Genomic DNA, 144179 nt, shown 5'->3' with positions numbered 1-144179 from the left:
TAAATACTTATGATGATGATGATATCCTAATATAACAAAAAAAATTTCTGCCCAAAAAAAAAAATCAAAGGTACTAAAAGGTTAAGCAGAGGGCTTGACGGTGCTTGCATATTATGAGGCCTAGAGGGTTTGGGTCTAGGGTCACGCCTAGGCCTAGACATTAGTTAAGAGGTGGAAAGGGTCATGAGAGGGCTAGAAGGGTAAGGTCCCTTGTGGGACACATGGCACCAAGGGAGGGGGCCACTTTGCAAGCATTGGGCTAAGGGGAGGTTTCCATAGAGAGAGCTCCATGGTGATGAAAAAGGAAACAAGACTCATGAGATAGAGGATCACTGGAAACCATGGCTAGGAGGAATTAGTAGAGAAGCCCTCTATTAATGAGCATTTGTTACATTAATTAGTAGAGAAGCCCTCTACGAATGAGCAATTGTAGGAACACAACTAGGAGTTATCAATGATACATTGAAAACCCTAGCTGAAGCCATAGCCTTGTCTTCATTGCTTGTGGGCGTCCCTTTACCTTGCGCTTTTCTCTCGTTGCTTTATGCTGGGTTACTCTGTGTGTGTCTTTAGACTTTGCTCTTGTATTAGCAACAAAGGTGAAGTGTGCCGACTCAAACACGTGATAACTGGAAACACTCGCATATGCGCTAGGGCAACTTTGGCATGCAGTGTCGTTAATTTGAGTATCTATTTATCACTGCTTCGCACTCACAATGTTTTGTAAACGTTTCATGTTTACATGAGGTTGACATTCTACGCTTTTTTATAGTTCACTTGTTCTTTGCGGCCTTTTCTCTTGTCCTATACTACTTCTCATTTAGCCTAAGCCTAGTCTATACTAATAGTTATCTACACACACACACACTCCACATTTTCTTATGAAGTCATCCATCGTCTCCATGTCGCTATGTTTTAGCTCTCTTAAGACTGTGCTAGAAATATGATGATATCCTCATGTGTGTGTCCAACCAACAAAAACCCAACTTTAATCTCATCTCATCGAAGATTTTATGAGTGATTAGCATTGAGCAAAATGCAAAGAAGAGTACATTCTTATTCTCTCATCCGCAATTCTTTGTCTATATCTCAAATTTGGTAGTAGGTGACCTGTTTCTGCATGTACACTCTGAATTGACTTCATAACAGATGTTACAACGGTACTCATTTGGATGAGAAATAGCTTGCTCCTTCCAAAATGTATATTTTAGTCTACAATGCCGAATAAGTCCATGATGAAATTCTCTCCTTTTTTGGTATGATTCTCTTTGTTGTGGAGACGTTGCACTCTCAAGTGCCTGCTTTAGATTATCATTGACACTACACTTTGACATTTTTTGCCTCTTTAGGATTTTAACCTGTCTAAATATCTTCTTGCAAAGAGTATACAAAAAGTATGAAAAGATGCCATAGCATGCCCTCTTTGCCTCAGTGTTTCTCCAATAGAGTTAAATACTTCTTTTTTTGTTAAACCTATTGAAAGATGCATTTCAAATAGATGGGGTTGAGTTAAAGCATTTTCATGATTATAGTGTTTCAAAATAGTTGTTGCTACAACCGTTGAGGCTCTTGTTTTGGGATTCCTATGTTTCCATGAATGCTAGATTTTACTCCATACTTTGCTTTATTAGCCAAATCCCAATATATGCCATGTGATAATCCTGTAATAATGCGATATGGATTGTTGCAAATAGTTTTTCCATTTATAAGAGGCTTTCTCTATTCTCTTGGACTTCGCCTTTTCGTGTCATTTACAAGAAAGCAAGAGAGTCTCGTGAGTAGGTATTTATTTCTTTTACTCCCTCTCATTTGCTAGACATGTTCTCTATAGCCCTTGATGTCATGTAAGTTAATTGAGCACATACATCTACGCTAACAACATGTAGATTGCATTGATTTTAGCATAACATCTTCATTCATTACTCTTATTCTCTTTGGTTGCTTTTCTGGATCTTCCTAGACTCGCTTTCGTTTCTTGCATCTGGCAAATGTAGATATGTATATGCACGTACCTTCTCATATCACACTACCATGAAAGAATCCTTTGGAGGATGCTTAGTATAGAAACCATCTTGTGAATCTCTGAAGATTATTCTCTCTCTCTCTCTCTCTCTCTCTCTCTCTTCCCGTCCCCCCCCAAAAGGAAAAAAACGTGCTCACAAGCTTGCAAGAACCTTGAAAGACATTGAAAACATAGAGCACTATTATCTGTTACCTTTTATAAACATGTCTTTATGGAAAAATATACTTACTAGCAATTGTAGCTAGTTAAACAAGAATGTACAAATGTGTGTGGGATTGCCTCCAAGTATAGTCGTTAAGCAAGTGCTTTTGGATGCAAAAGATAAAGAATCTTTTTTTAAAAAGGGTGTTGGCCTATTAAAAGGCAATTTTAATAGGATGATCTCCACATACAAAAAAAATTAGCATTACATGTGGAACTTCACAAAAGAGTTTTGATCCTTCATTATAGCACTACCTTTAAGGAGGCCATGCTACTAAAGACTCACACATTAGGTCATGGAGCTTTCTATCTCATAGCAAAGATTAGACACTATCAAAAGATATGAAGGGATGCCTAGCTAGAGGAGGGCTTAACCTTTACTTTGCATTTTTTGTCACATGCCCCCAATCAAAGAAACTTTATGTGACATTCTAATTGTGTGTGGACCTTTTTTATCCATACTCAAGCGCACCACTACTAATAGACTTATGCAAAGACAAAAGTTCATATGCTCCTAATTATAAGGAATTTGGTTTCTACCTAGGAGAGACTAACCTTCAAGGCTTCCATATAGCTCTAAGAAGAGCCTCTCATCATCGCACTTGGGATCGTGAAGAGGGGAGGAGATAAAACGTATAAACCATATCTTGGTGAGAAAAAGGTAGAGTCAAGAAGTAAGATGAGTAATGGGTATTGAGTCGAAAACAGCACAAAATGGTATCGTTTACAAAAGAATATCGATTCTTTTGTAGAAAGCGTGTTACATTGTGTTATCAATCGCCCGTCTCGTAAGAAATGCTAATCGCCCTTAAGGCATTTCATACATATTCGATATGGCCACATAAAGCATATGCTTCACGACTAAGATCTCCAAAGCGCGATGTGTCCATAGCGGCAGAGCTTGGCCTCTCATATACGTAGCCGAAGCTGGGATTTGAAGACCAGCATTTACCATTTAAGAATTAACTTCAAACAATTGGACTCCGGATCTTACATTACGAGTGGAGGCTTTCCACGAGATAAGTATCGAAGGGCATCCATCAGCTCTTTGTCATTCGGATTGAAGGACTCCGCCGCTTCAAAAACGGATTTCTTTAGTAAGTTTCTCTCGAGCGCGCACTCATTAGTAGTGTCAGAGCACCTAAAGCATGAAGATAGAAATTTTAAGAATAGCCTTAAGCATGATCGGGGAGGCCTCAAGTGACAGTGAGCAGCAGTCATGGTCGAGGGAGATTCTATGAATTTGTGTGGGCTAGAGGTAGTGCACGGAATTCAGCTTTGGCGGAGCGTAAAAGTATAAGAAGGTATAGCTGTGGAAGATATGCGTCGTAGGTAATGAAATATATGATGCAAGGGACAAAAGCTTGGCAAACACGGCAAGTTCCCTGGAAGACTATTCCTCTTGCACGCGTCCAACATGTTCCCGTCAAGGTCCGAGGTCGACGGCAGATCAATCACAGCCGTCTGATTTAATCCAACTCTACCTCAGAATATACATACATAAAAAATTCAAACAGCGCCGCTGGAAAACAAAGAAATACTAGATGCACGCTTAAGCATTCCCAACAAGAAAAAATTTAGCAGAGTCAACTTCCAATTGACACGTAATCGCATTCAAGTTAAAGTAACCAATCAAAAATAAACATATTGCAAATTAAATACTTTCGCAAAGAGTTACCTGCAACAACAGGTAACATCTTCGATTACAATAGCCAAATATTCCATTACAACTGCCATTTTGGCAAATCGGACACAACAACCAAAATTGACCAAAAACTACTAAAGTAGTTGGTCACAACTAACTAAGACTCCGTCCACCACATCAAATCAAGAAAAATATCCCCCATTCACCATTCACAACCGGAGATCCAGCATGGAAATGGAAAACACAATCCTTAAATAAACCAAAAATGCAATACGTAACCGAACCTCCGCCACCACCAAATCGATCCATAGAACTATCAAAGCCATCAGGACAACAGTGCACCATCTCCTTCAAAAACTCATCTTCTTCCAAAACCTTACCAAAATCATCATCTGAAATAGCTAACATTTAACATACTATAAAATTATGCAAAGCATAAAATTATTCAAGTATAATGAATATCCTTCAATCCATTGAAAAGAAAATTCTTCAAGCTACCTCTCTCTTTGAAAGAGTCCACGAACGTGACCTTAGAAGTGTCCCATCATGCCAAGAACCAATCCCTTGGCCAACAAGCACTGAATGGGGATTAAGAGAAGGGATAGAGATCTATCTTTACTACTACCATGTGGCACATTTGAACCTCATGTGAATGGTTATCGTAAAGTCTATCTCTAACACTTTATTTCAATGCAATGCATAAGAGAGGGGTTGTGACTATGTGAATGCAAAGAGTGAACTTAAAATCAAACCGAGCTTAGTTTTTAGCTTTATTTCAGGTAATGCATATGAGAGGTGTTGTAACTATGTGAATGCTAGAGTGGACTTTAAATCAAACAGGCATGCTTCCTATGTAGGAAATAAAAAGCCGTTATCTCTCTCTTTGAAAGAGTCCAAGAACCTAACCTTAGATTGGTCCCATCTAGTCCCATCGCCTTGTGAGCGTAGGGGCTAGGAACCAATCCCTTGGCTAAGCACTGGGCTCAGGGGGGTCACTTAGTGTAATATGTCTATATCACCCATAATGTAAATATTTTTGTTTTCCATGAAGTAATTTTAAAGCTCCTTATGTGAGAGATACATCACTACTTTGAAGTCGCTTGGAGGCAATATTAAATTTTCAAAATATAAGATATCTACATCATATGTGTTATTTAAACCTACATATACGAACAAGAGGTGCCGATTGCAACAATGGGGAATGTGCGAATTCGAGCCTATGTTTGACTCTTGGCACCTCTCTCTTTAAGACTCTGATGCCTCCATCCTCATCTTACTCAGCTCGCACCTCTGCCATTCCAAACATTAATGCTAGCATCTTCTCGCAACTTCAATCATTAGGTTCTTCTTGTCAGATTGTAGGACTTTATTTTTCTATGAAGTTCATATTGCATCCCATTGTTTCATCCGTGATGCACTGAGATTGTATGTAAATGTTGGTATTGTAGCACACAATTGCCCAAACCATAAGATTGGACATTACCAATGAGGGACTCAACTCAAAGCAATGCATCAAACTCCCATTCACAAAGTTGACAAGCACATGACATGAGTTTAGGCATCACCTAATAGCATCCTCTTCGTGTCCTCCATCACCTTGGCCTTCAAATTATGCAATCTTTTTTAGCTCTTTTTTGTGGTCTCCATCTCTCTCTTGTGCATACTATTTATCTACTCTAGCAACAATTGATGTTAAAGCATTTCATTAACTAGCTTATGTTGTGCCTTTAGCATGCTTGCACTTTAGAGTTAGCATAACCTTCTGTCTCACAGTAAAACTATGTGCAAGTTTGCAAATCGCATACAATATATGAATATACAAAATCGCATAGGGACCAGGAACCATTCCCTTGACTAGTCCTTGGGTGGGGCACATGGACAGCTTTCAAATATCTCATAGATGTCATGGCTAGAAGAAAATTACAACAATGCAAGGTTGAAGGCCTTATATGCAAGGATTGAAGATCCCTAGTATGTTTGAGGAAGCACAAGAAATTATGAAGCTTGATTATAGCATCTATGGTGAAGATGATTCTCTCTCTCTCTCTCTCTCTCTCTCTCTCTCTCTCTCTCTCTTACTGCTGCTATGCCTCATCGTATTTGCTCCAAAATGACCACACAGACCTACATATGCACCTTGGATGCTATCGCCATGTTCCAAGCATCCTCCAAGCATCTTGATCTCCTCCAAACTGCTTTGACCATTGCCCCATGTCGACTCTGTATAGGATCTCTCCACCAAGAGCTCTAAATATGTCCATGTATTCTTATAATTATACTACGGTCTACCCACATGGCAACCTACATGCTGCCCATGTGGCAACCCATTTTCTTGTGTTTTCTTTATTTGTATGTTGCCCACATGAAAACCAATGTGTTTTCTTTATTTGTATGCTGCCCACATGACAACCAATGTGTTGTCCATGTGGCAACCGTATGTTCCACCTCAGATCAACCCTTGTGGCATCCTAAATCAATGCTAACATGTCATGTAACATACACAAGTGCACCTCCCGTTTGCTTTGAGGGCTCACAAATGGGGAGGTCACCACATACACTCCAAAAACACCTACTACAAGCCAACTTGGAAGCCTGACTAGTTATCTAATAAACTAGGTCAACCAGCCAATGAGGCCTCGAGGACTAGATTTGGAGGGAGGGGAAAGACTAGCTTCTCTCCTATAATATGACCCCATTGGGGCATTGCTATACTTTCAAAGATGCCACTGAGATCACGTAGTTGAGTAGGGTATAAGGTAGATTTGAAAGGTATCTTCAAGCTTCAAACTAAGTTATTTTAGTAGCAAGTTTGTTGCACGTATGAGTACGTGTGTGAGGTACTATTTCATGAGATTGATAGTTCTTTGTCTTAGATCTAAGTGTTCTTGTGAGTGACATGTTCATACAAGTTAGACCTACTTAGGACTCTCCTTTGGTTCAAAGTCCTTCATTTGGTTTGCATTTGTTCCACTCCATAGGGTAGATAATCAATTAGGAATTATTGCATTCTAGCATGCTATCAAGCTCAAGAGTGGTACATGCCTGATTTTCTAAGAGATGAATCTAGAAACATGTCCAAACTCACATCTAAAACAACTATGCTATCACCTACAAGATTGAAAACCATAAAGTCTTTTGAAGCCTAGCACGAATGAGCTACTCTGACATCTCAACACCTAAAACTGAGTTCAACTCTAAGAGAAGGTAGTAATAATAAGAGATTCCACGAAAATGCAATTGCCATAAAAGGAGCAACCTATGGGCAATCAGCAACAAGAGCTGAGAGAAGCCAATAGAGAGGATTATGTAGAGGATCAAGAAGCCTACAGAGGATGAGTAGAACCTTGGACAGATTGAACATCTTTATAGAAGATGGAGGAGCTTTGGAGAAGATAGAGTAGCCTTATGGATTTCTTCACAAGATAGAGACAAGATATTAACAACAACTATTGTGACATTCCTTGAGCTCTTGCTGCTCTTGCCGATTTTGCAACCCAAAGAACACACAAACCACCAAGCAATTCACCACCTTCCAAAGTCATTATAACTTGAAAAGAAGGAGAAGGAGCTCTTATAATGACATTGAAAGTCAAGTATTATGATCAAATGTCAAAATGTAGACTTACTTATCGAACCACACTTATAACCAAGTGATACGACCTAGTGCAGAAAGACAAGCACCATACACACATGTATGGTCCAAAGAATGACTCATTAGTATATGACAAATCAAATGATCAGCATATTATGCCGAAAGACCAAATACGGCACTTTGTGGATGTCTAATAGCCATCTAATATCAAGGAGCAAAAAGTTGAGATATTGATATGTTATGTAGAAATATGAGACTATGTCAAACATAACTAAAGAAAAAAAGCAAAAAAGAAACATAATCAACTAATCGATAGCAATGTTGAGGGCAAGAATGTGCCACAAGGTGAAAGATTAAGGAGAGAAAGAAAAGCTATTCTGTTTTCACCTCTATTATAATTTCGTTTTGGGCTACCAACCAATCACCACGCTGATAAAGAGTCTCTCCTCAATGGCCTACACAAACACAGAACCAATCAATCAAAAGAAATTATCTTGGAAAACATGTCAAGCACTTCGTGGTTTGTAGGTCCTACATCCCTTAATCAATGATTGTGTCTTTGATTCGTAGGTCATGACTATCTTCATCTACAATGTGTTTGGAAAACATATTTTTTTCTTTCCAAACATTGTTTGTACTTTTGAGAGAGAATTAAGCTACAAAGTGCAAGAGTACATGAACAAAGATTGTGATGCATCACACAATCTGCCTGAAGAAATCACTCTCGAAGGCTGAATTCATCCTCTTCTCTGAGTGTTCAAAACTATATCCTCTCTATAATAATTATTCCTTGAAGTGGTTACTTGATTTCATTAAAGATCTAGCCTTTTCACATAATCTACTCTACACACAATATTGAAAATCGATATGAAATCTACATCAAGAGAAAAACTCATCTACATACTTTTGCCAAATACTTACATTGTTTTACTTTTGAATCTTTCAATTCATTTTCTAAGTATGACCGATAAAGTCTCTAGGGAAAGAACTAATAACATCCCCTTACCCCCAATTCCTAGGATGTTTATTTCTTCATACAAGTGACTATGGTCTAGGGGTAAAAGGAATCCATAATAATCAAGTAGAAAAATATGACACCAACTCACTCGTTTAGGAATGAGAACACACAATGGTATGACACACAATCATTTCTCCCACGTTCAAAAGACAAATTATGTTCTAATGATCCTACATAAAAATATGTTGTGAGACTTCATCTTGTCATTGAAAACAATGCTTCCAATTTTAAAGTATTGTGTGTTGATGAGAATCATGATTTTATTTTCAAAAATCAAGGATAATACAAAAAACTACAGTGACAAAGTGGTCTAGATGTTTCTTCAGTATGTTAGGGAAAACACCTTAGGACTTTACAGTTCCCGTACATACTTATGAAAGGAGTCCCACAATAACATATGACTAAAGTTTAGAGTTCATAATGCAACCATGAATTTGCTTGCCTTCACTGGCGTGCATTAAAAGAATGTGGCCAATCGTTATTTTACCTTGGATCACTCCTTCCTCCTACATTTGATGAAGAACTTCAAGGGAATTAATACGGCCATACCCTTTCAAGCATACCATTACATTTCATGTTTAAATCTGGCTATGACTTGAAGCAAGAATGACTCAATCAATCAGTAGACCTTTATGTTATCAAGGTGTGCCCCTTTCAGCTTTTGAACTTTGTGCTTCATGAAACTTAGGTGCCTCTACTATGGCACAATAGCATTAGATATGCTCTTTTTGTACTCTGCACAAAGGATCTTCACACTGTTATGCAACATTACTAGTTTGTGTAGGACTAATTCAAAAGGCCTTCAGTAAGTGTGAAGGAAATGATGAGCTGGTCTATCACTCTTTAGCATTGAAGACTTCTAGTTCATAATTTTATGACCATAGCCTCAATATCAATGTTACACATTGGAGGGGCACTCTGACCAATCATATGCGCCTTGGTTTCCTCTCCTTAAGTGTCAGGTATGAGGCTAGGTATTTTAACCCTAAAAGCATGTTTATCATGTATAATCTCTTGCCTTTGGATGGGATGTCTTGGAGACACAAAGCTGAGGATAATTGATAAGAAGGCATATAATTGTGTGGTGTATGGAAGGCTCAAGTGTGGTCCCACATGTAAAAGCACAAGGAAAGAGGAGACATGTGCACCAATACAGCAACAATGAGAGCCGTGAAGCTATGAGGGAAATTCCTGAGGGGTTCCAAAGTGTGTTTTCCTTAAATTTCAAACTATTATTTCACTACAAATTTCCAAGCGTCAAATTGTAGCGTACTAGAAAATATACATATTTCTTCTTGGGACAAATTGATGTAATGGGATCATACCAAAGGTTACAAGGTCTATGATTTATGAGTGTGATCACATGAGTGAGTGTTTGAACACATGTGTGTGTAGGTATGCTTGAAATAGGTGTGACTGACGATGTGTCAATTAGTACGTGTAATTGAGAGATATTGGGAGAAATCTGTGGATCTAGATGCTCTACTAATCTCACATATGATGTCATACATGGATGTCACGTGTGGTTGTATATTGGCCATCTCTCATATGAATAAACATAGTTTTTCTTCATCTTTTGTCCACACCATGTTTCCATTGATTCTACAAAATGTGGAATCAGAGCCCATTGAGCCTCCATGAGCCTACCCTAACCCTTAGCTTCATCTTCTTCATCACTTTCATCCTCCTCCACCTTCACGCATTTTTCCCAATTTGATCTAGACCTTGGGGGCAAAATTAGGGAGCTAAATTACACCATGCATTGATCCCTTGCAACTGGATCTTCCCCACACCAGGACGACTATCTATACTAGTCCATGCCTTGACATTTTACTCCAAGAAGTTGCATTTTAAAAAAATATCACCAATTTTCTTTGTTATTCATTATCCTACTACTACAGGACATCAAACCAAAAGTCCTCTTATTTGTGGCTGGGCAACAATGTGAGGAACCTCTAGTTGAAATTTGAGCTCTCTTGCTTTAGTATTCAGGGCACATTTGATGAATGTTTGGCTAGATTTGATGGTGTTCTCTCTGTTGACCTCTGCATCTATTCTGCCTTTCTTTGCTACTGGATCTTGCCCACAAATCATGATTCATTTCCCTTAGAAAGCCCTCTAAAAGTTGCTTACTCTTGCTGGTCAAATTTCATCCTCCAATTTCAATCTGTGTCTGTAAGACTTTCCTTCATATCTTTGGACTTTGACAATTGATTAGTAAGCATGCAATTGTGGCTTTTATTTCTCAAGATCAGTTTACTGTATTTTGATTGTGTTTGATCATTTCCATTGAGCCATAAGTCTTGGAAAGTTGAATGTTTGACTAATATTTTAGTTTGGCATCTTTTCAAAGTGTATGTGGGTGAAATCTAGCTTTTTCCACTATATAGCATGAAAATATAGCAAAATACATAGTACTTAGATGAAGAAAAAACAAAAGTCATCGTTATATTTTTCAATAAAATATAGAGAGTTCTTTGCATGATTACGTGCACCACTACCAAGTAACTGAAAGACTGGCTGAGACGTTTCGGGTAGTTCATAGATTCCAACAACAAATTTTGTTCCCTTCTGGTCATGTTGTCAACCATTCTTGCAAGCTAAAGAGCTTCATATTCGCCGTCTATGCTATTGCTATATCGTCCAGCTCATGACTTCAGTTCCTCCACAGTGATGAATCAAACAAACCTGAACTAGAGGGCAATATCTTGATGGAAACAGTTTCTTCTTATCACTTTCTACTACTATTTATGAAGTTTGACTTGTAGATGTTAGCATAGACTAAATAAGGCCCGATTTCATTCAAGTTTAACAGATTCTTTCTTGAATTGATAGCATTGATATAGAGCCTCATCATGCTTGGAAGGAGGAGGAAGTATGCCATTCAAGACCTTCAGAAGTAGATGGAGTGCTTGTATTGAAATGGTTACTAAGATTGCTAAAGATTTTGGGAGAGAGAGAGTAAGAACAATGAGGAGATAGGGGAAGGTGACGGTTTGCATGAGTTTTTTATTGTTGTTGACTATTTCTTAGAATCCATTTGATCCTATTTTTCCTTCATTGCTTTCCTCAGTTGAGCTTTTCTTGAGAGCTATAGAGCATGCTAGGCTGGGTGCAGCTAAGGTTCAAAGTGGCTTCAAGAAGGTGACACACTGTCGGTATTCTTCTTTAGAGCAGTTAGAGAGAAAAGTATGCTGAGGGCAATCTAGTGTATGAGGAGTAGCTAAGATTTTCATGTAGCATTTATCTCTAGCATTGCGGATACTAAGCGAGTTGAAAGCACAAACTACAAGGTAAAGTTGGATGCATTCCCAAGCAATTTGCATGATAGGTGGTGATGCCTTATGAGGCTTTACTATTGCAAAGGCCCTTCTTTTGCTGAGATCAAATATGTTATTTGGTTGAGATTAATGACGGAGCAAAATAGATGGTTACCATGTCGTTGGAGACCAAGTTTATAGATGCTCAATTTTTGTGTAAAGTTATGGTCAAGGATTTGACCAAGAGAATCAAGCATATCCTCAGTAGGATGGTGCATGCCAGACAATATGGTTTTGTATATGGAAGGAGCATAGAAGATGTCATTCTAAATATATTATTGGCTATTGATCATGTAGTGAATCATAATGAATCATATTGACTTTTAGTATTTCTGTCTTTGCAGAGATCATGGTAGCTATTGCAGCTCGCAAGGCATCTAAGAAGATATCACAAGTATAGGTTCCAGTACAAAAGAAATTTTGCCGTATGCATGAGGGTTTAATGAGGAGTATGGGCTTAGTATGGTTGGAATAGGTCCAAGGGAGATACAAACAGGTTCGAAAGACATCAGCCTTGCAGACTAGGAGTCTATATTTGCATGTCCCAAACTAGTTTCTGGGAAGAAGAAAATAAAGTCATATCATGTACATTGCCGAGAAGCTTGTGCGGCGTCACTATGAAGTTTATCAAGAGGGGCCACCCAATTACAAAATTGGGCTATTTTTTGCAAAGTCCTTTTCCTTGGAGAACTGCAAGTCAACGTGCAAAGAGTTGAGGGCATGCAGCTTCTCACCAAATGTTGCATGGGCTCCATTTGTAGAGAGTGCAATGGAACATGCTAAGGTCTAAGGGCATCTAGGTGCAAAGCGTTGCAAGAGGTGGGAAGAGAATATGAGATCTTTACATGGTGTGTTCCCTTCACCCAATGTAAAACCTATCATTTCCACAACATCAGTGAAAAACCTAATTTATATGAGCCCAGAATTCCAAAAAAAAAGGAAGGTGGCATTGCTGGAATGATAAGTGCAGCTGAGATTAGGTTGGAATGTCTAAAGTCGATGCTTGATGAGGAATTCCAGGTTCTTGAGATCGCTAGCTGGGACTTGTATAGAGTAGAAGGCAAGCGCACACAGATGAACATGATCCAAGCTAAACTATTTAGTCTTAGAGAGGATGATGATCGAGAATAGTTGTTACAAATGTTCCGAAGGTTACATACCAAAGATGATGTACAAGAACTACAGAAAAGGGTTGATGATGCCAAGGTGTCTCCCAAATGATTTTATTTTATTTTTTATTTGTGATATATAGCACTTAATCTAATCACTCATGCATTCTACATGAGCTATATATCTCATATAGTTTGCTATGTATAATATCTTTGATATATAGAATGTAATCTATTCTTTTGAGCATTCTTAATCAGCTATATTATATAGTTCATACTATGTGCTATACATTATTTCTATGATATATTGCTTTATTTCATGTTTCAAGTATACTGAATGAGCTATATAGCTCATAATGTGTGCTATGTACTTTATCTCTGGTAGATACACTCACTCTATTCTCTCAGCCTACTGAATAAGCTCCATAGGTCATGCTATGTGCTATGTACATTATACCTGCTATATTATACCTGCTATATAGCAATCAGTCTATTCTTCCAAGCATACTGTATGAGCTATATAACTCACACTATGTACTATGTACATTATCTCTACTATAGAATAAGCAGTCTATTCTTCCAAGCATACTGAATCAGCTATATAGCACTCATTCTATTATCTCTGCTATATAGTATTATGACATGAAGTCGGGGGTAATAAACTTCATGCACCTCTTCACTTCCTACTACTTCCAATCTTAGTGGCATAGATCTTTATCACAGGCAAATGAACATTAAAAATAAGCTTTTATGCCAAGAGAACACACCATAATTTCCTCCTTTAGATGAGAATGAAGATGGTAACATCCCAAGGGATGGTGTACTCAAGCATAGGGAGAAGGAAGGGATTCGCCAAGGCCATAAGCTCAACGAGCCTTTCTGCACCAAAGAGAAGAGTGATACATTGGATACCTTTACAATTAGCTCAAAATACTCTACAAATTGTCATCAAACAGAGAGTCCTATAACTTTGCTTGATATAGCTTGATGCATACCATTCTTTTTTCTTCCATGTGCCTTAATGCTTTATTTGTGGATGCCATGATTTGTGCTATGGTCATCTCATGCACTTGTGCTTTTGGCATGCTTTTTGTGTTCATGCGTTGCTTTAGCATTTGTTGCAAAGGTCTTACCATGAGCTTAGTTTTGCTTCGACGGCAATGTCTAATTACAAACAATCATTCTAACTTGACAGGTGCGTAGAGCTCAAAAAGACGATCACTTTTCCTTTTTGGAGAGTGTCCAAACTCTTCTTGGATTGGAAGTTACACCTTGTCGAAGTTGTGATCAAGAAATGGCCCTTGATGATGTGGCACAGGGGTTCATATGTTGCATACAAGCCTGTGCTTACAAAGGGACTATGCTTGGGTGGCACTGCTGAATGTGCATGCTTATGTGGCAGTTAACCAATCCTGAACTTAAATCTAACCATGGCTTAGTGTGGGTTGAGTTGACCAGACTTGTAACCACACCTAGGCTAATCAAGGTTAGTTGAACCTAACCACGGTTAAAAATATTACCTGCCACGTGTCCTTATCCTCTGCACACTCGAGGTCAGATAAACTTAACCAAGGTTAAGTCCTATCCTTGTGTCTTTTCTGAGACCTTGGGAAACGGAGAGCGCCTCGGGGAGAGGAGAGCTTGGTTGTTCCGTACACGCTAAGTCATCTGTCACTGAGGGCAGTATCGAGCCGAATGGATGCATGGCAAAGCCTGGCATAGAGTCGAGGGAGCCACTATTGGAGCTGTTGTCGTGAACTTTGAAGCCGGTTGCTAGAGTAGCTAGTTGGGCTAGTGCTTTTGCTGGCTATGGAGCGCTGGGTATCGGAGCCCGTCCATGGCAACTTGTGCGAGCTGTTCACGTCCAGAAGCACTACTCTGCTCTAGATGGTCATCATAGGAATGTAGTCCTGTGAAGCCGTCGAGGAGTAATTAACGCTCCCTTATGTGTTTTTGAGCTCGGGCTAGTTTGCCATCGCCCGTTCAATACTGTATGTCATTTGCCCATTGATGCAAATGCGGTCTATTGCATGTGCCATTTTTCCTGGAGCGTGGGCATCTTGGAGTTGTTATTAGATCTATAGAAGCTACTGGTAAAGAGTAGCTTGGCTGAGTAGATAGGCGGTTGCTCTGACATTGGAGTGAGATGTACGTCTCTGCAGGAGGCAACCCTTTTTCTTTTTTTGGAGAGTCATTTGCTTGGAGGTCACGGGAGTTGGGAGTTGTTGTTGTTTGGGGATTGGCGTTGTTGTAGGCTTGCCTTGAGGGTCGTAGGAGTAGCTAGTTGGGTAGCTACTGTGGGAGCGAGCCGTGAAGGTCTTACCTACTCTAGCTTCTCATCCAAGGTTGCTCGTTTGGAGAGGCTAATTATTGGAGATGGGTGTAGGTAGAGCTTCAGGCTCTCTCTCCCTCTTGAAATCTTTTCTCTCAAATCTCTCTCAAACACAAGGATCTCTCAGCAAATCTCTAACATGAACAATCACTCAAGAGGCATTCATGAACATGAATCTGTCTCTCTCTCTCTCACACACACAATCAAAGAAATTGATCTAGCTCTCACAAGAATGGAAATATCTCAAATTCTCATGGATGGAATTCTCTCAATCTAAAACTAAAACTAACATGTGCTCCTAAGGCAAGCCTACAACATGCCTACAACTAATCTAGGAGACTAGACCTAGGCTTTAATACCATGAGAAAACATGTGTGCCTCAGGATCTATGGAGCGCTCTAAGGTGGATGGAACCTGTGTGGAAATATGATGAAGAGAGTGCTCATGACATGTACCTCAAGTCAATTAGGTTCCAAGATAGATTAGCTTGGACTCATAAATAGAATCTTGAGTGTATATGCATTTCTCTCTCAACAATACATGATAGGCCTCTTATATAGAGAGTGCCCTTAGAATAGTCAACACTTATGGAATCCTCTGATCCACATCTCTCCTTGTGGATATCCTTGATCCACATCTCCACATCATGTAGTCCACATCCTAGCGTGGCTACTTTAATTCTTTCCTATACCATACCTTAGCCTTTAATCTATGTGCTCATGGCACCATATCTCAACACATGTAGCATTGGTGGATCCTCTAAACTCTACTGCAATGGGAGACAACACTACTATTGTTGCACCTTGCTTTGTCATCACAAAGTGATGGAGCCAAGATTGAAGGTGTTTCTACTTAGTCTAGCAGATCTTGCCCAATCAGCATCAATGTATCCATGGAAGTGTAAGTTGGATGGCTTGGTGTTATGCAATCCATAATCTATGTACATATAGGTATCTAGTTATTCTTTTTATTGCAAAGAGATAAGACTTCTTGGGATTCTACAACTTCTTGGCCTTTGTGCCCTAGATTTGCTCTTATAATTTGCCTATCCGTCTATAGCTTTGCCCAACTCTTTCTAGCTCTTTTCAATATGATAGCTGTGTGCCATAGCTAGCACATCGTGGCCATCTCAACCTTTGAACCCTATAGCAGTATCTACACCCTATAATCCTCGGCAGCTCCTTGACTTGCCCCTCCATCAGATTTCATGCATTTGTGATATGTAGCCAGTAGTAGTGAGCTACCTCAAAACCTAGGGCTTGCTTGACATGTGGTATCCCTAACCCAATCAACATAATACAATAGAACCATGTAGCAACCTAACATGGTATTAGCACTATCCCAATTAGCAGCTTGAGCATTACAACAATCACTATTACATAGATAGTCAATATTGCACGCCGAGATCTTGCATGAAATGCAAGGCAAAAAGAGAGAAAAAGTTGATACATAAAAAACCAAGGGAGCATATAAAGAATGGCAATAGGAAATTGTAAGAAAGGAAGAATTTTAAAGGGTCAAAGGTCTCTTTTTTACATAGTTCTTGTAAGTTAAAGGTAAAGAAGAAAAGTGCTGAATAGAGAAAGCAAGTCGTTCTATTCCATCAAAGTCACTAGGTTATGTCTTGTATGAGGTCATGGGCTAGAATCATGAGGTTACTAGGCGAAATAGTCAAGTCACTCGTTGGAATAACAAACTCTAATAATTCAGCCATTCTCCAGGCCCTTACAATGAGGAAGGACCGTGGGTCCCACTTGCTAGCGACCTCCAATTTCTTGGAATGGCGCATCCCCATGCCCCGTCGTCCCTAATCTTGACTACTCGTAGTAAGTTTACCTTGCTCACTAGTGCTAGGGAAACTGCCACCAAGATCCTTTTAAAATTTTTAAAAAGGTGATGTTAAGTGGATATATAGTTGCTCCACTTAAAACTTCTCATCCATTCATGCTCCTACTATTGCACGGCACACTCTTTCTTTTTGGGTGGGAAAATTGCATCTGCACTCCTAATATTGCATGACACACTCTTTCTTGGTATGTGAGAATTGCATGCCAAGTGTAAATTTGGCTGGTCATATTCCCTCATTGCCGACAGAAAAGGTGAGATATAATGCTCATGAAAACCGGTTTGTTGTGTAAAATTCCCAATGAAATTGAGAAATCCGGATTGAGAAAATGACTCGAAAATGATATGCCTTTGTTTTTTTGGAATGCATTATAGGGTTGACCTTAATTCTATTTAAGGGACATATCAAAATAGACCTTATTAATTAAAATGTTGAAGTAGATAATCTTTAATTTAAGGGTAGCTTTGCAACGCGGCTTTATTATCATTGCCTCCTAAGAGGGAGTGCTATAATGGACGATTAAAACTTGTTTTGTGAATTTCCACGTGTAAATTTTTAAAAAAAGTTAGTTGAGTTGTGTTTTCAAATTGCTAATTAGTATGGATTTATGGAGATCATTCTTTTTACAGAAAAAAAAAAGCACTTGATGTAGTGCCCATGTGCACTTGTGCACCCTTGTTGAGTTATACATATTAATCCTCTCGAGAAGCTTTCCATTGGTGGACATGGTGACGAGATTGGAGGTTTAGACACTGGAATTGAGGCTGCAATTTGGCGAGTGTAGCACAACTCCCTCGATCTCTAGCACCGTGTGGGTTTTTAGACTGCTGCGTGAGCCTATAATTTCCAACGTGTGGTTTTTTGAACATGTGAACAACGTGTGCTTTTTTGGATTGGCGAGTGAGCCTATAATTTCCAATCACATAAGTAAAACGTGTGCGAGGAACACACGCGTGGAAAAATCCTGCTCCCCATTCACGCGGCAATTCGGCGGTTCATTTCTGCACATGTTTCCTCTTTCTATTTGTAATTTGTAGATCATCAACCCATCATCGGTCGTGTGATCACAAAACTATTCCCATCTGTTTGGACGTTCCAAAACATACCCGCTTCTCTCAACAAATTCCATGGAGCCTCCTCCTCCTTCTGTCGCTGCTGCTTCCCTCTCCCTCAAGGCCCGTGAACACGCCTCTCGCGCATTGCAACAAATCTTCTTTCACCACCTCGCCGCCGCTTCTTCTCATTCGCAGCTAACAACGGCTCCAGGTACTACTTCTCCCTTTGCCCTCTGTGCTTTTCATGCGCCCAACTAGGCCGATATCTCATCTAAAATAGGATCTATCGTAAAGTTATGTAGTCTGCTTCAGAAGGATTAACTACTTGGGCATCGTCCGGATCTGCACAATGAACCGGCTCTCGTTAAGTTAAACGTTGATTTTGGGAACTGCACACTATGGCACTCATGGAATGAAATTCGGGAAATTCGCAGGCGTGCGTCAGGACACCAAGGACTTTCTGTCTGCTTCTCTACAGAGCTGCTCCTCTAAGTCGGAATTAGTAGATGAAATGCCCCAGTCCGGAAACAGCGTCGAAGCCTCCCCGCAGGACTCACATGGCACAGGCCCTCCTCCAAGATCGCCTTCCTCAACCTTCCGCCCGTTGAAGCAGCAATCTGTATGTGGGCACGATTCGATGAATCTGAATTCTGTTTACTTCACGCCTATGAACGTATCCTCATTCTGCATTTTTTTCTCCAGAACGAATATAGCAGCACCTCCACGCACAACGGCAGATGCATCTTCCGGGAGCCGTTCAGGGCCCCTGAACCTCACAACATCGAATGTAGTCAGTCCAAGCAACAACCCATCACAGACCACTCGAATGCACGGGTACAATCAATGTCCCAGCTCACAATCTTCTATTCAGGCATCATCCATGTTCACGACGATGTTCCGGCTAATGAGGTTAGACTTAATCGGCCGACAATGTCTATATACACTATATTCTGTGGTATGACTGTTGACACCCAGGCTAACGATGGTAATCCGCACTGCAGGCACATGCTATCATGCTTCTTGCGGGCAGCGGCGGCAGCTCGTGCTCCTCACATCTCACGGCCGGACGGTCCACGCCACAACTCGCTTGGGGCCGCAAGCACACCCATAGCGGTGAGCGGTTCCATGCGCACAAGAGAGCCAGGAATGTCCTTCACTTTGCCTCTTGAGTCCCGCACAGCCAAAGTCTCTTGTCCTTTTCAGGCCTCAAGGTCGAAAGAGCAGTTTGGTGCACGTTCTCACAGAGGTATCACGCGTTTCTTCTACCTCCTGATTATCTTACGTTTGATGAGTTTTTATTTCGGGTCTGCAGACCAAGCAATGAGTTTCTTTGGGATTTTGTGGCTATATCAGATCTTCCTTTTGCTAGAAAGGCGTCATTGACACGATTCCTGGAGAAACGAAAAGACAGGTGGGTGCAGTGTCCTTCATATTGTGCACCACTGCTGTATAGTTATAAGTTAATTTGATATCGTCGCTTACGATAACACTCTAAGACTGTGGATTGGAATTACGCAGGTCCGCCTTCAGCCCGGTGGAGATCAATGCACGCGGGAGCGAAGAGGAGCCTGCCAGAATATCCAAGAGGCCTCGCTCAACGCCATCTTTGCCATCACCGGTTTAACAATCGCACTCGCACATCAGCATAATGTTAGTGGATTCTGACAAAACATCAAACATATTGTGCTCTAATTTAATCTACCTGGATTCTAGCAGAGCGTGTACATAAGTTTTTTGGTGCCACCCAAATGCTACCGATAATAGCGGCATCATCTGTACTGTGAGCATTGTCAATTCTTTTACCAAAGAATCTCTCTTGTTGTATTGAAGAGATTGTCAATTGCTTTACAAAAATATACCCGTTCGAGAGGCACCTCCAGCCCTCCCTCTTCTATCTAAATGACACAATTCTTCATTTAAGCGTTGAACGCGCCTACCCTGCATTTTCAATATTTAAACGATGCAGAATTTTAAATGTTTATTTACAATTACAGGAAATTCAGGAAAACCTCATGTTCCAAGCCAGCTTTAAATATATCACGAGGCACTCATGGTAAATACATTAGTGAGACATCCTTGAGCTTGGAGCTAAAACCCTCACCTCACTTGTGGATTCGTGTCTCAATGAAAGCCTAACTTGTGTTGCAAGTTAGTATGGGCAATTGTAGGCTTCCATGCCTAGACGATAGGGCTTCATCTCATCCACCTCGACTTACGCTAATTGTCTAATGACTTCCAAACTCTGTATGCCTTCAACCATAGGCACCGAGCTCCTAACAGACACTTGACTTTGACATCAAACCTCTACGGAGATGAGGTTTTTTTGACACATGACTAACATGTTTTGTAGGGTGCCCTATTCGCAGTCTATTTACAATGCGTGGGTAATTGGCAATTTGGAGGAAACACCATGCTATCTACATCATGGGTAATGGGTGGCCTGTGTATGAATATGTATGAGTGGTTGAGTATATGTATGTAGGAGTGACTGTGAGGAGAGCTCACCGTGAAAGTGTTGAAAAAATAATAATGAAAATACATAAGTGAGTCCATAATTAAAGACAACCACAAGATTTAAGGATTTTTCAAACATTGTAGCGTGTCGGAAAGATTTCCAAAATGATTTTCAAGCGATTGAAGTGCAAGAGACGACTTTGGCAACTCTCTCGAACACATCCATAACCCTTTTTAGCATGTCACGCACATCTGCAAGCTCTCCATGCATAGCCATCCCTCTTTGATTCATGTAGATCTGGAACCTAGACTAAAGAATATTGATGTATAAAAATTAACATACTATAACATTAAATTTAACGATTTTCATATGTCATGAAGCATCTAAGATGTGGCAAAGAAACCTATAAATTATTTTGATTGCCTATATCATAAGATATTATGAAAATATGCATGATGTAAGGATGCCATAAGTAGACAATTTTGGATTGAGACTATGGGTGATTTAAATTGCATGCACATTTGCAACACACTAAGGAGATATCAGCATGAGGGTTTATACTTGTAATTTAATGATCATCCATCTTATGTGGGATTAAAAACTTGTTTCAATATGTGGTTATTCTATTTTAGGGTGTTTGATGTGAATCAAATGAAAGCAACATAATACATTGCAGTATTGACCTCATGAATCATAACTAAATGAAAACTATTGACAATTGCTAAAAGAAGCACATGCAAAGAGAAGAAGTAGAATGAGGGAAGACCAAGCATGTGAATATGTACGTACAAAGAGTGATAATGTATTAGATGATTTATTGTCTTACATGATACATGCATATTTGATAGTGCTCCAAGGATAAATATGAAGAAGAGGATCTTCCTAGAGATGGAGAGTAGTTAAAAGCATGGCCCATGAGTCTAAACTCAACTTAGTGATGAGGCAAATAAGATATTATATAGAAGGTTTAGCACATATTTTCTCATTATAATTCTTCTCATATTGAATCCGTAAGCTACTAATGCTCTAACATAAGTGTTACCTGTGTTTTCTCATAGGAGACATTATTGTATTGTAACAAAAGCTTTTTTTAGACATATTTAATCCAACTTTCTATTTTTATTTTTGCATAATTTTCTTCTTACATTTCTTCCGAAAGGTAACATGGTTTGAGAGGCTTAGAAAGAGTCAAAGAAAGGTCTTGTGTAGTAGCATTAATTGGATATGAACTATAGCTCCATCCATTATTATTACCCAAATGTTTGGATGCACATGACCATGCCATAGCTTGTCCAAAATGTAGCGCACTATGATACAAACAAGAGACATAAGGAGTTACCATAGCAAAGAACATATGCCTATTATACCTAGGCAAAAATACATATTTATTTTGCTTAATTGGCCCAACTTATGGGATGATCATGACCAATGCTTAATAAATTGCATGTTGAGCATCTTGACTCTAATGAAAAGGCATGGTGCCACATAGAGGACCAATGGCATGGTAAGGTGTCGTTCCACATTGAGAATCTCAATGTGGCACCATGCCACATCGAGGTTCTCAATGTGAAGGCATGTGGTGCCACATAGAGGACAAGTGGCCATAAGATGAGCCTTAAAAATTAGCCATGGATGGTGACAGGTGTTAATTCCTTTGGATGTCAATCAAGACCTTGTTCTATATGGTTAGTGATAATTGTGAACTACGATATTCCTAGTAATCATAGGTTCATGTATGTATACTTGCACCATTGGTGGATGATCTTCATGCTTCGTGAACTAATGTTGACTCTATGCCAACATGGACTTAAGTAGCACAGAATGTGTGTGTAGAGTAGCTGAAAAGCTCTGCTTGTACTTGCATAAGGCTAGGAATAATCCCTCTTAAGAATTCAACATGCATGTTCTACATGCAACTCCTACATCCATGTTCTACATACAAATCCTACATGCAAGTCCTACATGCATGTTCTACATACAAATCCTACATGCATGTTCTACATGCAAGTCCTACATGCAACTTCTACATACAACTCCTACATGCAAGTCATGTTCTACAAACAACTCCTACATGCATGTTCTACATGCAACTCCTATATGCAACTCCTACATGCAAGTCCTACAATGTCATGCATAATGCAACTTCTATATGTACATCATAGATGCAAGCTCTACATGTAGAGAGAGAAATTCTTACAATTCCTACATGCAAAGAGAGAAGCTCTCCAACTTGTATAAATCACCCATAATGGAATGAAGCCCATATTCTTTGGGACATTGTGTTGAGTTCTACTTTGGTGTTCCATGCAATTGTCTCCAAGTGTCCATGCTCCCTTGCACTTCATGTCCAAAAGCATGTCCTAACCTTGCCTCTTACTCCCTTCTCCTCCAACCTTGCCTCCTCTCCCTCTCCTCTAACCTTGCACCTCCTCCTCTCCCTTTCCTCCTCCCTTCTTCCTCTCCCCCCCCTATGCTTCCCCTCAACCCTTACTCTCTTAGTCTAGTTCTTCAACCCTTGACCTCCACGACCTATGAGGGAGATGAGTTCTCCACCATGTACTCTGCTATGTTGGATTCTCCTTCTAACCCTAAAATTGCTTCTAACCTTGAAACCCCTTCTAAATCTTGGACCCCCTTCTGAACCCTAGACCCCCTTCTAAATCTTGAACCTCCCTCTTCTAAAACTTTCAACCCCCAATGGAGGAAGAAGCTTCCATTACCATGACCATGTTGATGAACTTTCTTTCACACATGCATGTGCAACTTTTGCTTCCCATACTTAAGCCTACGTCTCTCACTAGAATACGACCCAAGGTCCTCATCCACACTTATACTACAATGATGACATCAATATATCTATAGGTGACAAAAAACCTCGGAACCCTCCATACTTAGAACACCTTGCTCTTTTGGCAAAAGTCGTGGGAAAGAGCCAACATTTGGTGCCATTGTCACGGAGACTAGCATCTGAAGTAACAAGTAGACATATGCAAGTATGTGGTGTAAAGAACAAACTACCATGAACTATCACAAATATATCACTCAAGGGCTAGGAGAGTAAAAAAGAATTCCCAACTCTAGCCAAAAACAACCCCAAATCATCAACCTTAGATTATTACCTTAAGAAATTATTTGTTTATTAAAACATAGGCACTTCAAGAACAAACCAAGCCATCTAATGGACATCAATATGTAGAGCTAGAATTTTGAACGTTTCTCCTTTTTACAGAAGAGCAATCAGAGCTAGCCACCATGAAAAGTTATGGGGCACAGGAAGGTTCTAGGGTTTAACCCTAACCCTAAACCCCTCCCATCTCCATTCTTATAAAAACCCACTCCACCTCTCATTCTTTTTCTTCCACATATGGCCTCCATCCTCTTTCCCATTCTGAGCGACCCTCCTCCCTCTCCATCAACCACCGCCCTACTCCCATCCTCATCGTCGAGTTGCTTCAAGCCCTTCTTGCAATGATAGCCATCCACCCACCATATATTCACCCTCAACAATCCTGTTACATTGACAAAGAATTAGGAGAGCATTGTAGGTAATTATCTCCTCCTCCCTTTGAATTTTTGTCAAGGTTTCTATCCGTAAAGTTTTCACCATCCACCCCCTCCACCCCCCCTTTCCTGCTCCCCCACCCCTTCACCCCCCTCCACCCTCCACCCACCCCCACCCCCCTCCTCCACCCCACTACCCCCCTCCACACCCCCCCCCCCTCTCCTCCCCTCCCTTCCCCCCTTCCCACTTGAGTTTTCACTTTTTTTAAATATATAATAACTTCTTCCTCCTTTTCTCTCATAGTCTAGTGGCTCAAACTTGGTGTTATCCTACACGAGATCAATCATGGAAGTCACCCCTCTCTTTGAAGCTCTGATCCTTTGGGATGTCTCGTCCCTTGGACTCTCCCAAACTCACCTTTGAAAACAACTAAGTCCCAAAGCCTGCTCACAGCCATCCAATCTCAACGGGATCTCCCTACGGGCCTTAGATCCAAGGGTTTAAACACAACCGTTAGATCCTCCCTTTAAATACCAACCATCGACCTAGGATGGGACCTTAAAAACTAACCAACCCTTATCTACTCTTCTCCACCTCTCAGAATAGCGAGAGTTAGCCTTTAGGTTATGTAGACTCCATGCGGTGTAAAAGGATTGGCCGCTCGACCACCGGTGCCTCACAAAATCAACCCCTAAATATTTCATCGCAATTCCAGTTGCGCATAGTCCACCTGACGATGATCAAGCCCGCAACCTCCTGATATGCACACAGGAAATCTATGCAATGGGCTACATGTACATATTGACCTAGAAGCCACACCGGTTTGTTTTAATGTTACCACACAATGCTAGGGTCAAACAAATCCCGGTCAAAAGGTTGGCTCATCGAGTAGACCCTAGGTCAAGCCTCGACCTTTGGGAATATTCCTTGGTTCCATCTATAGATTTTGATTTGGATGGGACTCAAACATGGGACCGGTTGTTCGAGGCATGTTAAGTGTCTTGCTTGTGCATGGGCTAGTTTTACTGTTACCTCCCTTGGGCTATCCTCAACGAAAAATGCACACAGACCTTCATCACCCACACAATGGCACTGCTTTCCTCACAGAATTTACCCCGCCCTCCCTCTCCACTCACATGACTCGCTAAAGACCACACTTTGACTTAGTAGACAAACAAAGCCTCAAATCCATGAGTCGACAACAACAAACCCATGGCTCATCACTCAAAAGCATACACCATGCAAACAGCCGCTCCTTCGACACAGAGACTTGGGATGAAGCAAGAGATTAACACCAGTGAAGGAAGTCCAGAAATAATGTGAGATCCAAGCCTTCCACAAGTTACAAAATCTCTTGGCTCCACACACACACCCTGTCTCCTCACTGGACATACAGCTCTTATGTGGTCGCCTCTCCAACATGATCAGCCACTCCCACAGGCCCGTGTTCCTTCTTGTTCACAAGTTTCGTGCTTCTCTATCTCTTGGCATCTCATCTTGCTCAATTATTCTCAAGTGCAACTAGCCCACGACGTCTCTATTCCATGTTTCACTCAGCTTCGCTAGCTAAACTGCTCTCCTCTGTGTTGCATGCCTTTATCGATGATGATGGTCAAGGGCCGTTGATCCGATATTTTGCTTGTTGGATCATGGTCACACGTCCTCCCTTGGCTTTCCATCGGACTTCCACAGTGATTGTTAGTATGTAGCCATGTGTCGTGCATCAAGGGGTGAGTGGGCAACATGCTCCAGTCCCTTATGTACATTGTACACGACCACATCCCGCTTGCCATGCTGTCAGCTCCTGGGTCAATCTACGCCCACCATGTACTCTCTGTGCATCTGCCTCGAGTCCTGCACTAAAGTTCCCCAACAATAGGAGCTCTTGGATGCGATCCGTTGTCTTCATGGCCTTTGTGACAGTTGGTTAGCCATCTACCTCGTGCTTTACGATCCATTGGCCCATCCACCATGCATCACCTCGTGGGGCACATGTGCCCCCATGCCATGCCATCTTTGCTAACTCATCTGCCACCTGTGCACCTGACCACTCTGCATGTCTACCACTTGCTTTGTTGGCATACCACATGGCCGTTGTTGCTCTAATGCAATGTCCAACATGCATGGACCAATTACAATCATGTACCCCAAGTCTCCCATGAGGATGCACACATCTAACAGGCCTAGCACCTACACCAAAGGACGGCCCTGCTGGATTGCATGCAACCATTATAACGACCCAAGCACTATGTGCATTAGAGATGAGAGAAACCCAATCATGCAAGCACCAATCTTCAAATAGTCCACTACCGATTTCATGAAGCTGCATACCTGAGTAAATAAGGTTGAAAGGCTCAGAGCTGCCAGGAGTAGATAAGAGCATAAAGAGTAAAAGAACAAAGAAGTTGAATGTGCAACCATATTTGACGACCTTCGTCAACCCGCAAAAAATCACAAATATGCAAAGGAGGCCGCAGCCACGTTTTGCCAAGGTTTTAAAACATTTAGAAAAAAATCCACTTCATCATATACATTTCTACCCCTCTGAAATTCTAAGTGTATAAGCGTTTTCTTTTTCCATTTCCCCCGCTTTCCTCTTTCTCTCCAAGGCACTCCAAGGCATTTTAGCCTCTCCAAATTTAAAGACGAGGATTGAAGACCAAGTCGAGAAGTTTGAGAGTGGGATTGAAGAATTATAACTTGTTGGCATGCAACGAGAGTAGGTTCAAATTCAAAAGACAAATCCAAGAGCAAATTCTAGGGACGTGGCAATCATATTTTTCTCTCGACAAAGCTTTTGCTTTATAAAAATATGGAAAACTTGCATTTGAAAATGTCAACTCCAAAAAGGGATGAAATGGTTACCGAGAGCACGGAAAGGGCAAGAAAAGGAAAAGCTATTAAGGACTTGAAACTGCCAATTTTCAAAGGGGAAGAAAAGGAGCATAATAAAGATGCGATTAATATGTTCTTGCAAAATGGCAAGACTTCCATCGACTCAAGAATACCCCTCCCAAAAATCAAGTCATGGAAGCAAGTCTTTCCCTTGGAAACAAGGCCTATGTATGGTGGATGAGCCTTAGAGAAATGATAGAATTCCTAGGTATTGGGCTGAATTTGGACAAGCCTTCTTAAAAGAGTTTTTACCAAAAAGTGAGTTAGAAAGAGCATGGGAGGCTTGGGACAATTGCACTATGGGTAAAAACATTCTAGTCCAGTATATAGCAAATTATAGGGAGGCAGTCCTTAGGCTGAAAGGAATTGATGAATTCCAGAAGATAAGGGGTTTCATGAGAGGTCTCAAAGACACTTATCAGGTTGAGGTGAAAAGAAATTCTCCCAAAACCTTTGAGGAAGCAATTAAGTATGCCCAAATCTTGGGGTGCCAACTCAATATGTAATATGTTTTTACCCTCGTCTAAAATTTAGGGTATGGGGGGACACGGTCTATATAGAATATGCATGAATTTCCTTTTAAATATTCAAATATGCAAGGGAAAAATATGAGAATTTTATGTCCCCTCCCATAAAATATAAGGTATATACCTTCAAAAATATGCAAGTTTTTAAGATTTATACATATTTTTCATAATATGTGAAGCCCAAGGGGGGGGTCTTTTGGATGAGGGGGGGTAAAACAAAAAATACACTAAAATATGAAAACCAATCTCCTGTAACTTTTTCATGTGTTACCCAAATTTCAAAGTGTAAAGACATATTTGAAGATTTTTTAATGTAGAACACAACCAAGTTAATTTGACTAATTTCTACTCATATCATATTATTAAATTCATCTCATACTCAAGATATTGATAGGTTTTCTTACTAAAGGGAGTTGGCGCACGGCCCAAATATATGACGATACAATGAGGAAACCCAAAGTTAGAACTTTAGGACAAACAGCTTTTGTTCTTAAGTTCAACAAATTTCCCAATTTGAAAAGTAAGGGACAATTTAAGAAGGAGGTTCCTTAAGCCCCACCTAAGAAACCTCAAACACAAAATTATCCTCTCTTGAAGAAAGAGGCTTATGGAAGGGCCAAATAGGAAAATCTTTGCTTCAAATGTTTGGGCAAAGACCATGCTGCTTGGAACTGCCCTAAAAATAAAGAAGCGAGAGCTAAAGCCCCAGCTAGACCTCCACAAAAGCAAGTACATGCGGTGCAGGTGTTGTCGCTTAATGATACTAAAAAGTACACTAAGGTAGAGGTCTATCATGAGGATAGCACCCACATGTGTTGTCTATCATCGGCAATGTGGCAGCCCACCTTTGGTCCTCATTACTTAATGAGGATGCAAGGAAAAATAAAGGGGCAAAGGGTAAGAGTGATGGTCGATGACAATGCAACACATAATTTCTTAAACTACTCATTAAGTTAAGAAGTTAAAATTGCCTAAGAGTCCAAGTGCAAATAAAAATGTGGTCTCTTTGGCAAAGGGCAGTGATAAAAAAGTTTGGGACACCATGATACATGGTGTAGAGGTGGATATTCAAATCTATCAGGATACCTTGAATTTCCAAATCATGCATCTCAATCGAACAGACGTAGTGCTTGGTCAAGAATGGCTGTATAGTCTTGGGCATAGCTGACAATGGAGTTATCTTAATAACTCCATTATTTTTGAAAAAGAGGGTAGAGTCTTCCAAATCCAAGGAGAACATGATGTGCCTAACTCTCCTCTTGTTTGTTCAATGGACTTGGAACGACTACTACACCAAGATCAATGTGAGGTATATCTCTGTGAGCTTACTTTTATTGGTGATTTTATGTCTTCTACATTAGAAAGAAGTAATATTGTTTTTTATAATGTTAAAAAGTATAAATCTTCTTTTAATGATTTAATGTTTGAATTTAAAGATGTTTTTCTGTCTAATTTTCCTGATGGTTTACCCCCTGAGAGAGAATTAAATCATAAAATAGATTTGATTCCTGGATCTACCCTTGTTTTTAAACCCCCATATAGGATTAGTCAAATGGAGGAATGTGAGGTTGAAAGACAATTAACTAAATACCTTAGGAAGGGCCAAATTCAACCAAGTAGCTCACCTTGGTCTGAATCAGTTTTACTAGTAAAGAAAAAGGATGGTACTATGCCTTTATGCATAGATTACCGAGCATTAAATAAAATCACCATAAAAAATAAGTATCCTATGCCTGTCATTGATGAGCTCTTTGATCAATTGCAAGTGGCAAAATATTTTACTGAAATTTATTTAAGGCCAAGATATCACCAAGTACAAATTAGGGAAGAGGATGTCCCTAAGACATCATTTTGTACTAAGTATGGTCATTATCAATTTAAAGTAATGCCATTTGGATTAACAAATGCTCCAACAACTTTCATGACACTTATGAATAGTGTCTTAAGGCCATATTTACGAAAATTTGATGTAGTATTTTTAGATTATATCCTTATACATAGGAAAACCATAAAATAGCATTTGGAACATTTGCGAAAAGTGTTCGAGCATCTGCTTAGAGATAATTTACTCTTTGCTAAAGAATCCAAATGTGAATTCTTTGCAAAAGAAGTGAAATACTTGGGACATAATATTCCAAGAAGGGGTTCCTATGGACCTTGAAAAGGTAAGGGCTATATTGGAATGGCCACATCCTACAAAACTAGAAGAATTACAGATATTCTTAGGTTTGTCTAGATTATATAGGAGATTCATCCAAGATTACGCTAAGATTGCTATTTTGATGATGGACCAGCTTAAGGGGAAGGGAAGCACCTTCATATGGGATGAACCTCGAAAGAGAATTTTGGAAAAAATAAAAGTAGCTATAGCAGCACCTCTTGTCTTAGAGGTAGTGGATCCCAATGAACCATTTGTGGTTGAGACAGATGCCAATGATTTTGCGATTGGGATGGTACTTTTACAAAAAGGTCGACCAGTTTCTTTTGAAAGAAAAAAGTTAGATCGTGCCCAATAGAATTACTCGGCATATGAGAAGGAACTGTACACTATAGTTTATGCTTTAAAGAAGTGGAGGCAGTATTTATATGGTGCCAAAATTCAAGATCATCTTTGATCAAGAGAGCATTAAGTGGATTCGCAACAATCAACCAGAGCTTGAAGGTAGAAAATCTAGATGGGCTGAATTAATACAAGAGTCTGATATGCAATTGACATATTGGAAGGGGAAGTTCAATGTGGTAGCAAACTCACTTAGCCAAATGCCAATTGTTAATGAATTGAGTTTTACTCAATTTCAGGATGATTTCCTCAGGGGGGTCACTCATCATATGTAACCCTATCACGTGAGTTCAACAGAAGGATATTTTTTATTTCTAAAATTTACAGAAATAAATATACATAAGGGACTATTTAAAATAGTTTTGGAAAAAATTTACAGATTTGTATAGAAAAGGGGTACATTTTATTAATGAAAAAATTTACAGATAAGGGATTTTAAATATAGGCCTTGAACGCACGTGATATAGAGGGTTTATACATAGTGACCCCCCTGAGATGATTTCCTAGAGTCCTTAAAAGGGAAATGTGAGTTTGATCCTCACTTCTCTGAAATATGGAAAGCAATTAGAAATAGGGATTCAACTAATCAAGAGGCTTCCACTGAGAAGTCGCATGGAAATGGCGACATACCACAGGTTGGTGATAATGGATTCAGGTGGAAAAAATATACTATTGAGGATGGCTACCTGCTCTACAAGGGTAGATTATGTGTCCCAGATAATAATGACGTTAGGCACCAAATTCTTTTTGAATGTCATGAATAAAGCTTGAAAGAAAGTGCTTCATAAACAAGTACACAGCTTTGATGGTGTCCACCCTAGCCTTCTTTATGCTCGATAAGGAGATGTGTTTTTGAGAGATCCATCTATTTCCAATGTCCATATAAGATTCAAAATTGTCTACTCATTCAAAATTAAATAAAATATAAGGTGATGTCATAGTAAGCATATCTCATTCAAAATTAAATAGAATATAAGGTGATATCATAGTAAGCATATCTAACAATGCCATTGATCTTGTAGATTTCTTTTCTAACATCTTCTAATAAGCATTCTTTTGTCATAATTAGGAGGATAAACTATTCAAGCAACAAAGGAGTTATAGTGATGCTCAAGAACTGGAGGCCGCCGCTCACAATGTTGAACACCTGCTACAAAATATTTGCCAAGGTATTAGCACTAGGGTTAAAAGGGAAAATGCAGGCATGGGTTAGAGAGGACCAAAAAGGCTTTATACAGGGACGACACATTCTTGAAGCAATCCTCACACTATGGGAAGGACTAGAATATGTAGAAGAACATGGGTAGGACATTTGCTTCATGAAATTTGACTTTGACAAAACCTATGACAGAATGGAATGGGACTTCATCCTCTGGTCCTTATAGGACATGGGAATCGGTCCTGTTTTCAAGAATGATGTTAGTGCATTGCTAGAAGGGGCAAAAGCAAAAGTGGAAGTCAATGGCAAAACATCAAATGCTTTCTCTTTAAAGAGATCCATTAGACAAGGATGCCCTCTTTCTCCACTACTGTTTGCCATAGCGGCTGACTCATAAGGATGGCTAATTCAAAGAAAAGTTGAAAAAGGGAACTTAAGTAATTAATTGTCTATCTGCTTCTTACCCACTCTTGTTTTTTTTTTTTGGTCTTCGTGTTTGCGTCTACGTTTGTCCAATCCCCCCAAATTAGACATGGGATCATATCGCACGTCCGACGAGTATGGAAACCCTCGTAGGAGGAGACATCATGATCTCTACTCTCCAGATGACATTGATTCCGCTCAGGTGACACCTCAGGGGCAGCCTCTCCTGGGAGGTCGACTAAAGTAGTAGATGAGATGGACATGGAGGTCTTGTGCTATGTGGTGGTGGTGTTACAGGAGTTGGAAGAGTACTTAGGAAGATTGGTGCGAGGAAGGGAGGGTGGGAGTGGTTGGGTGGCTTCCTGGGTGGGCTAGGTTGTTACGCCAACCATAATTCTGGAACCATGTGGTGTGATAGTGGTTAGGCAGGAAACCAGAGGATGGTCCGAGTACTTGGTGGTACCATTTGGTGCATGGACAGCTTGCTATCTATCAACATATGCAGGTGGATTCACACCCTGGAAAGTGATTCTCCTCATTTCCACATCCCTCATGGGTGCCTTATGCATCTTCTTCTCATTGAAGACCATATCATGGCTGCGTATGATCTTCTTTGCTTCTGGATCCCAGAGACGATAGCCCATCTCTCCACTTTCACCATAACCCAGAAAGATGCATTTCCTAGACTTAGAATCTAGCTTCTTTCGAAGCTCTTTTGGCACATGTGCATATGCCTCACACCCAAATATACACAAGTGAGAGTAAGAGGGCTTCTTGCCACTCCATGCGTCTTCAAGAATACAACCATCCAAACTCTTACTAGGTGATCTATTGATCACATGCACTGCAGTCTTCATTGCCTCAGCCCAAAAGCCACCAGAAAGACTTGCATTGGAAAGCATGCATTGCAACCTTTCTTGAATGGTATGGTTCATCTTTTCTGCAACTGGATTTTGCTCTGGAGTACGAGGGGATGTGAGCTCCCTCTTAATCCCATGTGTATCACAGAAATGCTGAAAGTCATGAGAGAGATACTCTCCACCATTGTCAGTCCATAGGCATTTAAGCGTTCTACCTGACTGATTCTCAACCAAGGCCAGCCATTTCTGAAATACCTGGAACACATCACTCTTCCGAGCTATAGCATAAGCCCACACTTTCCTAGTTGCATCATCAATGAATGTCACATAGTATTCAGCCCCGCCTAATGACCGTGTAGGCATGGGACCACATACGTCTGAATGCTCCAAATCAAGCTTTTCAAACTCTTTCTTTCCCCTTCTTTTATGGGCTGATTTAGTCTACTTCCCATAGAGATAGTGCTCACAAAATTCAAAATCAGAGAAACTCAAATGCGGTACATAACCCAAACGGCATAAGAGTTTCATTCCATTCTGGCTCATGTGCCCCAACCTGCAATGCCACAAAGAAGTGCTTGGCTGCTCAGTTATTGCAACAACATGATCAAATACCCCTGATACATGTAAGGGATACAAAGTCCCACACTTGGCACCCCTGGCCAAAAGCATAGAGCCCTTCTGAATTTTCCAACTCTGAAAGCCAAAAGTGGTGTGAAAACCAGCATCATCTAGCTAACCCATTGAAATAAGACTCTTGGTCAGCTTAGGCACATGTCTCACATGTTTCAAAACAAATGCAGACCCATTTGCAATTTATGTCACTTGCTCCCACTTGCTCCCACTATGTCACATGCATAGTCATTTCCAAGATGCACACAACCTGTCTTTCCACTGTCATAAGGGGAGAACCATTCCCTATGGGGAGTAACATGGAATGAAGCACCAAAATCCAAAATCCAATCCTGGGAATATGCATCATCGGAAGTGGTAAGCAACTCTGTAGATAAACTAGACATGAAGAGAACGTCATTGTCACTATCATGTGTGACTGCATTGATCTCCTTGATCTTCACTTTTCCTTTGTCCTCCCTTGGACTCTCTTCCTTTTGATTTGCACCCCAATTTGCATTCTTTTTCTTATCCTTTTGCTCTCTTTTCAGCTTGTAGCAATCCTCCTTCATATGGCCCTTCTTGCCACAATGGTAACACTCAATGTTCCGTGCCCTAGATTTGCTACAAGACTTCCCTCTTTCTTGGGACTTCCCCCTGAACTGTCATCTGCCCCTTTGCACATTTAAGGCTGCATCCTGCTTGTTGCCATCCATAGACTTCCGTCTAATCTCCTCGGCCAACAAGCTACCCACAACATCATCAAATTTCAGTACTCCACCAGGTGCAGAGTTACTGACAGCTGTACGAAAGGTATCCCATGAGGATGGCAATGAACATAAGAGAAATATTGCCTTAGTCTCCACATCAAAATTCATCTTCTGAGCGTGAAGCTGGCTGAAAATAATATTGAATTTATTCAAGTGAGAAGCAACGGAGACCCCTTCCTTCATCTGCAGCTCAAACAACCTCTTCATGAGGTAAACTTTATTAGAGGCAGTTTCCTTCTCATAAGTGGCACATAGTTTCTTCCACAAATCTTCTGTAGTCTGCTCATTTACTACTGTGAAATAAACTGACTTTGCAAGATGAAGTCTAATAGTAGACTTTGCTAATGCATCCAACTCATTCCAATCATCCTCAGACATATTTGCAATCTTAGCTTCAATCCCTGCCAAGGGTCTAATCTACTTCTTTTGAATAACACATCCCTTATTTGTTCTTTCCACAAAGAAAAGTTTGTCCCATCAAACTTTTTAATGCTGAGAAAATCCTTTTCAGACATGGAAGAGGATGCCATGATGCAAATGAAACAAAATCCCAAATGCTAGTGCCTACAAGAGAGAATCACACCAAATACCAGGTGCACCCAAATGTGTATGCCACAATAGAGTGAAATATCACCAAAACTCAAAGCTCAAAGCATCAAAAGATGCATCTGACTCATGTGCATATACTATGCATCCATATGAGCAAATCTGGCCCAAAAGAAAATGCCAATAAGTGCCAAATAACTCAAGCATAAACACCATCCACTGGCATATGCATCAATAATATGTCATCCAAGAGAGCATAGCACTATCAGTGCATCACCTGCAATGTGTCAAAGCTATCCCTCAGCATAAAATAGCATCCATGTGCAAAGAGTCCATAAAAAATAGCATCCCACGAGGCAATTTGGGCCTATCAGTGAATCCAATAAGGACCGTAATGCATCCAAATGGCCTATAAATCATCCATCGCAATCTAATGCATACCACAAATGAGCGCACACTACTCAAACTGCAACTAGAGTGATCTGCATAAGGTATGCTCAAGAAATCATAGTCCCATGGTAATGACCGCTACTGAAAATAGAACTTGAGATGCCTCAAAACATGGGCGCCATTGCATAATCGGTCCGCTTTGGAGTGGAAATTCGGTTTCTTTCAAACCCACATACTATTGTTGCATAATGTGAGTATGGCTCCAATTGGAAGTTAAGGTAGACTATAACTCGCAATATTGGTATAGTTACACATAGTAAAATAAGTTTTATTTTCGAGAATCTTCCCAAATAGTGGTTTCCACAAAGCTATGTTGAGTACCTCGATAAGGAAATTGTGGAAAAGCTTGCTCGCTTTTTTGAACCCGCTCGTTTTTCCTCGCTCGCTCTATCGACTGCCTCCCAAAAGAGCTTCAAAAGAAGCTAGATCCTAAGTCTAGGAAATGCATCTTTCTGGGTTATGGTGAAAGTGGAGAGATGGGCTACCGTCTCTGGGATCCAGAAGCAAAGAAGATCATACACAGCCATGATGTAGTCTTCAATGAGAAGAAGATGCATAAGGCACCCATGAGGGATGTGGAAATGAGGAGAATCACTTTCCAGGATGTGAATCCACCTAAATATGTTGATAGACAGCAAGCTGTCCATGCACCAAAATGTGCAAGAAATGGTACCACCAAATACTCCCACAGGTATACAATCAAGGGTAGATGATGGATCATCTATTGGTGGAAATGATGAGCCAAATGTAGCTGATATGCAGGTGGGACAGCAAGCTGAAATGCCCTTGAGAAGATCATCTAGAGTGTCTAGACCGCCTGATAGGTTTGTTCTAGGGGTAGACTATGTGATGCTTATTGATTGCGGGGAGCCTTCTTGCTACAGAGAGGCTATGATGTGTGAGGATCAACGCAAGTGGGAGTATGCTATGCAATCAAAGATGAGTTCACTTATGAAGAATAAGACTTGGGACTTGGTTTCTTTGCCACATGGAAAGAAAGCATTGCCATGTAAATGGGTCTACAAAATGAAGGTCACAAGTGATGATGTGCCTAGGTGCAAGGCCCATTTGGTTGCTAAAGGGTTCAAGCAAGAGAAGGGTGTGGACTTTGATGAGATATTCTCTCTGGTTGTGAAGATGACCACACTTAGATGCATGCTTGGACTAGTGGCAGCAGAGGATATGGAGCTTATGTAGATGGATGTCAAGATAGCTTTCTTGCATGGGGATTTGCATGAGGAAATCTACATGGTGCAGCCGGAAGGCTTTGAAGAAAAGGGCAAAGAACATTTAGTTTGCAAGCTAAAGAAGAGTCTCTATGGTCTTAAGCAAGCGCCTAGAGAATGGTATCAAAAGTTTGATGCTTTCATTCGGTCCCAGGGTTTTAGAAGGAGTGAAATTGATCACTGCCTCTACACTAAAAGGGCTAAGGATAGTAGCTTGATAATCCTAGCACTACATGTGGATGATATGCTATTGGCTAGCAAGAATACTTGTGAGCTAGATGCATTAAAGGCCAAGTTGCATGAGGCCTTTGATATGAAGGATTTGGGACTTGTAGGTCATATTCTTGGTTTGTGCATCACACGTGATCGGAGTAGGAAACTCCTTTGGCTTTCACAAAATAAGGCCTTCAACCTTGCATTGTTGTAATTTTCTTCTAGCCATGATATTTATGAGATATTTGAAAGCTGTCCATGTGCCCCACCCAAGGACTAGTCAAGGGAATGGTTCCTGGTCCCTATGCCCACAAGGAAATGGGGCTAGATGGGACTACTCTTGAGCTCATGTTTTGGACTCTCTTGAAGGGAGACATGGCCTTTGTTTTTTCTATTTTTGCATGTACTCTATATGATGCACTATATGTTGTACATCACAAGTTGCACTAAGACATGGATTTTGTATATTCATATATTGTATGCGATTTGCAAACTTGCACATAGTTTTACTGTGAGATAGAAGGTTATGCTAGCTCTAAAGTGCAAGCATGCTAAAGGCACAACAGAAGCTAGTTAATCAAATGCTTTAACATCAATTGTTGCTAGAGTAGATAAATAGTATGCACAAGATGTTGAGATATCGAGCTCCACTTGCGATATGCCATATTCTCTCCGGTTGTGAAGATGACCACACTTAGATGTTGCTTGGACTAGTGGCAGTAGAGGATATGGAGCTTATGCAGATGGATGTCAAGACAGCTTTCTTGCATGATGGGGATTTGCATGAGGAAATTTACATGGTGCAGCCGAAAGGCTTTGAAGAAAAGGGCAAAGAGCATTTAGTTTGCAACTAAAGAAGAGTCTCTATGGTCTTAAGCAAGCACCTAGAGAATGGTATTAGAAGTTTGATGCTTTAGAAGGAGTGAAATTGATTCGGTCCCAGGGTTTTAGAAGGAGTGAAATTGATCACTGCCTCTACACTAAAAGGGCTAAGGATAATAGCCTGATAATCCTGGCACTATATGTGGATGATATGCTATTGGCTAGCAAGAATACTTATGAGCTAGATGCATTAAAGGCCAAGTTGCATGAGGCCTTTGATATGAAGGATTTGGGACTTGCAGGTCATATTCTTGGTATGCGCATCATGCGTGATCAGAGTAGGAAACTCCTTTGGCTTTCACAGAAGGAGTATGTTACAAAAGTAATGCAGCATTTCAATATGGAGGGAGGGAAGACAGTGAGTATTCCATTGCCTCCATATGTGAAACTGAGTCATATAGATAGTCCCAAATCAGATGAGGAAAGGGCAAGGATGGCCAAGGTTCCTTATGCATCAGCAGTTGGGAGTCTTATGTATGCTATGATAGCTACTAGACCAGACATTTTATTTGCAGTGGGAGTTGTTAGCTGGTATATGGCTAATCCAGGAAAGAGGCATTGGGAGGCAGTTAAGTGCATCATGAGGTACATGAAGGGTACCAAGGAGATGTGCATCTGCTTTGGTAGAGGAGACATGTGTGTACTTGGGTACACAGATTCAGACTATGCAGGGCATGTGGATAGTAGGAGATCCACTTCTGGTTATGTGTTCACCTTTGCAGGTGGTGCAGTGTCGTGGATGTCTCGCGCACAGAAGTGCGTTGCTTTGTTTACCACAGAGGCTAAGTATGTTACAGTCACAGAGGGTTGCAAGGAGGCTATATGGCTTGATCGGCTAGTGGGGGATTTGGGGATTCATACAGGTGTACCGACATTGCATAATGATTCCATGAGTGCTATTCAGCTAGCGCGGAATCCGATCTTTCATGCAAAGACCAAACACATTGAGGTCAGGTACCATTTCATCAGGGAGGTACTTGAGGACAAGCGCATAGAGCTTGTCAAGGTTCATATAGATGATAACCCTGCAGATATGCTGACGAAGAGTCTACCTAGTCAGCGGTTTGAGTATTGTCGTGTATTGATGGGCATTGGATAGTATGCTCACTAGTTGTTCTCCCTTAAAGGCACATTGTCCTTTAAGTGGGAGGTTGTGGGGGTTAAAGGTCACTGTGCCTTTACCCCGGTTATGTACAATACTCAAACACATATATAAATGAATGAAAAAGAAGATGAGGGTGGTTCTGCACCCACCAAAACTTGTGGCTCTCTGTCTCTCTCTCTCTCTCTCTCTCTCTCTCTCTCTCTCTCTCTCTCTCTCTCTCTCCTTCTTCCGTTCTTGCTTCCGTTGAGAGCACTCTCAAAAACCTCCTCACTTTGGCTTTTTGAAGTATATGATATAATTCCCTTTTCTTTGATGAGAGCCACTGAGACCAGAAGCCTTTTTTGTGGTAGTTTGGGCAATTGCAACCCTTTACTAGCCCTTCTAGCTTTTTGCTTTGTCATTGCCATGAGCAAGACTATCTCCTAGCTCCTACAAGGAAGACCTAAATTTAAAAAGCACCAAAGGAAGCTATTTGGGGGTTTGGGATGAGAGCCACAGGTGAAATTTCTTTCTTAAGGACATTTTGTTTTGAGGATTTAATAATTAAAAATTCACAAATTTCACAACCAAAAGCATCCATAACTATAATTTGTGCTTTTAATAGAACATTGTGTTAGCTTTCAAACCCTTTGGAGGAAGAAGAGCACCCAAAGTAGAAGAAAAAATAAAAATGTAGAAATGTGTTTAAGAAAATGATTTTAAAGGTTAAGGATATGCTCAATATGGCATATCATTTTCTTAAGAAATTTTTGTCTTGACGGTTTAGTGGTAGATTAAAAATGGATAGCCTTTAAAACCAAAAGCATCCACCACCCACAAATGGATTTTGTGCATCTAATACAACATTCTGTTAGCTTCCAATCCTTCTAGAGGAAGAAGAGAGACCAAGTAGAAGACAAAAATAAGAAAAGAAGAATTGTACTCAAGAAAGAAATTTGAAGTTGACCCAACAACCAAAATCTATTTCTTAACCACATTTTTCTTTGATAGACTTTGTAGATCATAAATGAACAAACTCCACAACCAAAAGCATTCTCATTGATGAATCTTGTTCTTCTAATAAAACATTGTGTGAGCTTCCAAACCCCATGGAGAGAGTAGAGCACACAAATAGAGGAAAAAATTAAAAAAACAAGAAATTTGCTCAAGAAAAGCATTTTGGGGGTCTGGGAGCAGACCGATAAGCAAAATCACTTTCTTCAGTGCATTTTGCTTTGATAACTCAATAGATTAGAAATGAACAAGCTCCACAACTAAACGCATTCATGATTGAATTTTGTGAGCTTACAAACCCTTTGGAGGAGTAAGAGAACCTAGACAAACAAAAAATGTAGAAGAGTCCTTAAGAAAGTGATTTTCATTATTGAGGATAAGTCCAACATTTTCTTAAGCACATTTTGAGTAAAGGGTCATCACATACAATTTTCTCTCCCAAATTTCATTGTAAAACTCAAAACTTAAATGCATGCTGTCAACACACTTTTCCTATCAAAATATGCAAAGGTGCTATTGAAAAAAGTGGACATGTTGATTGGAGTAGATAGACATACCAATGTTTGTGGTAGATTAGTCTTATGGTAGATTTGGCTTGCACATGATGCTTGCTCTTGGAGTGAAAGATAGAGGTAATAGCAACAAATGAGGTGGAAGATCCCTTGAAATTGACAAGTGAGGGAAAGAGAGCTCTATAAATAGCCACCTACCAAAATGGTAACATGTTGCCTGAAGAAGTGGGTCCCATATTTGGGCATTAAATAACAGCATGCCAAATTTAGGACACTAAATATAGAAGCCCTACTAGTCTTTGTCCTTTACTTTGCACCACTTCTTGAATCCAAAACTCTTGGCCTTCTTGAAAATTGGTTTATAAGATCCAAAAGATAAAGCAAGAAGTCCTAGAAAAGAACTCCAGACTTCGCTTCTAGCTTTATATTCAGAGACCATCCTCAACTAGGTGGAATCATCACTCTATATGTCTTGGTGTTCTTGTGTTTACATTATCAAGGAAGAGATATAGCTTATTGGGAGGTTTTTTGGAACCCTGATATCTTGGTTGAGCATAGATGTGGAAATAGTGCTTAACAATGTGATTTAAGATGGTGGAAGCCTACCCAACAGCCCAAATTGCTTTCTTGAGCACATTTATGAAAAAAGAACTTAAGAAGCAATTTTGGCTATTGGACCTCATCCCAATAGGCAAAAGGCATAGTTTGTAGATTTTCTCATGCTATGCTCAATTTTACTTGTTTATAATTTGAAAACATATTTCCTTTGTCAGATCAAAGAGATAAGGGTAGGACAAAAGGACTATAGAGTTCTCTTTTAGTATTTTCTTTGGGGAGGATCCTTAACGTAGTAAACTCTTCACTTTATGTGAATTGGTTTCTTGTGTTAATGTCTACAAAAAGATAGTTTACAACACTATAGAAAAAAAGAAAACAACAAAAGAGGAAGTATCAACTATTTCCAAGGAAAGTAGATCACTAGTCCTTGAAGGTGCCATGGTAGGAGAAGAAAGCAAATCATGTGACGAAATGCTCTTTGACTTCCTCCATAAGTGCAATGCCCACCAAGATTTCCATATCTTTTATGACATGTTCATTATAGTGATAGCTGAGAAGTCCAAGAACTCCATTAATTAAAGATATGAGCTCTCCCCATAGCATATTAAGAAAAAGTGCAATAGACACAATACAAAGTGTAGACTTCTAGAGGAGAGTTTGTCCTTTGTAATGTACCTTAACTTTTACAAAATTATCACTGACCAAAGCTTGGAGATGCAGGAGGATGAGGAATTAGTAGAGAAACCCTAGAATCAAGAAGCCCAAGAATAAGATGAAGAGAAGATGTAAGAGGAGGAGGAAGCAACAGAGAAACCTTGGAATCCAAATGCTCAAAATTAAAATAAAGAGGAGATGCAAGAGAAGGAGGAAGTAGCATAGGACCCTTAGTATTGAGAGTCCCAAGAGCAAGACAAATAGGAGGGGATCAACCTAGACAAGGAGAGAGAGGAAGATTCTGCACTGGACTTTGTGGCACTAAGGTCAGAGATGTCCTTGGAACTCTTCAAATGTGACACCATAAAATTCAATCATTCTCCTTTGTACTTGTTCAAGATTGACAAAGATATTGTTCCAATGACTATACACAGTGCTTCCCTTATCACCTTCCTACACCCCTTTAATATGCAAAAAATGTCCAATATTATCATCCGCTTGCCACACCTTTGGTAAGAGTACAAGTTTTATCCTCTTGTCTTTCAAGGTTGATGAAATTTCTTTGAAAATAGAGGTGTAACCTTTCCTTCTCACTCCCTTCTCACCAAGTGCCTCTTGGATTATGTTTAGATCAACTTTGTTGCTATCTACAAATTGTTGCACAACTGTGTATTTGATTGTTTTAAAATTTTATTCTCTAGCATGCTTTTTGCAATAGTAGTTGACACCTTCATTTGTTTTACTAGAGCAGGCATTAGGATCAGCATTCTCCTTTTGAGACTTTAGGATCTTCCTACAACAAGCACACACAAGATTTTTTCTATGCTCAATCATTATTATCATTGAGTGATAATTTTCTTTGTGTTCATTCAAAATAGAAAAAGCAAAAGAAAACTTACACTGCTTCTTTAACTCTATGCTTGCATTCCCATTGCCATCTTTAAATTATGCAATGTTGTGAATTTTCCATTTTTAAGTCTCTCTCAATGGAGTGTCTTTTTCCTCAACTTCTCCTTTGTCTTCGTGTGTTATTTGCTCTCCTTCTATATTTGCTCTTTCATTCTAGAGCTTTCTACTATCTAGTACAATTTTATCTCCATCTCTTGTTAATACAAGTGGTTCTACTTTTCTACAATAGTAGATTGGGTTATGACTTATCCATGTAGTCCCTTACTAGCTTTTACAATGTTGTCAAATTAGAAAATGGAGAAGTAGGTTTTCTTATTGGACATTTCAGCTAAATGCCTCCATCACACCATAAATTGATATGATGTAAGCCGTTTATCCTCATGTTGTCTCTTTGCATGTCACCTACTTATGGACCCTTTTGTCATTTTTGTGCAAGTGCACACTATTCTTCTAAATCAATATGGAGATGGAAAGTCTCTTTTTGTTGGATTGTTCTTCAATGGCATTGTAAGAAATATGGTCTGAGTCTAGAAATAAATCACTTTGCTTCACATCTTAAATAGATTTTGAACACATTCAATTAATAAAGGAGATTACACATATTTGGATAGTACATAAAGTAAAATTCTTATTTCACCATGGAGCATTACAAAGGGCTAGCAAGTCTTTGGAAACACTATGCTGTCATTTTTTTGAGCAATGTTGTCCCATTGATTCCCACCCTCATCAATTTTTTATAAAACAAAGTGTTATACAATGGACTTACTGCGATACCTCAATGTTAATCCTTTGTGTAGATACTTCAAAGTTTTGAAAAACAAAGATACTGTCTGATGGTAAAACACCAGGTGAGAATGGACTACCAATTTAATTCTACAAAAGATTCTAGTCCACTGTTGGCCCATACCTCCTTCTCTTATGGCAGGAAAGTGTTGAAAGTGGGTTTTTACCTACACATATCAATGGTGGTGTTATAAAACTTATTCCTAAGGAAGGAGATAAGAGGGAACTGGAGACCTCTTAATATGCTCATATGTAGCTATAAAATATTTGCTAAAGCTCTGGCTTTGAGGATTAAAAACAGAATGGCCAAGTGGATCCTACTCAGAGTAGAAAGGCTTCATAAAGGGCATACATTTACTTGAAGCTATCATCAACATTTGGGAGGGATGTGAGTATGCCAGAGAAACAAAACAGGACATATTCTTCTTAAAGGTTGACTTTGACAAGGCTTATGATAGACTTAAATGGGATTTCATCATCCAAGCTCTAGGTGATACGGGACTTGGCCCCCTTTACATTTCTTTCATCAAACTCCTCCTCGCAAATGCTACAGCAAAGATTTGTGTTAATGGGATCATGAGCCAACCATTTGAGCTTAAAAGATCTATAAGGCAGGGGTGCCCTATTGCCCCTTTACTCTTTGCAATTACAGCAGACTCCCTGGGATGGCTTCTCCATCAACAAAGCCAAGAAAACAAGTTCAAGGTAGTGAGCTACCCTTAGGCAAGCACCTTATCTATCAACAGTTTGCTGATGATACAAACTTAACCCTCAAGAATGAGTCACAATGTATCAAGGTGGCCATGGAGTCTTTAGATATTTTTTGCAAAGCCTCTGGGTCCAAAATCAATCACTCAAAAACTGGATATGCAACTCTCAAAGGTGATTAACATCAAGTGTTGGAAGGGATGGGATACCAGAGGGTCAAGCATTGCTCAGTCTTTAGGCTGCTGCATATCCCCATGGGGTTTGATATTTCCCTCAAGCAAAGGTGGGACTGATTCCAAAACAAGATGGAGAAATGGAGAGGATTTCAGGCTAGTCTGGTAGGAAGAAGAACTGTTCTCAACCATTGCATTTATCCTATTGTTATCTTCTACCTCACAACTTGGTCCCCCTCCAAAGCTGGAATTAATAGATTCATAAAAATTTGTAGATCTTTTCTGTGGGGAGGCAAGATACCCAAGGTCAAGTGGGACTTCTGTATTAAACTCAAGCAGGAGGGTGGATTAGGAGTTATTGACATAGAACATGTTGCTCCAAAACTCTCCTCAACCTAGATTTTAAAGGCAATCCTAAACCCTATTGAAGCCTGCGCTCAACTTCTCCTTAGGAATGTCAGCTCCCCAAGACCCCTCAGAGTTCTCAAGTGGAAAAACTACCCCATACTATCAGCTATTTGTAACCCAGAACCCTGCAAACCTAAAGGCAGCCAGCTTTGGGTCTCTCTTTGGACAGATTTTGAAGGGATTAAAAGCGAAATTGACTTTTCAGGTAAAGGTGCCTTTATGACCTTGGACTCAATTTGGATTTTTGTTATTTTCAAAGAAGCTATTCTTTCTGATGAAGAGATAGCCAAGGTAGCTCTTCTATTTAAAAATGGTTTGCAAAGCTGGGGGCAGCTGTGGAGCAGATAAGAACTAAGGTAAAAAAACTTGGGTAGAGATTAGGAGAGAGTTCAGTATAAACAACAAAAGCCAGTCACTTGTTATGAGTAGATTACAACTTTGGAGTGGTAGCCAACAATGGAAGGGGGGATCTTTCCTTGTGTATAGTAGGGAGTTCAATTGGGTGGAAGTTCCTCTTTCTTCCCCATACCCACACCAAGTAGGGACATGGGTGATCTCTGTAGGGCTCTAAATGACAGTTGGAAACTTCATGACTCCAAAGAGAAATGGAAATTCAGGTTCTGTGCCATCTGGTCTCCTTCAATTCCAGACAAACTATCTGCCTTGATGTGGCTCATATTGCATAAAGTTGTGTGGACCAATATCAGAGGACTCAGGATTGGGAAGGGTAATGGTAAATGTATGAATTGTCCCTCTACTAATGAAGATATCTTCCATCTCTTTGTGGCTTGTCCAATGGCCAGAAAGGTATGGAAAATAGTCTAACTAGAGATAGGGGAGCCAGTGAATTAGAAGGCCATCTTGCTTGGAGACTCTTCAAGGACAAAAGAAGACACCTAGTCACCCCTGAGAGCACATGCACTTTGGTTTATATGGGTAACCAGGAACAATCTTCAGTTTAACCAAGTTATTTTGCAAGCTGACTTACTGTTTGTTAACTGGCTGAACAAGACCAGAAGAAAATCATAGAATCGATCCACACTTTCCAAGCAGAGGTTGCCATCTTCAATGCTGACTTACAAGAACACACTCAAAGCTGCTTTGGGATTGATAATTCCACACCCTTTGAAGTCCCTACTGAGATCATTGAGTTTTTTAATCAGGTACCCTCCACAAAGGTCAAAAAGGAACCTGACTCACCTTGTGAAGCCCAGGCTCAGCCCAGGCAGATGCCACTGATAGCTCTGAAGATTCAAAGAGTTTCAGTTACTTTGATTACTTCAATGATGACAATACAGATGACACTGAGGACTCCTATTCCCTCTCTTTTGATTTTGTTGCTACTATTTGGAACATGAGGGCCTATGCATAGAGTTTGTTGCCTATGGCATCAAAACTCTAGCCCCCATCCTGGCAACGCTGTTCAATGAAGCTATCTTCCACCGGTTCTCTGGATCTCCCTCGGTCAGTTTAGGGTCTCGTCACACCGATTACGGATCCAGAGCGGACGCGCAGAGGGTATCTCATGAGAGGACCGCCTTTTCCCACTTTGCGACTTGCAGGAGATCGAGTCGGAGGAGCCCTTTGCTTTCAGATGTCCTATCTATTATGCCATTCGAGGCCGATACCACTGCCTCTTCCGCAATGGATTCGGCTCCCTCCCACACATGCTGTAGTTCACGGATCAGAGATGCCTAGCCGCTTTCTTACATGAGATGACTCGCCACCGAGATACCTCTCTCCGAGCACGACGACACCGCATAAGCATAAGCATAAGCATAAGCTCATGCTTATGCTCATGCATGAGCATGAGCTTATGCTTAAGTTTTCGCATGAAACTCTCTCCATGGGGGCTGGTTGTTCTTTGCCAAAGAACATGTAAATACTTATGATGATGATGATATCCTAATATAACAAAAAAAATTTCTGCCCAAAAAAAAAAATCAAAGGTACTAAAAGGTTAAGCAGAGGGCTTGACGGTGCTTGCATATTATGAGGCCTAGAGGGTTTGGGTCTAGGGTCACGCCTAGGCCTAGACGTTAGTTAAGAGGTGGAAAGGGTCATGAGAGGGCTAGAAGGGTGAGGTCCCTTGTGGGACACATGGCACCAAGGGAGGGGGCCACTTTGCAAGCATTGGGCTAAGGGGAGGTTTCCATAGAGAGAGCTCCATGGTGATGAAAAAGGAAACAAGACTCATGAGATAGAGGATCACTGGAAACCATGGCTGGGAGGAATTAGTAGAGAAGCCCTCTATTAATGAGCATTTGTTACATTAATTAGTAGAGAAGCCCTCTACGAATGAGCAATTGTAGGAACACAACTAGGAGTTATCAATGATACATTGAAAGCCCTAGCTGAAGCCATAGCCTTGTCTTCATTGCTTGTGGGCGTCCCTTTACCTTGCGCTTTTCTCTCGTTGCTTTATGCTGGGTTACTCTGTGTGTGTCTTTAGACTTTGCTCTTGTATTAGCAACAAAGGTGAAGTGTGTCGACTCAAACACGTGATAACTGGAAACACTCGCATATGCGCTAGGGCAACTTTGGCATGCAGTGTCATTAATTTGAGTATCTATTTATCACTGCTTCGCACTCACAATGTTTTGTAAACGTTTCATGTTTACATGAGGTTGACATTCTGTGCTTTTTTATAGTTCACTTGTTCTTTGCGGCCTTTTCTCTTGTCCTATACTACTTCTCATTTAGCGTAAGCCTAGTCTATACTAATAGCATGTGTGTGTCCAACCAACAAAAACCCAACTTTAATCTCATCTCATGAAAGATTTGATGAGTGATTAGCATTGAGAAAAATGCAAACAAGAGTACATTCTTATTCTCTCATCCGCAATTGTTTGTCTATATCTCAAATTTGGTAGTAGGTGACCTGTTTCTGCATGTACACTCTGAATTGACTTCATAACAGATGTTACAACGGTACTCATTTGGATGAGAAATAGCTTGCTCCTTCCAAAATGTATATTTTAGTCTACAATGCCGAATAAGTCCATGATGAAATTCTCTCCTTTTTTGGTATGATTCTCTTTGTTGTGGAGACATTGCACTCTCAAGTGCTTGCTTTAGATTATCACTGACACTACACTTTGACATTTTTTGCCTCTTTAGGATTTTAACCTGTCTAAATATCTTCTTGCAAAGAGTATACAAAAAGTATGAAAAGATGCCATAGCATGCCCTCTTTGCCTCAGTGTTTCTCCAATAGAGTTAAATACTTCTTTTTTTGTTAAACCTATTGAAAGATGCATTTCAAATAGATGGGGTTGAGTTAAAGCATTTTCATGATTATAGTGTTTCAAAATAGTTGTTGCTACAACCGTTGAGGCTCTTGTTTTGGGATTCCTATGTTTCCATGAATGCTAGATTTTTCTCCATACTTTGCTTTATTAGCCAAATCCCAATATATGCCATGTGATAATCCTGTAATAATGCGATATGGATTGTTGCAAATAGTTTTTCCATTTATAAGAGGCTTTATCTATTCTCTTGGAATTTGCCTTTTCGTGTCATTTACAAGAAAGCAAGAGAGTCTCGTGAGTAGGTATTTATTTCTTTTACTCCCTCTCATTTGCCAGACATGTTCTCTAGAGCCCTTGATGTCATGTAAGTTAATTGAGCACATACATCTACGCTAACAACATGTAGATTGCATTGATTTTAGCATAACATCTTCATTCATTACTCTTATTCTCTTTGGTTGCTTTTCTGGATCTTCCTAGACTCGCTTTCATTTCTTGCATCTGGTAAATGTAGATATGTATATGCACGTACCTTCTCATATCACACTACCATGAAAGAATCCTTTGTAGGATGCTTAGTATAGAAACCATCTTGTGAATCTCTGAAGATTATTCTCTCTCTCTCTCTCTCTCTCTCTCTCTCTTCCCGTCCCCCCCCAAAAGGAAAAAAACGTGCTCACAAGCTTGCAAGAACCTTGAAAGACATTGAAAACATAGAGCACTATTATCTGTTACCTTTTATAAACATGTCTTTATGGAAAAATATACTTACTAGCAATTGTAGCTAGTTAAACAAGAATGTACAAATGTGTGTGGGATTGCCTCCAAGTATAGTCGTTAAGAAAGTGCTTTTGGATGCAAAAGATAAAGAATTTTTTTTAAAAAAGGGTGTTGGCCTATTAAAAGGCAATTTTAATAGGATGATCTCCACACACAAAAAAAATTGCCATTACATGTGGAACTTCACAAAAGAGTTTTGATCCTTCATTATAGCACTACCTTTAAGGAGGCCATGCTACTAAAGACTCACACATTAGGTCATGGAGCTTTCTATCTCATAGTAAAGATTAGACACTATCAAAAGATATGAAGGGATGCCTAGCTAGAGGAGGGCTTAACCTTTACTTTGCATTTTTTGTCACATGCCCCCAATTAAAGAAACTTTATGTGACATTCTAATTGTGTGTGGACCTTTTTTATCCATACTCAAGCGCACCACTACTAATAGACTTATGCAAAGACAAAAGTTCATATGCTCCTAATTATAAGGACTTTGGTTTCTACCTAGGAGAGACTAACCTTCAAGGCTTCCATATAGCTCTAAGAAGAGCCTCTCATCATTGCACTTGGGATCGTGAAGAGGGGAGGAGATAAAACGTATAAACCGTATCTTGGTGAGAAAAAGGTAGAGTCAAGAAGTAAGATGAGTAATGGGTATTGAGTCGAAAACAGCACAAAATGGTATCGTTTACAAAAGAATATCGATTCTTTTGTAGAAAGCGTGTTACATTGTGTTATCAATCGCCCGTCTCGTAAGAAATGCTAATCGCCCTTAAGGCATTTCATACATATTCGATATGGCCACATAAAGCATATGCTTCACGACTAAGATCTCCAAAGCGCGATGTGTCCATAGCGGCAGAGCTTGGCCTCTCATATACGTAGCCGAAGCTGGGATTTGAAGACCAGCATTTACCATTTAAGAATTAACTTCAAACAATTGGACTCCGGATCTTACATTACGAGTGGAGGCTTTCCACGAGATAAGTATCGAAGGGCATCCATCAGCTCTTTGTCATTCGGATTGAAGGACTCCGCCGCTTCAAAAACGGATTTCTTTAGTAAGTTTCTCTCGAGCGCGCACTCATTAGTAGTGTCAGAGCACCTAAAGCATGAAGATAGAAATTTTAAGAACAGCCTTAAGCATGATCGGGGAGGCCTCAAGTGACAGTGAGCAGCAGTCATGGTCGAGGGAGATCCATCATCCACATGCCACGTCATCCCTCTTACCCCCTGCTTTTAGCCCTTTGCCTGCCAACCAGGCCTTCCACCCTGCTCCTTTACAGACACACGTGGCCCACCCGTCAGAATTGTCCTTCCACCCCCATCCTCCTCATCCCACGTCATCCCTTGTCCGCCTCACAAATTACAATGTACCTTGCCACGCAGGCGTGCAACCCTGTACATCGTCCCACGATTCTCGCCTGCCCCCTTGCCGACTAGTCCCACGCGCCTTATCTAGTGCCTTTGGATTCCCGCCATCCCCGCCCTTCTTCTTGATTCATGAAGCTCACGGCGCACAACGCATGAGGATCATCATCATGCATCGCGCACAGCATGCGCCTCGCCAGAAGCTTCTCTTCCCCCGTGGCACACCCCGCTTGCCACGTGGACACACACCATTATGCATTTCATGCATGCATAGTACATACATCATGGCCTCCCCTTTATAACTGCCTCCTCTGCGCCGCCGGACCCCCCCTTTATTAACCCCTTCTATTTCGACTTAGATTTTCCACTTAATTAAGGGATGTTTGCCTAACCTCGACCTAAACTTTAACTGAAGTCCAAACTTTAATAATTCTCGGAGTTAGGTTTTCAATCAGTTGTTTGCCTTGCCTCGACCAAAACTTTAACTAAACTCCAAGACTTTAATAGTTCTCCACTCCGAGAGCCTTTTAACTTTAATTAAACTCCCAGACTTTAATAAGTCTCCACTCCGAGAGCCTTGTCTCCATAAGTAGAATCCAGCCATTGTCCCCACACACGCCATGACTAGAATTTAGTTAGTTGGTCACAACTAACTAAAACTCCGTCCACCACATCAAATCAAGAAAAATATCCCCCATTCACCATTCACAACCGGAGATCCAGCATGGAAATGGAAAACACAATCCTTAAATAAACCAGAAATGCAATACGTAACCGAACCTCCGCCACCACCAAATCGATCCATAGAACTATCAAAGCCATCAGGACAACAGTGCACCATCTCCTTCAAAAACTCATCTTCTTCCAAAACCTTACCAAAATCATCATCTGAAATAGCTAACATTTAACATACTATAAAATTATGCAAAGCATAAAATTATTCAAGTATAATGAATATCCTTCAATCCATTGAAAAGAAAATTCTTCAAGCTACCTCTCTCTTTGAAAGAGTCCACGAACGTGACCTTAGAAGTGTCCCATCACGCCAAGAACCAATCCCTTGGCCAACAAGCACTGAATGGGGATTAAGAGAAGGGATAGAGATCTATCTTTACTACTACCATGTGGCACATTTGAACCTCATGTGAATGGTTATCGTAAAGTCTATCTCTAACACTTTATTTCAATGCAATGCATAAGAGAGGGGTTGTGACTATGTGAATGCAAAGAGTGAACTTAAAATCAAACCGAGCTTAGTTTTTAGCTTTATTTCAGGTAATGCATATGAGAGGTGTTGTAACTATGTGAATGCTAGAGTGGACTTTAAATCAAACAGGCATGCTTCCTATGTAGGAAATAAAAAGCCGTTATCTCTCTCTTTGAAAGAGTCCAAGAACCTAACCTTAGATTGGTCCCATCTAGTCCCATCGCCTTGTGAGCGTAGGGGCCAGGAACCAATCCCTTGGCTAAGCACTGGGCTCAGGGGGGTCACTTAGTGTAATATGTCTATATCACCCATAATGTAAATATTTTTGTTTTCCATGAAGTAATTTTAAAGCTCCTTATGTGAGAGATACATCACTACTTTGGAGTCGCTTGGAGGCAATATTAAATTTTCAAAATATAAGATATCTACATCATATGTGTTATTTAAACCTACATATACGAACAAGAGGTGCCGATTGCAACAATGGGGAATGTGCGAATTCGAGCCTATGACTCTTGGCACCTCTCTCTTTAAGACTCTGATGCCTCCATCCTCATCTTACTCAGCTCGCACCTCTGCCATTCCAAACATTAATGCTAGCATCTTCTCGCAACTTCAATCATTAGGTTCTTCTTGTCAGATTGTAGGACTTTATTTTTCTATGAAGTTCATATTGCATCCCATTGTTTCATCCGTGATGCACTGAGATTGTATGTAAATGTTGGTATTGTAGCACACAATTGCCCAAACCATAAGATTGGACATTACCAATGAGGGATTCAACTCAAAGCAATGCATCAGACTCCCATTCACAAAGTTGACAAGCACATGACATGAGTTTAGGCATCACCTAATAGCATCCTCTTCGTGTCCTCCATCACCTCGGCCTTCAAATTATGCAATCTTTTTTAGCTCTTTTTTGTGGTCTCCATCTCTCTCTTGTGCATACTATTTATCTACTCTAGCAACAATTGATGTTAAAGCATTTCATTAACTAGCTTATGTTGTGCCTTTAGCATGCTTGCACTTTAGAGCTAGCATAACCTTCTGTCTCACAGTAAAACTATGTGCAAGTTTGCAAATCGCATACAATATATGAATATACAAAATCGCATAGGGACCAGGAACCATTCCCTTGACTAGTCCTTGGGTGGGGCACATGGACAGCTTTCAAATATCTCATAGATGTCATGGCTAGAAGAAAATTACAACAATGCAACGTTGAAGGCCTTATATGCAAGGATTGAAGATCCCTAGTATGTTTGAGGAAGCACAAGAAATTATGAAGCTTGATTATAGCATCTATGGTGAAGATGATTCTCTCTCTCTCTCTCTCTCTCTCTCTCTCTCTCTCTCTCTCTCTTACTGCTGCTATGCCTCATCGTATTTGCTCCAAAATGACCACACAGACCTACATATGCACCTTGGATGCTATCGCCATGTTCCAAGCATCCTCCAAGCATCTTCATCTCCTCCAAACTGCTTTGACCATTGCCCCATGTCTACTCTGTATAGGATCTCTCCACCAAGAGCTCTAAATATGTCCATGTATTCTTATAATTATACTACGGTCTACCCACATGGCAACCTACATGCTGCCCATGTGGCAACCCATTTTCTTGTGTTTTCTTTATTTGTATGTTGCCCACATGAAAACCAATGTGTTTTCTTTATTTGTATGCTGCCCACATGACAACCAATGTGTTGTCCATGTGGCAACCGTATGTTCCACCTCAGATCAACCCTTGTGGCATCCTAAATCAATGCTAACATGTCATGTAACATACACAAGTGCACCTCCCGTTTGCTTTGAGGGCTCACAAATGGGGAGGTCACCACATACACTCCAAAAACACCTACTACAAGCCAACTTGGAAGCCTGACTAGTTATCTAATAGACTAGGTCAACCAGCCAATGAGGCCTCGAGGACTAGATTTGGAGGGAGGGGAAAGACTAGCTTCTCTCCTATAATATGACCCCATTGGGGCATTGCTATACTTTCAAAGATGCCACTGAGATCACGTAGTTGAGTAGGGTATAAGGTAGATTTGAAAGGTATCTTCAAGCTTCAAACTAAGTTATTTTAGTAGCAAGTTTGTTGCACGTATGAGTACGTGTGTGAGGTACTATTTCATGAGATTGATAGTTCTTTGTCTTAGATCTAAGTGTTCTTGTGAGTGACATGTTCATACAAGTTAGACCTACTTAGGACTCTCCTTTGGTTCAAAGTCCTTCATTTGGTTTGCATTTGTTCCACTCCATAGGGTAGATAATCAATTAGGAATTATTGCATTCTAGCATGCTATCAAGCTCAAGAGTGGTACATGCCTGATTTTCTAAGAGATGAATCTAGAAACATGTCCAAACTCACATCTAAACGCTATCACCTACAAGATTGAAAACCATAAAGTCTTTTGAAGCCTAGCACGAATGAGCTACTCTGACATCTCAACACCTAAAACTGAGTTCAACTCTAAGAGAAGGTAGTAATAATAAGAGATTCCACGAAAATGCAATTGCCATAAAAGGAGCAACCTGTGGGCAATCAGCAACAAGAGCTGAGAGAAGCCAATAGAGAGGATTATGTAGAGGATCAAGAAGCCTACAGAGGATGAGTAGAACCTTGGACAGATTGAACATCTTTATAGAAGATGGAGGAGCTTTGGAGAAGATAGAGTAGCCTTATGGATTTCTTCACAAGATAGAGACAAGATATTAACAACAACTATTGTGACATTCCTTGAGCTCTTGCTGCTCTTGCCGATTTTGCAACCCAAAGAACACACAAACCACCAAGCAATTCACCACCTTCCAAAGTCATTATAACTTGAAAAGAAGGAGAAGGAGCTCTTATAACGACATTGAAAGTCAAGTATTATGATCAAATGTCAAAATGTAGACTTACTTATCGAACCACACTTATAACCAAGTGATACGACCTAGTGCAGAAAGACAAGCACCATACACACATGTATGGTCCAAAGAATGACTCATTAGTATATGACGAATCAAATGATCAGCATATTATGCCGAAAGACCAAATACGGCACTATGTGGATGTCTAATAGCCATCTAATATCAAGGAGCAAAAAGTTGAGATATTGATATGTTATGTAGAAATATGAGACTATGTCAAACATAACTAAAGAAAAAAAGCAAAAAAGAAACATAATCTCTAATCGATAGCAATGTTGAGGGCAAGAATGTGCCACAAGGTGAATGATTAAGGAGAGAAAGAAAAGCTATTCTGTTTTCACTCTATTATAATTTCGTTTTGGGCTACCAACCAATCACCACGCTGATAAAGAGTCTCTCCTCAATGGCCTACACAAACACAGAACCAATCAATCAAAAGAAATTATCTTGGAAAACATGTCAAGCACTTCGTGGTTTGTAGGTCCTACATCCCTTAATTAATGATTGTGTCTTTGATTCTTAGGTCATGACTATCTTCATCTACAATGTGTTTGGAAAACATATTTTTTTCTTTCCAAACATGCTTCTAAGAAATTGTTTGTACTTTTGAGAGAGAATTAAGCTACAAAGTGCAAGAGTACATGAACAAAGATTGTGATGCATCACACAATCTGCCCGAAGAAATCACTCTCGAAGGCTGAATTCAACCTCTTCTCTGAGTGTTCAAAACTATATCCTCTCTACAATAATTATTCCTTGGAGTGGTTACTTGATTTCATTAAAGATCTAGCCTTTTCACATAATCTACTCTACACACAATATTGAAAATCGATATGAAATCTACATCAAGAGAAAAACTCATCTACGTACTTTTGCCAAATACTTACATTGTTTTACTTTTGAATCTTTCAATTCATTTTCTAAGTATGACCGATAAAGTCTCTAGGGAAAGAACTAATAACATCCCCTTACCCCCAATTCCTAGGATGTTTATTTCTTCATACAAGTGACTATGGTCTAGGGGTAAAAGGAATCCATAATAATCAAGTAGAAAAATATGACACCAACTCACTCGTTTAGGAATGAGAACACACAATCTTTTCAAAAATCTTTTCAAACATGAAATCAATGTCTTGATACTTTGACTTGTGGAAGTGATCGCATGATAAAACTTATCTTTCAATGTTTCCAATTAGTAGGCAAAGTGCTCTAACCCCACTCCTCCCCCACTCTAATTGGCACATTGTCATGGCTCCTTGCTATTTTGATAGCTCAATTTTGGCAGCCGCCTACTAAGACTACAAATATTAGCAAAGAGGTATGACACACAATCATTTCTCCCACGTTCAAAAGACAAATTATGTTCTAATGATCCTACATAAAAATATGTTGTGAGACTTCATCTTGTCATTGAAAACAATGCTTCCAATTTTAAAGTATTGTGTGTTGATGAGAATCATGATTTTATTTTCAAAAATCAAGGATAATACAAAAAACTACAGTGACAAAGTGGTCTAGATGTTTCTTCAGTATGTTAGGGAAAACACCTTAGGACTTTACAGTTCCCGTACATACTTATGAAAGGAGTCCCACAATAACATATGACTAAAGTTTAGAGTTCATAATGCAACCATGAATTTGCTTGCCTTCACTGGCGTGCATTAAAAGAATGTGGCCAATCGTTATTTTACCTTGGATCACTACTTCCTCCTACATTTGATGAAGAACTTCAAGGGAATTAATACGGCCATACCCTTTCGAGCATACCATTACATTTCATGTTTAAATCTGGCTATGACTTGAAGCAAGAATGACTCAATCAATCAGTAGACCTTTATGTTATCAAGGTGTGCCCCTTTCAGCTTTTGAACTTTGTGCTTCATGAAACTTAGGTGCCTCTACTATGGCACAATAGCATTAGATATGCTCTTTTTGTACTCTGCACAAAGGATCTTCACACTGTTATGCAACATTACTAGTTTGTGTAGGACTAATTCAAAAGGCCTTCAGTAAGTGTGAAGGAAATGATGAGCTGGTCTATCACTCTTTAGCATTGAAGACTTCTAGTTCATAATTTTATGACCATAGCCTCAATATCAATGTTACACATTGGAGGGGCACTCTGACCAATCATATGCGCCTTGGTTTCCTCTCCTTAAGTGTCAGGTATGAGGCTAGGTATTTTAACCCTAAAAGCATGTTTATCATGTATAATCTCTTGCCTTTGGATGGGATGTCTTGGAGACACAAAGCTGAGGATAATTGATAAGAAGGCATATAATTGTGTGGTGTATGGAAGGCTCAAGTGTGGTCCCACATGTAAAAGCACAAGGAAAGAGGAGACATGTGCACCAATACAGCAACAATGAGAGCCGTGAAGCTATGAGGGAAATTCCTGAGGGGTTCCAAAGTGTGTTTTCCTTAAATTTCAAACTATTATTTCACTACAAATTTCCAAGCGTCAAATTGTAGCGTACTAGAAAATATACATATTTCTTCTTGGGACAAATTGATGTAATGGGATCATACCAAAGGTTACAAGGTCTATGATTTATGAGTGTGATCACATGAGTGAGTGTTTGAACACATGTGTGTGTAGGTATGCTTGAAATAGGTGTGACTGACGATGTGTCAATTAGTACGTGTAATTGAGAGATATTGGGAGAAATCTGTGGATCTAGATGCTCTACTAATCTCACATATGATGTCATACATGGATGTCACGTGTGCTTGTATATTGGCCATCTCTCATATGAATAAACATAGTTTTTCTTCATCTTTTGTCCACACCATGTTTCCATTGATTCTACAACATGTGGAATCAGAGCCCATTGAGCCTCCATGAGCCTACCCTAACCCTTAGCTTCATCTTCTTCATCACTTTCATCCTCCTCCACCTTCACGCATTTTTCCCAATTTGATCTAGACCTTGGGGGCAAAATTAGGGAGCTAAATTACACCATGCATTGATCCCTTGCAACTGGATCTTCCCCACACCAGGACGACTATCTATACTAGTCCATGCCTTGACATTTTACTCCAAGAAGTTGCATTTTAAAAAAATATCACCAATTTTCTTTGTTATTCATTATCCTACTACTACAGGACATCAAACCAAAAGTCCTCTTATTTGTGGCTGGGCAACAATGTGAGGAACCTCTAGTTGAAATTTGAGCTCTCTTGCTTTAGTATTCAGGGCACATTTGATGAATGTTTGGCTAGATTTGATGGTGTTCTCTCTGTTGACCTCTGCATCTATTCTGCCTTTCTTTGCTACTGGATCTTGCCCACAAATCATGATTCATTTCCCTTAGAAAGCCCTCTAAAAGTTGCTTGCTCTTGCTGGTCAAATTTCATCCTCCAATTTCAATCTGTGTTTGTAAGACTTTCCTTCATATCTTTGGACTTTGACAATTGATTAGTAAGCATGCAATTGTGGCTTTTATTTCTCAAGATCAGTTTACTGTATTTTGATTGTGTTTGATCATTTCCATTGAGCCATAAGTCTTGGAAAGTTGAATGTTTGACTAATATTTTAGTTTGGCATCTTTTCAAAGTGTATGTGGGTGAAATCTAGCTTTTTCCACTATATAGCATGAAAATATAGCAAAATACATAGTACTTAGATGAAGAAAAAACAAAAGTCATCGTTATATTTTTCAATAAAATATAGAGAGTTCTTTGCATGATTACGTGCACCACTACCAAGTAACTGAAAGACTGGCTGAGACGTTTCGGGTAGTTCATAGATTCCAACAACAAATTTTGTTCCCTTCTAGTCATGTTGTCAACCATTCTTGCAAGCTAAAGAGCTTCATATTCGCCGTCTACGCTATTGCTATATCGTCCAGCTCATGACTTCAGTTCCTCCACAGTGATGAATCAAACAAACCTGAACTAGAGGGCAATATCTTGATGGAAACAGTTTCTTCTTATCACTTTCTACTACTATTTATGAAGTTTGACTTGTAGATGTTAGCATAGACTAAATAAGGCCCGATTTCATTCAAGTTTAATAGATTCTTTCTTGAATTGATAGCATTGATATAGAGCCTCATCATGCTTGGAAGGAGGAGGAAGTATGCCATTCAAGACTTCAGAAGTAGATGGAGTGCTTGTATTGAAATGGTTACTAAGATTGCTAAAGATTTTGGGAGAGAGAGAGTAAGAACAATGAGGAGATAGGGGAAGGTGACGGTTTGCATGAGTTTTTTATTGTTGTTGACTATTTCTTAGAATCCATTTGATCCTATTTTTCCTTCATTGCTTTCCTCAGTTGAGCTTTTCTTGAGAGCTATAGAGCATGCTAGGCTGGGTGCAGCTAAGGTTCAAAGTGGCTTCAAGAAGGTGACACACTGTCGGTATTCTTCTTTAGAGCAGTTAGAGAGAAAAGTATGCTGAGGGCAATCTAGTGTATGAGGAGTAGCTAAGATTTTCATGTAGCATTTATCTCTAGCATTGCGGATACTAAGCGAGTTGAAAGCACAAACTACAAGGTAAAGTTGGATGCATTACCAAGCAATTTGCATGATAGGTGGTGATGCCTTATGAGGCTTTACTATTGCAAAGGCCCTTCTTTTGCTGAGATCAAATATGTTATTTGGTTGAGATTAATGACGGAGCAAAATAGATGGTTACCATGTCATTGGAGACCAAGTTTATAGATGCTCAATTTTTGTGTAAAGTTATGGTCAAGGATTTGACCAAGAGAATCAAGCATATCCTGAGTAGGATAGTGCATGCCAGACAATATGGTTTTGTATATGGAAGGAGCATAGAAGATGTCATTCTAAATATATTATTGGCTATTGATCATGTAGTGAATCATAATGAATCATATTGACTTTTAGTATTTCTGTCTTTGCAGAGATCATGGTAGCTATTGCAGCTCGCAAGGCATCTAAGAAGATATCACAAGTATAGGTTCCAGTACAAAAGAAATTTTGCCGGTACGCATGAGGGTTTAATGAGGAGTATGGGCTTAGTATGGTTGGAATAGGTCCAAGGGAGATACAAACAGGTTCGAAAGACATCAGCCTTGCAGACTAGGAGTCTATATTTGCATGTCCCAAACTAGTTTCTGGTAAGAAGAAAATAAAGTCATATCATGTACATTGCCGAGAAGCTTGTGCGGCGTCACTATGAAGGCTATCAAGAGGGTCCACCCAATTACAAAATTGGGCTATTTTTTGCAAAGTCCTTTTCCTTGGAGAACTGCAAGTCAACGTGCAAAGAGTTGAGGACATGCAGCTTCTCACCAAATGTTGCATGGGCTCCATTTGTAGAGAGTGCAATGGAACATGCTAAGGTCTAAGGGCATCTAGGTGCAAAGCGTTGCAAGAGGTGGGAAGAGAATATGAGATCTTTACATGGTGTGTTCCCTTCACCCAATGTAAAACCTATCATTTCCACAACATCAGTGAAAAACCTAATTTATATGAGCCCAGAATTCCAAAAAAAAAGGAAGGTGGCATTGCTGGAATGATAAGTGCAGCTGAGATTAGGTTGGAATGTCTAAAGTCGATGCTTGATGAGGAATTCCAGGTTCTTGAGATCGCTAGCTGGGACTTGTATAGAGTAGAAGGCAAGCGCACACAGATGAACATGATCCAAGCTAAACTATTTAGTCTTAGAGAGGATGATGATCGAGAATAGTTGTTACAAATGTTCCAAAGGATACATACCAAAGATGATGTACAAGAACTACAGAAAAGGGTTGATGATGCCAAGGTGTCTCCCAAATGATTTTATTTTATTTTTTATTTGTGATATATAGCACTTAATCTAATCACTCATGCATTCTACATGAGCTATATATCTCATATAGTTTGCTATGTATAATATCTTTGATATATAGAATGTAATCTATTCTTTTGAGCATTCTTAATCAGCTATATTATATAGTTCATACTATGTGCTATACATTATTTCTATGATATATTGCTTTATTTCATGTTTCAAGTATACTGAATGAGCTATATAGCTCATAATGTGTGCTATGTACTTTATCTCTGGTAGATACACTCACTCTATTCTCTCAGCCTACTGAATAAGCTCCATAGGTCATGCTATGTGCTATGTACATTATACCTGCTATATAGCAATCAGTCTATTCTTCCAAGCATACTGTATGAGCTATATAACTCATACTATGTACTATGTACATTATCTCTACTATAGAATAAGCAGTCTATTCTTCCAAGCATACTGAATCAGCTATATAGCACTCATTCTATTATCTCTGCTATATAGTATTATGACATGAAGTCGGGGGTAATAAACTTCATGCACCTCTTCACTTCCTACTACTTCCAATCTTAGTGGCATAGATCTTTATCACAGGCAAATGAACATTAAAAATAAGCTTTTATGCCAAGAGAACACACCATAATTTCCTCCTTTAGATGAGAATGAAGATGGTAACATCCCAAGGGATGGTGTACTCAAGCATAGGGAGAAGGAAGGGATTCGCCAAGGCCATAAGCTCAACGAGCCTTTCTGCACCAAAGAGAAGAGTGATACATTGGATACCTTTACAATTAGCTCAAAATACTCTACAAATTGTCATCAAACAGAGAGTCCTATAACTTTGCTTGATATAGCTTGATGCATGCCATTCTTTTTTCTTCCATGTGCCTTAATGCTTTATTTGTGGATGCCATGATTTGTGCTATGGTCATCTCATGCACTTGTGCTTTTGGCATGCTTTTTGTGTTCATGCGTTGCTTTAGCATTTGTTGCAAAGGTCTTACCATGAGCTTAGTTTTGCTTCGACGGCAATGTCTAATTACAAACAATCATTCTAACTTGACAGGTGCATAGAGCTCAAAAAGACGATCACTTTTCCTTTTTGGAGAGTGTCCAAACTCTTCTTGGATTGGAAGTTACGCCTTGTCGAAGTTGTGATCAAGACATGGCCCTTGATGATGTGGCACAGGGGTTCATATGTTGCATACAAGCCTGTGCTTACAAAGGGACTGTGCTTGGATGGCACTGCTGAATGTGCATGCTTATGTGGCAGTTAACCAATCCTGAACTTAAATCTAACCATGGTTTAGTGTGGGTTGAGTTGACCAGACTTGTAACCACACCTAGGCTAATCAAGGTTAGTGGAACCTAACCACGGTTAAAAATATTATTTGCCACGTGTCCTTATCCTCTGCACACTCGAGGTCAGATAAACTTAACCAAGGTTAAGTCCTATCCTTGTGTCTTTTCTGAGACCTTGGGAAACGGAGAGCGCCTCGGGGAGAGGAGAGCTTGGTTGTTCCGTACGCGCTAAGTCATCTGTCACTGAGGGCAGTATCGAGCCGAATGGATGCATGGCAAAGCCTGGCATAGAGTCGAGGGAGCCACTATTGGAGCTGTTGTCGTGAACTTTGAAGCCGGTTGCTAGAGTAGCTAGTTGGGCTAGTGCTTTTGCTGGCTATGGAGCGCTGGGTATCGGAGCCCGTCCATGGCAACTTGTGGGAGCTGTTCATGTCCGGAAGCACTACTCTGCTCTAGATGGTCATCATAGGAATGTAGTCCTGTGAGGCCGTCGAGGAGTAATTAACGCTCCCTTATGTGTTTTTGAGCTCGGGCTAGTTTGCCATCGCCCGTTCAATACTGTAGGTCATTTGCCCATTGATGCAAATGCGGTCTATTGCATGTGCCATTTTTCCTGGAGCGTGGGCATCTTGGAGTTGTTATTAGATCTATAGAAGCTACTGGTAAAGAGTAGCTTGGCTGAGTAGATAGGCGGTTGCTCTGACATTGGAGTGAGATGTACGTCTCTGCAGGAGGAAACCCTTTTTCTTTTTTTGGAGAGTCATTTGCTTGGAGGTCGCGGGAGTTGGGAGTTGTTGTTGTTTGGGGATTGGCGTTGTTGTAGGCTTGCCTTGAGGGTCGTAGGAGTAGCTAGTTGGGTAGCTACTATGGGAGCGAGCCGTGAAGGTCTTACCTACTCTAGCTTCTCATCCAAGGTTGCTCGTTTGGAGAGGCTAATTATTGGAGATGGGTGTAGGTAGAGCTTCAGGCTCTCTCTCCCTCTTGAAATCTTTTCTCTCAAATCTCTCTCAAACACAAGGATCTCTCAGCAAATCTCTAACATGAACAATCACTCAAGAGGCATTCATGAACATGAATCTGTCTCTCTCTCTCTCACACACACAATCAAAGAAATTGATCTAGCTCTCACAAGAATGGAAATATCTCAAATTCTCATGGATGGAATTCTCTCAATCTAAAACTAAAACTAACATGTGCTCCTAAGGCAAGCCTACAACATGCCTACAACTAATCTAAACACTTATTTCATTAATTTTGGACTCATATGTCTACTTTTGGACTATTCCTTAAAATTCTTCCCAACTGAAAAGTTTACTTTATGAAACTGTCATTCGAGAATCAAAAGTTTACTTTCTGGCACTATCATTTTCACATAAGACATTTCAAAATATCTCTCTACAATGTTGTACAAATAATGCAAAAACTACTATTAAATCCTAAATTTCTATTTCTTGTTTATAAGAATCATATTCTTAAATAAAAAATCCGAGTTATTAGTTTAAATCCATGAAAAACCATGCTATTGAGGATTCACAACATTTTAAAAATGTATACATAAGAGACCTGTAAGACTCTTTTTACTTTCAATGCAGAAAACTATAACACTCTTGAATATTCAAGAAATTAAAAGGTTTATATACACATGAGACATGATGGAAGCCTCTTTTGTACTCCAAAAAATAGCAATAGCTATGCTTGCAATTTTACATTATCATGTCATAAGTTTTACAACAAATATTGCTCTGGATGAGTCTTTGTACAAAGGATCTCCTGTGGCCTTTTCAATAATTTAATTTTTCCTTTACAATGAGTTTAGTACAAATGGGCGATCCAAACATTTGCTTGTTTGAATGTCCTTTTCTATCATGATCACAGAAATGAGCGATCCAAACATTTGCTTGTTCAAAATGTCCTTTCTGTCGTCACTTGTCGCTTGGGTGCCATCTTCATTCACTCTCATCTGACAACCACCACCACCTTCACTCTTTCTCGATATTTGAATGGTGTTATCATGGGCATTCTTCATTTGCGCTATCTCCTTCTACTTCCTCCCGGGCGAGCATCTTTGTGAACTCTGTAATGTGCGTAATAATTGGTTGCGGTAATTTTATTTTGTCTTCTACATCATACCCCATGTGCTTCTTTGTTTTCTTTGACCTTGATTTCCAGGATACTATGACTGTCTCTGTGGAAAGTCTTGAAATTGCTTCATGGTTTGGGACCCATTCCTTTTTCAAACAACTACTATACAATGTACTGTTATCTTGGTTCTCCTTCCTGCCCCTTGGCTCATACCATACCGCTGTAAATGTTGTAGCTCTCCCTCGGTCATCCATGCTCACGTCAACTACTTTTGCAACCCAAAACTTCACGTTCTCATGTTCATCATCCGATGGTCGAACTGCAACAAAACAATGGACATCTATGTCTATTTGTGGCATAAACTCTCTCTTCTTGGGTCCACAATATGGACGTGGGAGCAACGATTCAAACTCATTTTCAAAGAGACCACATGCTGGACGCAAGTCATTACCAACATTTGGCCAAAATAAAGGCCGTTCTGCCTTAATATCATCTTCTCGCATTTTTGCAAGGTCCTTTATCAATTGGTAGGTCTTGCTAATTACAACAGTAGTGTGTTCCTTCCAAGAGGGCTTCCAATCAGGAAATCTCCGGAGCATTTCCTCTTTGTATGCAATAAAAGCTTTTAAGCCTTCTATTTCACCTTTGGATTTCTCGCTGAATTCTTTTATAGGAGCCCATGTTGGATGCATTTCTTTGCTCGGGATTGAAGTTAAGAGAGAGTAAGGTTCTTCAGGTTCCCATTTTGTATCAAGAGAATAGTGTTGCCATTGCATCACTGGTTTTTCATCCTTTAAGAAAAATCGAAAATAGTGTGGAGCGCTATGACCAATCAGGGCATCACCACCTTTTTGTATGAAAGGTAGAATAAAGCTCTTCCAATCATACATCCTCTCAACCATTGAGCATATTGTTCCTTCCTTACGGCCACCAACTTGCCTCCCGCATTTTCTTATCAAGTCATCCATTGTCTCCATGTCCTTGTGTTTTAGTTCTCTTGAAACTGTGCTAAATACCTGATCGATATCCTCATGTGTGTGCCCAACCAACAAAAACCCAACTTCAATCTCATTGAAGATTCTATGAGCGATTAGCATTGAGCAAAATGCAAAGAAGAGTACATTCTTATTCTCTCGTCCGCAATTGTCTGCTTGTATTCTCAAAGTTGCTGGTAGGCGACCTTTTTCTGCATGTACATTGTGAATTGCCTTCATAACGGATGTTACAACTTGATTGCTATCGTGTAGATGCAAGTAATCAATCCATATGTCTGCAAAAAACTTAAATCCGTGCACTAACACTCCACATAGATGTGTCTTTAAAAAGTATTTGCCTTGTAGCTTAGGTGGAGTGTTAACGAATCGAGGTAATGTTGTTGTATTTTGATCCATACCATCTACAATAATGCACATGTACTCATTTGGGTGAGAAATAGCTTGCTCCTTCCAAAATGCATATTTTATTCTAGAATGTCGAACAAGTCCATGATGAAATTCTCTCTTTCTTTTGTAAGCTTCTTTTTGTTCTGGAGATGTTGCACTCTCAAGTGCTCGCTTTAGATCATCACAGTCGTTGCACTTTGACATTTTTTGCCTCTTTGGGATTTTAACATGTCCAAAGCTTTTTTTCCAAAGAGTATACAAAGTATGAAAAGATGCCGGTGCATGCCCTCTTTGCCTCTGTGTTTCTCCAATAGAGTTAAATACTTCTTTTTTGGTCAAACCTATCGGAAGATGCATTTCTGATAGGTGGGGTTGCGGTAAAGCATTTTCATAAATGTAATCTTTCAAAATTGCTGTTGCCGCAACCATTGAGGCTCTTGTTTTGGGCCTTCCTATGTTTCCATGAATGTTAAATTTAACTCCATACTTTGCTTTATTAGCCAAATTCCAATATGTGCCATGTGATAATCTTGTAATAATGCGATATGCATTATTGCATATACTTTTTTCATTTATAAGAGGCCTTATTTGATGTCTTGAACTTCGCCTTCTCTTATCATTTACAAGAAAGCAAGACAATCTCGTGAGTAGGTATTCATTTCTTCTGCTTCCTTTCCTTTGCCAGACATGTTCTCTACAACCCTTGATGTCATGTAAGTTAATGGATCGCATACATGTATGCTTACAGCATGTAGATCGCATTGCTTTTAGCATAACAATCTTCATTCATTACTCTTATTCTCTTTGGTTGCTTTTCTGGATCTGCCTGCACTCGTTGTCTTTTCATGCATCTGTATGTCCGTTTTGGGACCTTCTGTTCCTTCTTATTTGGATTTGTGTAGTTCTCCTTGTAAGATTTATTTGTCACGTTGTTTTCATGAGATGTTGCATCCTTGATCTTATTACTCTGACAGTCAAATACTGAATATTCCTTTGTTGATGTCATCCTTGCTTTTGATACATTCGTCAAACCATTTGTAACATTTACAAGTTCACAATCAAAGTCAAACACCGAATAGTCCTTTGTTGATCTCATCCCTACTTTTGATACAATCGTAGAACCACTTGTCACAATGGCATTAGAGTGTCCCGAATGATCTTCAAACTCATCTATTCCTGAGAGAACATCACTCATTGATGCACTTTCTATGGATTTCATAACTCCATAGTCAGTGGTGATAGAGTGTCCAGAATGATCTTCAAACTCATCTATTCCTGAGAGAACATCGCTCATTGATGCACTTTCTATGGATTTCATAACTCCATAGTCTTGAAACTCCTCTACTCCAGAGAGAACATCACTCATTATACTATCGTGCATGATTTCCATAATTCCATAGTTACCTGCTTTGACTCCAAGAACTTTATCAGTATCCATGAAGCCATCCATGCTTGAAGATATAACACTTTTCACATCTTTGCCCAAGTTCTCAATGTGCATGAACTCATCCACCCCGGATAAGGCATCACTTGTGAAATATTTTTCTTTCTCGGTACCAATGAACTCATCGACTTCTGATAAGACGTCAGTGCTATAGTTGAGTGCATTGGAATCATCCATCTCTGAAGGAATAGAGCTTGGTACATTGGCATATTCTTTCAATTCTTTGATGTTGTAGTATACATTATGTTTATCATTAAAAACCACATGCCGAGTCTTTCCAATCTTTAAAAATTACATGCTCCATCTCAAATCCTTACCTACCTCATAGTAGGGACCATCCAATGACATTGAGTTATCATCCATACCATCATCAGTAACTTTTTGAATTCTCATCTGCGCAAATGTCCAGTGTTCAACTTGTTCAAATCCCAAGACTTGACCTTCTGCTACATACTTATTTGTAAATGATAACATTTGTAAAATATCTCCCACTCTAAAATCCAAAGATATGCACTTTGTATTCCTGATGACATGTGTTGGATAAGTCTCATCTCTGTCCCATGCAATAAATGCTTTGTTGGAAGTATTATAGGGCATAACATCTCCAAGGATTTCCATATCCCCACACTTATGCTTTAGCTCAACATGTGCACTAAGAATCCTTGATACGATAACCGCTACCTTATCTTCGCCAAGTCTTCTAAAGTGACAAATAGAATTTGGATCACTTTCATGGATTGTAGCAAATGCAACTACTTCTCTTTTGCAACATAAAATCACCTCCATCCCCGGAATAAATTTTATAGCCATCTCCTTTGTGAGTTTCCTCTGCAAACAAGCTGTAACAACCATTATAAAGAACATTAGTCTCTTCTCAATAATCTACTTTATTAATGATTTAAAAATCCAGAACGTGTTTGAAAATTTAATTAGACACTAACCAATAACAACCCTAAACCCTAAACCCTAAACCGTAAACCAAAACAACCCTAAACCCTAACTAATAACAACCCTAAACCCTAAACCCTAAACCCTAAACCCTAACCCCCAAACCCCAAACCCTAAACCCTAACCCCCAAACCCCAAACCCCAACTCCCAAACCCTAAACCCTAAACCCCAAACCCTAAACCCTTACTCCTCAACCCTAAACCCTAAACCCTAAACCCTAAACCCTAACCCCCAAACCCTAAACCCTAACTCCCAAACCCGAAACCCGAAACCCTAAACCCTAAACCCTAAACCCTTAACCCTAACCCCCAAACCCTAAACTCTAAACCCTAACTCCTAAACCCTAGATCCTAAACCCTAAGCCCTTAACCCTAACCCCTAAACCCTAAACCCTAACTCCTAAACTCTAAATCCTAAACCCTAAACCCTAACTCCCAAACCCTAAACCCTAAACCCCAAACCCTAAACCCTAAACCCTAACTCCCAAACCCTAAACCCTAAACCCCAAACCCTAAACCCCAAACCCTGAACCCTAAACCCCAAACCCTGACTCCCAAACCCTAAACCCTAACTCCCAAACCCTAAACCCCAAACCCCAAACCCTAAACCCCAAACCCTAAACCCTAAACCTTAAACTCTAACTCCCAAACCCTAAACCCTACCCCCAAACCCTAAACCCTAACCCCCAAACCCTAAACCCTAAACCCTAAATCCTAAACCCTAACCCCTAAACCCTAAACCCTAAACCACCAAACTCTAAACCCTAACCCCCAAACCCTAACCCTCAAACCTTGAACCCTAAACCCTAAACCCTAACTCACCAAACCCCAAATCCTAAACCCAAACCACGAAATCCTAAACCTTAAATCCTATGAGTGTTTTCAAGAATATCATTTATTTAAGTAATAGTTTTAATTAGAATTCATAAGTAATAGTGGAATTGATAGTTGGGAGGGTGGTAGTGGGAGAAAGGGAGAGTGGGAAAGTGGAGAAAGGGAGTGTGGGAGGGTGGTAGTGGGAGAAAGGGAGAGTGGGAGAGGGAGTGGGAATGGGGGCGGTGGGGGTGGGGGTGGGAGGATGGGAGTGGGAGTGGGAGAGGGAGTGGGAATGGGGGAGGTGGGGGTGGGAGAATGGGAGTGGGAGTGGGAGAGGGAGTGGGAATGGGGGAGGTGGGGGTGGGGTGAGGGTGGGAGGATGGGAGGATGGGAGTGGGAGTGGGAGGGGTGGGGTGGGGAGTGGGAGTGGGAGGATGGGAGTGGGAGAGGGAGTGGGAATGGGGGAGGTGGGGGGTGGAAGTGGGAGGGGTGAGGTGGGAGGATGGGAGTGGGAATGGGGAGGTGGGGGTGGAAGTGGGAGGGGTGGGGTGGGAGGATGGGGGAGGGAGTGGGAGTGGGGGAGGTGGGGGGGGTGGGAAAATGGGAGTGGGAGTGGGAATGGGGGAGGTGGGGGGGTGGAAAATGGGAGTGGGAGTGGGAGTGGGAGAGGGAGTGGGAGGGGTGAGGTGGGAGGATAAGGGTGGGAGAATGGGAGTGGGAGTGGGAATGGGGGGGGAGGGGTGGGGGTGGGAGGATGGGAGTGGGAGTGAGAGGTGTAGGTGGGAGGATGTGAGTGGGTGGGAGAATGGGAGTGGGAGTGGGAGTGGGAGTGGGAATAGGGGAGGTGGGGGTGGAGTGAGGGTGGGAGTGGGAGGGGTGGGGTGGGAGGATGGGAGTGGGAGAGGGAGTGGAAATGGGGAAGGTGAAAGAATGGGCGTGGGCATGGGAGTGAGAATGGGGGAGGTGGGGTGGGAGCATGGGGGTGGGAGTGTGAGTGGGAGTGGGAATGGGGTGGGAGGATGGGAGTGGGTGGGAGAGAGAGAGAAGATAATCTAATAGAGAGGCCAATGGGAGAGGAGATAATGTTATAGAAGGACCAATGAGAGAGAAGCACTTAAAACCCTAGTTTTTCTTATATATACTCTCCTTCTCTCATTGTTTCTCTCATTTCAACAAGGAAGAGCAAGAGGAGAAGCAAAAAGAGGAGGAAGAGTAAAAGCAAGCACAAGCATCGATTTCAACTTTTTTCCAGGTACTGTTTTTAAAATTTGTATTCTTTGAAATTTTATTATAGAGAGAGAAAAGTGAAGGAAAGATTTTTAGAGAGAGAAAAGAAGAGAGAGAGTCTTGCTGCCTCGGCAGCAAAAGAGAGAAAGAAAGAGAGAGGGAGAGAGACGAGAGAAGGAGGGGGAAAGAGAGGGGAGAGAAAGGGAGGGGGGAGAGAAGGGGGAGGGGGGAAAGAGAGGAGAAGCAGCGAGGGGGGGGAGAGAGAGAGGGGAGGGGGAGGCCGCTGCCACGGCAACGCAGAGGGGGGAAGGGAGGGGAGGGAGAGGGGAGGGGAGAGGGAGGGGGGGCGGCGAGAGAGGGAGGGGGGGGCAGGGATAGAGAGGGGGAAGAGGGAGGGGAGGCGAGGGGGGAGAGGGAGGGGAGGGGGCCGCTGCCGCTGTCGCGACAGCGAGAGAGGGGGAGGGGGGGAGAGGGAAGGGGGGGCGGGTGAGAGGGAGAGGGGAGAGGGAGGGATGGGGGCCGTGGCGAGAGAGGGAGGGGGGGCGGTGAGAGGGAGGGAGGGGAGAGGGAGGGGAGGGAGCCGCTGCCGCAGCAGCGACAGCGAGAGAGGGGGAGGGGGGAGGGGAGGGGAGGGGAGGGGGGAGAGGGAGGGGAGGGGGCCGCTGCCGCGGCAGCGGCAGCGAGAGAGGGGGAGGGGGGGAGAGGGAAGGGGGGGTGGGGGAGGGGGCAAGGGGGCAAGGGGGGGGAGAGAGAAGGGGGGCGGTGAGAGGGAGGAGGGAGAGGGAGGGGAGGGGGCCGCTGCCGCTGCCGCGGCAGCGAGAGAGGGGGGGGGGGAGAGGGGAGAGGGGAGGGAGGGGGCCGCTGCCGCGGCAACGGTAGCGAGAGAGGGGGAGGGGGGGGAGAGGGAAGGGGGGAGAGAGGGGCAGCGAGAGGGAAGGGGGGGAAGAGAGAGAGAGGGGGGGGCCACTGCCGCGACAGCGGCAGCGAGAGAGGGAGGGGAGGGGAGAGAGAAAGGGGGGGGGGGAAGGGAGGGGAGGAGAGAGGGAAGGGGGGGGAAGAGAGAGAGGGGGGGGGGCCGCTGCCGCGGCAGCGGCAGCGAGAGAGGGAGGGGAGGGGAGAGAGAAGGGGGGGGGGAAAGGGAGGGGAGGAGAGAGAGAAAGGGGGGGGGGCCGCGGCCGCTACCGCGGCAGCGAGAGAGGGGGAGGGGGGGGAGAGGGAAGGGGGGAGCGAGAGAGGGGGGAGAGGGAAGGGGGGGGGGCCGCGGCCGCTGCCGCGGCAGCGAGAGAGGGGGGGGAGAGGGAAGGGAGGCGAGGGAGAAGGGGGAGGGGGAAAGGGAGGGGAGGAGAGAGGGAAGGGGGGGAAAGAGAGAGAGAGGGGGGGCCGCTGCCGCGGCAGCGGCAGCGAGAGAGGGAGGGGAGGGGAGAGAGAAGGGGGGGGAAAAGGGAGGGGAGGAGAGAGAGAAAGGGGGGGGGCCGCGGCAGCGAGAGAGGGGGAGGGGGGGGAGAGGGAAGGGGGGAGAGAGAGGGAAGGGGGGAGCGAGAGAGGGGGGAGAGGTAAGGGGGGGGGCCGCGGCCGCTGCCGCGGCAGCGAGAGAGGGGGGGAGGGGGGGAGAGGAAAGGGGGGAGCGAGAGGGAGGGGGGAGCGAGAGAGGGGGGAGAGAGGGAAAAAGGGGGGGCCGCGGCCGCTGCCGCGGCAGCGACAGAGGGGGAGGGGGGGAGAGGGAAGGGGGGAGGGGCCGGGGGCAGCGAGAGAGAGGGAAGGGGGAGAGAGAGAGAAGGGGGGGGGCCGCGGCCGCTGCCGCGGCAGCGAGAGAGGGGGAGGGGGGGGAGAGGGAAGGGGGGAGGGGGCGGAGGGAGCGAGAGAGAGGGGAGGGGGAGAGAGAGAGAAGGGGGGGCCGCGGCCGCTGCCGCGGCAGCGAGAGAGGGAGGAGGGGGGAGAGAGAGAAGGGGGGTAGCGAGAGAGAGGGGAGGGAGAGAGAGAGGGGGAGAGGGGGAGAGGGAAGGGGTGGGGAGAGGGAAGGGAGCGAGAGAGAGGGGAGGGGGAGAGAGAGAGAAGGGGGGGGGGGGCCGCGGCCGCTGCCGCGGCAGCGAGAGAGGGAGGAGGGGGGAGAGAGAGAAGGGGGGTAGCGAGAGAGAGGGGAGGGAGAGAGAGAGGGGGAGAGGGGGAGAGGGAAGGGGTGGGGAGAGGGAAGAGAGAGGGGGAGCCGCTGCCGCGGCAGCGAGAGAGTAGGGGGGAGATGCGAAAGCGAGGGAGAGGGGGAGGGAGAGAGAGAGAGGAGGGAGGGGCCGCTGCCGCGGCAGCGAAAGAGAGGGAGGGGTGGAGAGAGAGAGAGAGAGAGGGGGAGGATAGAGAGAGAGGGGAGGGGGGGGGAGATCACGGCAAGTGAGAGAGAGAGTGGAGAGGAGAGTGGGGAGCGCAAGTGAGAGAGAGGAAAAAGGTGAGGAGAAAGGGAGAGAGAGAGAGAGAGGGGAAATGAAGAGGAGAGGAGAGAGTAGACTAAGATGAGAGGAAACGTAGACTAGAGCGGAGGAAAGAGAGAGAGAGAAGAGTGAGAGAGATGAAAATTTAGAGAGGGAGGACACGAATTTAGAGAGGGAGGACACGAGAAAGTACGATCGAGATAGAAAATCTTACCAATGAAGAGGAGAAATGAGTGGGCGACGATGAAGAAGCTACGAGATTGGTATGTGATTTAGTCTAAACTTAAACAAACAAAACTATAAACCTTGGTGTTTGATGAAAATTTAGAGAGGAAGGGCACAAGAGAAAGTACGATCAAGATAAAAAATCTTACCAATGAGGAGAAAAAATGAGTGGGCGACGATCAAGAAAGAGATAAAGGAGAGATGTTTTGATGGAAGAATTTGGGAGCTACGATCAATGAGGCATATTAGAGGAGATTGGTGTGTGATTTAGTCGAAACTTAAACAAACAAAACTATAAACCTTGGTGTTTGAAAAGAGAAATGTGTGGAAACTAGAATTTCAAAATTTCCCGCCTTTTTTTAAACTATGAATCCTTGTGTTTGAAAAGACAAACCTTGGTGTTTGAAAAGAGAAACGTGTGGAAACTAGAATTTCAAAATTTCTCGCCTTTTTTTAAACTATGAATCCTTGTGTTTGAAAAGACAAACGTGTGAAAACTTGAAAATTGTGATAAAAGACAACCTTGTGTTTCAAAAGACAAACGCGTGGATGTGAAAATTGTGATAAAAGACAACCTTGTGTTTCAAAAGACAAACCCATGGATGTGAAAAGACAAATGTATGCTAAAAGCAAAACTTGTAGAAACTTGAATTTTAAATTTTTCTTTGTTTTTGAATTTAAAATGAGTTTCACTTTCATTTTTAATTTACTAGTTTAATTTACACTATAATGCATTTTGTTTTGGAATATAAAGAGTATAATTTTGATTTTATTACATTTTAAATTAAAATTTTAAAAGTAGTTTAACTTACATTCGTTATTATTACTTTAATTTATTTCTTTTTAGGGAGAATATTCGTTATTATTACTTTAATTTATTTCTTTTTAGGGAGAATTAATATATTCTTCTAGGTAAATATTAAATTTTTAATTTAAAGTCTTGTTTTCTTTATTTTACGTTATTTTTTCATAAACTTTAAGTTAAACTACTTTATAGTTTTTATTATATAAATTCAAATTTATTAAGATTTTAACTTCTTATTAATGTGAATGTTCAATTCTTATGAGTTGTAAGTAAATTAGTTTTTGAAAATATAAATTTTATCTTTTTTAAAATGAGAAGGAGAAGAGAGAGAGAGAGAAGGGGGGGGCCGCTGCCGCGGCAGCGAGAGAGAATGGGGGGGGGAGAGAGAGAGAAAGGGGTGGGAGGATGGGAGTGGGAGAGGGAGTGGGAATGGGAAAGGTGAAAGAATGGACGTGGGCATGGGAGTGAGAATGGGGAAGGTGGGGTGGGAGGATGGGGGCGGCAGCGAGAGAGAAGGGGGGGGAGAGAAGGGAGGAAGAGAGAGAGAGAAAGGGGTGTGAGTTTCAAAAAGATAAAATATAAATTTTATCTTTTTTAAACTCACAACCTTAGTGTATTAAAAAGAATAATGGAAAGATTATTTTTTGCTTTTAATTCGCAACCTAAGGATATTAAAAAGAACAATGGAAAAGAAATTATTTCTTGCTTTTCTTCGCTTCGACGGTTGGTGTAGTCTAGATTAGCATAGATTAGTTTGTCCTTAGAGGAGAGAACTCCAAAAAAACCAATCAAAGCCATGCTCAAAATTTCCCGACTAGTTCCTAATCGGAGTCAGTCCATTCGTTCACATTCGGTTTCACAGTCACAACAACCCTACCATTTAAGCAACGATTAAGGTTTTTAAACTTTCAAGATGATTGAAAGTTGTATCAGTGGACATGACAGATTACAGTTGTGGAAGTTGACAGAGCATTTTACACTTATATCAGTTGCGGGAGTTGACAGAGCATTTTGTACTTATATATGACAGACTTCAAATTTGTATTCAAAGATCATTGTAAATCCTTATTTTTTTTCACATTTATGCTCTAAGCCTTGTAAAGCCTTTTAGGCTATTCCCAAAGCATTTATGCTCTAAGCCTTGTAAAGCCTTTTAGGCTATTCCCAAAGCATTTATGCTGTAAGCCTTGTAAAGCCTTTTAGGCTATTCCCAAAGCATGAAATTGATACTTATATGATTGGGAAGAATACAAACTTGAGGTGTATTAATGGGACTCATTGTACTTTTGATTTTTCAAAGTAATTGTAGTTTGTCAAAGTACTTAAAATTTGTGTTGTGCTTGAATACAGGATGGATCTTGAGGCTACAGCATTTGTCAATGGTATGACACTGAAATACAATGGAAGAATTTATGCCCCAAAGGACTTCACAAACTGGACAGTTGTTGACACAACAAAGAAAGCATGGTTCTTGGTCTTAAGTAAAGGAAATCTCATTCTAGTGATGACAAAGAGAGAGTTGGAGAAAGATGAGTGCGCATCAAATGTATCTTTCTCCAAGAGCAATTTGATTCAAGGGGGTACCTTAGTAGGAATAAAAATTGAAAAAGACAGCACTACAATGATGATTTACACAAAGTCAAGAATGAGCAACAGATCGTTTCTTCTTTCTAAGAAAGATGCAATGCACTTTGTGATGCCGCCGCCAAAAGCACCTAGATTTCCTGAATTGGTTCCTGCATTGGAGATCCTTCAACATGTGTGGGAGGAATTTCCCATTGAGGAAGCAAGAAAAATGCAGTCAAAGATTATCCTTGAATACTTTCAGGGTGTCATCCAACAAGGTTCAACTTCATTGGAGGGACCTAAGGTGCAAGAATCCACACATGAGAAAGGAAGTGATGAGACACGCCATGTAGATTTGGTTCATGGTAATACAAATGAGAGAGGAAGTGGAGTGGAGGAGACAGAACACATTGTAGCAATGGATGAGGGTCTTGTACACGTGGATGCTTACAAGGGATCTACATCTGAGACAGGAATTGAATTGGTGGAGACCGGACATGCACATGCATCTCAGACAGAAATTGAATTGAGTGAGACACGACATGCATCAGATAAGACAGGACATGCACACACATCTCTTGTTCATGGTATTACTCACTTAGATGGTGTAACTCATGAAGTTGATGGAATAACAGAACAAGTGAAGCCCTTAAGTATACCTGAAGTTGAGGCAATAGAAGAAGAAGTAGGGCGATCTAAAGCAGTTCACATTGAGCCTCTAAAAAATAAACCTCGATGTCAAATGCAAAAGGCAAGTACTTCACGAGGTACAGTTCCAAGTCCTATAACTGGAAAAAGAGGTCGTTCATATACAAAGAAAGGGCAAAGAAGAGAAGAGGAAGAACATGAAGAGGATGCGGAGGGTCTTGAAATGGAGTCAGATCTAGAAGCAGAAATGTTATCAATGAAGAACCTAAATCTTCGCTTGTTATCAATGAAGAACCTAAATCTTCGCTTGAATGAGGCTGTGACAGATGAGGATCCAGGATATATATGGGGCCAGAAGACTCAAGTTATACATGCTTCAACAGTGGTCAAAGCAAGTGTGTTCACCAACAGCAGGATCTTAGATACAGCCTATGCTGAAAAGATTTTTCAGGCTTTGATTGATGGAAAAAAACCAGTTGTTTCTAATTTGGTACTCCGTCCAAGAACATTTTGGCCAGTCATGGGAGATTATAGTCAATCCATCAATTTCTCTCAGCCTATAGATTTTGAGATGCAATTCACTAAGTTCCTCGGAAAACAAGTTCCCTCACTTCAAGAAGGACAGAGTTCAGTGAATGATCCAAAACGACATATAAGGGATGCCAAGAGAAATTTCTTAGCTCATTGTACATTTGAGGCAATAGATGGTCAGCACTATGCCTATGCTTGTAATGAGCGCTCTAGAGATGCATACAAGAAAGGAGAAATTACTTATCAAACTTTCGCGAGTGTGCCTCAATTTCACTACTATTCTGCATGCATCTGTATCTTCAAGAATGAGAAGAAATATTTGATTGAGTCGGAAAGACTTAATCATGACATTTATGCACTACGAAAAATCACCTCCACTTCAGAGATGTTGCTCAAAGCTAGGACCATATGGAAAACTTTTAATTCTCCTTTGACCACTCTCAAAAGAACTGCAACTAAAGTGGAAGCGGATAATCTTGTTGACTTCTACACATGCTTGAGTGCCATTGTACCAAGGGGAAAGCAGGAAAGAGCTGAGGTGATTACAAGCTTCAAGACAGTAAGGGATAGGTATCAAGACTACACAAGCATACTTTTCCGTAGTGATGAAGTTTTTCATCAGATCAAAGACGTGTGTCTTGCATGTGAGAAAGGAGATGTTACATATGAGGCTCCATCATTGATTAAAGAGAAGGCAAAGAAGATTGAGAAAAAAGAGATGACAGCTCGGATGTGGAGGCCTTTAAGAAACCTACCAGATAAATACGCAAGTCTTGCTGCAGAGAAATTAATGTCAAAAGAATGGTTTTTTGGCAAAAAGGATAAAGATCATTGCATGGAAGATAACATCATCCAACAGGTGAAGCGTGATGCAGTAAAGAGTGCAATTGAATATTTATTGGGAGAAAAAAATATTCCAATCAGCCAATGTAAAATTGATCATAACATTGTGAGGCAGATGGCATTAGCTTTACCGTCAGCTAAACAGAAGGCTTGGGCGCATAAATGGGTGAAGGTAGAAGATGATGGATCTGAAATTACTCCCTCTATGAGAAGTGACATTCCGGAAAATGTGTATGCATATGCACAAAAAGTCATCAATAACCACACTCTCAGAAAAGAAAAGACTTTGAACAAGGGCTTTTATTTCATACATGAAATCATTTCAGAGTCTGGAAAGAGTGTTGAGTGCAAGGGAGTTTCATTGAGTGATTTTTTGTCCGACGACACTGCTTGGGAGAGACCTCAGCTTTTCTTTGTCTATGAAATATCAGCGGATGACATCCGTCCACTCCTTGACAGAATATTACATACCACCATTGGTAGAGTGGGACAATGTAATATAGTCATATTTGCTGATAAAGATGACAAGGAACAAATGTCTGCTACCCTAGAAAAACAATATGGCAATGAGCTCAAGATTTACAATGGGATATACTCAAGAAAAAGGGACAAGAGAGAATGCGGTCTCAAGATACAGAGTCTAGAAACCTTTTTCTTGTGCATGAAGAGCCCTTATAATGATCACTCCTTACAAAACAATATAAGAGGGAATGCAAAGAGATTGCAACTACTGTTGGAAGAGCATGAAGCTCCAAGTACCCTCCATCGCAATGCAAATCACTATGAAAGGCCAGCAAAAAGTGCTGATCTTTTAATTAGTATGATGGAATTTTTGCTACCCTCTGGATGGGAAGTCACATTGTGCCGAATGGGACATCTGTTCGAAGCTCTTATCAGAAAAGGACACAATGTAAATATTATTGAGAGCCCTGCTTGCTTGGAATACCTTGATACCGTGGCTTCTCTCACAATAAAGTTTGATAAGAAAGGTCCGATCTCACATGAAGAGGATGACATAGAGCAAATCATGTACGATGAGAGCAAGAAAGATGATGAAAATGATCAAAGCTCTGGATATAATAGTGAGGATACCAACGATAGCAAGGAAGCAGAGGAAGATGGATATGACACTGACCTTGCCTCTGAAGGTTACATAAAAAGACCACGAAGATATGTAGAGGTATGAAGACTTATGTTTAATTTTCTTTATTCATTTAAAGGTCTTTTTAAATTTATAATTAATTTAAAATTTTGAATCTCATAATTATTTTATCCTTTTATAGGAGAAGGGAGAGGAGGAGGATGAGGAGGACATAGTTGGAGCAGAGAATCATGAAAGCTCATCTCAAGAAAGCAAAGCTGCTCTGGCTATCCATCGGATGAATCTAGAAAATAATCATACATTGCAGCAAATGGAGAAGTCATTTCAAGTTAGGTTTCAAGTTCGAGAACAACCTCTTACTTTTATATTCGATGAAGAGGATATTTCAATCCTCATAAACTTCAAGAAAGAGGTCAATGACAAGGTTATAATAGCCATCCTCAGGTTTGACACAAACTTTTTACTGACTTTATGCTTTTGTATTTCCATTGGATCAAATGAACTAATATTCTTTTCTTTTTATTGCAGTATGGTTTTACAACAGCTTCCGCTATATATACAAAGATGTGCATATATGGTCGATCCTCTTGTTTCTAGTGTACTTAGCAATAAGGAGAAGACCATAGATGACATTTTTAAGTGGTTGCAACCTATTGATTTGACTGCGGCGCGAGTTATCTTTACCGCATATCACGAGGAGTGAGTATCAATCCCTACCTAGCTTATCTCTTACATTGTGGAGGATTATATCAAATAATAATTATTCTTAATTGATAATGCAGCTTGCATTGGAGCTTGGTAATTGTGGACATCTTAGCCAAGCAATGCTTCTTTGTCAATTCAATAGCATCTATCCATGGCAGTGTGTCAGAGTAAGTATAACCTACTTGTGTCATAATTATGTCAATGAGATGCATCCTATGCAATGCGCACATTCATTTATGTTTTCTATTTTGATGTGTAGATCTGCTCGAAAGTTGGTAAGTGCTATAGATGCACTTATGCAAATGGAGGGTGACTTGGAAGATCAAATAGAGTATGTAACATGCCCTGCAGCGAAGCAGAATGATGACCACAGTTGTGGGTGGAGAGTTGGATATAACTGCTTCTTGCTCCTTGCTCAAATTTTTGATTTGAGAGGCGGTGAAACCTCATTGTCCACATATACAGACTTGCATCTATATGCATTTATGTCATCTATCATTAAGGCATTTATTGATAACGTGGTGGAGCATCCAGAGGAAACATTGGTTGCTACCCCCATAAGTTGTCCTGATGTAACCGCTGTATTGGACGAAATGGGGAGCTCTTCTGAGGTTAAGGTCATCATTAGCAAGCAACCTCGTGTTTTGACTTTTGGTAGCGAGGAAGTTACAATCCTCTCCGACCCTTTGAAAGAGGCTAATGACAAAGTCATGATGGCCATCCTCAGGTTTGATATGAACATCTCTTGACTTGATACTTCAATCATTTGATTCAATCTGCTTCTAACATTTGTTTATTTATTGCTGCAGTACGGTTATATCTCATTTTCCTAGATCAGTACAGAATCGCGTCTGTATGCTCGATTCTCTTCTTTCAGCTGTACTTAGTGATACCAAGAAGATAGTAGATGATGTTTGTTCAATTCTACAACCTTTAGACTTGGATGGCATACTACTTGTCTTTATGCCATACTATGAAAAGTAACTATGGTCTCAATCTTTCTTTTACTCTCTTATTTATAATATTGTGTCAATTAATACTTAATATTGTGATAAATCTTATCGCTCTTTATTGGTGATGTAGTTCACATTGGAGCCTGATAGTATGGGACCTTGATGACAACAATTGTTGGTTTGTCAACTCAATTACAGGCTTTCACGGGGTGTTCAAGTAAGTGTTCTTTTATCATATCATTATGAACATGCATCAAGTTACTATTTACTACACAAATTCACTTTGTCATATGTCATGATGGACAGGTCTGCAAATAAGTTAGTTTCTGCGATTATGAAAATCAGGGAGCATCAAGACCAACCAAATTTCCAGACACGCCTCGCAGTGGACCAAAAGGACATGTTTAGTAGTGGGTGGAGAATTGCCTACAACTTTATGTTGTATCTCAATGAAATTTTTGAACATGTCTCCATAGAAGAATATACCAAGCTCGAGCTACAAGATTTTGTGGCTAAGACTGTTCACTATCTAACTGCTATCATTGGGAAACAACATGATGGACTCAATGAAGAACCTGAGGGAGCCAAAGAAAAAGAAGAGACAATTCAGTCTCCTTCTGTATCACAGCCTCAAGTAGAAGCATTACAGTCTACACTTGAATTAGAGACTCAATGCATTCTTCCTACACAAGAAGTGGAGACTCAATGTGCATCTACAACATCACATCTTGTAAAGGAGGAAGAGATTAAGTCTATCCCGATTGCACCAGAAGTAGAATCTCAATGTACACCATCCACACAAGTAGAGACTCAATGTACTCTTAGAGAATCACAGCCTCAAGAGGAGGACTCATCAGACTCTATTCAGTTGTAAAACATGTAGAAAGAAACATGAGTCCTTGAAGATTTTTATCTTGTTTGTATTGATTAATGATAGTGTTTTTAAAACTTATGTTAAATGTTGCAATACATTAGGATATTTTATGATATTTTTTCATTACAATACATTAGGTTTTACTTTTTTGAAAGTCTAATTTATTATGTACAATAAATATCTTATGATGAGAATCTAATAATCATATCATTCTTATGTTTCATCACTTTATTTTATAGATTTCAATGTACTCAAAATCTATCATTTATTATGTACAGCAAGTATCTCATGATGAGATTCTATTAATTATATCATTCTTGTGTTCCATCATTTTACTTTATAGATTTCAATGTACTATCACTATCTTATATGTCTCAAATGACTCCCATTACGGTCTTGCATCCCATCATTATATTTTATAATGTCTCGCATTACAATCTTGCATCTAGTCATCTCGCATTACGGTCTTGCATCTGTAGTTCTATAAATTCCCTAGTAGTCGTTCATCTTCTATATCTCACCCGCAGTAGACACTTCTTGCACTTTGCTCTTCATGATGAGATTCTATTAATTATATCATTCCTGTGTTCCATCATTTTACTTTATAGATTTCAATGTACTATCACTATCTTATATGTCTCAAATGTCTCCCATTACGGTCTTGCATCCCATCATTTTATTTTATAATGTCTCGCATTACGATCTTGCATCTAGTCATCTCGCATTACGGTCTTGCATCTGTAGTTCTATAAATTCCCTAGTAGTCGTTCATCTTCTATATCTCACCCGCAGCAGACACTTCTTCCACTTTGCTCTTCTTACCTTACTCCTCTCCTCAAGCTTGCTCCTTCCTCTCCTCAAGCTTGCTCCTTCCATCTTGCCCGCAGCCTCTCGTTCGTCTTCTATATCTTTCCTCACTCTCTTCCTCACTCTCGTTACCTTCCTCACCTCGTTAGTCTTCTATATCTTTCCTCACTCTCGTTACCTTCCTCACCTCGTTCATCTTCTATATCTCACCCGCATCACTCTCTTCCTCACTCTCGTTACCTTCCTCACCTCGTTAGTCTTCTATATCTTTCCTCACTCTCGTCACCTCGTTCATCTTCTATATCTCACCCGCAGCAAAAACTTCTTCCACTTTACTCTTCTTACCTTACTCCTCTCCACACTTCTTCCACTTTACTCTTCTTACCTTACTCCTCTCCTCAAGCTTGCTCCTTCCATCTTGCCCACAGCCTTACCTCCTCTTCTCAAGCATACTCCTTTCATCTTGCAGCCATTATGGATCTTTTTAAGGTAATCGATTCTGTCGAGCAAGCCATTAGCAGCCTCAAAGAATGGATTGCCGAGAACCAAGGAAAGAGAGAGGAGAGAAAGCAAAATCCAGCTCCATTAACCCAGTACGAGAAGGATGACTTTGCTTGTCAGAAGGGCTTAGAGAAGGAAGAGGAAAGAAAAATAAGTATGGCTACTACTGAAATAGATAAATTGCAGTCATATAGGAGAGAGTTGATAGACTTTCAAAGTGAGATATCTTCGCGTGTGGCTCGTTATGGAAGATTTTCCCCCGAGGAAGCGCAAGCCATTCGGAATAAACAAAGTGTTATGCAGGAGAAAATTCATCAATCCTTACTTCTCTTCTATAATTTTAACTACATCGATGAGGATGAGATGAGCTCAGCTCTTGAATGGGTTGAATTTAGGCTAAGGACTTGAAAATAGAAAATTCATCAAATTAAATGGCTGTAGTCTTGAAAATAAATTTGCCTTCAGTGAGAGTCTTATTGTAACTTTTGGTGTAATTTGCCTTCCAATGAGAGTCTTATTGTAACTTTTGGTGTTTTTCAACACCTAAATTATAAATATTGTGAGAGTTTGCTACTTCCACTTGTAACTTTTGAAAGTGTTTCCTAAACACTATTATAAATATAAAGAGAGTTTACAATTAATGGACCACTCTTTTTTGTGTAACTTATCTCAGGCTTAACTTTTGAAGGTGTTTATTAACACCATTAAATATTAAGAGAGTTTACAACAACCTAATCTTATTTTTTCATGTAACTTATCTAGACTGCGTTAAATTTTATAATTTTAGTTTCATGTCCTTAAAAAATATATAAAAAAATGCTTGTTTTTATGTTTTTATATGTGCTTTGAAGATTGGGTTTTTCTTAAATTTTATCTGAAAACTAGTCCAAAAGTATATGTAAAAATGAGTTTGTACATTGACAAGTCCAAAATTAATGAAATAAGTGTTTCTAGGAGACTAGACCTAGGCTTTGATACCATGAGCAAACATGTGTGCCTCAGGATCTATGGAGCGCTCTAAGGTGGATGGAACCTGTGTGGAAATATGATGAAGAGAGTGCTCATGACATGTACCTCAAGTCAATTAGGTTTCAAGATAGATTAGCTTGGACTCATAAATAGAATCTTGAGTGTATGTGCATTTCTCTCTCAACAATACATGATAGGCCTCTTATATAGAGAGTGCCCTTAGAATAGTCAACACTTATGGAATCCTCTGATCCACATCTCTCCTTGTGGATATCCTTGATCCACATCTCCACATCATGTAGTCCACATCCTAGCGTGGCTACTTTAATTCTTTCCTATACCATACCTTAGCCTTTAATCTATGTGCTCATGGCACCATATCTCAACACATGTAGCATTGGTGGACCCTCTAAACTCTACTGCAATGGGAGACAACACTACTATTGTTGCACCTTGCTTTGTCATCACAAAGTGATGGAGCCAAGATTGAAGGTGTTTCCACTTAGTCTAGCAGATCTTGCCCAATCAGCATCAATGTATCCATGGAAGTGTAAGTTGGATGGCTTGGTGTTATGCAATCCATAATCTATGTACATACAGGTATCTAGTTATTCTTTTTATTGCAAAGAGATAAGACTTCTTGGGATTCTACAACTTCTTGGCCTTTGTGCCCTAGATTTGCTCTTATAATTTGCCTATCCGTCTATAGCTTTGCCCAACTCTTTCTAGCTCTTTTCAATATGATAGCTGTGTGCCATAGCTAGCACATCGTGGCCATTGCAACCTTTGAACCCTATAGCAGTATCTACACCCTATAATCCTCGGCAGCTCCTTGACTTGCCCCTCCATCAGATTTCATGCATTTGTGATATGTAGCCAGTAGTAGTGAGCTACCTCAAAACCTAGGGCTTGCTTGACATGTGGTATCCCTAGCCCAATCAACATAATACAATAGAACCATGTAGCAACCTAACATGGTATTAGCACTATCCCAATTAGCAGCTTGAGCATTACAACAATCACTATTACATAGATAGTCAATATTGCACGCCGAGATCTTGCATGAAATGCAAGGCAAAAAGAGAGAAAAAGTTGATACATAGAAAACCAAGGGAGCATATAAAGAATGGCAATAGGAAATTGTAAGAAAGGAAGAATTTTAAAGGGTCAAAGGTCTCTTTTTTACATAGTTCTTGTAAGTTAAAGGTAAAAAAGAAAAGTGCTGAATAGAGAAAGCAAGTCGTTCTATTCCATCAAAGTCACTAGGTTATGTCTTGTATGAGGTCATGGGCTAGAATCATGAGGTTACTAGGCGAAATAGTCAAGTCACTCGTTGGAATAACAAACTCTAATAATTCAGCCATTCTCCAGGCCCTTACAATGAGGAAGGACCGTGGGTCCCACTTGCTAGTGACCTCCAATTTCTTGGAATGGCGCATCCCCATGCCCCGTCGTCCCTAATCTTGACTACTCGTAGTAAGTTTACCTTGCTCACTAGTGCTACGGAAACTGCCACCAAGATCCTTTTAAAATTTTTAAAAAGGTGATGTTAAGTGGATATATAGTTGCTCCACTTAAAACTTCTCATCCATTCATGCTCCTACTATTGCACGGCACACTGTTTCTTTTTGGGTGGGAAAATTGCATCTGCACTCCTAATATTTCATGACACACTCTTTCTTGGTATGTGAGAATTGCATGCCAAGTGTAAATTTGGCTGGTCGTATTCCCTCATTGCCGACAGAAAAGGTGAGATATAATGCTCATGAAAACCGGTTTGTTGTGTAAAATTCCCAATGAAATTGAGAAATCCGGATTGAGAAAATGACTCGAAAATGATATGCCTTTGTTTTTTTGGAATGCATTATAGGGTTGACCTTAATTCTATTTAAGGGACATATCAAAATAGACCTTATTAATTAAAATGTTGAAGTAGATAATCTTTAATTTAAGGGTAGCTTTGCAACGCGGCTTTATTATCATTGCCTCCTAAGAGGGAGTGCTATAATGGACGATTAAAACTTGTTTTGTGAATTTCCACGTGTAAATTTTTAAAAAGAGTTAGTTGAGTTGTGTTTTCAAATTGCTAATTAGTATGGATTTATGGAGATCATTCTTTTTACAGAAAAAAAAAAGCACTTGATGTAGTGCCCATGTGCACTTGTGCACCCTTGTTGAGTTATACATATTAATCCTCTCGAGAAGCTTTCCATTGGTGGACATGGTGACGAGATTGGAGGTTTAGACACTGGAATTGAGGCTGCAATTTGGCGAGTGTAGCACAACTCCCTCGATCTCTAGCACCGTGTGGGTTTTTAGACTGCTGCGTGAGCCTATAATTTCCAACGTGTGTTTTTTTGAACATGTGAACAACGTGTGCTTTTTTGGATTGGCGAGTGAGCCTATAATTTCCAATCACATAAGTAAAACGTGTGCGAGGAACACACGCATGGAAAAATCCTGCTCCCCATTCACGCGGCAATTCGGCGGTTCATTTCTGCACATGTTTCCTCTTTCTATTTGTAATTTGTAGATCATCAACCCATCATCGGTCGTGTGATCACAAAACTATTCCCATCTGTTTGGACGTTCCAAAACATACCCGCTTCTCTCAACAAATTCCATGGAGCCTCCTCCTCCTTCTGTCGCTGCTGCTTCCCTCTCCCTCAAGGCCCGTGAACACGCGTCTCGCGCATTGCAACAAATCTTCTTTCACCACCTCGCCGCCGCTTCTTCTCATTCGCAGCTAACAACGGCTCCAGGTACTACTTCTCCCTTTGCCCTCTGTGCTTTTCATGCGCCCAACTAGGCCGATATCTCATCTAAAATAGGATCTATCGTAAAGTTATGTAGTCTGCTTCAGAAGGATTAACTACTTGGGCATCGTCCGGATCTGCACAATGAACCGGCTCTCGTTAAGTTAAACGTTGATTTTGGGAACTGCAAACTATGGCACTCATGGAATGAAATTCGGGAAATTCGCAGGCGTGCGTCCGGACACCAAGGACTTTCTGTCTGCTTCTCTACAGAGCTGCTCCTCTAAGTCGGAATTAGTAGATGAAATGCCCCAGTCCGGAAACAGCGTCGAAGCCTCCCCGCAGGACTCACATGGCACAGGCCCTCCTCCAAGATCGCCTTCCTCAACCTTCCGCCCGTTGAAGCAGCAATCTGTATGTGGGCACGATTCGATGAATCTGAATTCTGTTTACTTCACGCCTATGAACGTATCCTCATTCTGTATTTTTTTCTCCAGAACGAATATAGCAGCACCTCCACGCACAACGGCAGATGCATCTTCCGGGAGCCGTTCAGGGCCCCTGAACCTCACAACATCGAATGTAGTCAGTCCAAGCAACAACCCATCACAGACCACTCGAATGCACGTGTACAATCAATGTCCCAGCTCACAATCTTCTATTCAGGCATCATCCATGTTCACGACGATGTTCCGGCTAATGAGGTTAGACTTAATCGGCCGACAATGTCTATATACACTATATTCTGTGGTATGACTGTTGACACCCAGGCTAACGATGGTAATCCGCACTGCAGGCACATGCTATCATGCTTCTTGCGGGCAGCGGCGGCAGCTCGTGCTCCTCACATCTCACGGCCGGACGGTCCACGCCAGATTCCAACTCGCTTGGGGCCGCAAGCACACCCATAGCGGTGAGCGGTTCCATGCGCATAAGAGAGCCAGGAATGTCCTTCACTTTGCCTCTTGAGTCCCGCACAGCCAAACTCTCTTGTCCTTTTCAAGCCTCAAGGTCGAAAGAGCAGTTTGGTGCACGTTCTCACAGAGGTATCACGCGTTTCTTCTACCTCCTGATTATCTTACGTTTGATGAGTTTTTATTTCGGGTCTGCAGACCAAGCAATGAGTTTCTTTGGGATTTTGTGGCTATATCAGATCTTCCTTTTGCTAGAAAGGCGTCATTGACACGATTCCTGGAGAAACGAAAAGACAGGTGGGTGCAGTGTCCTTCATATTGTGCACCACTGCTGTATAGTTATAAGTTAATTTGATATCGTCGCTTACGATAACACTCTAAGACTGTGGATTGGAATTACGCAGGTCCGCCTTCAGCCCGGTGGAGATCAATGCACGCGGGAGCGAAGAGGAGCCTGCCAGAATATCCAAGAGGCCTCGCTCAACGCCATCTTTGCCATCACCGGTTTAACAATCGCACTCGCACATCAGCATAATGCTAGTGGATTATGACAAAACATCAAACATATTGTGCTCTAATTTAATCTACCTGGATTCTAGCAGAGCGTGTACATAAGTTTTTTGGTGCCACCCAAATGCTACCGATAATAGCGGCATCATCTGTACTGTGAGCATTGTCAATTCTTTTACCAAAGAATCTCTCTTGTTGTATTGAAGAGATTGTCAATTGCTTTACAAAAATATACCCCTTCGAGAGGCACCTCCAGCCCTCCCTCTTCTATGTAAATGACACAATTCTTCATTTAAGCGTTGAACGCGCCTACCCTGTATTTTCAATATTTAAACGATGCAGAATTTTAAATGTTTATTTACAATTACAGGAAATTCAGGAAAACCTCATGTTCCAAGCCAGCTTTAAATATATCACGAGGCACTCATGGTAAATACATTAGTGAGACATCCTTGAGCTTGGAGCTAAAACCCTCACCTCACTTGTAGATTCGTGTCTCAATGAAAGCCTAACTTGTGTTGCAAGTTATATGGGCAATTGTAGGCTACCATGCCTGGGCTTCATCTCATCCACCTCAACTTACGCTAATTGTCTAATGACTTCCAAGCTCTGTATGCCTTCAACCATAGGCACCGAGCTCCTAACGGACACTTGACTTTGACATCAAACCTCTACGGAGATGAGGTTTTTTTGACACATGACTAACATGTTTTGTAGGGTGCCCTATTCGCAGTCTATTTACAATGCCTAGGTACTTGGCAATTTTTTGGAGGAAACACCATGCTATCTACATCATGGGTAATGGGTGGTCTGTGTATGAATATGTATGAGTGGTTGAGTATATGTATGTAGGAGTGACTGTGAGGAGAGCTCACCGTGAAAGTGTTGAAAAAATAATAATGAAAATACATTAGTGAGTCCATAATTAAAGACAACCACAAGATTTAAGGATTTTCAAACATTGTAGCCTGTCGAAAAGATTTCCAAATGTTTTTCAAGCGATTGAAGTGCAAGAGATGACTTTGGCAACTCTCTTGAACACATCCATAACCCTTTTTAGCATGTCACGCACATCTGCAAGCTCTCCATGCATAGCCATCCCTCTTTGATTCATGTAGATCTGGAACCTAGACTAAAGAATATTGATGTATAAAAATTAACATACTATAACATTAAATTTAACGATTTTCATATGTCATGAAGCATCTAAGATGTGGCAACAAAGAAACCTATAAATTATTTTGATTGCCTATATCATAAGATATTATGAAAATATGCATGATGTAAGGATGCCATAAGTAGACAATTTTGGATTGAGACTATGGGTGATTTAAATTGCATGCACATTTGCAACACACTAAGGAGATATCAGCATGAGGGTTTATACTTGTAATTTAATGATCATCGATCTTATGTGGGATTAAAAACTTGTTTCAATATGTGGTTATTCTATTTTAGGGTGTTTGATGTGAATCAAATGAAAGCAACATAATACATTGCAGTATTGACCTCATGAATCATAACTAAATGCTAAAAGAAGCACATGCAAAGAGAAGAAGTAGAATGAGGGAAGACCAAGCATGTGAATATGTACGTACAAAGAGTGATAATGTGTTAGATGATTTATTGTCTTACATGATACATGCATATTTGATAGTGCTCCAAGGATGAACGAAGAAGAGGATCTTCCAAGAGATGGAGAGTAGTTAAAAGCATGGCCCATGAGTCTAAAGGAGGCTCAACTTAGTGATGAGGCAAATAAGATATTATATAGAGGGTTTAGCACATATTTTCTCATTATAATTCTTCTCATATTGAATCCGTAAGCTACTAATGCTCTAACATAAGTGTTACCTCTGTTTTCTCATAGGAGACATTATTGTATTGTAACAAAAGCTTTTTTTAGACATATTTAATCCAACTTTCTATTTTTATTTTTGCATAATTTTCTTCTTACATTTCTTCCGAAAGGTAACACTACAAGGCATAGGCCATTTTCCGACGGAAATACCGACGCTTTTTACATTAAAAATTTTTTTTTTCATGGGCGCAAAGGTCGCTATAAAAGTCGTTAAAATCGTCGGAAAAGGAGCGTTGCTATAAACCGTCGCTATATAGCGACGCTGTTAATCGTCACTATATAGCAACGATAAAAACGTCGCTATATAGCGACTCTGTTAATCGTCGCTATATAGCGACACTGGTAAACGTCGCTATATAGCGACGATTAACAGAAGTAAAAAAAAAGGGTTAGTGGGGCTAAACAGGGCTTCCTTTTGGCCCTGTTTAGCCCCACTAATCCTTTTTTTTTTTTTTGTAATTACAAAAGAAAGTTTTTTATAACAAAATTTCCCTTACTTGCAGGGTGATACAAAATTGTTCTTGTGAACGATGAGGAAGAAATGCATATACATATACAACTGTGTTTGTAACAAAATTACCCTGTGAAAGGGCGATACAAAATTGCTCTAACGAGCGGATATACAAAATGCTACTACCACTACTAATCCGAATCCGAATCCGAATCGTCTTGTTGGCCTGTTCCCTGGTCCTCGGCACCTGCATCTTCTCCCTCGTCCCCGACACCTGCGTCTTCTCCCTCGTCCTCGGCACCTGCGTCCGATCCTTGCCCCTGTTGATCGCTCGTCTCTGATGATGGGACGCTTGAGCTTTGACCCTAAGAGTGAACCATATAAATCAAAAATTAGATTGGAACTTAAATTAAAAAGTGAGATTACAAGTAGGAGTAAACTTATACCGTGCGAGCAGCCACCTCAACCCAATCGCCTGTCGCTCCCATTGCCTCTTGCTCAATGAACCACGGCTTGGTTCCTATCCGAAATGCGCGCCGCGTCTCTGCATCCGTAGGAAGACGACCCATCGCAGCTTGCTGTGGATCCAATTTACGAGAGTTAGAGTTAGCTAAAGTGCATGTAATATGTAAGTAAAACAAATAGAACAATACATTAAATGGAAAGAAGTAAACTTACCACGGTTGCCTCGAACGCATACCGTCCGCCTGCACCAAAGTGCGAAGTACCTACGATGTTCAGCCGTCTCTTCGTAGCCCTCCTCTGACCCTCGAACATTTCGGGATGGTCCCTATGTTGCTTCTTGAAGTACTTCCAATCAGCTTTGTCTGCCCAGCTGGGTTTAGCCAACCCCTTTGTAATGGAAGTACGCATGGTTGATCTGCGATGCTTTAGGACCAAACCCATGCGCTCGAGCATATAATTGTTATTAAACTCCACATTTGGCGGATTAGGATATCTTTGTTTTAACTCATCGATCACCGCCTGCTTCTTTTGGGCATCTTGATACCGCCAATCGATATTTATGCCGCTCTTGAAGTGATGACTCATCAACCGCCTCATGGCGGCCATCACTGCTTTGCCCTTTTTGTCTTCTATTATCTCTCCGGTAGATGTGATTTGATAGGAGAGATCCCCTGATGAGTAAGGGGGACTGACGGTAGCAGAGTCTGAAGGAGTGGAAGCTGCGCGACCGCTTCCGGATCGAGGAGTAGCTGTGGGAGTAGGAGAGGGAAAGGGACCTGACTGATACTGTGTCTCCGGACCAAGTGGAGACCTAAAGGAGCGTGAGTGTGCTGACTCGTCTACATCTCCTGAGTCAGCACAACATGAGCCGCCCATCCTACTCTTCCTTCCCTTGCAGGAGGCATGCGCAGGTGATGATCCCGCGGTCGAAGGGGCGTGAGGGGATGGCTGGGCAGTACGTCCACCCGTCGGTGTAGGGGAAGGAATTGCGGAGGTCCTCTGAGAGAGCAGAGAGAAGAATCTCGCTGCCTCCTCATCGCTCATCTGTGCTACAAACTCGTCGGGAGTCCCAACAAAGCCATGCGCGGCTAGCAAAGGAGTCCCCTGAGGGGTAGTCGCAGTGCTACGTGGAAGAGGGGTCGGACCAGGGGTAGTCACAGTGCTAGGACCGAGAGGAGTCGGACCAGGGGTAGTCCTCGGGGTAGTCGCCTGAGAGGAATCAAAGTCCTCTGGAGCATATAGATCGTGAGCTCTCCTCCTGCGAGGCTGTCCGTACTCGTCCGATGAGTGACGTGATCCCATGTCTAACATAGACACAAACACGAAAACAGAAAACAAAAAACAAACATGAGCATTCTCATAAGCATAGGCATAGGCAAGAAGAAAGAAGAGGGAAAGGAAAGAAGAGGGAAAGGAAAGAGGGAAAGAAGAGGGAAAGATAAGAGGGAAAGAAGATGTAAAGGAAAGAAAAGAATGAGAATGAGGAAATAGAGAATGAGAGAAGGGGGAAATAGAGAAGGGGAAAGAGATGAGGGAAAATAGAGAAGGAGAGAAGGGGGAAATGAGAGAAGGGGGAAATAGAGTGGGAAATAGAGAATGAGCTTATGCAGAAATAGAGAATGAGCTTATGCTTCTCTCATTCTCTATTTCCGCATAAGCTCACGCATAAGCATGAGCTTATGCAGAAACTTAAGCATAAGCTCATGCACATGCATGAGCATAAGCATGAGCTTATGCTTAAGCATAGGCATCGGAAATAGAGAAGGAGCTTATGCATAAAATAGAGAATGAGTTTCCGCATGCTTATGCTCATGCGGAAAAAGAGAAGGAGCTTATGCAGAAAAAGAGAAGGAGAGAAGCATAAGCTTCTCTCATTCTCTATTTCCGCATAAGCTCCTTCTCTTTTTCCGCATGAGCTTATGCTTATGCTCATGGGTGAGCATGAGCTTATGCTCATGTTTCCGCATATATGCGGAAATAGAGAAGGAGAGAAGCATAAGCTTCTCTCATTCTCTATTTCCGCATATGCTCACGCAAAAGAGAAAGAGAAAGAGCTTATGCGGAAAAAGAGAAAGAGCTTATGCGGAAACTCATTCTCTATTTCCGCATAAGCTCCTTCTCTTTTTCCGCATGAGCTTATGCTTATGCTCATGGGTGAGCATGAGCTTATGCTCATGTTTCCGCATATGCGGAAATAGAGAAGGAGAGAAGCATAAGCTTCTCTCATTCTCTATTTCCGCATATGCTCACGCAAAAGAGAAAGAGAAAGAGCTTATGCGGAAAAAGAGAAAGACCTTATGCGGAAACTCATTCTCTATTTCCGCATAAGCTCCTCTTTTTCCGCATGAGCTTATGCTTATGCTCATGGGTGAGCATGAGCTTATGCTCATGTTTTCGCATATGCGGAAATAGAGAAGGAGAGAAGCATAAGCTTCTCTCATTCTCTATTTTCGCATATGCTCACGCAAAAGAGAAAGAGAAAGAGCTTATGCGGAAAAAGAGAAAGAGCTTATGCGGAAACTCATTCTCTATTTCCGCATAAGCTCCTTCTCTTTTTTCGCATGAGCTTATGTTTATGCTCATGGGTGAGCATAAGCTTATGCTCATGTTTCGGCATATGCGGAAATAGAGAATGAGAGAAGCATAAGCTTCTCTCATTCTCTATTTCCGCATATGCTCACGCATATGCGGAAACTTACGCATAAGCTCATGCTCATGCATGAGCATAAGCTCATGCTTATGCTCATGCGGATATGGAGAAGGAGCTTATGCGGAAACTTGCGCATAAGCTCATGCTCATGCATGAGCATAAGCATGAGCTTATGCTTATGCATGAGCATAAGCATAAGCATAAGCATAAGCTCATGCTTATGCTCATGCGGAAATAGAGAAGGAGCTTATGCAGAAAGAGAGAAGGAGCTTATGCGGAAAAAGAGAATGAGAGAAGCATAAGCTTCTCTCATTCTCTATTTCCGCATAAGCTCTTGCGGAAACTTACGCATAAGCTCATGCTCATGTACAATGAGGGATTATGAGGAAATAGAGAATGAGAGAAGGGGGAAATAGAGAAGGAGCTTATGCGGAAATAGAGAAGGAGCTTATGCTCATGCGGAAATAGAGAAGGAGCTTATGCGGAAAGAGAGAAGGAGCTTATGCGGAAAAAGAGAATGAGAGAAGCATAAGCTTCTCTCATTCTCTATTTCCGCATAAGCTCTTGCGGAAACTTACGCATAAGCTCATGCTCATGCATGAGCATAAGCATGAGCTTATGCTCATGCGGATATAGAGAAGGAGCTTATGCGGAAAGAGAGAAGGAGCTCATGCGGAAAGAAAGAAGGAGCTTATGCTCATGCGGAAATAGAGAAGGAGCTTATGCGGAAACTTACGCATAAGCTCATGCTCATGCATGAGCATAAGCATGAGCTTATGCTTATGCTTATGCTTATGCATAAGCATAAGCATAATCTCATGCTTATGCTCATGCGGAAATAGAGAAGGAGCTTATGCGGAAATAGAGAAGGAGCTTATGCGGAAAAAGAGAATGAGAGAAGCATAAGCTTCTCTCATTCTCTATTTCAGCATAAGCTTATGCGGAAACTTGCACATAAGCTCATGCTCATGCATGAGCATAAGCATTAAGCTTCTCTCATTCTCTTTTTCCACATAAGCTCCTTCTGTCTTTCCGCATATACTCCTTCTCTATTTCTGCATGAGCATAAGCATGAGCTTATGCTTATGCTTATGCTTAAGCATGAGCATAAGCATGAGCTCATGCTTATGCTTATGCTTAAGCATAAGCATAAGCATAAGCTCATGCTTATGCTCATGCAGAAATAGAGAAGGAGCTAATTATGCGGAAAGACAGAAGGAGCTTATGCGGAAAAAGAGAATGAGAGAAGCATAAGCTTCTCTCATTCTCTATTTCCGCATAAGCTTATGCGGAAACTTGCGCATAAGCTCATGCTCATGAATGAGCATAAGCATGAGCTTATGCTTATGCTTATGCTTAAGCATAAGCATAAGCATAAGCTCATGCTTATGCGGATGCGGAAATAGAGAAGGAGCTTATGCGGAAAGAGAGAAGGAGCTTATGCGGAAAAAGAGAATGAGAGAAGCATAAGCTTCTCTCATTCTCTATTTCCGCATAAGCTCTTGCGGAAACTTACGCATAAGCTCATGCTCATGCATGAGCATAAGCATGAGCTTATGCTCAAGCGGATATAGAGAAGGAGCTTATGCGGAAAGAGAGAAGGAGCTCATGCGGAAAGAGAGAAGGAGCTTATGCTCATGCGGAAATAGAGAAGGAGCTTATGCGGAAAAAGAGAATGAGAGAAGCATAAGCTTCTCTCATTCTCTATTTCCGCATAAGCTTATGCGAAAACTTACGCATAAACTCATGCTCATGCATTAGCATAAGCATGAGCTTATGCTTATGCTTATGCTTATGCTTATGCATAAGCATAAGCATAAGCTCATGCGGAAATAGAGAAGGAGCTTATGCGGAAATAGAGAAGGAGCTTATGCGGAAAAAGAGAATGAGAGAAGCATAATCTTCTCTCATTCTCTATTTCCGCATAAGCTTATGCGGAAACTTGCGCATAAGCTCATGCTCATGCATGAGCATAAGCTCATGCTTATGCTCATGCGAAAACAGAGAAGGAGCTTATGCGAAAAGAGAGAAGGAGCTTATGCGAAAAAAGAGAATGAGAGAAGACTGGCGCATAAGCTTATGCGGAAAAAGAGAATGAGAGAAGCATAAGCTTCTCTCATTCTCTATTTCCGCATAAGCTTATGCGGAAACTTGCGCATAAGCTCATGCTCATGAATGAGCATAAGCATGAGCTTATGCTTATGCTTATGCTTAAGCATAAGCATAAGCATAAGCTCATGCTTATGCGGATGCGGAAATAGAGAAGGAGCTTATGCGGAAAGAGAGAAGGAGCTTATGCGGAAAAAGAGAATGAGAGAAGCATAAACTTATCTCATTCTCTATTTCTGCATAAGCTCTTGCGGAAACTTACGCATAAGCTCATGCTTATGCTCATGCGGATATAGAGAAGGAGCTTATGCGGAAAGAGAGAAGGAGCTCATGCGGAAAGAGAGAAGGAGCTTATGCTCATGCGGAAATAGAGAAGGAGGTTATGCGGAAAAAGAGAATGAGAGAAGCATAAGCTTCTCTCATTCTCTATTTCCGCATAAGCTTATGCGGAAACTTACGCATAAGCTCATGCTCATGCATGAGCATAAGCATGAGCTTATGCTTATGCTTATGCATAAGCATAAGCATAAGCTCATGCTTATGCTCATGCGAAAATAGAGAAGGAGCTTATGCAGAAATAGAGAAGGAGCTTATGCGGAAAAAGAGAATGAGAGAAGCATAAGCTTCTCTCATTCTCTATTTCCGCATAAGCTTATGCGGAAACTTGCACATAAGCTCATGCTCATGCGGAAATAGAGAAGGAGCTTATGCGGAAAGAGAGAAGGAGCTTATGCGGAAAAAAAGAATGACAGAAGCATAACCTTCTCTCATTCTGTATTTCCGCATAAGCTTATGCGGAAACTTGCGCATAAGCTCATGCTCATGAATGAGCATAAGCATGAGCTTATGCGGATGCGGAAAGAGAGAAGGAGCTTATGCGGAAAAAGAGAATGAGAGAAGCATAAGCTTCTCTCATTCTCTATTTCCGCATAAGCTTATGCGGAAACTTGCGCATAAGCTCATGCTCATGAATGAGCATAAGCATGAGCTTATGCTTATGCTTATGCTTATGCTTAAGCATAAGCATAAGCATAAGCTCATGCTTATGCGGATGCGGAAATAGAGAAGGAGCTTATGCGGAAAGAGAGAAGGAGCTTATGCGGAAATAGAGAATGAGAGAAGCTTCATTCTCTATTTCCGCATAAGCTTATGCGAAAACTTGCGCATAAGCTCATGCTCATGCTTATGCGGATGCGGAAATAGAGAAGGAGCTTATGCGGAAACTTGCGCATAAGCTCATGCTCATGCTTATGCGGATGCAGAAATAGAGAAGGAGCTTATGCGGAAAGAGAGAAGGAGCTTATGCGGAAAAAGAGAATGAGAGAAGCATAAGCTTCTCTCATTCTCTATTTCCGCATAAGCTTATGCGGAAACTTGCGCATAAGCTCATGCTCATGCATGAGCATAAGCATGAGCTTATGCTTATGCTTATGCTTAAGCATAAGCATAAGCATAAGCTCATGCTTATGCGGATGCGGAAATAGAGAAGGAGCTTATGCGGAAAGAGAGAAGGAGCTTATGCGGAAAAAGAGAATGAGAGAAGCATAAGCTTCTCTCATTCTCTATTTCCGCATAAGCTTATGCGGAAACTTACGCATAAGCTCATGCTCATGCATGAGCATAAGCATGAGCTTATGCTTATGCTTATGCATGAGCATAAGCATGAGCTCATGCTTATGCTCATGCGGAAAAAGCGCATGAGCTTATGCGGAAAGAGAGAAGGAGCTTATGCGGAAAAAGAGAATGAGAGAAGCATAAGCTTCTCTCATTCTCTATTTCCGCATAAGCTTATGCGGAAACTTACGCATAAGCTCATGCTCATGCATGAGCATAAGCATGAGCTTATGCTTATGCTTATGCTTATGCTTATGCTCATGCGGAAAAAGAGAAGGAGCTTATGCGGAAATAGAGAATGAGAGAAGCTTATGCTTCTCTCATTCTCTATTTCCGCATAAGCTTATGCGGAAACTTGCGCATAAGCTCATGCTCATGCGGAAATAGAGAAGGAGCTTATGCGGAAAGAGAGAAGGAGCTTATGTGGAAAAAGAGAATGAGAGAAGCATAAGCTTCTCTCATTCTCTATTTCCACATAAGCTTATGCGGAAACTTACGCATAAGCTCATGCTCATGCATGAGCATAAGCATGAGCTTATGCTTATGCTTATGCTTATGCATAAGCATAAGCATAAGCTCATGCTTATGCTCATGCGGAAAAAGAGAAGGAGCTTATGCTCATGCGGAAATAGAGAAGGAGCTTATGCGGGAAAAGAGAAGGAGGTTATGCGGAAAAAGAGAATGAGAGAAGCATAAGCTTCTCTCATTCTCTATTTCCGCATAAGCTTATGCGGAAACTTACGCATAAGCTCATGCTCATGCATGAGCATAAGCATGAGTTTATGCTCATGCTTATGCTTAAGCATAAGCATAAGCATAAGCATAAGCTCATGCTTATGCTCATGCGGAAATAGAGAAGGAGCTTATGCTCATGCGGAAAAAGATCTTATGCGAATGAGAGAAGGGGGAATGAGAGAAGCATAAGCATAAGAGAATAAGAGGGAAAGGAAATAGAGAATAAGGGGGAAAGGAAAGAGAGAAGGGAAAAGAGAGAGGGGGAAAGAGAGAAGGGGGAAAGAGAGGATAAGAGAAGAGGGAAAAAAGAGAAGGGGGAAAAATGAGAAAAAGAGAAGGGGGAAGAGAGGGTTCCTATGCCCATTAAGGCGCTAGCTGCAGGCCAATGCAAATAACAAAAAGCTTAAATGGAAAGAAGAGGAAGCACTTACCTGTAAAAGTATGTCCCGCTCGGTGTAGTGGACTGGGCCCACAAAAGAGAGAGTATGTCCCGCTCGGTGTAGTGGACTGGCCCTACAAAAGAGAGAAAACAACCCATTTTTTCAAATAAGATGTTAGTGGAAAGAGGAGATCACAAAAGCAACTTCTTGAAAGGAGACAAGGAAAGAGAAGATTGAGGAGACAAGGAAAGGAGGAGATTGAGGAGAAGAGAAGGAAGAGAAATACAGGAAGAAGAGGTGAGTTTCTTTCTTTCTTTCTTGAAATTTCGTTTTTTGTTTCAATCCTTTCTAATCAAGCATGAAAACTAGTTTAAAACTTTAGCAATACAAGTAGAAACACTCACAAAACCAAAGCTAACAAACAAACAACCTACATTGTTGAAAGAAACTCACCTCTTGAAGAACTTTCTTTCTGGAAACCAAAGAGGGAAAAAGGAGAGAGAGGGTGTACAAGAGGTAGGAGAAGGGTGAGGAGTGGGAAATAGAGTAGGAGGTTGCTTGGAATAGATGGGAGGTCAGTGAAAATAGGTGGGAGGAGATTTTGGGTTGCTTACTTGAGAGATTAGGAAAGCTTTGAGCAAAACGCCACGCGTTTCGGCGTTTCGGGTTTTAACCCACAGCGTCGCTATATAGCGACGCTTATTCGTCGCTATATAGCGACGTTTTTAATTTAAAGCGTCGCTATATAGCGACGTTTTAAATTAAAAACGTCGCTATATAGCGACGGAACAGAGCGTCGCTATATAGCGACGCTTACTGTTTATTTTTTGGTGTGGCCTCTTGTGAAGCTCAAACATGCTATGCCTATAATTGTCAATATCTCCTCTTACTACATAGCCTTACTATATAGGATTTTTTGTTTCAATCCTTACTATATAGCGATGTCATTCTTTTTATATAGCCTCAAGAGAAGCTCAAATTAAACATGCTATGCTCATAATTGTGTACATCTCCTCTTCATGCTTATGTTTTGGTTTTATAAGTGTAGATGGAAGGGACGAGTGGAAGCTCATCCGATGATGCACCAACGCCCGGGAGCACGAAGTGGCTTACGGAGAGGTTATATTGTCATTGCACTCATTGTAAGCGAGAAGTACGACATCAACGTCGTATTATTATGCGCCACTTGCGGATGTATGGGGAGGAGCCGGAACCAGTACCCCCCGTTGGTGTTGCACATGTTGATGGATCATCGGTAAGTCAAAGCTATTTAAGTTCGCAATCTTATTGTATACCCGGAATTAGAAGATCTTCTATTTACACGAATGAGCTTATGACAGGATGACGAGGGTGACGAGGGTACACATATACCTTCTAACTTTCAACAAGACTATAGTCTCCCGGATGACGACGAGGGTATGGTCGACATGATGGATTCCATTTTTAGGGGCACTACATCCCACGTACACGTGATGTCAGAGTCTGAGGTGAAAATACGAGAGTTGCAATCAACACAATTGTACGAGGGTGCCAGGATGTCTAAACTACGTGCTTGTCTCTCAATCTTGAATCTACAAGTACAGTATGGGTGGTCGGATACAAGTGTCTCGGCCTTAATGAGGTTAGCCCTTGCATTAATTTGATTGACTCATTATTTGGATATTGTTTGTTTTGAGAATCATCATTTGGATAGTGTCTTTGTCATAGGTTGCTCCAAAAGATGTTGCCTGCACCAAATACCATGCCCGCATCAAGAGATGAAGCGAAAAAGATGCTAACAATGGTGGGTATGGATTATGATACCATCCATGCTTGCCGTAATGATTGTATTCTCTTTCGTCGTGAGCATGGAGATTTGGCTAGTTATCCAAAGTGTGGGGAACAACGATATAGAGATGACTTGCAGGGTGAGAGGATACCGGTAAAGGTCTTAAGACACTTTCCCATCATTGCAAGAATACAACACATGTTTCGATGCAAATCCATAACGGAGTTGATGACATGGCATGCATCTCATCGGTCCACTGATCACACATTGAGGATTCCCGCAGATTGTGCGGCTTGGAAGCACATAGATAATCAGTGGCCGGACTTTGCGAGAGAGCCACGCAACTTACATCTTGGGCTAGCCATGGACGACGTGAATCCTTTCGGGTTACGCTCGACATCTTGGTCGACATGGCCCATAGTCGTGGTGAATTACAATATCCCACCATGGCTAACAATAAAAAAGGGACACCTCATGCTTGCACTACTTGTGCCAGGAAAGTACAAGGCAAAAAACATGGACGTGTACATGGCACCTTTGATAGAGGAGTTACAGATATTATGGAGAGGAGTGCAGGTCTTTGATATTTCCAGAGCTCCTAGGCATACCAATGATATTTTAGTCAGGGGTATCTTGATGTGGACCATGCATGACTACCCAGGATATGGAGAGTGCGCAGGTACGTGGTTATGTCTTTACATGTACAATGAGGGATTATGCTTTTTTTACTCTCTTTTGCACGCATGTCTTATACTAACATATTTATGCACGCGTGCAGGACTTGTTACAAGTGGGTACCATGCTTGTCCTGTTTGTGGACCCGCTTTGAAATCGCTTGCACGCTACTCCAAACACATGAGGAAAAATGTTTATGAAGGTCATGCTCGATACCTTCCGCTCGACCATCTCGCACGTGGAGGTCAGCTTGATCCACCACCATCATATTTGAAAGCAAGTGATTGGATTCAAGCTTGGAGGGAGAATGGAGAGGAACCTCCTCCTGGTATGAAGAGGCTATCGATCTTTCACGAGCTTCCTTATTGGGGTCAGTTACAAATCAATCATCTCTTGGATCCCATGCATATCTTTAAGAATGTGGGGGCTACCATTTGGCCACACTTGGTTGGTTCCAAGGACTTGAGAGGAGTGCGAGAAGACTTGCGTGCTATGAATAGGATGTCTCATTTGTGGCCCCAAGTGCATGCTTCAGGAAAATTTGTCCTCCTGAAAGCAACGTGGATCCTCTCTACGAGGGAGGAGGCAGCGATCAAGGCAGACATTGCCTCTTTTCAAACACCGACAGGGTACATGCGTTGCTTGAAAGGAGCATTTTCAAAGGACAATAAGCTTAGTGGCCTCAAGTCCCATGATTGGCACAAGGTCTTACAGGTATTCTAAGTAGAATTAGTGTACCGATAATAGTGATGCATTAGCATAATTATTATTATGTTATATTGTTGACATGATTTCATTGTTGCTTTGATAGTTCATCCTTCCAATTACAATAAAAGGGTGCTTACAAGAAGATGTTAGAAATGCTATATTCAAGATCTGTGGTATTGTGAGGTATGCTTACTATCAATTCGCATTATGTATTTTCTTCATGGACATGTGAAATAGGTGGATATCTCAAATATCTTACATATGCATGGACATGTGAAACAGGTGGATATCTCAAAAAGAGATCTCTATATCGAGCATCGAGAAGGCTAGGGTGGAATCCATCGAAGCCGTATGCTTGCTTGAGAAGCACTTTCCCTCAAGCATTATGACAACTCAAGTCCACTTACTTGTGCACATAGTTGATGAGGTGGCTATAGCAGGTACCGTTCATAATCGATGGATGTTTTTTCTCGAGCAGTTTATGAAAACTTTAAAGGGGTTTGTAAGACAAAGAGCAAGACTAGAAGCAAGCATGGCAGAGGGATGGCTTGTGCAAGAGTCATTAGTATATATCACAGAGTTTCTTACATCCACGGATCCTGATATGCCGCAAGCTTGGCACAACAAGGATGATGATCGCATCATTGGCGAGGTCCCCCAAGGAAAAGGGATTGAACGAAAGATGAGCGAAGAGCAAATGGAGAAATTCAATAAGTTTTCTATCCTCAATAGCCCTGAGATGCAGAAGTGGATTGAGAGATATGAAGTGGCCAAAGCAGAAAGAATAAATGCAAGGACGAGATTCAGAGTAATGTACAGGCGATCACAACCATATCCACGAGATCTGGCTCTTCTCCCTACTCACATGTCACTTGATTGGCTACAACTAGCTATACGTAAAGCCGAACGTGATGGAGAGACAATAAACGAGCGCGAGCGGGAGTTATCATCTGGATGTATGGTGCATGTAAGTTTCTTATCTCTTGATGTAATTAAGTAATTATTTGTGGCAATATATGCTATAAAATAGGTGCATCTTCATTGTTTTAATGCTGCTCTTTTACAGTACAAAAAGTACAGTGCATTATGGTCATATGGACGACATTTTCGCGTAGAACGCATCGATTCAAAGAGAGTCACGTATGATTGTGGAGTCATGGCTAACTTCACACAAGATAGCCAAGCAAGTGCTTCGGATACCAATCTTCTCTCCTCACAGTTGGATTATTGTGGAACCATACCATACGCGACATCTATGAAATTGATTTCAGACGATTTACTATTTTCATTCTTGATGTAAAATGGTTTAGAACTACTTACAACGGTCCCCATGCGACTGTGAGAAAAGATGGTAGCGGTCTCTTTGCAATAGACTCCACCAAACATTGGACCGATGAAAGTGATACTTTTGTTCTTCCCGAGCACTGTGAGCAGGTGCATACTAATGATTTAATTAGTCGAAGCTTTCGTTTTTTAAGTCCATTGATATATATATAATTGACGACATTTGGCACGTGATTTTTCATCTTCAATATAGGTGGTTTTTCATCCGGATCGTTCTGATCCAAGATGGTGGTACGTGATCCAAGTTGCACCACGAAGTAAGCAGATTTTTGAAGATCGAGATGTCGATATGGAGATGCCACTACCAATGCCGGATCCAATTGATGAATCTAGCGAAGAAGATGTAGATCACCATATGAGGCAAGAGGAAGATGCGCATAATGACATCGCACGGGAGGAGGATGGAGATCACGATATTGACGAGGAAGACAACAATCGTCAAGATCAATCACCACACTTAAGCTTAATTGAAGAAGATGATCAAATACTTTTAGGTGAACGTACGATGCTAGAGTACGATGATGATATAGGAGATCAACTCGGTATAGAGTTGGAGATAGACTTGCTTGGCGCCTTAGACTTGGCTCAAGATGAAACAGTTGATGTAAATGCTCTTATTTAATTTGATTTTTCTCATCTCAAACTTGGACATGAATATATGAGCTTCAAAGGCTTGATGTACATGCTCTCATTTTTTAATTCTCTATGAGCTCAAACATGTATGAAAATTTAAAAAATTTTGTCATTGGAAGAAAATAAATTTTAAGGCTAAAAAAAAAAAAAAACCTCTCTGTAAAACGTCACTATAATATATTGTCTCAGTGTCGCTATATAGCGACCTTTAAAAGTCGCTATATAGCGACTTTTACTAACGTCGCTATATAGCGACGCTTAGTAAAAGTCGCTATATAGCGACGATTTATGACACCTGATTTTTATACCGACGATTAACGCTAAGCGGGCGCTAATCGTCGCTACGTAAACGTCGCAATAGGATGCGTGTGTAGTAGTGTAACATGGTTTGAGAGGCTTAGAAAGAGTCAAATAAAGGTCTTGTGTAGTAGCATTAATTGGATATGAACTATAGCTCCATCCATTATTATTACCCAAATGTTTGGATGCACATGACCATGCCATAGCTTGTCCAAAATGTAGAGCACTATGATACAAGCAAGAGACATAAGGAGTTACCATAGCAAAGAACATATGCCTATTATACCTAGGCAAAAATACATATTTATTTTGCTTAATTGGCCCAACTCAGATGGGATGATCATGACCAATGCTTAATAAATTGCATGTTGAGCATCTTGACTCTAATGAAAAGGCATGGTGCCACATAGAGGACCAATGGCATGGTAAGGTGTCGTTCCACATTGAGAATCTCAATGTGGCACCATGCCACATCGAGGTTCTCAATGTGAAGGCATGTGGTGCCACATAGAGGACAAGTGGCCATAAGATGAGCCTTAAAAATTAGCCATGGATGGTGACAGGTGTTAATTCCTTTGGATGTCAATCAAGACCTTGTTCTATATGGTTAGTGATAATTGTGAACTACGATATTCCTAGTAATCATACGTTCATGTATGTATACTTGCACCATTGGTGGATGATCTTCATACTTCGTGAACTGATGTTGACTCTATGCCAACATGGACTTAAGTAGCACAGAATGTGTGTGTAGAGTAGCTGAAAAGCTCTGCTTGTACTTGCATAAGGCTAGGAATAATCTCTCTTAAGAATTCAACATGCATGTTCTACATGCAACTCCTACATCCATGTTCTACATACAAATCCTACATGCAAGTCCTACATGCATGTTCTACATACAAATCCTACATGCATGTTCTACATGCAAGTCCTACATGCAACTTCTACATACAACTCCTACATGCAAGTCATGTTCTACAAAAAACTCCTACATGCATGTTCTACATGCAACTCCTATATGCAACTCCTACATGCAAGTCCTACAATGTCATGCATAATGCAACTTCTATATGTACATCATAGATGCAAGCTCTACATGTAGAGAGAGAAATTCTTACAATTCCTACATGCAAAGAGAGAAACATAAATCACCCATAATGGAATGAAGCCCATATTCTTTGGGACATTGTGTTGAGTTCTACTTTGGTGTTCCATGCAATTGTCTCCAAGTGTCCATGCTCCCTTGCACTTCATGTCCAAAAGCATGTCCTAACCTTGCCTCTTACTCCCTTCTCCTCCAACCTTGCCTCCTCTCCCTCTCCTCTAACCTTGCACCTCCTGCTCTCCCTTTCCTCCTCCCTTCTTCCTCTCCCCCTCCTATGCTTCCCCTCAACCCTTACTCTCTTAGTCTAGTTCTTCAACCCTTGACCTCCACGACCTATGAGGGAGATGAGTTCTCCACCATGTACTCTGCTATGTTGGATTCTCCTTCTAACCCTAAAATCGCTTCTAACCTTGAAACCCCTTCTAAATCTTGGACCCCCTTCTGAACCCTAGACCCCCTTCTAAATCTTGAACCTCCCTCTTCTAAAACTTTCAACCCCCAATGGAGGAAGAAGCTTCCATTACCATGACCATGTTGATGAACATTTCTTTCACACATGCATGTGCAACTTTTGCTTCCCATACTTAAGCCTACGTCTCTCACTAGAATACGACCCAAGGTCCTCATCCACACTTATACTATAATGATGACATCGATATATCTATAGGTGACAAAAAACCTCCGAACCCTCCATACTTAGAACACCTTGCTCTTTTGGCAAAAGTCGTGGGAAAGAGCCAACATTTGGCGCCATTGTCAGGGAGACTAGCATCTGAAGTAACAAGTAGACATATGCAAGTATGTGGTGTAAAGAACAAACTACCATCAACTATCACAAATATATCACTCAAGGGCTAGGAGAGTAAAGAAGAATTCCCAACTCTAGTTTCTATCCGTAAAGTTTTCACCATCCACCCCCTCCACCCCCCTTTCCAGCTCCCCCACCCCTTCACCCCCCTCCACCCTCCACCCACCCCCACCCCCCTCCTCCACCCCACTACCCCCCTCCACCACCCCCCCCCTCTCCTCCCCTCCCTTCCCCCCTTCCCACTTGAGTTTTCACTTTTTTCAAATATATAATAACTTCTTCCTCCTTCTTTTCTCTCATAGTCTAGTGGCTCAAACTTGGTGTTATCCTACACGAGATCAATCATGGAAGTCACCCCTCTCTTTGAAGCTCTGATCCTTTGGGATGTATCGTCCCTTGGACTCTCCCAAACTCACCTTTGAAAACAACTAAGTCCCAAAGCCTGCTCACAGCCATCCAATCTCAACGGGATCTCCCTACAGGCCTTAGATCCAAGGGTTTAAACACAACCATTAGATACTCCCTTTAAATACCAACCATCGACCTAGGATGGGACCTTAAAAACTAACCAACCCTTAACTACTCTTCTCCACCTCTCAGAATAGCGAGAGTTAGCCTTTAGGTTATGTAGACTCCATGCGGTGTAAAAGGATTGGCCACTCGACCACCGGTGCCTCACAAAATCAACCCCTAAATATTTCATCGCAATTCCAGTTGTGCATAGTCCACCTGACGACGATCAAGCCCGCAACCTCCCGATATGCACACAGGAAATCTATGCAATGGGCTACATGTACATATTGACCTAGAAGGCACACCGGTTTGTTTTAATGTTACGACACAATGCTAGGGTCAAACAAATCCCGGTCAAAAGGTTGGCTCATCGAGTAGACCCTAGGTCAAGCCTCAACCTTTGGGAATATTCCTTGGTTCTATCTATAGATTTTGATTTGGATGAGACTCAAACATGGGATCGGTTGTTCGAGGCATGTTAAGTGTCTTGCTTGTGCATGGGCTAGTTTTACTGTTACCTCCCTTGGGCTATCCTCAACGAAAAATGCACACAGACCTTCATCACCCACACAATGGCACTGCTTTCCTCACAGAATTTACCCCGCCCTCCCTCTCCACTCACATGACTCGCTAAGGACCACACTTTGACTTAGTAGACAAACAAAGCCTCAAATCCATGAGTCGACAACAACAAACCCATGGCTCATCACTCAAAAGCATACACCATGCAAACAGCCGCTCCTTCGACAGAGAGACTTGGGATGAAGCAAGAGATTAACACCAGTGAAGGAAGTCCAGAAATAATGTGAGATCCAAGCCTTCCACAAGTTACAAAATCTCTTGGCTCCACACACACACCGTATGTCTCCTCACTGGACATACAGCTCTTATGTGGTCGCCTCTCCAACATGATCAGCCACTCCCACAGGCCCGTGTTCCTTCTTGTTCACAAGCTTTGGTGCTTCTCTATCTCCTGGCATCTCATCTTGCTCAATTCTTCTCAAGTGCAACTAGCCCACGACGTCTCTATTCCATGTTTCACTCAGCTTCGCTAGCTAAACTGCTTTCCTCTGTGTTGCATGCCTTTATCGATGATGATGGTCAAGGGCCGTTGATCTGATCTTTTGCTTGTTGGATCATGGTCACACGTCCTCCCTTGGCTTGCCATCGGACTTCCATAGTGATTGTTGGTATGTAGCCATGTGTCGTGCATCAAGGGGTGAGTGGGCAACATGCTCCAGTCCCTTATGTACATTGTACACGACCACGTCCCGCTTGCCATATGCTGTCAGCTCCTGGGTCAATCTATGCCCACCATGTACGCTCGGTGCATTTGCCTCGAGTCCTGCACTAAAGTTCCCCAACAATAGGAGCTCTTGGATGCAATCCGTTGTCTTCATGGCCGTTGTGATAGTTGGTTAGCCATCTACCTCGTGCTTTACGATCCATTGGCCCATCCACCATGTATCACCTTGTGGGGCACATGTGCCCCCATGCCATGCCATCTTTGCTAACTCATCTGCCACCTGTGCACCTGACCACTCTGCATGTCTACCACTTGCTTTGCTGGCATACCACATGGCCGTTGTTGCTCTAATGCAATGTCCAACATGCATGGACCAATTACAATCATGTACCCCAAGTCTCCCATGAGGACGCACACATCTAACAGGCCTAGCACCTACACCAAAGGATGGCCCTGCTGGATTGCATGCAACCATTATAACGACCCAAGCACTATGTGCATAGGAGATGAGAGAAACCCAATCATGCAAGCACTAATCTTCAAATAGTCCACTACCGATTTCATGAAGCTGCATACCTGAGTAAATAAGGTTGAAAGGCTCAGAGCTGCCAGGAGTAGATAAGAGCATGAAGAGTAAAAGAACAAAGAAGTTGAATGTGCAACCATATTTGACAACCTTCGTCAACCCGCAAAAAATCACAAATATGCAAAGGAGGCCGCAGCCACGTTTTCCCAAGGTTTTAAAACATTTAGAAAAAAATCCACTTCATCATATACATTTCTACCCCTCTGAAATTCTAAGTGTATAAGCCTTTTCTTTTTCCATTTCCCCCGCTTTCCTCTTTCTCTCCAAGGCACTCCAAGGCATTTTAGCCTCTCCAAATTTAAAGACGAGGATTGAAGACCAAGTCGAGAAGTTTGAGAGTGGGACTGAAGAATTATAACTTGTTGGCACGCAACGAGAGCAGGTTCGAATTCAAAAGACAAATCCAAGAGCAAATTCTAGGGACGTGGCAATCATATTTTTCTCTCGACAAAGCTTTTGCTTTATAAAAATATGGAAAACTTGCATTTGAAAATGTCAACTCCAAAAAGGGATGAAATGGTTACCGAGAGCGAGGAAAGGGCAAGAAAAGGAAAAGCTATTGCTGGAGAGGAAATACATGAGTAAGTACAAAATGAAACTCACGAGGATGACATGGAAATGGAAGACTTAGATTACGGTTATTATGGAATTCTATTTATAGAATTCACTAAACTTGAAACTCAAACACAAAATATGGAAGCACAGTTAGGACTTATTCGTAATACTTTGAAAATCCTAGCTAAAGCCATAATCAAGTTAGCCATGGTAACTCCTATGGAAAAATCATCAACTCCTCCTAATCAAGTTGAGAGGTCCACCTCTCAACTTAGAGAAACCTCTAACATTCTTAAGGACTTGAAACTGCCAATTTTCAAAGGGGAAGAAAAGGAGCATAATAAAGATGCGATTAATATGTTCTTGCAAAATGGCAAGACTTCCATCGACTCAAGAATACCCCTCCCGAAAATCAAGTCATGGAAGCAAGTCTTTCCCTTGGAAACAAGGCCTATATATGGTGGATGAGCCTTAGAGAAATGATAGAATTCCTAGGTATTGGGCTGAGTTTGAACAAGCCTTCTTAAAAGAGTTTTTACCAAAAAATGAGTTAGAAAGAGCATGGGAGGCTTGGGACAATTGCACTATGGGTAAAAACATTCTAGTCCAGTATATAGCAAATTATAGGGAGGCAGTCCTTAGGCTGAAAGGAATTGATGAATTCCAGAAGATAAGGGGTTTCATGAGAGGTCTCAAAGACACTTATCAGGTTGAGGTGAAAATAAATTCTCCCAAAACCTTTGAGGAAGCAATTAAGTATGCCCAAATCTTGGGGTGCCAACTCAATATGTAATATGTTTTTACCCTCGTCTAAAATTTAGGGTATGGGGGGACACGGTCTATATAGAATATGCATGAATTTCCTTTTAAATATTCAAATATGCAAGGGAAAAATATGAGAATTTTATGTCCCCTCCCACAAAATATAAGGTATATACCTTCAAAAATATGCAAGTTTTTAAGATTTATACATATTTTTCATAATATGTGAAGCCCAAGGGGGGGGTCTTTTGGATGAGGGGGGGTAAAACAAAAAATACACTAAAATATGAAAACCAATCTCCTGTAACTTTTTCATGTGTTACCCAAATTTCAAAGTGTAAAGACATATTTGAAGATTTTTTAATGTAGAACACAACCAAGTTAATTTGACTAATTTCTACTCATATCATATTATTAAATTCATCTCATACTCAAGATATTGATAGGTTTTCTTACCAAATGGAGTTGGCGCACGGCCCAAATATATGACGATACAATGAGGAAACCCAAAGTTAGAACTTTAGAACAAACAGGCTTTGTTCTTAAGTTCAACAAATTTCCCAATTTGAAAAGTAAGGGACAATTTAAGAAGGAGGTTCCTCAAGCACCACCTAAGAAACCTCAAACACAAAATTATCCTCTCTTGAAGAAAGAGGCTTATGAAAGGGCCAAATAGGAAAATCTTTGCTTTAAATGTTTGGGCAAAGACCATGCTGCTTGGAACTACTCTAAAAATAAAGAAGCGGGAGCTAAAGCCCCAGCTAGACCTCCACAAAAGCAAGTACATGCGGTGCAGGTGTTGTCGCTTAATGATACTGAAAAGTACACTAAGGTAGAGGTCTATCATGAGGATACCACCCACATGTGTTGTCTATCATCGGCAATGTGGCAGCCCACCTTTGGTCCTCATTACTTAATGAGGATGCAAGGAAAAATAAAGGGGCAAAGGGTAAGAGTGATGGTCGATGACAATGCAACACATAATTTCTTAAACTACTCATTAAGTTAAGAAGTTAAAATTGCCTAAGAGTCCAAGTGCAAATAAAAATGTGGTCTCTTTGGCAAAGGGCAGTGATAAAAAAGTTTGGGACACCATGATACATGGTGTAGAGGTGGATATTCAAAGCTATCAGGATACCTTGAATTTCCAAATCATGCATCTCAATCAAACAGACGTAGTGCTTGGTCAAGAATGGCTGTATAGTCTTGGGCATAGCTTACAATGGAGTTATCTTAATAACTCCATTATGTTTGAAAAAGAGGGTAGAGTCTTCCAAATCCAAGGAGAACATGATGTGCCTAACTCTCCTCTTGTTTGTTCAATGGACTTGGAACGACTACTACACCAAGAAGAATGTGAGGTATATCTCTGTGAGCTTACTTTTATTCGTGATTTTATGTCTTCTACATTAGAAAGAAGTAATATTGTTTTTTATAATGTTAAAAAGTATATATCTTCTTTTAATGATTTAATGTTTGAATTTAAAGATGTTTTTCTGTCTAATTTTCCTGATGGTTTACCCCCTGAGAGAGAATTAGATCATAAAATAGATTTGATTCCTGGATCTACCCTTGTTTTTAGACCCCCATATAGGATTAGTCAAATGGAGGAATGTGAGGTTGAAAGACAATTAACTAAATACCTCAGGAAGGGCCAAATTCAACCAAGTAGCTCACCTTGATCTGAATCAGTTTTACTAGTAAAGAAAAAGGATGGTACTATGCCTTTATGTATAGATTACCAAGCATTAAATAAAATCACCATAAAAAATAAGTATCCTATGCCTGTCATTGATGAGCTCTTTGATCAATTGCAAGTGGCAAAATATTTTACTGAAATTTATTTAAGGCCAAGATATCACCAAGTACAAATTAGGGAAGAGGATGTCCCTAAGACATCATTTCGTACTAAGTATGGGCATTATCAATTTAAAGTAATGCCATTTGGATTAACAAATGCTCCAACAACTTTCATGACACTTATGAATAGTGTCTTAAGGCCATATTTACGAAAATTTGATGTAGTATTTTTAGATTATATCCTTATACATAGGAAAACCATAAAATAGCATTTGGAACATTTGCGAAAAGTGTTCTAGCATCTGCTTAGAGATAATTTACTCTTTGCTAAAGAATCCAAATGTGAATTCTTTGCAAAAGAAGTGAAATACTTAGGACATAATATTCCAAGAAGGGGTTCCTATGGACCTTGAAAAGGTAAGGGCTATATTGGAATGGCCACATCCTACAAAACTAGAAGAATTACAGATATTCTTAGGTTTGTCTACATTATATAGGAGATTCATCCAAGATTACACTAAGATTGCTATTTTGATGATGGACCAGCTTAAGGGGAAGGGAAGCACCTTCATATGGGATGAACCTCGAAAGAGAATTTTGGAAAAAATAAAAGTAGCTATAGCAGCACCTCTTGTCTTAGAGGTAGTGGATCCCAACGAACCATTTGTGGTTGAGACAGATGCCAATGATTTTGCGATTGGGATGGTACTTTTACAAAAAGGTCGACCAGTTTCTTTTGAAAGAAAAAAGTTAGATCGTGCCCAATAGAATTACTCGGCATATGAGAAGGAACTGTACACTATAGTTTATGCTTTAAAGAAGTGGAGGCAGTATTTATATGGTGCCAAAATTCAAGATCATCTTTGATCAAGAGAGCATTAAGTGGATTCACAACAATCAACCAGAGCTTAAAGGTAGAAAATCTAGATGGGCTGAATTAATACAAGAGTCTGATATGCAATTGACATATTGGAAGGGGAAGTTCAATGTGGTAGCAAACTCACTTAGCCAAATGCCAATTGTTAATGAATTAAGTTTTACTCAATTTCAGGATGATTTCCTAGAGTCCTTAAAAGGGAAATGTGAGTTTGATCCTCACTTCTCTGAAATATGGAAAGCAATTAGAAATAGGGATTCAACTAATCAAGAGGCTTCCACTGAGAAGTCGCATGGAAATGGCGACATACAACAGGTTGATGATAATGGATTCAGGTGGAAAAAATATACTATTGAGGATGGCTACCTGCTCTACAAGGGTAGATTATGTGTCCCAGATAATAATGACGTTAGGCACCAAATTCTTTTTGAATGTCATGATAATCCGAGTGTTGGACACGCAAGAATTTAGAAGATGTATGCGCTTCTAAAAAGGCAATTCTTTTGGCTTGGTATAGGTAAGGACGTCCAAGATTATGTATTGAATTGCCAAAAATGCAATGTTAATAAGGCTAAACGCCTTAAGGTAGGAGGTCTCCTCCACCCATTGGAGGTTCCATCTAGCAAATGGGAGAGCACCTCCATGGACTTTATTGTGGGATTACCTAGGACACAAAGGGGGCACAACTCTATGTTGGTAGTTGTTGATCAGTTGAGCAAGATAGCTCATTTTATTCTTGTCAATGAAGATGTTAAAACTCCAAAATTAGCTAGGCTATTTGTGGAGCATATTTATAGATTGTATAGGCTACCATCCAGTATTGTTAGTGACCAGGATAGCAAATTTAACATCCATTTTTGGAGGGCTTTGTTTATAAAATTGAAAACTTTGTTGAATATAAGCACCACAGATCATCCACAGAGTGATGGTCAAACTGAAAGGGTCAATCAGATCATTGAAGATATGCTTCGAGCATATGTAAGTAAATGGAAAACTAATTGGGAGCAATACTTGCCCATATTAGAATTTGCATATAACAATGCCAAACATTCAGCTACAGGTTTTAGTCCCCATTCATGATGATGTATGGATTCTCTCTCTTCCCCCCCACCTCTCTCACCCCCCCTCACACACCTCTCTCACCACTATCATTGGTCACCCTAAAGTCAGCCCTCGCATAGAAGCGCCTACCTCGCGATGATGCTTAAAGCCCACCCATAACGGCACACTAGGGGCAGCCCCTCAAGGCAACAATCACCCAACTCACCAAATGCGGTGCCTGCCTATGTGGCCACCCCCAACAATGTCTCAACTCCTCCATCGATGTAGCCCGCCACACCTACGTGGTGCTACCCACCCGTCGCCTAGCTGGCGTCCTCTCCTACTCACTCCTCACCCCTCCCTACTCCCCCTCCTATCACTCCCCCCCTCGCCTTTCACCTTGCACCCCCCCACCCCTCCCGACGGCAGCAGCCGCCCCCCCCCCCCCCCGAGTTTTTTTTTAAAAGATTAACCTTAGTTAGGTTAGTGTTAGTCTAGGTTAGGTTAAACTAACCTTAGTTATTTTATTAACCTAGGTTAGGTTAGTTGACTAGTTAGTTTAACTATGTCTAGCTTAGGTTAATTGTAGTTAGTTTAACTTACCTTCAGCTAGGTTAAGATAACCCCTCAGCTTTGTTGAACTAGATAGGTTGGTTAGGCTAAGTAAAGTGACGAGTTAGGTTAGTGGCGAGCTACCACAATTAGACCAATTGACTTAGTTAGACCAACAGACCTAGTTAGGATAACTATCATGCTTAGTTAGATCAACTGAATTGGGTTAGTTAGGCCAACTAAACTAGGTCAGTTAGGATACCTCAGTGACATTTTAAGTCCATACAGACCCAATTTTAGAGGCAAAGATGCCCAAAAAAGCCATATGTTGCCCCTAACTTAATAAATATAGCTCACTCATTTAGTTTGCTTTCCTTGCCCTAGATATACTTGCTATAATATGAATTCTCATGTAACATTCCTCTCTTTTGATGCATGTTCTTAGTGCGAGCAAGGATTCAGAATCAACAACAAAAATAGCAAAGTTGGATACAACATCGAAGGAGGCATGCGAACCTTGGGAAGACTAGAACTTTCAAAATACAATGGCCGGTGTGATCTAGCAAGATTCCTCCAATGTTTTGATGCCGCATATCAAGCTAGAGGGGATCAATCAAAATGAAACCAAGGTCGCATGGTTCCCCATGGCCTTAACTGACAAAGCCTCTGAATGGTACCTCGATCTCCTAATAGAAGAACGAGCCATGTGGGACCTACTACAAAACAAATCCAAGTGGTGGTTTCAAGTAGAAAGGCTTCAAGATGATCCCACTCTCAAATTGAGTAAGCTTGAACAAGGTCACAGGGAAGATGTATGCACGTACTTGGGAAAAATGAAATGCCTAATTGCAAAATGTGACCCACGTCCCGATGATAAGTACCTGACAGTCAGGTTCATTAGAGGCCTGAGGAAGAAGATCTGCAAGGACATGAAAAAGATTAGCAGTCATGAAACATTCAGTGCTGCTCATGTGATAGCAGCGATTGACAAAGAGGATGGAATGATAGATTCTGACACCAATAGTGATGATGGAAGAGGAAGTGTGTGTGATAAGCACTTTAAAAAAAACAAAGCCAGGTCAAATGTAGAAACATCTAATGGAGATTGCCTAGAGGCCATGACCATGAAGCTAAGAGAAGAAATGATGGACTCCATGGAACAAAAGCTTTACATGTCCTCGAGGGGGTACACTAATAATAAATCCTAGGTATCATGTGCATTCAAGGGGTATTCAAAGGCCCCTCAACTAAAAAAAATTTCCCAATAAAAACACCCCTCTTGACTTATATACTAACGATTTTTTTTTAAAAATCCCCTCCTGTTATTGTAAACGTGTTAAAATTTTCCCAAAATTGGATTTAAAATACCCCTCCTTTTGAATGCACCTGGTACAATAAAATTTTGGGAGGTGAAGCCCACGAGCACATGTCTCAAGCAGGACCTCTGACTTATACAGGGCAAGAAAATGTATGGTGTCCACATTGCATGGCCAATCATAAAACAAATGAATGTCCCATCCTAAGAGCCAGGATCAATGCACAAGCTAGTCCACCACCAAGGTTGTGGTGTCACATCTACACAATTAGTAGGCACGATAAAAATAGTTGCATCTTCAACATGCACAACAACCCTGAGACCTCAATACCAACCAACACCCATCTTAGTGTACAAGCAACCAATACTTGCACAAGCACTAGCAACTTTGAGGCTGAATCATACCATCCGGACCCAAGTTGGGCAATTTCTCAAAAATCTAAATCCATAACAATATCCAAGAGGGACAAATCCAGCTCCTATGACAGTTTCAATACAACAACTTCAAGCCCAAGAATTGGATTCACAAATTGATTATGAAGTTGAGTACCCAGTGTACTATGTGAAAGGATCCGAAGGTTTGATCCTTGTATATGCAAATCAAGTTTGTCCCAACACATATCAAGCACCAATCAAGTGGTACCGGTTGTGGAAAGAATCATTGGATCGCAGCATGCCCTCAGGGTAGCCCCGCTACTTTCCAACCACTCTGTAGAGATTGTGGCATTGGCCATGCTTCTATGGATTGTCCCATGAAAAACAAGTTCCCACAACAAAATAAAGCTAAGCCTAATGTCTCAATCGGCATTATTGGGGTAGTCCATCAAGTCTAGAGACAGCAAGCATATTATCACAACATGTGCATGTAATTACACACCAACAAAAAAAGGCAACCAAGGGTCCTACTATTCCAATTCAATCAAGAAGAACTCTTCAAAAGAAATCACAAGTTCCTATACCTCTGTCGAGCAATAAGAAGCCAAGCACATCAACATCAACTCCAGATCCAAAAATGAAAGAAGATCCATACCCTAATGCCGATGTGGAAAGGGCTCGATTTCAAGCACTTCAATAATGGGTGGAAAGAGAACAAGCTCAATTCAAGGCTGAGAAGCAAGCACAAGATCCAATCTCTGACTTAGCCCCATCGTATTTACACTGTAATCGAGCCTTTGTTCCAGCAACAAGATCCACAACAAAATGTTCTGCCATGCCAACTTAAAGGTGTCGTACTCTCTAGCATTATAAGTTTCCCTCTATCCATTCCTATTGAAATCCTCTTATAAAATTATCCTAATCTCTGGGAGAGTTTCAAAGGATGGATTAAATTAGCAAATCCCCCTCCATCTATGGAAGACATAGAAGATATCCCTATGCGGATGGGTGAAACAGATGACATATGTAACATCATTGTGCCTTTAATCTAGAAAGAATTTGATGGGATCCAAGCCATTGTAGATGGTGGAGCAGGTGTGAATGTCATATCCAAGGGTCTCTATGATGAATGGGGTCCCCCACCAAAGCAAAAGGCTTATTTAAACATCCGCCTTGTAGATGATTCACGTGCAAATCCCTAGGGTATAGTGAATGGAGTATCCACAAAAGTAGCAGGAGTCCGCTTTACTCTTCAGTTCACAGTCTTGGATCTCCCCAAGAAATCTTATCAATTATTGCTTGGACATCCTTTCCTGCGTGAAGCATCAGTCCTCCATGATTGGGGAACTGATAGATTGACAATACAAAATCATGACATAGCAGTATGAGTCAATCTGGGGATAGGAGCAATAAAACCCATCGTGCCTAGACCATTGGACGAAACCTCTTCAATGACAATCTCAAGTAAATCAAACCTCCCACAACAAAAAACCTTAACTGGAGATACATAAAGCAATATCAATAATTGGATCCAAGCATTTGCGACCATTGACAGCTGCCATCGACTAGATCCAATCTTCTCATAAATTTACGCTACAATCATACAGGTAAAACCTCCACTCATACATGAAGAACCAATAGATTTAGAAGTGCAATTCTTTATGGTTGACCTTGAATGGAATAGTGATCCTAAAGAAGCTTTCAATTATAATAAGGACTCGAATTTTCCTTGGGACCTTGAAATAGAGGCTGAAAATGCTCAATTAGAACACCATGTCTTTAATGGCAGCTGAACTTCACAAAGTTGAATCTCCAAAGCTGAATAATAGTAGAAAATCCTGCAAGAAAACCAAAGGAGGACATATCAACAAAGCCAAGTCCAACCACTTCAATGAGTTCAAACGAGTCCAAACCAAGATCCTATAGAGTTGTATCTTACAAAGCCAGCTCTCCCATAATCTAAACCACCCCCTCTTGAATGGTCCACCTATGGACTTACACTACAAGGCATAGGCCATTTTCCGACGGAAATACCGACGCTTTTTACATTAAAATTTTTTTTTTTCACGGGCGCAAAGGTCGTTATAAAAGTCGTTAAAATCGTCGGAAAAGGAGCGTCGCTATAAACCGTCGCTATATAGCGACGCTGTTAATCGTCGCTATATAGCGACGATGTAAACGTCGCTATATAGCGACGATAAAAACGTCGCTATATAGCGACTCTGTTAATCGTCGCTATATAGCGACACTGGTAAACGTTGCTATATAGCGACGATTAACAGAAGGTAAAAAAAATGGTTAGTGGGGCTAAACAGGGCCAAAAGGAAGCCCTGTTTAGCCCCACTAACCTTTTTTTTTTTTTTGTAATTACAAAAGAAAGTTTTTTATAACAAAATTTCCCTTGCTTGCAGGGTGATACAAAATTGTTCTTGTGAACGATGAGGAAGAAATGCATATACATATACAACTGTGTTTGAAACAAAATTACCCTGTGAAAGGGTGATACAAAATGGCTCTAACGAGCGGATATGAAAAATGCTACTACCACTACTAATCCGAATCCGAATCCGAATCGTCTTGTTGGGCTGTTCCCTGGTCCTCGGCACCTGCATCTTCTCCCTCGTCCCCGACACCTGCGTCTTCTCCTTCGTCATCGGCACCTGCGTCCGATCCTTGCCCCTGTTGATCGCTCGTCTCTGATGATGGGACGCTTGAGCTTTGACCCTGAGACTGAACCATATAAATCGAAAATTAGATTGGAACTTAAATTAAAAAGTGAGATTACAAGCAGGAGTAAACTTATACCGTGCGAGCAGCCACCTCAGCCCAATCGACTGTCGCTCCCATTGCCTCTTGCTCAATGAACCACGGCTTGGTTCCTATCCGAAATGCGCGCCGCGTCTCTGCATCTGTAGGAAGACGACCCATCGCAGCTTGCTGTGGATCCAATTTACGAGAGTTAGAGTTAGCTAAAGTGCATGTAATATGTAAGTAAAACAAATAGAACAATACATTAAATGGAAAGAAGTAAACTTACCACGGTTGCCTCGAACGCATACCGTCCACCTGCACCAAAGTGCGAAGTACCTACGACATCCAGCCGTCTCTTCGCAGCCCTCCTCTGACCCTCGAACATTTCAGGATGGTCCCTATTCTGCTTCTTCAAGAACTTCCAATCAGCTTTGTCTGCCCAGCTGGGTTTAGACAACCCCTTTGTAATGGAAGTACGCATGGTTGATCTGCGATGCTTTAGGACCAAACCCATGCGCTCGAGCATATAACTGTTATTAAACTCCACATTTGGCGGATTAGGAAATCTGAGTTTTAACTCATCGATCACCGCCTGCTTCTTTTGGCCATCTTGATACCGCCAATCGATATTTATGCCGCTCTTGAAGTGATGACTCATCAACCGCCTCATGGCGGCCATCACTGCTTTGCCCTTTTTGTCTTCTATTATCTCTCCGGCAGATGTGATTTGATAGGAGAGATCCCCTGATGAGTAAGGGGGACTGACGGTAGCAGAGTCTGAAGGAGTGGAAGCTGCGCGACCGCTTCCGGATCGAGGAGTAGCTGTGGGAGTAGGAGAGGGAAAGGGACCTGACTGATACTGTGTCTCCGGACCAAGTGGAGACCTAAAGGAGCGTGAGTGTGCTGACTCGTCTACATCTCCTGAGTCAGCACAACATGAGCCGCCCATCCTACTCTTCCTTCCCTTGCGGGAGGCATGCGCAGGTGATGATCCCGCGGTCGAAGGGGCGCGAGGGGATGGCTGGGCTGTATGTCCACCCGTCGGTGTAGGGGAAGGAATTGCGGAGGTCCTCTGAGAGAGCAGAGAGAAGAATCTCGCTGCCTCCTCATCGCTCATCTGCGCTACAAACTCGTCGGGAGTCCCAACAAAGCCATGCGCGGCTAGCAAAGGAGTCCCCTGAGGGGTAGTCGCAGTGCTACGTGGAAGAGGGGTCGGACCAGGGGTAGTCACAGTGCTAGGACCGAGAGGAGTCGGACCAGGGGTAGTCCTCGGGGTAGTCGCCTGAGAGGAATCAAAGTCCTCTGGAGCATATAGATCGTGAGCTCTCCTCCTGCGAGGCTGTCCGTACTCGTCCGATGAGCGACGTGATCCCATGTCTAACATAGACACAAACACGAAAACAGAAAACAAATAAACAAACATGAGCATTCTCATAGGCATAGGCATAGGCAAGAAGAAAGAAGAGGGAAAGGAAAGAAGAGGGAAAGGAAAGAGGGAAAGGAAAGAGGGAAAGATAAGAGGGAAAGAAGATGTAAAGGAAAGAAAAGAATGAGAACGAGGAAATAGAGAATGAGAGAAAGGGAAAGAGAAGGAGAAGGAGCTTATGCTCATGCGGAAATAGAGAAGGAGCTTATGCGGAATGAGAGAAGGAGCTTATGCGGAATAAGACAAGGAGCTCATGCGGAAACTTGCGGAAACTTGCATGCGGAATAAGAGAAGGAGCTTATGCGGAAAAAGAGAATGAGAGAAGCATATGCTTCTCTCATTCTCTATTTCCGCATAAGCTCTTGCGGAAACTTACGCATAAGCTCATGGACATGAATGAGCATAAGCATGAGCTCATGCTCATGAATGAGCATAAGCATGAGCTTATGCTTATGCTTATGCATAAGCATAAGCATAAGCTCATGCTTATGCTCATGCGGAAATAGAGGAGGAGCTTATGCGGAAAAAAAGAAGGAGCACTTGCGGAAACTTGCGGATAAGCTCTTGCGGAAACTTACGCATAAGCTCTTGCGGATGAATGAGCATAAGCATGAGCTTATGCTTATGCTTATGCATAAGCACAAGCATAAGCATAAGCATAAGCTCATGCTTATGCTCATGCGGAAATAGAGAAGGAGCTCATGCGGAATGAGAGAAGGAGCTCATGCGGAATAAGAGAAGGAGCTCATGCGGAAACTTGCGGAAACTTGCATGCGGAATAAGAGAAGGAGCTTATGCGGAAAAAGAGAATGAGAGAAGCATATGCTTCTCTCATTCTCTATTTCCGCATAAGCTCTTGCGGAAACTTACGCATAAGCTCATGCTCATGAATGAGCATAAGCATGAAGAATGAGCATAAGCATGAGCTTATGCTTATGCTTATGCATGAGCATAAGCATAAGCATAAGCTCATGCTTATGCTCATGCGGAAAAAGAGAGGGAGCTTATGCGGAAAAAGAGAAGGAGCACTTGCGGAAACTTGCGGATAAGAGAAGGAGAGAAGGAGCTTATGCTTATGCTTATGCTTATGCGGAATGAGAGAAGGAGCTTATGCGGAGAGAAGGAGAGAAGGAGCTCATGCTTATGCTTATGCGGAATGAGAGAAGGAGCTTATGCGGAAAAAGAGAATGAGAGAAGCATATGCTTCTCTCATTCTCTATTTCCGCATAAGCTCTTGCGGAAACTTACGCATAAGCTCATGCTCATGAATGAGCATAAGCATGAGCTTATGCTTATGCTTATGCATAAGCATAAGCATAAGCTCATGCTTATGCTCATGCGGAAATAGAGGAGGAGCTTATGCGGAAAAAGAGAAGGAGCACTTGCGGAAACTTGCGGATAAGCTCTTGCGGAAACTTACGCATAAGCTCTTGCGGATGAATGAGCATAAGCATGAGCTTATGCTTATGCTTATGCATAAGCATAAGCATAAGCATAAGCATAAGCATAAGCTCATGCTTATGCTCATGCGGAAATAGAGAAGGAGCTTATGCGGAATGAGAGAAGGAGCTTATGCGGAATAAGAGAAGGAGCTCATGCGGAAACTTGCGGAAACTTGCATGCGGAATAAGAGAAGGAGCTTATGCTCATGAAGAGAATGAGAGAAGCATATGCTTCTCTCATTCTCTATTTCCGCATAAGCTCTTGCGGAAACTTACGCATAAGCTCATGCTCATGAATGAGCATAAGCATGAGCTTATGCTTATGCTTATGCATAAGCATAAGCATAAGCTCATGCTTATGCTCATGCTTATGCTTGCGGATGAATGAGCATAAGCATGAGCTTATGCTTATGCTTATGCATAAGCATAAGCATAAGCATAAGCATAAGCTCATGCTTATGCTCATGCGGAAATAGAGAAGGAGCTTATGCGGAATGAGAGAAGGAGCTTATGCGGAAAAAGAGAATGAGAGAAGCATATGCTTCTCTCATTCTCTATTTCCACATAAGCTCTTGCGGAAACTTACGCATAAGCTCTTGCGGATGAATGAGCATAAGCATGAGCTTATGCTTATGCTTATGCATAAGCATAAGCATAAGCATAAGCATAAGCTCATGCTTATGCTCATGCGGAAATAGAGAAGGAGCTTAAGCGGAATGAGAGAAGGAGCTTATGCGGAAAAAGAGAATGAGCATAAGCATGAAGAACGAGCATAAGCATGAGCTTATGCTTATGCTTATGCATGAGCATAAGCATAAGCATAAGCATAAGCATGAGCATAAGCATAAGCATAAGCATAAGCTCATGCTTATGCTCATGCGGAAATAGAGAAGGAGCTTATGCGGAATGAGAGAAGGAGCTTATGCGGAAAAAGAGAATGAGAGAAGCATATGCTTCTCTCATTCTCTATTTCCGCATAAGCTCTTGCGGAAACTTACGCATAAGCTCATGGACATGAATGAGCATAAGCATGAGCTTATGCTTATGCTTATGCTTATGCTTATGCATAAGCATAAGCATAAGCTCATGCTTATGCTCATGCGGAAATAGAGAAGGAGCTTAAGCGGAATGAGAGAAGGAGCTTATGCGGAAAAAGAGAATGAGAGAAGCATATGCTTCTCTCATTCTCTATTTCCGTATAAGCTCTTGCGGAAACTTACGCATAAGCTCATGCGAAGAATGAGCATAAGCATGAGCTTATGCTTATGCTTATGCATAAGCATAAGCATAAGCATAAGCATAAGCTCATGCTTATGCTCATGCGGAAATAGAGAAGGAGCTTATGCGGAATGAGAGAAGGAGCTTATGCGGAAAAAGAGAATGAGAGAAGCATATGCTTCTCTCATTCTCTATTTCCGCATAAGCTCTTGCGGAAACTTACGCATAAGCTCTTGCGGATGAATGAGCATAAGCATGAGCTTATGCTTATGCTTATGCATAAGCATAAGCATAAGCATAAGCATAAGCTCATGCTTATGCTCATGCGGAAATAGAGAAGGAGCTTATGCGGAATGAGAGAAGGAGCTTATGCGGAATAAGAGAAGGAGCTCATGCGGAAACTTGCGGAAACTTGCGGAAACTTGCATGCGGAATAAGAGAAGGAGCTTATGCGAAAAAAGAGAATGAGAGAAGCATATGCTTCTCTCATTCTCTATTTCCGCATAAGCTCTTGCGGAAACTTACGCATAAGCTCATGCTCATGAATGAGCATAAGCATGAGCTTATGCTCATGCGGAAATAGAGGAGGAGCTTATGCGGAATGAGAGAAGCATAAGCATAAGAGAATAAGAGGGATGCGGAAATAGAGAATAAGGGGGAAAGGAAAGAGAGAAGGGAAAAGAGAGAGGGGGAAAGAGAGAATAAGAGAAGAGGGAAAAAAGAGAAGGGGGAAAATGAGAAAAAGAGAAGGGGGAAGAGAGGGTTCCTACGCCCATCACTGCAGCTAGCGCTTAAGGCGCTAGCTGCAGGCAAATGCAAATAACAAAAAGCTTAAATGGAAAGAAGAGGAAGCACTTACCTGTAAAAGTATGTCCCGCTCGGTGTAGTGGACTGGGCCCACGAAAGAGAGACTATGTCCCGCTCGGTGTAGTGGACTGGCACTACAAAAGAGAGAAAACAATCCATTTTTTCAAATAAGATGTTAGTGGAAAGAGGAGATCACAAAAGCAAATTCTTGAAAGGAGACAAGGAAAGAGAAGATTGAGGAGACAAGGAAAGGAGGAGATTGAGGAGAAGAGAAGGAAGAGAAGGAAGAGAAATACAGAAAGAAGAGGTGAGTTTCTTTCTTTCTTTCTTGAAATTTTCTTTCTTTCTTGAAATTTCGTTTTTTGTTTGAATCCTTTCTAATCAAGCATGAAAACTAGTTTAAAACTTTAGCAATACAAGTAGAAACACTCACAAAACCAAAGCTAACAAACAAACAACCTACATTGTTGAAAAAAACTCACCTTTTGAAGAACTTTCTTTCTGGAAACCAAAGAGGGAAAAAGGAGAGAGAGGGTGCACAAGAGGTAGGAGGAGGGTGAGGAGTGGGAAATAGGGTAGGAGGTTGCTTGGAATAGATGGGAGGTCAGTGAAAATAGGTGGGAGGAGATTTTGGAGAGCTTAGTTTAGAGATTAGGAAAGCTTTGAGCAAAACGCCGCGGGTTTCGGCGTTTCGGGTTTTAACCCACAGCGTCGCTATATAGCGACGCTTATTCGTCGCTATATAGCGACGTTTTTAATTGAAAACGTCGCTATATAGCGACGCTTTCAATTAAAATCGTCGCTATATAGCGACGGAACAGAGCGTCGCTATATAGCGACGCTTACTGTTTGTTTTTTAATGAGGCCTCTTGTGACTCAAACATGCTATGCCTATAATTGTCAATATCTCCTCTTACTACATAGCCTTACTATATAGGATTTTTTGTTTCAATCCTTACTATATAGCGATGTCATTCTTTTTATATAGCCTCAAGAGAAGCTCAAATTAAACATGCTATGCTCATAATTGTGTACATCTCCTCTTCATGCTTATGTTTTGGTTTTATAAGTGTAGATGGAAGGGACGAGTGGAAGCTCATCCGATGATGCGCCAACGCCCGGGAGCACGAAGTGGCTTACGGAGAGGTTATATTGTCATTGCACTCATTGCAAGCGAGAAGTACGACATCAACGTCGTATTATCATGCGCCACTTGCGGATGTATGGGGAGGAGCCGGAACCAGTACCCCCCGTTGGTGTTGCACATGTTGATGGATCATCGGTAAGTCAAAGCTATTTAAGTTCGCAATCTTATTGTATACCCAGAATTAGAAGATCTTCTATTTACACGAATGAGCTTATGACAGGATGATGAGGGTGACGAGGGTACACATATACCTTCTCACTTTCAACAAGACTATAGTCTCCCAGATGACGACGAGGGTATGGTCGACATGATGGATTCCATTTTTAGGGGCACTACATCCCACGTACACGTGATGTCAGAGTCTGAGGTGAAAATGCGAGAGTTGCAGTCAACACAATTGTACGAGGGTGCCAGGATGTCTAAACTACGTGCTTGTCTCTCAATCTTGAATCTACAAGTACAGTATGGATGGTCGGATACAAGTGTCTCGGCCTTAATGAGGTTAGCCCTTGCATTAATTTGATTGACTCATTATTTGGATATTGTTTGTTTTGAGAATCATCATTTGGATAGTGTCTTTGTCATAGGTTGCTCCAAAAGATGTTGCCTGCACCAAATACCATGCCCGCATCAAGAGATGAAGCGAAAAAGATGCTAACAATGGTGGGTATGGATTATGATACCATCCATGCTTGCCGTAATGATTGTATTCTCTTTCGTCGTGAGCATGGAGATTTGGCTAGTTGTCCAAAGTGTGGGGAACAACGATATAGAGATGACTTGCAGGGTGAGAGGATACCGGTAAAGGTCTTAAGACACTTTCCCATCATTGCAAGAATACAACACATGTTTCGATGCAAATCCATAGCGGAGTTGATGACATGGCATGCATCTCATCGGTCCACTGATCACACATTGAGGATTCCCGCAGATTGTGCGGCTTGGAAGCACATAGATAATCAGTGGCCGGACTTTGCGAGAGAGCCACACAACTTACATCTTGGGCTAGCCATGGACGGCGTGAATCCTTTCGGGTTACGCTCGACATCTTGGTCGACATGGCCCATAGTCGTGGTGAATTACAATATCCCACCATGGCTAACAATAAAAAAGGGACACCTCATGCTTGCACTACTTGTGCCAGGAAAGTACAAGGCAAGAAACATGGACGTGTACATGGCACCTTTGATAGAGGAGTTACAGATATTATGGAGAGGAGTGCAGGTCTTTGATATTTCCAGAGCTCCTAGGCATACCAATGATATTTCCGTCAGGGGTATCTTGATGTGGACCATGCATGACTACCCAGGATATGGAGAGTGCGCAGGTACGTGGTTATGTCTTTACATGTACAATGAGGGATTATGCTTTTTTTACTCTCTTTTGCACGCATGTCTTGTACTAACATATTCATGCACGCGTGCAGGGCTTGTTACAAGTGGGTACCATGCTTGTCCTGTTTGTGGACCCGCTCTGAAATCGCTTGCACGCTACTCCAAACACATGAGGAAAAATGTTTATGAAGGTCATGCTCGATACCTTCCGCTCGACCATCTCGCACGTGGAGGTCAGCTTGATCCACCACCATCATATTTGAAAGCAAGTGATTGGATTCAAGCTTGGAGGGAGAATGGAGAGGAACCTCCTCCTGGTATGAAGAGGCTATCGATCTTTCACGAGCTTCCTTATTGGGGTCAGTTACAAATCAATCATCTCTTGGATCCCATGCATATCTTTAAGAATGTGGGGGCTACCATTTGGGCACACTTGGTTGGTTCCAAGGACTCGAGAGGAGTGCGAGAAGACTTGCGTGCTATGAATAGGATGTCTCGTTTGTGGCCCCAAGTGCATGCTTCAGGAAAAGTTGTCCTCCCGAAAGCAACGTGGATCCTCTCTACGAGGGAGGAGGCAGCGATCAAGGCAGACATTGCCTCTTTTCAAACACCGACAGGGTACATGCGTTGCTTGAAAGGAGCATTTTCAAAGGACAATAAGCTTAGTGGCCTCAAGTCCCATGATTGGCACAAGGTCTTACAGGTATTCTAAGTAGAATTAGTGTACCGATAATAGTACAAGGCATTAGCGTAATTATTATTATGTTATATTGTTGACATGATTTCATTGTTGCTTTGATAGTTCATCCTTCCAATTACAATAAAAGGGTGCTTACAAGAAGATGTTAGAAATGCTATATTCAAGATCTGTGGTATTGTGAGGTATGCTTACTATCAATTCGCATTATGTATTTTCTTCATGGACATGTGAAATAGGTGGATATCTCAAATATCTTACATATGCATGGACATGTGAAATAGGTGGATATCTCAAAAAGAGATCTCTATATCGAGCATCGAGAAGGCTAGGGTGGAATCCATCGAAGCCGTATGCTTGCTTGAGAAGCACTTTCCCTCAAGCATTATGACAACTCAAGTCCACTTGCTTGTGCACATAGTTGATGAGGTGGCTATAGCAGGTACCGTTCATAATCGATGGATGTTTTTTCTCGAGCGGTTTATGAAAACTTTAAAGGGGTTTGTAAGACAAAGAGCAAGACCAGAAGCAAGCATGGCAGAGGGATGGCTTGTGCAAGAGTCATTAGTATATATCACAGAGTTTCTTGCATCCACGGATCCTGATATGCCGCAAGCTTGGCACAACAAGGATGATGATCGCATCATTGGCGAGGTCCCCCAAGGAAAAGGGATTGAAAGAAAGATGAGCGAAGAGCAAATGGAGAAATTCAATAAGTTTTGTATCCTCAATAGCCCTGAGATGCAGAAGTGGATTGAGAGATATGAAGTGGCCAAAGCAGAAAGAATAAATGCAAGGACGAGATTCAGAGTAATGTACAGGCGATCACAACCATATCCACGAGATCTGGCTCTTCTCCCTACTCACATGTCACTTGATTGGCTACAACTAGCTATACGTAAAGCCGAACGTGATGGAGAGACAATAAACGAGCGCGAGCGGGAGTTGTATGGTGCATGTAAGTTTCTTATCTCTTGATGTAATTAAGTAATTATTTGTGGCAATATATGCTATAAAATAGGTGCATCTTCATTGTTTTAATGATGCTCTTTTACAGTACAAAAAGTACAGTGCATTATGGTCATATGGACGACATTTTCGCATAGAACGCATCGATTCAAAGAGAGTCACGTATGATTGTGGAGTCATGGCTAACTTCACACAAGATAGCCGAGCAAGTGCTTCGGATACCAATCTTCTCTCCTCACAGTTGGATTATTGTGGAACCATACGCGACATCTATGAAATTGATTTCAGACGATTTACTATTTTCATTCTTGATGTAAAATGGTTTAGAACTACTTACAACGGTCCCCATGCAACTGTGAGAAAAGATGGTAGCGGTCTCTTTGCAATAGACTCCACCAAACATTGGACCGATGAAAGTGATACTTTTGTTCTTCCCGAGCACTGTGAGCAGGTGCATACTAATGATTCAATTAGTCGAAGCTTTCGTTTTTTAAGTCCATTGATATATATATAATTGACGACATTTGGCACGTGATTTTTCATCTTCAATATAGGTGGTTTTTCATCCGGATCGTTCTGATCCAAGATGGTGGTACGTGATCCAAGTTGCACCACGAAGAAAGCAGATTTTTGAAGATCGAGATGTGGATATGGAGATGCCACTACCAAATCCGGATCCAATTGATGAATCTAGCGAAGAAGATGTAGATCACCATATGAGGCAAGAGGAAGATGCGCATAATGACATCGCACGGGAGGAGGATAGAGATCACGATATTGATGAGGAAGACAACAATCGTCAAGATCGATCACCACACTTAAGCTTAATTGAAGAAGATGATCGAATACTTTTAGGTGAACGTACGATGCTAGAGTACGATGATGATATAGGAGATCAACTCGGTATAGAGTTGGAGATAGACTTGCTTGGCGCCTTAGACTTGGCTCAAGATGAAACAGTTGATGTAAATGCTCTTATTTAATTTGATTTTTCTCATCTCCAACTTGGACATGAATATATGAGCTTCAAAGGCTTGATGTACATGCTCTCATTTTTTATTTCTCTATGAGCTCAAACATGTATGAAAATTTAAAAAATTTTGTCATTGGAAGAAAATAAATTTTAAGGCTAAAAAAAAAAAAAAAACCTCTCTGGAAAACGTCGCTATAATATAGTCTCAGTGTCGCTATATAGCGACTTTTAAAAGTCGTTATATAGCGACTTTTACTAAAGTCGCTATATAGCGACCTTTAAAAGTCGCTATATAGCGACCATTACTAACGTCGCTATATAGCGACTCTTATTAAAAGTCGCTATATAGCGACGATTTACGACACCCGATTTTTATACCGACGATTAACGCTAAGCGGGCGCTAATCGTCGGTACGTAAACGTCGCAATAGGATGCGTGTGTAGTAGTGTTACAGGAGTGTGAACAACAAATGAACTACTTCTTGGGAATAATTTGTAGTGGAAAAGTTGCCCAACAACTCCCAATGTAAAAAGTTTTGAAAGTTTAAGCCAGAAAAAGAAAGTTCACAAGATCCTTAAAAACTGGTTAATGATTTTATGCCACCGAGTGACCATGGCCAATGTAAGGCTAGTTCAACACCATCAGAGGTTGATCTTTGTGAAGTACCAGAGTACTTCAAGAACTACACTAGTGATAGTGTCCCCATAGCAATGACAAGACTAGTACAAGAATCTAAAGTGCAAGAAACTGATAACATGGAGAGACTCCAATGTATGAGGGACCAGAAAAAACTATAACAATAAGCCTCACCCTTGAAGGGGAGGAGGAGAAATTGGTATTATTGGGAAATAGCTCACAAAAGAAACTGTAACAAATCTAAAGAACTCCTAATGGAATAGCGAGACTGCCTAGCATGGTCATACAAGGAAATGAGGGGAATTTCACTAAAAGTGGTAGTACACACTATCCCTATTAGGGAAGGTGTCCACCCTAAGATATGTGGACCATATAGAACAAATCCAAAATATGGCACCATGGTGTATGATGAACTGGAAAAACTTTTAGATGCAGGATTGATCTATTAGATAGTGCACACTGATTGGATTTCACCCATCATCACATCGCACCTAAACGCAACAACAAGCTAGGGATATGTGTTAACTTAAATAATGTGAATGCCACCACAATCAGGGATTGCTAGCTATCCTCGACCACTTATAGAACCAATGTTGGAAAAGGTGGCTGGATTAGAGAGATATACAGCTTCTTGGATGGCTGTAGTGGCTATAACCAAGTGCAAATTGCTCCTGATGACCAATCCAAAATAGCATTTCCTACAAAATGGGGCATATTTGCTTATAGGTTCATGCCCTTCGGCCTATGTAATGCCCCAAACACATTCTAGAGAGTGTCATGTTCATTGCCAATCATTTTTGAGTAGATTCATGCAGTATTCTTGGATGATTTGTGCATCCACTCCAACAAGCAAGACCACTTAAAATGTCGTAAAGTAGTTCTAATCAAATGCAAGGAGTATGGCACCTCCTTAAATCCAACAAAATGCCAGTTCAAGGTGGTCACCCACAGAGGTGTTTTGGGATGCATCGTTTCTTAACATGGGATTGCAAAACTGACATGGGAAAAATCAAAATCATCATGCAATTGCCTCCTCCTACAAATTCCAAAGGTGTATAGGTCTTAATGGGGCATGCCAGCTACTATAGAAGATTTATATTGTGGTATGCCACGATACTTTTCAAATTGTTGGTGGAATTCTTATGGATTGAAGAGTGCGACCAAGCCTTTGAGCTTTTAAAGTGGTGCCTTTATCACAACACCCATCCTTATATCTACCAATTGGGAAGGGTGAAATCATGCTACGATGTTTAGAAAAGTACTCTTTTTGGCAAACAGCTAGCAGGGTCTTAGCATAGATTTTGTCCTAAATTGTCTACTACTATGGAAGAAAAGATGCTTATCCTCACATAACAAGGAGTCCCCGCACATTGTCTAATCTGATTTGTCTTACCCCACACATGTCGAGGAGTCCACGATTTACAATCTACTCTAAAGTGACTCTCTTCTCTCTCGTGGAATCAGTCGCATGTGTTTGAGACCATTGACACTTGACTCTCTTCTCTCTCGTGGAATCGGTCACACACATCTAAGTCCTATTGACTTTGCAATTCTCTCGGCTCATCTTCATAGGAGGTCCATCCCTCTCTCTCTCTGCAAACTGCTTTGGCTATATGATTCTCTCCCCTTCTCTCTCACTAGATCCCTCACGCTTTTGAATGTATGATTATCTCTCTTTGGCACAAAATCCAATTGACATGTTGAGTGTACGATTATGTCTCTTGTGGATAAATGTACAATTCTACATCTCTCTCTCTCTCTCTCTCTCTCTCTCTCTCTCTCTCTCTCTCTGATTCTCTCTCTCTCTCTCTCTCTCTCTCTCTCTCTCAAAGGATGACTTTTTCATACAATAAGATTGAGCATGCATCTTTTGACTTATTTTCTTCCTGTACCATTCATTAATTCATGATATACCATTGAAATATGGTCATGTGCAGCATGGAGAACTCTGCATTGGAAGTGCCACACCATTAAAGCAACTCACTCAATGCACTGATGATACACCTGACATTAATAGTTGTGCAATATTTCCAGCAGATCCAAAAAACTTGGACTTGAGAGCGAAGTCTAACATTTTTTCAAGGATCATAGGACATCTAGATATGAAAGAGGTTGTGGATGAGACTAATTTTCAAAGCTAGTGAGAATAGTGGATAATTTAAAGACATCATTGGGTATTGTGAAAATAGTAGAAAGTGCTGATAAAATATTCATTCTAGTATAATAGCTTCTAATGTAATAGCATTGGTTGGTTACAGCTCGGAGGTTGGTTGTGCACTAAGATATTAATTGCAACTAGCATGGTGGTTTGCTTCTATTATTATGAGGACATTAACTTAACTACCATCAGTGCGGTGGTTGCTCACCAACACGGTGGTTGGTTGCACACACACTAGGAATATAACTACCACTAGTGCAGTGGTTTGCTTCTATTATTATTATTACAAGACAAGATGAATGGCATATAATTCATTCATTTAGGAGTTGTGGATTTGTGGAATAGTTATGGGATTTCATATTTCTCAATGTACGTGTGGTTGTTAAGATATATATACATATAATAATATATGTATATGTACATATATGCAATATTATAATATTTCCAAAGTGACTAAAGTGATGTTTTCGCCACTATGTGACTAGGGAAAAAACCATTTGATATGAAAGGGCTATTCTAATAGACTTTTATATGTCATTTTTAGCCCAAAAAAAACCTTTTCACTCACTTTCACAAGCTCAATTTTGCCCTCCCTTTCTTGAGAGGATATACATATTGGTTTCAATTTCTCCCGCCATTCCTCGAGAGTATAGATGCACTGATTTTGGTTTCACCCCCTCCCTATATCTCTAGTCACATCCATGATTTTGAGCTTTATCTCCTCTCAATACCGTGAGTAGCAACTATTGTCCCCTTCTCGGCCTCCTCCAGCTTAGCATAGAAGTATACTTCAAGAAGTTCCTGCCCTTCCCTTCTTTTCCTGATGAGTTCCAAGCATGTGGATGTCATCCCGTGGAGGAGCCATCGACCTCACCTTCCTCACGGAGCACCACCTCGCACTCTTTTCCGCCATGGCGCCCTTTTGTCTATCCACGATCTGGAAAGCAAGGGGAGATTTAAAGTAGAAAAGCTGAATGCATAGCACTAAAGAGCATGCTGGATGCATCTTCTTCCTCGTAAACTTCTTGTTGTAGATGCCTCATCATCTCTTCTTGGCTTTGGCTATAGCAATATTGAGCAGCAGGTGTTCAGTGCAGTACTGTGGCAACTCACGCTAGTGGCAGCTTATTGGCTATGATTGTGAAAAACCCACAGGTTGGATCTTAAAGTTCAAAGCTCATTGGATAGCAATATCCTTGCCTACGTAGGTTTCCTTTAGCAAATGCTTTTTGGTCACTCTACTCACTTTTTTGGCAAGTAATAAATCACTATTGTTGCTTTAAGATCTTGTTTTGATTTCCTCTAGCAAATGATTTTTTACTCTGCTCATTTTTTTGCACGATATGTTGATTTAAAGGAATGTTTCATGTTATTGCTTCTCTGGCTACCTATGGACAAGTATATGCAGATAGAGGGCTTGGGGCAAGACACATGTCACATCAACCAGCAACGACCTCTCTAAATTTGGTGCTCATGTTGGCTCTAGTCGACTTCATTATGCTGCTCTAGAGAGGTAAGATTTTGAACATGACCATGGTTGGAAGTCCCAACTAGGAATGTAACCCAATTTCTTTCTATGTTTGCTGAATTTGAGTGACTAGGTTTTCTTTCTCTTCAAGCTAAATGTTCTCTCTCTTTGACAACTATAGCATTGCTTGTTGGTGAACATCAAGCAATTCATTGCCATAAGCAATGTTTCTTTCTTTCATTTGCTAACTGAGAACTTCCCACTGAGCTTGCTGATCTAGCCAGTTTTGTTCTTATTCCTTGGTATGGGATAGTGTGGATTGTAGCAATTTTACCTTAATCTCAATCCTTGAATTTATGTTTCCTTACTCACAATAGAATCTCTTAACCCTTTGATCTCCTCTTTGCTATTCCATGTGTGAGAATGTGGTCTGTTGCAAGGTTAATCTTTCCTCCTAAACCTGCACAAGATTATCCTTTAGTTTCGTGGCTTCAACTTCAAGCCTGTTCCTTGTAGCCTACACTATGTTTAGTGCAACTTGCATTCTTTGCAAGTCACGTACAAGTTCATGAATTTCCTTTCCTTTCAAAGAATTATATCATAGAGATTTCTCTAGCTGACAATTGATGTCATGAAGGTCTTTGTGGTGATTATCCTCCACTGCCTTCGAATAATGCTTCAATGTAGCATTTGCTCATGAGAAACATAGATTTTAATTTTTGGGAAGTATAAAGCTTGGACAATGTTATGCATTTGGTGTAACCATGTTTTCACTTATCTCGTGGTGATGACATGAAACTACTATTGAAATCTGACATAAAGCTCAAATATATTCAACTGTGCAGCTTTTCCACTCTTGTGCACCTCATAGTATATTGTCTACCAACTCAATTTGTTATGTTGTGAAAGCATCACTCTTCTGCCTAAAGCTTAGGTAAATGCTCACTTATTATATTCAAGCTAATTGCATCATTGTGTATAGATTCTCATGACCATACCTTTTAGCATGGATGAGATAGAGGTATGTGTCTGCTGCATTGATCGCAACTCTATTTGATCTAGCTTCTTACTTTAACTTCATTTACGCATTGCTTTACTCCTTCTACCGTGCTAGTGCCTTCCAAGTATATGTGTAAGATTTATAAACTCAAGCTCTCCCTCCAAATCCCCTTTGCAACATTTCAACTTACTAAGGGTGAACATTTTATTGTACTATGGTTTTATGCATCATAGTATCTTTTCATGTCACCATGCTAGTTGGAGACTCAAGATTTAAGGTGGATAGATTTTTCTTCCAATTTAAGTGGCATTTTCATAACCATATGCTATCAGGTAACTCTAATATGATATGATTAGCATTCATGAACTCTAATATGATTAGAGAAGCTAATATCATGCTGGAACTCTAATATAATTAGAGGAGCTAAGATGATTAGCATGCAAGAACTCTAATATGATTAGAGGAGCTAATAGGATTAGAATCCCAAGAATCTACTATGAATAAAGGAGTTGATGTGATTAGCCACCATTGGACACTCTAGTGAGGTGAGAGGGCCAATGAGGTAGATACTCCAAAGGCAAGTACTCCAAAAGCTCTGATGTGATTAGCATACAAAATTGTCAAAGTGGATGAGATAAGTGAATAATTCCCATCAAGGATGAACAAGGAATTAGGAATTGGAAGGCACAAATGCGAGGACTACAATTAATTAGTAGAATTTGCAAGCATGCAGGGAGAATGGTTTCAGGCACCTAGGTGGAATTTGCAAAGCATATGGGGAGAATGCTTTAGGACTATAATTAATGAGTAGAATTTGGGAAGCATGTGTGGAGAGTGCTTTGGGGCACCTAGTTAGAAAAGGTAACTTGCCTAGTCATGGATGACCAAGTTCAACAAGATTCTTAAAGATCCCTCCTCTCACGAAATCTTTCCCCTTCTAGAGTTAGCATTTGCTTTCTTGCCTAGCCATCGACCATTTCGTGGCATAGCCATAGAGTAAAACAAAAAGATGGGGCTACCACATGGGCAAGACATAGGATGCCATGTGGGCAGCACATCTTTGGACTTACGTAGCAAGCCGAAGGCCATCCAGATGCCTGGAATAGTGTGGATTAGAGGTGAGGTGGTTGCAAGTAATGTGTAACTTCTGCTATAGTGAAAAGACCAGATCTGGGGCTGACAGGAGACCAATTAGAGGGCAAAATGGATGGTGTAGTCCTAGTGTAGCAGGTGCTTGTAACGAGCAACAAATGGGCCATATCTAGGACAAGAAAATACCCTAGAGAAATTCAAGAAGGGTGCAAGAATTGGAAGATCTGGGACAAGTATAGTAGGGAAGGGGATGCAATGGGCAATTGTTCCCTTGCCCTTATGTAGGGCAAGGCTGGCCAGTTGGTTGATTTAGGACTCTCAACTCCTACAAAATGATGGCTCATTATTCATCCACAATAGCAATAAACAATGAGTTTATGGGGGCTATGCTATCTATCTTCTACTACATAGGCCCTCTGTTATGGTTTTTTTTAACAACCTAAGCCTATCACACCCTATTCTCCTAATTGGGTGGGGCCCACCCTCCTAGTAGGATCACAAAAAATGTAGAGGACTATGAGCAAAGGCAAATCTAAGGTAGGAAGAGACAATGAGAAGGAGAAAGCCACACAAGGAACAATAAATCAACTGCACCACATATAATGCGGTATCATTCTGCTATTCAATGCTTATATGACAACACTCATACAATTTGCTATTGTATTACACATACTCTCCATAGGAAAGTCCACGTCAAACCCATAAATCTGAAGCCCTCCCCCCATATCCCCTTTGCAACATTTCACCTTATTAAGGATGAACATTTTATTATAATATGGTTTATGCAGTGTAGTAGCTTTGCATGTCACCATGCTAGTTGGAGACTTAAGATTTAAGGTGGATAGGTTTTTCTTCCAATTTGAGTGGAATTTTCATAGCTATATGCTATCAAGGAACTCTAATATGATATGCTTAGCATTCATGAACTCTAATATGATTAGAGAAGCTAATATGATTAGCACGTAGGAACTCCACCACAATTAGACAAGCTAATATGATTAGCATGAAAGAACTCTAATATGATTAGCACCCAAAGACTCTACTCTGAATAAAGGAGCTGATGTGATTAGCCACCATCGAACGCTCTAATACTCCAAAAGCTCGAATGTGACTAGCATACAAAATTTTCACGTGTGATCAACCAATGTGATTGGCACATTGAAACATGCCCAAGTGGATGAGATAAGTGAGTAAGTTCCATCAAGGATGAACAAGGAATTAGGAATTGGGAGGCCCAGGGAGGATTGTAATTAATTATTAGAATTTGCAAAGCATGCACTAGGGAGAATGCTTTGGGGATTAATTCATGAAATTTGCAAAGCATGTGGGGAGAATGCTTTAGGACTGTAATTAATGAGTAGAATTTGCAAAGAATTTGGGGAGAGTGCTTGGGGCACCTAGCTAGAAAAGGTAACTTGCCTAGTCATGGATGACAAAGTCCAACAAGATTCTAGGCATCTACTAAAAATCTTTCCCCTCATGAAAACTTTCTAACTCTGTTTTCCCCCTTGTAGAGTTGGCATTTTCCTTCCTAAAGTCAAGAGATCCTTGAACCCCCAGAGGCTTAAGGTTATGGCTACCACATGGGCAGCATAGTGGCTGCCATGTGGTGGCATACCCACAGAGAAAAACAAAGAGAGGGGGTTGCCACATGGGCAGCACATAGAATGCAATGTGGGTTGTACACCTCAGGACTTAAGGTGGTTGCAAGTAATGTGTGACTTTTGCAACAGTTAAAATACCAGATCTGGGGCTGACAAGAGACTAGCTAGAGGGCAAAATAGATGGTGCAGTAGGTGCCTGTAAGGAGCAGCACATGTATCCTAATGTATCCTATGAACTAATTTCTCTAATGTATCCTATGAACTAATTTCCCCCCTTCATATCCCATATTTCTATAGTTTTTGTGGAAACATGGACACATGCACCTAGTTTTATAGATGTACTCACATGTTTGCACATGTACAAATACACATATTCTTTAATATAGACACATGCACCTACGGCATGCTCATGTTCTTGCACATGCATAACTTTGTACTAACAATCCTTTGTTCTTTGGTTTTCTCATCTTGAAGATATGTAAGACCTTCTTACCTCCTTAAATTGCTTGTGTATGCATGTTTCAATATGTAGTAGAGTTTAGATCCCTAGAGGTCAATGAGTGGGGAAAGTGATGCCCCCTGCCATTCACAAGAGCGGGTGGAAGTGATGCCCCCCGCCGACCTGGAATATGGGAGTCTTTCCTAGGGTTGAGCCATTTCTTTTTTTGGATTACATGTGGTGCTTGTATTTGCAAAATTATACTAATGAGACAAGATGGCTATCCAAAAGTGTCATTAGGCTACAATGACCATCACTTGTAAGAATGTGATTATGATGTTGGTTTGGATTGTCTGGGAACACACAGTGTGGCCGACTCCCTTCTTATGAGTCTTGGTGATTTTTCTAGTTCTATTCTAGGTTTGTGTGCATGGGAGGAGTGCTAACGACCTAAACTACCTACCGCAAATAAATAAACAACACAAAACAATAACTTTTGGCACACAAATGAGCGGTTTCTACAAGTTGGACTATTAAGCACCCAAAACCACTTCAAAATTCCACTCGAATCTTCATTTTCAAGTGTTTTTAGTTGGATTTGACACTACAACAAGCTTAGAAATCATTCTATCTACCTCCTTGTATAAACAAACATCAAAAAGCAATAAGAAACAAGCTCAAATGCATGAAAATGGCTCTATGGACAAAAAGTTGAAAAGTGAGCTTTTCTACTCCAAAAGTCACTCTTTCTTCACTTTTTCCCACTTCCAATCCAATCCTACTCTCCACTAACAAGCCCTAAGTGCATGAGCAACCCTGTCGTGGGGATGGTTGAGGTGTGTTGACAGAGATCCTCCCTCCCTGGCTACTCCTTGTGGGAGCATTGTGTAGTAAAGCCTTCACTCATGTACCTAATCATTGGAATGGGGTTTCCACCAAGAAGAAGGGGGTGAGAGGAAGAGAGAGAGGGGAGGGGGAGGGAAGAAGGAAGGAGGATGGAGAAGGAGAAGAAAGGGAAATGGGATTGTGGCTAACACAAAAGGTGAACAAGGAGAGCAAGCAAATCTCAATCTCAACACATGAGCAAGAAGATAGTTTGTATTTCTCAAAGGTTGCATACAACAATGAAGACCAAAGTCAACCATTTGGCCTTTTACACATGTCACCTTTTGAACAGAGGCCCAACACTATTCCTTGTACCCCTCTCTCTCTTCTCTCTTTTGCTACAACCACTTAGGCCCATATGGTATCAAGGCATCTCTTGATTCTCTCAACTACCTCTTTGTCTTCAAATGGATCTTGTGTTATCAATATATAGGATCCAAATGGCTCTTGTGTTATCCTTGCGACTTTGGATTATCCCAGCAACTACCTCAATCTTGAGCCATTTGTGGCTCAAAACCCGTAGGGTTTGGATGGGGAAGATCTGTCAACATGCTCAAAGTTTATTAATATTGAGGGATGTAATTAAAAAGATAGTCTCTCACAAATTGTTACAATCGAGCATGAATCTATCTCAATCTGACAATACTTCCAAGTGTTGAAGATACATGTTACAAGAACTTCAATAATCCATATGTACAATCCAAAGACATTACAAATTTAGAAATCAAAATTGTGGTCATATCGTTCAACCTCAAAAAAGATGTAGCCTATGTTCAACAACACGTCTTCATTTCCTCACTAGGGTCGCATTGCCACATCCTCGTTTACATGAAACTATGTAGTTTTGTCACAGTTGCTTCCATGGTAGCTCCATCTTTGGATGAGTCTTGCATAGACGAGTTACCACAATCAACCAAGAGTTTGATTGCCATGTCTCCCTTCACTGAGTTGTCATTGAGAGCTCCTACAACATCTATGAGAAAGTTGGCCATTTCTCTAAACAACTAACCATCAGCAAAGCAATCTGACTCTGGTGCCCATGCACCCTTGGGATTTGGATGTGTATTCAGACTAACATACAATTTTTGCACAAACCATGGAAATTCCTTTGAAGGAGCATAAGTCAAGTCTTGCAAATATCTGCTTTCAGTCTAGTGGAGGGTTCTTCCCCAATCAATAATCCCTACTCGTAGAGATGCATCATCTCTTGTGAAATCCAGCATGTAGTTAGTTGCTTGTGGATCAATGTGAGCATATCTGTGTTCATGGACTTCTCTCAAAGAATTGCAATAGTAGCAGCAATAGACAAAGCACGCTAATAGAAAAACCTTGCCTGCAACCTGGTGAGTGGGGAGTTCCAGTCAAAGTGAGGGCTTTTTGTTGGTTGTGTGGACCTTGTACGAACTTAACCCATGTCAGATATGTTCCACAGCACTGTGGGAGACACATTAGCATATTGTGCACACTTCCTCCATTGAAAAATGGAGTGACAATGCAAAGCTCTTGGGTTTTCCCTTGATGGAAATATATGTGGTCCACCTCAGAGCTCCAGAAACATTAGACATGTATGACCAACCATAGGGTCTGGAGTTCCTCGATCAAGTGTGCCATGTACACATCCATATTCTTGACATTGTACTTCCCTGGCACAATTAGTACAAGCATGAGGTGTCCCTTCTTTATTATTAGCCATGGGTGGGAAGACTAGCGGGCCATGTCGACCAAGATGTTGAGTGCAACTCAAAACGGTTCATGCTGTCCATTGTGAGACCAAGATGTAAATTGTGTGGCTCCCTTGCAAAGGCTGACCACGTGTTGTCTATGTGCTTCCAAGTAGCACAATCTACAAGGATCCTCAAAGTGTCATCGGCAAACCAGTGTATAGCATGCCACATCATCATCTATGCAATGGACTTGTATTTGAACATGTATTGTATTTTGGGGATGATGGGGAAATGTCTCAAGGCCTTTACTATGATCTTCTCACCTAGCAAGTCCTATCTATAGCACTGTGCCCCACACTAAGGACAATTATTAAAATCTCCATACTCATGATAAAACTTAATACAATCATTATGGTAAGGGTGGATGGTGTCATAATCCATCCCAACCATTGTCAACATCTTCCACTTCATCTTTGGAATTGTGCATAGTATTTGGGACATGGTATTTAGGTCAACAAAAAAACTTTAAACCGTAAACTCCAAAACCCCTTAATCCCCCAAAATCCCCTCAAACCCCCAACCCACAACCCCCCCCTTAAATCCCCTCAACAAACCCCCGCTAAATCCCCTCAAACCCCCCAAACCTCCCCAGCTCCCACCCAAAACCCCTAAAACCCCATCAAACCCCCCAAACCCCCTAAACTCCCCCAAAACCCCCCAAACCCCCAAACTCCCAAAACCCCCAAATCCCCCGTTAAATCCTCTGCTGTATTGGTTTTTACTGACATCCATACCAACATTAATACCAGTGACTTAGGGTTATAGTTACAAAAGAGAATAATGTCGATTATACCAACGGTTTCGCAGAACCCAAAACCCACACCCCCATCGTCTTGCGATGCCATTTGTATTTTCCCAAACCTCCCCAGCCCCCACCCAAAACCCCTAAAACCCCATCAAACCCCCCAAACCCCCTAAACTCCCCCAAATCCCCAAACTCCCAGAACCCCCAAATCCCCCCTTAAATCCTCTGATGTATTGGTATTTACCAACGTCCATACCAATGTTAATACCAGTGACTTAGGGTTATAGTTACAAAAGAGAATAATGTTGATTATACCAACAGTTTCGCATAACCCAAAACCCACACCCCCATCATCCTGCGATGCCATTTGCATTTTCCATCCTTGCATCCTCCCTTCTAACTTTTAGCTCACAAGCAGGCTAGTGCTATGCTTCCCTTGGATCTTGGAATTTTCCTTACTAATGCCTTCAAAGTTTTTATAAACCATTCAAAGGAAAAGAATCCAATGACTACGAATGGTTTCCATAATGGTGACCTACTCTACTACGTATACAAGCTGTAACAACTGACAAAACATGTGTGCCTCAGGATCTATGGAGCACTCTAAGGTGGATGGAACCTATGTGGAGACATGATGAAGAGAGTGCTCATGACATGTACCTCAAGTCAATTAGGTTCCAAGATAGATTAGCTTGGACTCATAAAGAGAATCTTGAGATAGTGAAAAGTGCTTGATTGATATTACTTCAAATGAACCTCCCTTTTATAGGTGAGGGTACTTACATCCATTTGCTTGCTCACATGTGGGGTATCTCCTCCATGCCATGTGGCAACTTGCCCTTTACTCATATCTTTGCTCTACATGTGCTCATGGCACCACAACTCTCAACACCTCCCCTTGGTGCCATGATCCTTTGGCTACTGCAAGGTGGTCAGATATGAGTTACAAGATCAAGTCCTCCCCTAGGTGCCTACATGGCTACTCTCAGGTAGTCAGGCTTGATTTACAAAATATAGGCAAGGTTTTTGCTTTTCAATACATGTTGTTCATGTCATTCTGCTCATGGCTTGATGACGACTCCACGTAGTTGACTTGCTGGTTCTTCAATCTACAATCTTCTTCCTTGTGTAGCTTCATGCATGATGCTGTGTTCTTCCATGTGCCTTGATGCTTTATGTGTGGATGCCATGCTTCGTGCTATGGTCATCTCATGCACTTGTGCTTTGGGCATGCTTTTGACAGCGATGTGTGCATTCATTCTTTGCTTTTCCATTTGTTGCAAAGGTCTTACCAATTGATTTCTGTCAATATTGGCAGTGTCTAATTTCATACAATGATTCTAACTTGACAAACGCATAGAGCTCAAAAAGACGATCACTTTTTCCTTTTGGAGCGTGTCCAAATTCTTCTTGGATTGCAAGTTATAGCTTGTCCAAGTTTTGATTAGGCTATGGCAGCTCTGTGTTGCCTTTGCTGCAGCCGACTGCCTTAGATTCGAGGTAGATACTCTTTCTCTCTCACACACAAGAATCCTTCGTAGGGATTCTTTATGAATCATACTCTCACCAAATCTTTGAGGCATGAATGGAAATATCTTCTTCCTCTCAGCAAAAAATCTCTCAAAATCTGAATGAACACTCAACTCATGAATCTCTCATGAAATGGATGGACGGAAAATTTCTCTCTCAAGGGATGGAAATTTGTTTTCAATCTACAACTAAAACTAAACTAGGAGAAAAACATGAGCTCCTAAGACATGCCTACAACTAATCTAGGAATGGAAGCAATCTTAGTGAACTACTAATGAGCTAAACTAGGAGAGCTTAACATATGCTCTAATACCATGACAAAACATGTGTGCCTCAGGATCTATGGAGCACTCTAAGGTGGATGGAACCTACATGGAGACATGATGAAGAGAGTGCTCATGACATGTACCTCAAGTCAATTAGGTTCCAAGATAGATTAGCTTGGACTTATAAAGAGAATTTTGAGATAGTGCAAAGTGCTTGATTGATATTACTTCAAATGAACCTCCCTTTTATAGGTGAGGGTACTTACATCCATTTGCTTGCTCACATGTGGGATATCTCCTCCATGCCATGTGGCAGCTTGCCCTTTACTCATACCTTTGCTCTACATGTGCTCATGGCACCACAACTCTCAACAACAATTGCACCTGAGTTATCATAATGCTTAAAAGAAAGTGCTTCGTAAGCAAGTGCACCTAAATTATCATAAAGCTTGAATGAAAGTGCTTCATAAACAAGTACACAGCTTTGATGGTGTCCACCCTAGCCTTCTTTATGCTCGATAAGGAGATGTGTTTTTGAGAGATCCATCTATTTCCAATGTCCATATAAGATTCAAAATTGTCTACTCATTCAAAATTAAATAAAATATAAGGTGATGTCATAGTAAGCATATCTCATTGAAAATTAAATAGAATATAAGGTGATATCATAGTAAGCATATCTAACAATGCCATTGATCTTGTAGATTTCTTTTCTAACATCTTCTAATAAGCATTCTTTTGTCATAATTAGGAGGATAAACTATTCAAGCAACAAAGGAGTTATAGTGATGCTCAAGAACTGGAGGCCGCTCACAATGTTGAACACCTGCTACAAAATATTTGCCAAGGTATTAGCACTAGGGTTAAAAGGGAAAATGCAGGCATGGGTTAGAGAGGACCAAAAAGGCTTTATACAGGGACGACACATTCTTGAAACAATCCTCACACTATGGGAAGGACTAGAATATGTAGAAGAACATGGGTAGGACATTTGCTTCATGAAATTTGACTTTGACAAAACCTGTGACAGAATGGAATGGGACTTCATCCTCTGGTCCTTATAGGACATGGGAATCGGTCCTGTTTTCAAGAATGATGTTAGTGCATTGCTAGAAGGGGCAAAAGCAAAAGTGGAAGTCAATGGCAAAACATCAAATGCTTTCTCTTTAAAGAGATCCATTAGACAAGGATGCCCTCTTTCTCCACCGCTCTTTGCCATAGCGGCTGACTCATAAGGATGGCTAATTCAAAGAAAAGTTGAAAAAGGGAACTTAAGTAATTAATTGTCTATCCGCTTCTTACCTGCTCTTGTTTTTTTTTTTTTGGTCTTCGTGTTTGTGTCTACGTTTGTCCAATCCCCCCAAATTAGACATGGGATCATATCACACGTCCGACGAGTATGGAAACCCTCGTAGGAGGAGACATCATGATCTCTACTCTCTAGATGACATTGATTCCGCTCAGGTGACACCTCAGGGGCAGCCTCTCCTGGGAGGTCGACTAGAGTAGTAGCTGAGATGGACATGGAGGTCTTGTGCTATGTGGTGGTGGTGTTACAGGAGTTGGAAGAGTACTCAGGAAGATTGGTGTGAGGAAGGGAGGGTGGGAGTGGTTGGGTGGCTTCCTAGGTGGGCTAGGCTGTTACGCCAACCATAATTCTGGAACCATGTGGTGTGATAGTGGTTAGGCGGGAAACCAGAGGGCTTGACGGTGCTTGCATATTATGAGGCCTAGAGGGTTTGGGTCTAGGGTCACGCCTAGGCCTAGACATTAGTTAAGAGGTGCAAAGGGGAGCTCATGAGAGGGCTAGAAGGGTACTAAGGTCCCTTGTGGGACACATGGCACCAAGGGAGGAGGCCACTTTGCAAGCATTGGGCTAAGGGGAGGTTTCCATAGAGAGATCTCCATGGTGATGAAAAAGGAAACAAGACTCATGAGATAGAGGATCACTGGAAACCATGGCTGGGAGGAATTAGTAGAGAAGCACTCAGGAAGATTGGTGCGAGGAAGGGAGGGTGGGAGTGGTTGGGTGGCTTCCTGGGTGGGCTAGGCTGTTACGCCAACCATAATTCCGGAACCATGTGGTGTGATAGTGGTTAGGCGGGAAACCAGAGGGCTTGATAGTGCTTGCATATTATGAGGCCTAGAGGGTTTGGGTCTAGGGTCACGCCTAGGCCTAAACATTAGTTAAGAGGTGCAAAGGGGAGCTCATGAGAGGGCTAGAAGGGTACTAAGGTCCCTTGTGGGACACATGGCACCAAGGGAGGAGGCCACTTTGCAAGCATTGGGCTAAGGGGAGGTTTCCATAGAGAGATCTCCATGGTGATGAAAAAGGAAACAAGACTCATGAGATAGAGGATCACTGGAAACCATGGCTGGGAGGAATTAGTAGAGAAGCCCTCTATTAATGAGCATTTGTTACATTGATTAGTAGAGAAGCCCTCCACGAATGAGCAGTTGTAGGAACACGACTAAGAGTTATCAGTGATACATTGAAAACCCTAGCTGAAGCCATAGCCTTGTCTTCACTGCTTGTGGGCATCCCTTTACCTTGCGCTTTTCTCTCGTTGCTTTATGCTGGGTTACTCTGTGTGTTTCTTTAGACTTTGCTCTTGTATTGGCAACAAAGGTGAAGTGTGCCGACTCAAACATGTGATAACTGGAAACACTCGCATTTGTGCTAGGGCAACTTTGGCATGTAGTGGCATTAATTTGAGTATCTATTTATCACTGCTTCGCACTCACAATGTTTTGTAAACATTTCATGTTTACATGAGGTTGACATTCTGTGCTTTTTTATAGTTCACTTGCTCTTTGTGGCCTTTTCTCTTGTCCTATACTACTTCTCATTTAGCCTAAGCCCAGTCTATACTGATAGTTATCTACACACACACACAAGCATACACACATGCTCTTAATTTTCACTGCTTGACAGCTCCATGGTTGCCATTACGGTAACGACAATAGTATATAGTTTAGCTTGTTTCTCTTTTTGCACAATACTTTTTTAATCGTGTTAATCATGCTTATATATATACATATATATAATATGCTTTGTATTACATACTTATTGCCTTTAGTGATAGTCTTGCTTGTCTTAATTTATTCCTTCTTGGTCTAAGGAGATATATGTATTAGGGTTAATCATATGGACATTTTTAATTCATATTGAGATGTCTAATGTGCCTTGATTCAACTCTTGATTAAATGAATCTACTCCTTAATTACATCTATTCTACTATTTTGATAGTCTTTAAAATATATATATATTTATACCTTATATATTTACCTTTCTTAATCATTCTATTTCTATACTTTGTATTAAGTATTGCCTTCCTAAGACTCTCATTTCTTTCCTTCATAAATCTACTTTGATTTTTTGCTTAATGTGTTACTGGCCTCTTGTTTCTTTCTAATGTGCCCCCTCCCCTTTAATCTATGTTCTTTTTTCAATACTTTCATCCTTTATATATGCTTATATATGATGCTGTATCTCAATTTTCTATTATAACATTGTTATTGAAAAGATTGCTTCTACATTACCAATGGCTCTTTAGCTACTAGTATATACTTGTTGCAAGTTGCTCTTGCATATAGAAAAGTATATATATATATATATATTTAATGTTTATTGGACTTTGATCCTGTTACTTTATTTTGATGCATTGATGTGTGTGTACAGTTGATAATAATTTGATTTAGTGTGTAATTATGGTGTTCCTTTTAGTGTTTCTTTTGTCCTTCATTGTTTACATGTTGTTAGTTAACCTCTTTATTGATTAATTTCCCTCTCCTTCGTAAATTTTTTTAGACTTAGTATTTGTTTCTTAATTTTACTAGTGCTTTTTCTATAGTTGTTCCCTTGATTTAATTGTGGTTAATATTTCAAGGGTGAGGAGTACCCTCCTTATAAAAGGTTGATAATTTAATTTGCTTGATTCTCATTCCTATATTTAAGGTGTGGACCACCCCCCTCAATAATTTTTTTTGTGGTGGTTCCCATGGCTAGTTTTAATTTATCTCTATTAATTATGGTAAATTTCCCTTTAGTTGTAGTAGGTTATTCATTTATTTACAAGAATTTGAAAGTTCTATCAATTATTGATATGGAATACCCCTCATGGGACATGTGATGCTACTTGTGCATTATGCTCTTATTGTATCTTCAAAAATACACTTGTGAATCTAGATAGTTGTCTATGTTCCTTGGTAAAGCAATAACATGCCAGGGGATACAGGCATTACCTATCTACCCATTTGAAATGATAATATTCTAATACCTCATTTTTCTTGGATGGTGGCAGGTAAGTGAAATCTGACCTTGAAACTTGGACTACCGGGATAGATTCTACACTTTTGTAAACCTACCTTGTTTGGTTGAAATACCTTTGAAATAAAATTATATCTCATTTCTTTTAAATGTTTAAATCTCCATATTTTAATTGTTTAGATTAAGGCCAATCTATGACTGTATCGATTGTATGGTTCAATTATTGAGGGGATAATGAATTCTAAACACACAAACACACAAATAGAAAATCTCTGAAGCATTTCCTCTTTGTATGTAATAAAATCTTTTAAGACTTCTATTTTATCTTTGGATTTCTCACTTAATTCTTTTATAAGAGCCCCTGTTGGATGCATTTCTTTACTGGAATTAAAATTAAGAGACTGAAGGTTCTTTAGGTTTCCATGTTGTATCATGAAAATAGTGTTGCCACTACATAACTAGTTTTTCAGTCTTTAAGAAAAGGTAAAAGTAGTGTGGAGCACTATGACCTATAAGGGCATCACTACCCTTTTGTATGAAAGGTAGAATAAAGCTCTTCCAATCATACATTCTTGCGACCATGGAGCATGTTGTACCTTCCTTGCCGCCAACAACTTGGCTCCACATTTTCTTATGAAGTCATCCATCGTCTCCATGTCGCTATGTTTTAGCTCTCTTAAGACTGTGCTAAAAATATGATGATATCCTCATGTGTGTGTCCAACCAACAAAAACCCAACTTTTA

The sequence above is a fragment of the Dipteris shenzhenensis genome, chromosome 2, assembly GCF_047967505.1.
Source record: "Dipteris shenzhenensis isolate YYH24624 ecotype China chromosome 2, Dip_SZ_1.0, whole genome shotgun sequence".
NCBI lineage: Eukaryota > Viridiplantae > Streptophyta > Polypodiopsida > Gleicheniales > Dipteridaceae > Dipteris > Dipteris shenzhenensis.
The sequence above is the reverse complement of the archived record's forward strand: the minus strand, read 5'-3'. Positions refer to the sequence as shown.